At 37.6% G+C, this 111,845-nt stretch overlaps 2 protein-coding genes and 1 long non-coding RNA gene across 4 annotated transcripts; 2 read left to right on the top strand and 1 right to left on the bottom strand.

The window, feature by feature from the left end:
- The first annotated feature begins 6,257 nt into the window (after nt 1-6,257).
- Nucleotides 6,258-16,004, top strand: LOC124515050 (uncharacterized). 2 transcript variants are annotated; one of them, XR_006962726.1, is made up of 3 exons: nt 6,258-6,298; nt 8,402-8,606; nt 14,616-16,004. It is a non-coding gene; the product is annotated as an uncharacterized LOC124515050 (long non-coding RNA). The 2 variants fall into 2 exon arrangements; XR_006962725.1 differs by having other exon boundaries at nt 6,268-6,298; nt 8,276-8,606.
- Nucleotides 13,987-78,929, bottom strand: RFTN2 (raftlin family member 2). The gene is made up of 10 exons (XM_047083540.1): nt 78,791-78,929; nt 58,732-58,915; nt 56,861-56,975; nt 52,975-53,254; nt 50,925-50,930; nt 49,942-50,145; nt 42,124-42,245; nt 40,760-40,863; nt 26,559-26,637; nt 13,987-14,259 (listed from the first exon to the last, which is right to left on the bottom strand). The coding sequence occupies exons 1-10, from the start codon at nt 78,927-78,929 to the stop codon at nt 13,987-13,989; spliced, it is 1,506 nt and encodes a 501-aa protein (XP_046939496.1).
- Nucleotides 78,930-87,953: 9,024 nt separating this feature from the next.
- Nucleotides 87,954-91,038, top strand: MARS2 (methionyl-tRNA synthetase 2, mitochondrial). Its single transcript, XM_047085604.1, has one exon. It carries the CDS (start codon nt 88,023-88,025, stop codon nt 89,802-89,804), a length of 1,782 nt encoding a protein of 593 aa, XP_046941560.1. The 5' UTR covers nt 87,954-88,022; the 3' UTR covers nt 89,805-91,038.
- The last annotated feature ends 20,807 nt before the right edge of the window (nt 91,039-111,845 follow it).

Genomic DNA, 111,845 nt, shown 5'->3' with positions numbered 1-111,845 from the left:
TGCAGGTGTTGTCACTTGGCTATAGCCTTCTCTGTTTACGTAGCAAGTGATTTAATACAAAATACGGAAATTCAAATCATCACCCTTCAAAAATTCAGTCTATGATAATCTAGATCCAGTTGAGTGAATAAGCTGAGATGTTGGTAAGCTATTTTTTTTTTAATTTTTTTTAACGTTTATTTATTTTTCAGACAGAGACAGACAGAGCATGAACGGGGGAGGGACAAAGAGAGAGGGAGACACAGAATTGGAAGCAGGCTCCAGGCTCTGAGCCATCAGCCCAGAGCCCGACGCGGGGCTCGAACTCACGGACCACGAGATCGTGACCTGAGCTGAAGTCGGACGCCCAACTGACTGAGCCACCCAGGTGCCCTGATGTTGTAAGCTATTAATGCAGAGGACATATTTCATGAATGGTTTCTCTTAAAAGAAGCCCTTTTTTTCTGGTGAAAAATACATTTGTATCTGTCTAGTTAGGTAAATGAACGCAGCATTCTAAGGACTGTATTTATGATCTTGAAAGCAAATTATAAAATAAACTTTAGATAACAGCTATGTAAACAGCACAGTTTCTGGAAACCAGAAATGAGACTGCTGGAGAAGAAAGAAAGAAAATGTGAGATGTCTGTGACCTTCAAGCATAGAGGAATAAGTTATGGAAAAAATGCATCTTTAACTATAGATATTCAATTTCTCCCTTACTAAATTTGGATTATCTTACAATATATAGTTTTTTAGTTCTACATTCTAGCGTTACTTTGAGAAAACTGCCTTTATAATGTTAAAAAAATTTCACTGAGTAGGGGCACCTGGGTGGCTCAGTCGGTTAAGTATACGATTCTTGGTTTCAGCTCAGGTCATGATCTCTCAGTTCATGGGTTTGAGCCCCAAATTGGGCTCTGCACTGACAGCTGGAAACCTGCTTGGAGTTCTCTCTCTCTCCCACTCTCTCTCCCTTTCCCTCCCCCCACCTCTCTCTCTGTCTCTCTCAAAATAAACATTAAAAAAATTTTCACTGAGTATCTGAAGGTCCTCAGTCTCATAAAAAATTTCAGTGAACAACATGCAAATTTTGTGTGTGATAATACAGTAGTTCTCCCCCACCCTCACCCCCGCCATATCTGCGGTTTCGCTGCCTGCAGTTTCACTATCCTGGGGTCAACTGCAGGCTGGAAGCAGATGATCCTCCCGACATCTTCAGAAGGTCAGTAGTAGCCTACTGCTGCATCACAGAGCCTATGTCATTCACCGCACTTCCTCTCATTATGTATTTTATCTTCTCGCATCATCACAAGGGTGATTACGGTGTAAGAGGAGACCCCATTCACCTAACTTTCATTACAGTGTACTGTTATCATTATTTGTTAAGTGTTGTTAATCTCTTGCTGTGCCTAATAAGTTAAACTTTATCATGGGTATATATGTATAGGAAAAAACACTACATAGGGTTCAGTACTCTCCATGATTTCGGGCATCCACTAGGGCTGTTAGAATGTATCCCTTGCAGATAAGGGGGGGCTACTGTAATGGCTTATACTAATGTCCTATCCTGTCTAAAAAGGCTAGGACTTGTCAACAACCTCTGTTAAAATATTTTTGCTTATTCATATTAATAGGAAGTTTTTTCTAACCTATATTCATACCTTGTCCATTTATCAATCAATTTTCTTGGTGGTGTATTTATGTATAGTTATTTTTAACATCTGAACATAGTTAAATTTGTTAATACAACAGGATTTAAAATAACTAGTGATGATTTAGGGGAATTAGGAGGAGAGGGAGTTTTCAAGCATTGCTTGGGGCAAGGGAAATATGGTGTGTGGCAGAATGAGCTTGGCGGTGAGAGCATTATGGGTGGAATGAATGAGGTTTGCTGTTTCTGATTGAGATATCCACCTTTAGGGCAAGGGTGGAGATTAATAAGTTTTTATTATTATAATTCAATACGAGTACCAGATATAGAGCAATCACTCTGAGAAGAACCCATCAGTACAGAATGGACAGCTCAGATTTAGCAAGATAATAGCAAGTTGAATGTAACTATATTGATCGATGTCACATTTCTGGGGCATGAGGAGAGGCCTGTCTGTGAAGTAAGGGGTTAAGTGGCAGAAGGGTGGGCCTCATTAGAAGGAGTTGCCTCTCAAGGGTGTCTTTCTGGCTGTCAGGGCCCTCCAAATGGAAGGCATCATTATTTCTGCCACTTCTCAGACACCACTCAGTTGCAAGATTCAAGGGCTCACCAGTACCCTAGAGCTTATTATGTACTCACGCAAAAATAAAAATCATTGCTTAGCTGGAACCAAAATGGAGTGTGAAAAGTGGTCAAAGATGTGGCCCGGAAATGTAGTGGTGATGGTGAATGGGATGCCAGGTGGATATCGACAGGACTAGACTTCTCTTGATGTCAGTGTCCTCTCAACCTGTGAGTTCCTGATTGCCTACTCTCTTCCAGTGCCTGTGACATCCTGTATCTACTGATAAGGGCCCATCGGTAACCCCTAATCTCAGGTCCTGACATGTGCTACTTTGCATGGTTTGAGATCCTGTGCCCTGAACTTCTGAAGACCTTAAAATCAGAGAATTTTAAGATCTTTGTAGGTTAATAGATTCTACCCTGCACAAGACCAAATAAATTAAAATGTAATCCCATTTCAAATTAAATGCAATTTTTATATTTAAAAATATAAATTTGAACAGCTTTTTGTAATTGATTTTAAGAATTGGGCTCTCTGTTGGTCACTTAGTTACAATAGGCTGTGGTTTCTCATCAGTAATCACACATTCTCTGGGATTTCTTGGAATTGAGAAAAGCTAATTTACACATTATTTTCAAAATTAATGACATTTTTATGAATATGAAAGGAAATAATGTTGCTATATTTTATATTTTATAGCTGTTTAAATATTTTAGTTTTGTAGTTTTATTTTTTGAGCCATCATATTTTTAAAACTGGTTTCAAACCTTTTTTGGGATCCCTGAAAAGTTCATAGGTCTTCATGTTTAAAATGATCTGTTTATAATTTTCTAACACAAACACAGGCTATTATTAGAAATATTGTCATTATTTCATCAAGTATCATTTGCTTAGGGAAGCCTTCCCTGACCTTGAATACGTTAGGTTTGTCTGCTATATGCTCTCCTAGCAAATTTTGCTTTCTGTAAGAGTTATTTCCTTCCATCAACTACAATTATATGATTATTTCTATTATTATTCATCTTTCTCCTCTGCTACCCTGTTGATCCCATAAGGGCAAGACTGCCTGTTTGTTCTCTAGTCCCTAGCATGGCATCTGACCAAGAATCAATAAATATGAATGAGTGGATGAGAGCATGAACCTGCAACTTCTTACAGGGGTTCTGTTTCAGGAAGAGGGCTTCATCGCTGACAAGGGCCTCAGCACTGAAAACTAAAAAGCATTCTTAAAATATATCCTCCTCCATCTTTTATTAAAGATGTCTGCCTTTAACAGCACTTGTTCTTGGCTGCTTGGTGTCCAGCCCTGGATATCTGGCTCTTCTGGAGTTCCTGGGAACTACCTCATATACTTGACAAATTAGTGAAGAAACTTTTTATTAGCTACTTAGAAATATATTTAAATCTTTGGGGATATTCAAAATTTAAAGATGCCCTATGTTTATTCTGGAGTTTCCCGGGAGTAATCTTGTTCACCACACTAAAAGGAACTTTTTTGAAAACTTAAAATTAGACATTAAAAAAAAAAATAAGGATTTCAATTTATTGAGCACGTAACTAGGTGTCACGAACTGGTAAGTACATTCCCACATGATCCCACTTAATCTTCATACAATTTAATTTGTTTGTTGCTCTCCCAATTTAACATACAAGTAAACTGAGCTTCAAGGTGGTTGTTCAGTGCATACAGGAACAGGTGGTAGGGCCAGGATATGAACTCAGTCCTGGCTCCAAAGCTCAGGCCTCTCCATTTTGCTATGCCAGCTCATATGTTTCTGAGCATTGCTGCTACCATTTTTGGAACACCCCATTAGTCCTTGAGTAGGATCACATTAGGCAGTATGTGTTGAAATGGAGTGACTTACCCAAATGAGGTATTGCTTTTCTTTGTAACAAGCCCACGGGTCAGCAGTCCTAGACTAGTGCAGCGGCTCCCAGTCCTTCATCCGTGTCCCAGGCTCCTTCTGTCTTTCTATCCCATCATCCTCCGGGCCTGCATCCTCAAGGCTAATTCACGGTTTCTCCACGAGAAGGCTGCTCCTTTCCAGGCTCCACACGCTGGCCTACACTGGGCATTATCAATCTTTTTAAGACTCTGGCAACTCAGTGAGAAGAAAAATGACATCTTTTGGGGGTGTTTTGCAGTATTTTATTAGTGAGTTGAAATCATCATTTTTTTTGGTTATTTATGCTTCTTTTTTTAAACTATTTGTTTTTGTGTTTGCATTTTTTTTCTATTTGGCTGTACATCTGTTTTTTTTTATATATGTCATACCGTATTTATTTATTTATTTATTTTAGTGGTTCATTTCTTTAATTGAGACGTAATTGGTATACAACATCATATTGGTTTCAGGTGTGCAACATGACAATTCAATATTTGTATCTATTACAAAGTGATTGCCACACTACATCCAGTTATCTACACACAGTTACACATTTTTTTTCTTGTGATGAGAACTTTTAAGATTTATTTTCTTAGCAACTTTCAAATATATAATACAGTATGTCAACTATAGCCATCATGCAGTACATTACATCCCCAGGACTTTTTTTTTATATATATATATTATTTATTTTCAAATTGGTTTCCATTGTACATCTGTTTTTTATTAACATCTCTTTGTGTATTTAGAATATTGGCCCTTTGTCATTTGATCATTTCTTGATTCCAGTTTTTTGTTTACCTTTTGATGTTGTTAATGGAGCGTTTTTCTGTGTAAGTTTTAAATATTTAGTCTTGGCATTTACATAGTCTTTTCTGGTTTTGAATTATGCTTTAAATATTTGCTCATATATGTGCTTTTATAGTTTTGTTTTTTTACATTTAAATCTTTAATTCATCTGGAAGATATTTTGGAATAAGGAATGAATCTTGTTCATTGTAACTTGGTCTATAGCCATAGCTTTTTACATAAAGATGTGGGGAAAAAAAGGAAGAACATACACAGATTGTCAGACTGGCTGTATCATTAGAGCTGGGCATTTGAAAAAAATGGAATCCTAACTAATACTTTTGGAGGGGATTAAAAAATAAAAATTTTGAGGGGCATCTGAGTGGCTCAGTTGGTTAAGCTTCTGACTCTTGATATCAGCTCAGGTCATGATCTCGTGGTCTTGGGATCAAGCATTGTGTCAGGCTCCATGCTGAACAAGCCTGCTTGGGATTCTCCCTCTCTCTCTGCCTTTCCTCCATTTGTTCTCTCTCTCTCTCTAAATAAATAAACATTAAAAAAAAGAATAAAAATTTTGAGACATATGGTTTCCCAGAAAAACAAATTCAAAAGAATGATATGTGGTTAAGGAACTAATGTTTTCAGAAAAAATACTGAAATGTTAACACCCACTTTTCTATGTATAGTGTAAACATTAAACTATGCCTCTAGTCTGGGAAAGAAAAAGGAAATGTAAATATCCAAATTTGGTGTATTTCAGTTTTATATTAATTACTGAAATGAAAAGACATGCTTTAAGAAATTAAAAGTCACTGTGCTAACCACATCTATTACAGTGATGTGAGTGGTTCTCTATTTGAAATTTTAACGTTGAAAACAACTTTGTCCCTGATTAGCATGCCCATTAAATTACATGTGTGTATTTAGTAGTTTTTTTCTCATAACCAACAAAAGAAATTCTTACATTAGAAATCCTGGACTTCAGGTTTCCCAGATGTCTATTTGGGTGGGTCTTGGCCAACCCAAGCCAGGGAGCCAGGTCTACCTGCCCAAGGGCAGCAATGATTAACTGGGAGGGCATAATGAACACTCGATTGAAACTCGTTGGTCCATTCAAACTTTCTTTCCACACAGGCAAGTCTTCTAATTCCGCCCCAGAAAAAGTTCATGAGACAGTGTAGCAGCAGCGCCTCAGGGATTATGGGAAATCACAACACACATCTGGCACCAGACTTCACCCCCAACGACCTTGTTCCAGCACCAGCGAATGTGGCCGTTTTCTGGGGTCTGCTGGGCCCAGGTGGCCTCACAACCTCTACCAAATGTCCTTCCAGCAGTGGAACTGCTTCTCCCCATGTGGCCCGAGAACCTCCTGGACCCCACTCTGCTCCTGGGGATTTGCCCTTCCCACCAGAGCACCGCCAGGTATCGAACTGTGGAGTTTCAGACTCTGCACTCCCCCTGTTTGCAGTCTTAATGGAATTTAAATCCTCTCCTTTCTCCCCTTTTAGTTCAGTCCCTGTGGCTGTTTCCAATTTTCCACTTTCTCTCCAGCTGCTTTTGGGAAGGGGTGTTTTCCCGTATTCTCCCCCCGCCCCCAGGCTCCATCCTCTCTCCACACGCAAAAGCAGCTCCCTGCCCTCCGAGGCTTCTCTCTCCCCAAGTTCCCCTCTCCACCCCACGTACCTGCTGAATTCTGTAGTTCAGGTTGTGCAGATTGTTGTGTTAATCCTCAGATCAGTTTTCTAGGTGTGCAGGATGGCTTAGTGTTGGTCTGGCTGTATTTCATAGATGTGAGGCACACAAAAAACTTCCATGCTGTTCCACCATCTTGGCTCCTCTTGGGAGAGAGAGCATCTTAAGCAGGCTTTGTGCCCAGTGGGGAGCCCCATGATGGGCTCAATGTCAGGAACCCACGAGATCATGACCTGAGTCAAAATGAAGAGTGGGATGCTCAACTGACTGAGCCACCCAGGCATCCCTCTAATCACTTCTTAATGATCGGTGGACTTGGAATCAAGCCAAGTTCTGAATTCTAGTTTCCCTACTTCAAAGCTGTGTATCATTAGCAATTTGCTGTAACTTTCTAAGTCTCAGTTTTCACATCTGTGAACTGGAATCAACCCCAATTTAGGTGATTGTGGTGAGGATGAAACCACCGGATCTGGTAAATATAAGCCACTTAACAGTTTTAGTCTCTTCCCTTCTTTTAGGGCTTGACATCTTTTGGTAGAAAATTTTATAGGCTTTAATACAAATATTTTATAGCATTCTTAATATCCTTTTAACATGCTGTAAGAATTCTGGGTAGAATATGCAGGATCCTTAACTAAATTGGTAGAGAGGATAAGCTTTATCTAGCCATCATACTAGGTGTTAGTCCCTAAGTGAGCCCCATAATGAAGATCTTCTGAGTCATGTGTTTGCTGTTTTATAGTGAACATCACTGAAAGCTACTATTTGTAGTAATCATGTGTTATGTTTTCTGGCTGACTGGACTGGCATCTTTTCTTTCTTTTTTTCGAACTTTTTATTGGATACAATTTCAAACTTACAAACAAGTTGCCAGAAGACTAAAAAAGAATTCTCTCTCTCTCTCTCTCTCTCTCACACACACACACACACACACACACACCCCACAACTCATGGGGGCCCCTGGTTGGCTCAGTCAGTATACCCTGTGACTCTTGATCCCAGGGTCATGAGTTTGAGCCCCACGCTGGGTGTAGAATATACTTAAAAAAAAAAAGGAACTGTTGCATACCCTTTATCCAGACTCACCAATTGTTTACATTTTGCCCCATTTGCTTTATCAAACTTTCCATCTCTCTGTCTCTGTCTCTCAACATAGATACACACATACTTTTTTTTTTTTCTGAACCATTTGAGAATAAGTGGCAGGTATTAGTCCCTTTGTGCCTAAATATTTTTGTATTTCATAAGAATTTTTTTTTACACAGCTACAGTACTTTAACCAAAATCAAGAAATTTAACATTGATAACAATATCATAATCTAATCAGCAGTCCATAGTCCCAGTTATGTTATGTAACTTCTGACTGACGCACCAGCCACCCCTCCTCTCCATCGAGGATGCAGTCCAGGGTCATGTATTGCAATTAGTTATCATGTCTCTCTAGTTTCCTGGAATGTGGAACAGTTCCTGTTGTCTTTCATGTCCTTTGACCTTGACATTTTTTGTCTTTCATGACCTTGACATTTTTTTAAACTATGTAGGCCAGTTGTTTTATAGAATGTTTGGGTTCATGTGGCATTTCCTAATGATTTCATTCAGGTTGTGCGTTTTTTGCCAGGAGTACCGCAGAAATGATATTGTGTCCTGTGTCAGGGATGTTGGTTTGTTCCATTATTGGTGATGTTAACTTTTGATCATTTGCTTCAGGTCCAATCAGAGTTTGACTTGGCACCATGAATAAACATGTGCGCTGTGTTTGGAGGATCTTGAACCTGATGAGTGCTGCCCTGCCCAGTCCTTACAATACTCATATTCTGCATTCTCATTCCCAAGCTGGAGCACAGTTTCTCACCCACGTGAGATGCCGATTCACAAGCGAGTCATGAGAAGAAGAAAGTTGAGCAAACGGCAGTCATTTTGCTGAAAAGAATGGCAGCAGAAACATTTGGGTTTGGGGCTGCAGGTCCCGAAAACAGTTGCAGCTGTCCACCGGAAAGCTGGCTTCCTGGCAGGGCTGCTCGGTGCCTCGCCAGGCTTGGTGAGTTCTTTTGTGTAGGTTTGTTCTTTGTCCTGAAGCTTAGCATTGAGCTTGGGTCTCTAGTCCTCCCAACAACTCTATAAATTCTTCAATCAGCATTTCTTCCATTAAGACACAATTTACACATAGTAAGATGTGCCTATCTTAAGTATATAGTTCAAAGGGTTTTGACAATTGCATATACTTGTGTTACTTTCAACCAAATAAAGATATAGAAAATTTCTGTTACCATAGAAAGTTCCCCTATGTGCCTTTATAGTTGCTACATACCGAGTGTCTGTGTCTCCCTAACGTTCAGATGTTGAAATCCTCATCCCCCGTGTGATGGTATTGAGAGGTGGGCCTTTGGTAGGCGATTGAGTCATGAGGGTGGAGCCCTCATGAATGGGATTTATGCCCATACAAAAGAGAGCCCTGAGAGCTCCCTTGCCCTTTCTACCCTGTGAAGTTACGGCCAGAAGACAGCCGTCTATGAACAAGGAAGTTGGCTCTCACCAGACACTGAATCTGCTGGCACCTTGATCTTAGACTTCAAGCCTTCAGAACTGTGAGAAGTAAATTTCTATTGTTTAAAAGCTACCCTGTCTGTGGTATTCTCAGCCTGAACAGACTGAGTCAATAGTCACACCCTAACCCCAACCCCACAAGCAGCTCTTACTCTGATTTTCGTCACTATAGATTAGTTTCACCTTCTTAAATCTGTAAGTTTATGTCTCTGACCAGATTTGGAAATTTTCAGCAACCCCATTCCCTTTCTCCAATCCTCCCCCCAGAACACTAATGACAGGAATATTACATCTTTTGTTGTTTTGTTATAGTCCAAAGCCCTGAAGGGGCTGTTTTTGTTTTTGTTTTTCTTAAGTCTATTTTCTCTCTGTTGTTCAGATTTGGTCATTTTTGCTCTTTCAGTTCATAGATACTCTTTCTTTTGTCCCCTTCATTCTGCTGTTGAGCCCATCCAATGACCTTTTTATTTTGGTATTGCATTTCTCAGTTCTAAAATTTCCATTTGGGTCTTCTTTATGTCTTCTATATCTTTGCTGACGTTTTCTATTTTTGTCATTTGTTTTAAGCACATTCATAATTCTTTGTTGAAGCATCTTCATCGTAGGTGCTCCAAAACATTTTAAAGTTAATTCTGACATCACTATATTGTTGGCATCTATTTTTTGCATTTTTTTCATTTAGTTTGGGATCTTTCTGGTTCTTGGTTTTTATTATTTTCTATTGAAACTAGGTATTATTTTCATATTATGAGATTATAGATCTTAAATATTTATACCTTCTATGTTAGCTGGTTTTTTTCTGACACTACTCCAGTTCAGGAATGGGAGGTACCATCTACTCAGTTCTGAGTGGAGCTAGAAGACCAAGTTCCCCACTCAACCTCTGTTTGACACATGAGAGAGGTGTTCTTCCCTACTGCTGGGCACAGGTGGGGGTTCCAGTTCTCTATGTGGTCTCCACTGACAACTCTGTGGAAGTGGTCTCATTACCACTGGGCAATAAAGTCCTGACTCTTCACTAAGCTTCCTCTGATACCATAATGGGGAAGGAGAGAGATGCCTCATTACTACTGGATGGAGGTGAAGTTCAAGCTTCTCACAGGACCTCCACTAACACTTTGGGGTGAGGGCTGCAGGGCCAGTGGGGATGAAATTATGATTCCTTGCTCGTCTTTCTCTGACATCACCCTAGCCAATGTATAATCAATCTATGCTTCCCACTCCATCTGTACTGGTGTAGGTTGGGGTGAGGTCGCAGGTTTTTCTTTGGTGTTTGGCTGGGGTAGAGTGGTTATAGTCTAAATATTTGCTGTCTTGGTAGGCGTTTGTTAGGGTTTTTTGATCGGCAACATTGGCATTTCAAGATTGCTGGCTTCTTCAGGTCTCAAGTCTGAGATATGTGAGGCAAAAATAAAATCAAGGAACTTGCCACTGGTCATCTTATGTTTGTTTTATGTGTAATGCTCAGGGTTTCAGTTATACATACTTCATGGGAGGAATCTACTCCCATCTTTCTGCAAGCAGAAGTCTCTATATTTTCTTTCATTAAGTGTTTAAGCCTTTCGCCCATTTACAATTGGGTGCTGGGGTTTTTTGTTATTGATTTATTGGAGCCATTTATATATTCTTATTATGAATCTTTTGCCAGGTATGTGCTTTGCAAACATATTCTCCCAGTCTGCAGCTTGCATTTTCATTTATTAAACCATGAGTTTAATGAACAGAAGTTTTAAATTTTGATGAAGTCCAATTCTAGCTACCTTTTGAACTAAACTCCTTTAATGCTAAATGAACCAAGGTCAATTTCTGTTGCTTGCAACTAAGAGTATTGGTTGATATAAGCCTACAAAGAATCACCTTGATACTTACACATACCATGATATTAATGCCCAAAACATTTTTGGAATCCATTTTTGGAATTGGCTCCACAAGAAGTTTATGACCATAGCAGAAACCAGGCTCATTATTTTAGAGCTTCGCCTAATATTCCACCATCAAACACCATCTGAGAACTTAATCATATGTCAGAACTGGCTGTATAAACTTTAGGTAATTGCACAATAAATTTCACTCTCAAGGTGTGATAAGTTGCACAACAAATATTAGTTAAATGGACGTGCCCTAAATTCTGGTAGTTTGCATTTAGCTAGTTTTCCTACATACCCAGGAGTATATTGATTTAACATGATTAGTTACAGACCTTCTCCACTGTTAGCACCTATTCCATTTGAATTCTCACTTGATTAGCCTTTTTATACAAGGATACTCTGGGGCCCTGAGTAGTTGAGAGAAGGAAATCTTTTTTAGCCTGATGCTGAAAGAGCCACAGTCCTTCCAGCCCTGAGAGAATGGTAGTGAGGAATCAGGGTAGTCAGTCAAGGCTAGGAAAATGAGACAGTCCTCAGCTCGTCCAGAATGAAAGAAATCAAAACACATCTGGTACATTTATATTCAAATATATAAACAACCGCTCCTGATAAAAGATTTGGAGTTAGCTGTGATCTGGATTGACTATAGCTCTGCCTCCTGCTTTTATGGGTGTCTGAAGATTCTTGAAAGCCTGTTAATTTTTCCATTTATTTTATACTGAAGGGAATTGTTATGGTATTGATAGAGCTGCTCATCAGCTCAGTGGTGATTTTTCTGGTGAGTAGGTGTTAAATATTGCCATGAAAGATAACAGGGTGGCATTCAATCCAAATGGGAAAGCCCTAACAGGTGATTATTGAGACCTAAGACAGGAGATACTGCGCCAAGGAAAATGGCAGAACTTCACACCCACATCTATGATCTTGATGTTTTATCATTATAACTTATAGGTATTACAAATTCATATGCCAGGCCTCTAGAATTACATAGTATTATGAAAAGAACCAAATATATAGTTGACAGATAATGATTGGTCGCATCTAACTCCTTAGTCATATAGAGTCCAAGTTTTGTTACTTTTTTTTTTTGTTTTTAAAGAATAGACTCAAAGCTACTTATATATATTTTAAATGCTCTAAAACCTTGGTCATTATTTCATTATAATACAGATTAAAAGCAAACTGTAAAAAAAAAAGATGATTAACACAAATTAAAAAACTTAAAAGTGATCGATAAATTCCTGACTTTTCCTTTAAATTAGAAATATAAATTTCTTTCTGTGTTTAATACTTCAAATCCCCTCTATATACTGACAGAATGACATAGGAGTGTCCACCTCTTGTAGACCCTGGCATTGTGAAAACTGACGTTTCTGAGAACACTCCCTGTTTCATAACTCATGACATTGTGTGGGCTGCAGAAGTAATGCTTGTTTCTACCAAAAACTTACCAACCCTTGAATATGGGACTCAGGTTCATCTGAAAATTAAAACAAAGAAAACATTTCTGCAAATATTGTTAATAGCCATTTCCAAAGAATACTACTAAGCAAAATCTTCTTAAGTTCCTTTATACTTATCAAGATAATGCTTCTGCATGGTAGAAGTGGGATAATTCCATGTTAATCTTATCAACAATTCATGGAGATTGTCCTAGTTTAGTTATACATGTAATATGTACCTGTCATATGTATAAAATGTATAATGAGCATTTGTGTTCAAGAAAATGATAACCCAATAACAAATGACATTTTATTATTCAAATGATCTTATAATGTCAACACCAATGCTAATAAAAATATATAATATGCTAAATTCATCAATGGCAAAGTCAGTTGTAATTCCCTCGAAGATTCCCACATTTCCAAGTAAGCTTTTCACAGATAAATGAAGATCCTCTATTATGTAGAATTTTCATCTTTAACTGTTAAAGTCTGGGAAAGGCAAAGCCATCCCTATTAGGAGAGCAAGAAAAGCAGAGATGGAACAGATGGGTCTCCATACACATGGAGCTGTAAGTACCTTTCTGCTCTTCATATTATCTGCAATTTAAAATAAAGAAATTCTTTCTACCAAGGTTTCTAAATGTTGAGATTGTGGGTTCTTTTCATATTGAATTTTAAGGGATGCTGCTTTGCTCTATTTCTAAGCTATTGGAAGCAATAAAGTTTAAGCTCAGTGAATCAGTATGGAGTTGGTAACATGGTGACCCTTTCTTTAAAAGCAAAGACATACAGGGGCACCTGGGTAGCTCAGTTGGTTGAATGTCCAACTCTTGATTTCGGCTCAGGTCACAATCCCAGAGTCTTGGGATCGAGCCCCATGTAGGGCTCAATGCTAAGTGTGGAGCCTGTTTAAACTTTTTCTCTCTCCCTCTGCCCCTCTGCCCCTCTGCCCTATTTATATGCTCTTGCTCTCTCCCAAAAAAAAGACAAATAAAAAGGATTTTTTTTGGAAGAATATTTTCACAAACAGGGGCTTGCTTTGTATATACGTGTTATAGTCAAAGACAAAATTTGGATTATTGTTATATTCATGAAATAGGTATTTCATTAATTAGCCCTTTACATGTATGTGAAAGAGAGGGGGATTGAAAGAGAGAGAGATTGCTTTTCAGCTTAAGTAAGATTTTGACTTCCTGAGAACTTTCTAATTAGGTGAAATACTGGCTAATATATTTAGTCTTCTTACCAGGAAATGAATGAAAAGTACATCTTGTACATTCATGAGAAACTGAAGTAGATTATTGGTTAATAACCTAATGAGACATCTGTTTAAACAGATGTTTTAGTTGAGAGAAGCGTAAACATGATTCTAAATTTACAAATACGTTGGTTATTCTTCCTTGTCTGGGAGGTTGAGCCAAAGTTTATGCAGATTAGAGGAAAGCCAGAATCTGGAAAAATTCAAAGTATTACATAAATGCAGATAAAGTAATACAATAAAGTCAGTTGGCAATTATTTTAATAGTTATTTACAGGGCCTTCCATTGCTTTACTTCATTGCTCACATACAAGTGACCTGAGTTACTCCATCTTCCTGGTCAAACTGACCGTCGTCTAATTCCCGTAAGACACTGTCATTGCTGCTGAAGCCGGAGAAGCTGCTGTACTGTGTCGGCCTCCTCTCTCTTGTCCAACACTCTCCAGAAGGAGAGAGGAGGCACTCTGCAGGTGGGTTTCTGCTGTCCGTTGGTTGTGATGTGGCTGTGTCCAAACCGATGCTCCTGCTGGTGACTTTGTTCCTGTCTTCACCTTTTGTATGCCGGCTGGCTTTCCTCTGGAACACAAGAGATTGGCAACCAGGAATTAAAAAGAGGGGTGCTGGGCGCCTGGGTGGCGCAGTCGGTTAAGCGTCCGACTTCAGCCAGGTCACGATCTCGCGGTCCGTGAGTTCGAGCCCCGCGTCGGGCTCTGGGCTGATGGCTCAGAGCCTGGAGCCTGTTTCCGATTCTGTGTCTCCCTCTCTCTCTGCCCCTCCCCCGTTCATGCTCTGTCTCTCGCTGTCCCAAAAATAAATAAACGTTGAAAAAAAAAATTAAAAAAAAAAAAAAAAAAGAGGGGTGCTTTCCTGTCCTTTTGATCTAGCACATACTGTACTCGGCCTGAAACGTCTCTTCCTTGCTTCTCTTCCAGATCCTGCTCATCTTTAAGGACCAACTGAGAGCCACCCTTCACAGTCTCTCCTCCTCCCAGGTAAGAATGAGCTGCCTCTCTCTTTCACAATCTTTAGTAGCTTCTTGGCACGTCCTTCTCCTCACTGACAGATTGGTTGTGTACATATCTGGGCCCTCAATGATATCTCTGGGAGAGAGAAACCTGTTGAGATCATACTTTGGGGGAACAAAGTAGGGTAGAAATACACTGAAGGTTCTATTTTTCTTCTTGGTGTTAGTTGCGATACAGACAGCAGGAAAAGTGCTTCATTGGCCACCTCATACCCATTTCACACAGGAATAGGCTGCACAGAAGAGTCACAAATAATTCTGATCATGCTTATACTGAAAGAATGCCTGGAGCGTCTTCCTAGGTCAAGCAGACCACTCTCTCTGTCCTGGTTCAAACTACTTCTGCCTGACATGGTAGGAATGCTCAGCAACCAGACCACCTTAAGCTGCAGATGCTTCTGCTGTGAAATATTTACTGAGGGCTGACAATGTCCTTGGTGCAGTTCAGAGTAAAGAGGACATGGTCTTTGCCAACGTAATAAGTCAAAATAAGATATCTAAGCCAATAAAAGGAAATCTCAAGAAGAAAACTGTAGCAACTCAACAGGTAGATGTTCAGACTCCTGATGAGATTTCCTTACTAGGATGTCTTTAATACTGATAACATGACATATTAGAATGTGATCATTTACTCTTAGGAACAAAAATCTGAACAAGGATAAACAAAAAAGAGATAAAATTTAAAAAGATAAAAAGCACACTAATTTCCCAATTTACACAGAGTTTATTATTTGGAAGTTCATTTATATGTTAGATGGAAATTAGGACTTCATTTTCCTAAATGCAACAGCTATAATTATAAAACTTAGGGAAAAAATATAGAAGTCAGATGCCCATGCCCAGGCTAGTCTTATAAAAGTTTATTAACTCAGAAGTTAGTTGAACTGTAATATATAAAATACAGAGGTATATTCTACTGACTTTCATGGCAAATATACAAAGCAAACAAACAGCTTTACTAAATCAGATTTAATGTGCTACCATGGAATGCAACCACGGTCTATGACATTGTTTGTATAGGAACATTGCAGTCCTCAGCATGTTGCATAGAAAGGCGTATGTTGGCAGCTCTTTTTCTTGGCTGAGTTACTGGAGTCCTTGGGCAAGTTTAAGTTTATGGGTCCTGCCTCAACAAGAGCTTTCATGGTCCCAAGTCAGAGATAGTTGTGGTGGTGACATTTCCATTGGCCCCCTTGTATTCATCAGATGCAAATATCAGATCTCAAATCCTTTTCTTTTTATTGTTATTCACTAGAAGCATTAAATTTATTTTTTATTTTTTTAACATTTATTTATTTTTGAGAGAGAGAGACAGAGAGAGAGAGAGAGAGAGAGAGAGAGAGAGTATGAGTGGGGGAGGGGCAGAGAACGAGGGAGACACAGAATCTGAAGCAGGCTCCAGGCTCTGAACTGTCAGCACGGAGCCCGAAGTGGGGTTCCAACCCATGAACTGCGAGATCATGACCTGAGCTGAAGTCAGACGCTTAACCGACTGAGCCACCCAGGCGCCCCAGTAGTATTAAATTTAATACAAGCATTGGAACCTGACAGATCTACTCTTCAGGTACTGGATTTGAGAATGGCACATTTTCTCTGGCATTGGGACACTCATCAGTGAGGAGATAGCCTTTTGGCTGCAAGAAGGGCTGACGGGTACTGCCAGACTGGGCTCCTTTCTCAAGCCTGGCTACTGGTTCTTTCCCACATGTATAAAGAATTCATTCATTCTTGAATGACCTCTCAATGCTGACTGAAAGAAAATAGGAAGGCAGGGGTGCCTGGGAGCACTTGGCTGCCTGGATCTTTCCTTCTTCACCAATGCCAGGGCCAAAAGTAAATTTTGCAATAAATTCCTTATTACATGCCAGCCAATAGAGGCCAACTCTCACATACTCAGTGAGAATTTACTTTTTAAAAAGATTTTTTTAATGTTTATTTATTTTTGAGAGAGAGAGAGAGACAGACAGACAGAGCATGAGCAGGGAAGCAACAGAGACAAAGGGAGACACAGAATCCAAAGCAGGCTCAAGGCTCCAAGCTGTCAGCACAGAGCCTGACACGGGGCTCGAAATCATGAACCGTGAGATCATGACCGGAGCCAAAGTGGGACACCCAAGCGACTGAGCCACCCAGGTGCCCCACAGTGAGAATTTTCCTAATAAAATGTGGGTATTATTCAGAATAATAAGATATTCTTAGTAATTCACTTATAGATAAGTATTAATAAGTAAACAGCCACCAAATGTAAATTTCACATATTAAAAGATAACACAATACCTAGCAACTCTAGGTTGCTAGGTAACTCTAAAAAAGATTTCAGAACAAACACTTTTATTTTCTTTTTTTACCACATGACTCTTTTTTTAATTTTTAATTTTTTTTTTTCAACGTTTATTTATTTTTGGGACAGAGACAGAGCATGAACGGGCGAGGGGCAGAGAGAGAGGGAGACACAGAATCGGAAACAGGCTCCAGGCTCTGAGCCATCAGCCCAGAGCCCGACGCGGGGCTCGAACTCCCGGACCGCGAGATCGTGACCTGGCTGAAGTCGGACGCTTAACCGACTGCGCCACCCAGGCGCCCCACCACATGACTCTTAATAAATACATCTTCAGCAATGATATTGCCTCCCCTACTCTACTCTCACTCCACATGAAGGAATAGCTTTTACAGCAGATCAAATTGCAATGTTTTTCTAACGTAGAGTGTAGGAGTCTGAAGCTCAACCAGTCCTGAGAGGTCATCTGCTTTAACCCCTCATTCTATGGAGGTAGGACCCAGGCCAAGAAGGAAGATAGGATTTGTCCAAGGTTAGGGAGTTTCTGGCCTTGAACTGGAGCCCAAGGATCCTATTTCATTCCCTTCACACTACATTATCCACAGCTACAAATTTATGAGTAGACTTAATGGTCAAAGATTTGTGTGTTTTCCAAATAAAATTTTTCTTCAGTTACAAAAATAATACATGTTCAGTGTAGAAAACTTGGCAAAAACAAAGAAAAAAGCACAACCTACCCACAATCCTATCTTGCAGAGATACCACTGTTAAAATCTGGTGTATTTTACTATTTCTTTCTCTAAATATGTATGTATTTGCTTATGTCCACATAAATGTATACAGCTCACGTTTCTACTTAGCACTGTATTTTAAATATTTCTCTAAATCAATAAGGAGAAATTTTCCACGCTACATTGCCAGGCTTATTCATATATCTTCTCACTTTTCTCTGATATTTTCACTATAAAATTGGAGGAAATTATACAAAGATCTGGATGCAAATGTCATCCTTGATAATGTCATCCTTGATAAAATCCATTAACTTTTGAGAATCATTCTCATTTGCTAAAAATGGGTGATTCATTTCAAATATATGAGACCCAGTGACAAGTCAGTTGATTTTAGAGTATCCTACCATTCTGGCTTCCATTTTTCACTGTCAGTGTCTTAAAAACAAAAACAAAAGAATGAAGTCAGAATTACACCAGTAATCATAAGACATGGTCAGTGTTGTGATGAACAGGGTAGAAGAAGAGCTAAAAGATATGGTTTAGAAATAAAAACAAGGAGTGGACATTCAGGACTTCTCTTCCTTGTATGTCTCAGGCTTGGGAGAAGATCTCCCATACCTTGTCTCTGTATGTCTCAAGCTGAAGTGTAGCTCTAGTACCATTTGGAAGAGTTAGAGAAACATGCAGAGACACTACCCCAGCTTGCTCACAGAACTTGTTCCTGGGTCATTCCAGCTTGAGGTTGTCAGAATCATTCAAAACTGGTAAGGAAAGGGGTAGTGGACAACTACCTTTCCAGTCAGTTTTCCTATCCACCTTCTTCTCTGCCGTAGTGTGGGCACATGACCCAATCAGATCCAATCAGAGTCCTTCTCTGGGATTGCTATATGGACTCTAGGATAAAGAAGCTCTTTCTTTTTGTTGAAGTGGCCACACTCACCTCATTAGAAGCCCTCTGCACATATGCACCTAGAAGCTGAAATAAACAGATGAAAAAGAACACCCTGGTAATGTGGAATCTCTGGTGTCAGTGCCTGAGGGCTTGGTTCTTATAGCTCTTTATTGATGTTGTAAGCTATGCTGGTATCCTTTCCACCTAGAAGCTAGTAAATTCCCTTATATACACACAGGCTAATCTGAGCAGGGTTTCTGTCCCTTACATTCCCAGGGATACCAATAGATAAGAACACAGGTGGCCTAGAAGAGAGCTGTTCTCCAGCCTGAACATTGTCCTGTGGCAACAGGGACCACTCTTTCTCTTCTGCTCACACCAGGAAAAAAACCCATTTACTTTAAGTGGAAAGCATTCCCTAGATGAAGAACCTCGTTAATGATAAAAGCAAAATGCTTTCATCTTGATTTTTGCATAATTTTCTTTGAGATACTCGATGCCCTCTATTTACACTAGCACTTGATTTGATTTCACATGGATTTCAATCAAGGATACTGACAGCTAATGAATTAAGTATGACCCTTATGGTTTTCAAATAATTTCAAATCAACTTCAAATGACTGAAAAAGTAAGAACTAAGTTTAATAATTGTCTCACTGTAAGGTAAAAAAAGAAGTTAATGTGTACATTAATATTTCTTAGTATTCATATATGATTTTATTGTAGCTACCTTGGAAAAGGTCTGATTTAGAACATTTTTCTGGCTGCTGCTCCTTCACTTCTTGGTTTGTGTTAGAGAGCTGATTCAACAGATGTGTCCAAGAAGTCTTTACCTCTTGAAATCATTCATTTTGAGATATATTTAAAGATAAGAATATTATTTGAATATTATTTTGCTCTCAAGAAGAAAAATAAATTAAAATGGAAACCATTAAAATTAAACTCCTGTCTCCCCAGGATCTATTCTCTCCATTTTTCTTTTAATAACAGAACTCCTCCTGGCAGTGCCTTGCAGTTTTGAGCTGGCCATGTGCTATTTCACCATGTTACCAACTCCCGGTTTCCCAGATTACATTTCCCAGTCTCCCTTGCAGATACCTGTGGTGACATAAATAAGTTCAGGTCAATAGGATGTGAGAAGAAATACGTGACTTGGGGGTCAGTGCCTTAGAATCATGCCTGGGACTCCTCTTCCTGCTTCTTGCAGGCTGAACACAGCAACAACTGTGGCAGCAGCCCTGGGTCCAGAGGCAGAAGCCAAATGTGGAGGGCGGCAGAGCTGACCTGTCATGAAGCAGAGCCTCGCCCCACCCGAGAGGACCTGCTCAGCTTCAGACTATGATGACAGAGAGACCCTTCTGTTGTGTTTAAATCATTCCTTATGGGTCTTTTTTGGTATAGCATCTTAGTAACTAGTTACCAATTAATAATGAATGAATAAGTTGTTGGGTGACTAATGCTTTTCAGCTTAATTTTCCCCAACTTTCATATTAAGAAAAATTTCAAGTATACAGAAAGTTTAAAGGACAGTACAACAAACACCATATACTCACTACCTAATTCTAAACTTGTTGATAATTGTGCTATATTTCTCATATATACATATGTTTTTTAGAACATCAAAAAACATTCCCGGGGCACCTAGATGGCTCAGTTGGTTGAGCGTCCTACTCTTGATTTGTGCTCAGGTCATGATCCCAGGGTTGTGGGATCAAGACGCTCATTGGGCTCTATGCTAAGTGTGGACCCTTCTTAAGATTCTCTCTCTCTCTCTCTCTCTCTCTCTCTCTCTCTCGGCGCCTGGGTGGCTCAGTCGGTTAAGCGTCTGACTTCGGCTCAGGTCATGATTTCACAGTCCGTGAGTTCAAACCCTGCGTTGGACTCTGTGCTGACAGCTCAGGGAGCCTGCTTCCGATTCTGTGTCTCCCTCTCTCTCTGCCCCTCCCCTGCTCATGCTCTCTTTCTGTCTCAAAAATAAATAAAAACATTAAAAAAAATTAAAAAGATTCTCTCTCTCTCTCTCTCTCTCCCTCTGCCCCTCCCTCTCTCTCTCTCTAAAAAAAAAAAAAAAAAATTAAAACAAATTAAAAAAAAAGAATTCCTGCATACTAGCTGAAAGCAATTTTTAGCTGGAGAAAATGGAGGGTCGTTAGGCATTTCTAGATTGTTCTTCAATTTCTCCATAGAATTAGTAGTGATTAATCATCTAGTATTGAAAGAAAAACATTTCTACTGAAAACAAAAGCAACATTTCACTTCTCATGACAAGGCAATGTGGCAAGCCCACTACATGTTTTCTCACTGAATCCTCCTCACAATCCTGTGGTAAGTACCAATGTTGTCCATCTTTTACAGATGAGGACACGGAGCCTTGCAGATTGTGACACACACCCCCCCCCCCACACACACACACTATCCCCTGGCATCCTTTTCATGTTTTGTTTTCTGCTCCTAAGAACACCACAGAATGGAAACTCTATTCTGAATTAGTGGAAACTAAATACTTTTAAATGACCTTTGTTTCTTTTAAATAATTATCAAAGGGAAGTGGGCTGAAGAATTTAACTGAAATAGAGACTTTTAGGTAAAAAAAAAAATCAATGAATTTTGAGTATTCAAAAGAAACAAAAAAGTTAAGAAAAATATTTTGGAAGAAAAGTTGGGAACATTTTAATAGATGGAGGTAAAATCCTGGTTGGAGTCTTTTATTCTACTGAATGTAAAATAATTGAATTTATTTAGAGGCCTCTCTCCAAAATAAAGAAAAATACAAATAGATGAAAGGAACAAGACAGAAAGACCTTGGTTTATCATCCTGTGTAGCCTTACTTCATAAGAATTTCATTACCCAAGGACAGTCTTTAATGAAGGACAAAGACGTAAAAAATTTAGTCTGTGTGATTTATAAAGCAATCCTTTAATTTTAAAATTATTATATACTAGGGGTGCCTGGGTGGCTCAGTTGTTAAGCATCCGACTTCGGCTCAGGTCGTGATCTCGTGGTCCGTGAGTTCAAGCCCCGCGTTGGTCTCTGTGCTGACAGCTCAGAACCTGAAGCCTGCTTCTGATTCTATGTCTCCCTGTCTCTCTGACCCTCCCTCCATTCATGCTCTGTCTCTCTCTGTCTCAAAAATAAATAAACGTTAAAAAAAATTAAAAAAAATTATTATATACTAAAAGTGTATAGTTCTATAAATTTCAACACTTATGTATAGTTTTGTGTAACTATAATAGGACATGTAACAGTTTCATTACCTCCTGCAAACTCCCTGTGTGATCCCTTTATCACTTCCCTTCCCCAAATCCCTAATTCCTAGCAACCACTGACCTGTTCTCCACATTATATCATTATCTCTTTGAGACTATCATATAAATGGAATATTTTTTATTATTTCTAAATTGCAATATGATTAACATACAGAGCTATATTAATTTCAGGTGTACAAACAGTGATTCAACAATTGTATACATTACTCAGTGCTCATCATGATAAGTGTACTCTTTTTTTAAATATGAAATTTATTGTCAAATTGGTTTCCATACAACACCCAGTGCTCATCCCAACAGGTGCCCTCCCCAACACCCACCACCCACCCTCGCCTCCCTTGGTAAGTGTACTCTTAACCCCCATCATCTATTTCATCCATCCCCCTTCCCCCAGCCTCTCCTCCGCTAACCATCGGTTTGTTCCCTATATATAGGAGCCTATTTTTTTGTTTGTCTCTTTTTTTCTTTGTTCATTTGTTTTGTTTCTTAAATTCTACTTATGAGTGAAATCATACATTTGTCTTTCTCAGACTTATTTCACTTAGCATCATACTGTCAAGATCTATCCATGTTGTTGCTAATGGCAAGACTTTGTTCTTTTTTATGGCTGAGTAATACTCCATTGTATGTATATACCACACCTTCTCTCTCTATTCATCTATTGATGGACACTTAGGTTGCTTCCATATCTTGGCTATTGTAAACAATGCTGCAATAGATATAGGGGTACATATCTCTTTTTGAATTAGTGTTTTCATATTTGTGGGGTAAATGCCCAGAAGTGGAATTACTGGATCATAATGGTATTTCTATTTTTAAGTTTTTGAGGAACTTCCATACAGTTTTCCACAGAGGCTGCACCAATTTATACTCCCACCAATAGTGCACAAGGATTCCTTATTCTTCACATCCTTGCCAATACTTGTTATTTCTTATCTTTCTTATATTAGCCATTCTGACTGGTATGAGGCCATCTCTCACTGTTGCTTTGATTGCATTTCCCTGATAATGAGTGATGTTGAGCATCTTTCCATGTGTGTGTGGGACATCTGTATGCTTCTTTGGAGAAATGTCCGTCTTCTGCCCATTTTTAATTGGATTATTTGTTTTTGTGCGTGTGTTAAGTTGTGTAGGTTCTTTATATATATTTTGGATAGTAACCTTTTATCAGATATGTCTTTTGCAAATATCTCCTCCAATTCAGTAGGTTACCTTTTTTTTTTTTTTTTTTTTTTGGTAAAATTTTCAGTCTGTAACCTTTTGAAACTGACTTCTTTTAATCAGCATGCTTTTGCAATTAATTCAACTCCTTGTGTATATAATTATTTCATTCATTTTTATTTCTGAGTGGTATTTTATTGTATGAATGTACCATAGTTGTTTAGCCATTCACCTGTTGAAGACACTTGAATTGTTTCCAGTTTTTGGAGATTGTGAATAGAACTGACATAAACATTTCTGTTCCATTTATATTTCAATTTCTATTTCTCTAGGGTGAATACCCAAGAGTGGTTTTGCTGGGTCATATTGTAAGTGTGTGTTTAACCTCAAAAGAAGTTGCCAATTGTTTTTCCAGGGTGGTTGTATCATTCTGCATTCCTACTAGCTTTGTTTGAATGTTCCAATTGCCCTTCTCCTTTGCTAGTTCTTGGTATTGTCAGTATTTTTTATTTTAGTCATTCTCAATGGTGCAGAGTAGTATCTCATTATGGTTTTCATTGCATTTCCCTAATGGCTAATGATTTAAATGACTTTTTAAATGCTTATTTCTCATCTACATCCTTGTTGGTGAGGTGTCTAAGTCTCTACGCTATTTTTTAGAGTTGTTTGTTCAGTTTTTAGAGTTCTTGGTACATTCAAGATACAAGTTCTCTGTCATATATGTGGTTTCAAGGTTTTTTTTCTCCTAATCCATGGTTTGCCTTTTCACTTTCTTAAAAAATTCTCAAGCTATCTGGAAAATTGATTAAAACATATCTGTGAAATAAAAAACCAAATTCTAAAAGTAAAGGTCTTAAACTCAAAATGGATTAAAGACCTAAATGTAGGACCTGAAACCATACAAACTTCTAAAAGAAAACATAGGCAATCATCTCTTGGACGTTGATCTTAACAACATTTTCCTGGATATGTCTCATCAAGCAAGGATAACAAAAGCAAAAATAAACTATTGGGATTACATCAAACTAGAAAGCTTTAGCACAGCAAAGGAAATCATCAACAAAATGAAAAGGCAACCTACTTAGAGGGAGAAGATATTTACAAATGATATATAGGATAAGAAGTTAACATCTAAAATATATAAAGAATGCATACAACTCAACACCAAAAAAAAAATAAATAAATAAAAGTGTGATTAAAAAATGGGCAGAGGACCTGAACAGACATTTCTCCAAAGAAGACATATAGATGTCCAACACACACATAAAAAGATGGCTCAACATTCACCATCAGGGAAGTAGAACTCAAAGCCACACACCAGTCAAATTGGCAAGGATGTGGAGAATAAGGAATCCTTGTTCATTGTTGGTAGGAGTGTAAATTGGTGTAGCCACTGTGGAAGACTGTATGGAGGTTCTTCAAAAAATTAAAAATAGAAATACCATTATGATCCAGTAATTCCACTTCTGGGCATTTACCCCACAAATACGAAAACACTAATTCAAAAAGAGATATGCACCCCTATGTCTATTGCAGCATTATTTACAATAGCTAAGGTATGGAAGCAACTCAAGCGTCCACTGATAAATGAATAGATAAGGAAGGTGTGGTATACACACACAATGGAATATTGCTTGGCCATAAAAAAGAACAAAGTCTTGCCATTAGCAAACAACATGGATAGATGTAGAGAGTATAACGCTAAGTAAGATAAGTCAAAGACAATACCATATGATTTCACTTATATGTGGAATCTAAAAAACAAAAAAAACAAAAAATTTAAAACACAGAGAATAATAAATACAGAAAGCAAATTGGTGGTTGACAGTGAGAAAGGGGTGGAAGGACAGGCAAAATAGGTGGAGGGGATTAAGGTATAAACTCCAGCTATAAAGTAAGTAAGTCATGAAGATGAAAAGTACAACATAGGAAAGAGAGTCAATAACATTGTAATAATGTTATATGGTGACAGATGGTAACTACACTTACGGTGGTAATCACTGCATAACGTATAGAATTGCTGAATCGCTAAGTTGTGCACCTGAAACTAATATAACCTATGTCAACTATACTTCAATATTAAATATAAAATAATAAATAAAAGCTAAAATTAAGAATGAAAAAAAGTAGCTTCAGAGGTCAAGACAGAGAAGATTGCACAGGTGTGTTGCAATATTAGGCACACCCACTTCCAAAAAACTTTTCCTTTACCCTCTTATTTCAGTACCTGAGGCCTACAAATTAAACTAACAAAAGATAGATTAACAGGAGAAAAGATTTATTTTGGATGTACATGGGGCTTCACAGAGAAAAAGTGAAAACCCAAAGAGGCAGTTAGACTGAAAGCTTATACACGATTTTAACAAAGGATGATATTGTGGAGAAGTGACTAGACAAAGGAACAGGGTTTTGAGCTTCTATGGGCAGCAAATTGTGGAAAGGTAAGTATATGGGGAACCTAAGGGAAGATCAAGGTTATTTTAGTAAGATTTATTTATGTAGACCCAAGTCAGTGCTGTCTCCAGTGAGGAATCATCTCTAGTGATTAGGAGTCTTCTCCTATTCCTGGTATAGGAGAGGAGGACAACTTTACAAATGGAAATTTATGTTACCTTTTTTAAAAAAAGATTTTATTTTTAAGTAATCTCTACACCCAATGTGGCGGTTGAACTTAAAATATAAGAGTCACCTGCTCTACCGACTGATCCAGCCAGGTACCCTTACATTAACTTTAAAAAGGGAAATTTATGCCCCGTTTTTATGAGAAAGGGAGAGGGTAGAAAGTTACTCCTATGTCTGTGTTTCTTTTTTTTTTTTTTTAAAATTTTTTTTTTTTCAACTTTTTTTTTTATTTATTTTGGGGACAGAGAGAGACAGAGCATGAACGGGCGAGGGGCAGAGAGAGAGGGAGACACAGAATCGGAAACAGGCTCCAGGCTCCGAGCCATCAGCCCAGAGCCTGACGCGGGGCTCGAACTCACGGACCGCGAGATCGTGACCTGGCTGAAGTCGGACGCTTAACCGACTGCGCCACCCAGGCGCCCCCTATGTCTGTGTTTCTTAATTGCCTTCAGCTCAAAATAATCCTTTGCCAAAGTGGCAAATTTGGGGGTAACATATTTTGATCCCCTTTGGAACTGTCTCATGTCACCTGTTACTGGCACATTTCCTTTGTTGTTATGTTGTTTTGGAGATTATTTCCATATCGAGTCCACATTTCCTCATCTGTATTCACCATTTAGAATTACAACGTGAGTTTAAGGATTAACTGCTTCCATAGAACATTTGGTTAATAAAGCATTGGGACACCTGGGACTCAGTTGGTTAAGCGTCTGATTCTTGATTTTGGCTCAGGTCATGCTCTCACGTTTGTGGGACTGAGCCCAGTCTTGGGCTCCACACCACCGCTTGGGATTCTCTCTCTGCCCCTCCTCCGCTCGAGCCCAACTTTGAGTGTGTGCACTCTCTCTCTCTCTCAAAATAAATAAATAAACTTAAAAAAAAAGCATCAGTTTTACTCACTTCTGGTGTTTGAGCAGCTGAATTCCACATAACTGGTCTCTGAAGGAACACAACCTGCTTTGTAGCCAAATTCCCTTCACTGCAAATTAAAACAATAGCATTAGTATTTGCGAATTAGTAATCCTCTATATTTCGTACTTGGCTAGAATATTCCACCTGTATTCTTTGTAAAATAATCTTCTTATTCAAAAATGATTATAAATATGATTCTATATAAATATGATTCTATTTGATTCCTAAGGAAAAACAAGAAAAAATGCCTAAAAAATGAATATAGTCATTACAAAAGAAAAATTTGTTTAAAAGTTGTAATATCAATGTGCTAACGTAACTATTTTATCTTCTTTTGCCCCCTCCTAATCTTCTTTATCAACATGTGAATTTCTGCAGGTCTGTAACCACTACATATTTGCATTTCTGTGTTCTATACTTTTCACTGAACACCCTTTCCTTGTTTGTGCACTGGTGATCGTATTCTTAATAGCTTCAGATTATCTCAAAGAATTAAGATACTAAAATGTATTAAGTCTTTCCTATGTGACTGGAAAATTAGGTTGTTTCCAGTTTTTTTGCTACTTTTAAATAATGTTGCTATAAAATATGTATAGTCTTCCTTATTCTTATGACTTATTTCCTTGAGATAAATTCTTAGGAGTAGGATTATTAGGTCAAAAGGGTATGATTTAAGCTTCTTGGTATGCATTGTCAAATTTGCCTTATAAAAAGAAGAGACCAATTTGGGCTGCCACATGTGAGAGATTGTATATACATTTTCAATTGAAGGACTTGAGCCACAGCTAGTTTTATTTTCAGATGCTTCTTTGTAGTCAGCTACTCAGTATTCTCCTTATTTAACTATCATCATGGCAAATTACCCCTTGCCAAAGACTACTTGGGGTTTGTATTTCTCTGAAATGCTTTTCACAGTCTCCATGGATTTATGGGGAGGAGTGTCTGTAGCTAATGTTGCTCAGTTACGACTTTTATTATGCAAAAAACCCAAACAAAACCTCACTATTAGCTGCATTTTATGCTGAGCTCTTTTTCTGGAAGACAAACGCAACATTGAAACTCTGGCCCTAGTGGTATATGTCAGCCCCACACCATTTGAAAATCCCCAGTTTACTGATACTGTTGAATTTTGAGAAACCGGAAAATTTCCCCCAGAGTGTTACTGAGAGACTGCTGCTTTTTTATTTTTATTTTTAAAAGAATGCTTCTAGTCTAATCTCATTTTAGTTTGATCTTATCTTCGATTAGAAGAAAAGACTTGGTATGAAGTACAGTTGACCCTTGAACAACGAGGGGGTTAGGGGCATTAACCCCCTCCCTGCCACAGTCAAAAATCCATGTATAACTTTTGATTACCCCAAAACTTAACTACTAATAGCCTGCTGTCGACTAGGAGCCTTACTGATTATATAAACAATCAACACATAATTTGTATGTGGTGTGTATCATATACTGTATTCCTACAATACAGTAAACCAGAGAAAAGAAAATGTCGTGAAGAAAACTATAAGGAAGAGAAAATACATTTACAGTTTTGTACTATATTTATCAAAACAAACCTGCTTATAAGTGGACCTGTGCAATTCAAACCCATGTAGTTCAAGGGTCAACTGTATATTGTAACTTTTGGGAACAATCATCAGGACACATGGGTTATGACACAGGCATACAGGGAAGGAACTAGCAGTGTAGAGAATAGGCTGTCTGTTTGGGAGGTACAGAATATGCTGGAAAAGGCTGAGGCTTTGGAGCCTAAGAGTTCCTGGGTTCAATCCCAACTCTACCATAATAGCTGATGAGACCACCTAATAGCTGGTAAAATTTGGCAAAATTTTAGACTCTCTGCACTTCATTTCCTATCATGACTTTGTGAAGGATAGATATGTTGATGTGCATGAACACCTTCACTGTGCCTGCCACTAGAAGAAGTACAACAAATGTGATTTCCTTCTACTTTTTCTATCTGTTTAATGAAATGTAGGGTGGAATTAAGTGGGAGGGAAATGTCCCGGAATCAAAAATCCCTTCCAGAGAGAAAAGTCAAGGGAGGGAGAGGGTACCCGAGAATACAGAGGACATTTCTGGGTAATGGTCAAAGTGTGTGATTCAGGTAGAGAAACCCACGAGAGGACCAGGCCTCGAGCTATGGAAAGATGAGAAACCATCAGGGCAGAATTACTCTTCTTGAATAGAAAGCAGGAGAAGGTCAAGGTAGGGATTGTGAGTGACCCTGGAGTGAGTTCTTTCCAACGCATTATAGGATATGAATATACATGAAATCTGAATGTCCTAGGATGTGATGTTTGACTTAGATCAGGCTTCTCAACCTTTACTAATGGGGTAAAATAGTAAATGCAGAGATAGCTTCTTTGCTGACTGTAATAGGACAGTTTTCACATGCCCAGATAAGGCTGTGGAAGGTCAGCATCTTCCCATCTCTTGGGGAGGTCCTTAGAACAAGTTCTTCAGTTTGAAATATGTCTGAGATTGCTATGTCCCTAGTTTTCTGAGGGCCATTCTGATTTTTTTTTTACAGTGTTAAGTTTTATTTTTAAATTATTTTTAAGTTTATTTATTTGAGTAAATCTCTATACCCAACATGAGGCTTGAACTCACAACCCAGAGATCAAGAGTTGCATGCTCTTCTGATTGAGCCAGCCAGGCACCCTAAGGCCATTCTGATTTAAAATAGGTCTTACTAATTATCAACAGTAGTGGAACTGTGGAAAGAGCCTAAATGTCCATGGACTGATAAATGGAAAGGTTTGGCATGCATATATATATATATATATATATATATATATATATGATGGAATATTACTTAGCCATCAAAAAGAATGAAATCTTGGGACACCTGGGTGGCTCAGTTGGTTGAGTGGATGACTTCAGGTCAGGTCATGATCTCCCAGTTTGTGAGTTGGAGCTCCACATCAGGCTCACTGCTAACAGTGCAGAGCCTGCTTTAGATCCTCCTTCCCTCTCTCTTTGCCCCTCCCCTACTCGTGCTATCTCTTTCTCTCAAAAATAAATAAGCATTAAAAAAAAAAAGAATGAAATCTTGCCATTTGCAATGACGTGGATGGAGCTAAAGTATATTATGCTATGCGAAGTAAGTCAGAGAAAGACAAATGTATGATTTCACTCATATGTAGAATTTAAGAAACAAAACAGATGAACATATGGGAAAGGGAAAAAAAAGAGAGTGAGAGGGAAACAAACTATAAGAGATTCTTAAATACAGAGAACAAACTGAGGGTTGATGGAGGGAGGTGGGTGGGGGATGGGCTAGAAGAGTGATGGGTGTTAAGGAGGGCACTAGTGACAAGCCCTGGGTGTTGTATGTAAATGATGAATCACTAAATTCTACTCCTGAAACTAATATTGCACTGTATGTTAATGAACTAGAATTTAAACTTGAAAAAGAAAAAAGAAAATAGGTCCTGCTATTTTCAGAACATCTGTGAGACATGGACCTCCTTTTGGTTTAGAGAATCTAAGCATGGTAGAACTAAGGGACAGAAGCCTGACAGAGCAACAACTATCTGAAAGGGTGAGTGCCTCACAGCCTCAGTGGCTCTGGAGGTAATTCTGTCTGCTGAGCTGGGATAGGATATTTGTCCTGTAGCACAGTTTCTGAAAGGATTTGACTGGTGGTGTCATTACTTGACCAGGGAGGGTTCGCATGCCCTGGATACTCAGAGGACAGGGCCTACATCTCCTATTCCCTACAGCAATTTTCATCCAAAAAGTGTTAGTTAACTGAGTAACTTGGTGTTTTTCTGAGAGGAATTTAAAACTCTTCACATCCTCTTCCAGACTATTATTAGTGGACAGTCATGCTTTGATGTCATAGAAAATGAACACAGCTTCTGAGAAATGGCAGATTTTCACAGAAGTGCTGAAAGAGTTCTGGCACAACCTGTGTTGGTCAAGAGCATAAGCTTCAAGGATAAGCTGGCCAAGGAAATAGTCTGCAAAGGTGTAAAACCATCCACTAGTTCTTCCTTTCTGAGGGCAGCAAATAATCCCTTGTGCCACTGTCAGCATGAGGGATGGGTCAGCCACTTCAGGCCTGGAGAGGCTAAGTTCCCTGCAGGCAATGATGGGGAGCAGGGTGAGGTATAAAAGGGCCCAGATGGGGGAAGGGAAAGGAGGGTCATTAGTACAGAAGGACCAGGAAAGTATCATGACTCTAGAGGCCAAAGTCCATGTGCGACCTGAGGCATTGGTCCAAACTGAAGGAGATAAAACAAAGGTCGGATCTGTTAGGCCTAGCGGAAAATGCAGTTGGTGGGAGAAGCCAGTGTCAGATCCACGCATCTCACCAGACCGAACCAGGCGAAGTAGAGTGAAAGGGTAAAGCCTGAGTCAGTGTCAGGTTCACACCTAGAATCAGACAAACACCAGAGGGCAGGTGTGGACCTAGAAGAAGCAGGAGAGGCCACCAGTATTGCTGTTGTCCCTGGGACATGGGCTCTTTTGCTCTTTGTCTTGGTATTATGCTCACCTCTTAATGTGGGCATACACTACTATAGGGTCTGGGGAGTGAGCATAAGCGTAAGGAATCAGGCCACAGATGGGGAAGAAAATGAGTTTTTGACCAGTTCTACAGCTTTACACTACAAAATGTGGGGACACATCCCCTTTATGTGATATATTTATTGGAGAGGATGTTGAGTGTGGGGGAAACAGCATGTATATATGACTCTAGAGTCAGACCAATGCTGGGTTTCCATCTGAGTTTTGCTGCTTACTAGCTATGTGATGCTGAGCTAGTTACTCAGACTTTCTGAGCCTCCCGTTTCTCTTCTGTAAAACAGGTGGTCCAAACAATACCTGTGAGGTGATGGAAGTAAAGTTCTTAGCACAGATCTTGGAGCACAGTAGATGCTTTATAAATGTTTCCTTCTCTCTTCCCTACCGTCTTCTATGCCTTTCATATGAAAGCAAAAAGAAGACTTTCTATTTGGGTGTTGTTTAAAGGAGAGAGGTTTGCTATGGCATCAACAGACTACTAAGAAAGAGACTAGCTTCCCAACAACAGAAGATCTCATGGACTAAAGTAAGAAGGGTAACTTGGAGGGGCGCCGGGGTGGCTCAGTCGGTTGAGCGACTGACTTTGTTTGGCTCAGGTCATGGTCTCACGGTTCGTGAATTTGGGCTCTGTGCTGACAGCTCGGAGCCTGGAGCCTGCTTCGGATTCTGTGTCTCCCTCTCTCTCTGCCCCTCTCCTGCTCACACTCTCTCTCTCAAAAATAAATATAGGTTAAAAGAAAAAAGAAGGGTAACTTGGATTTGTGTAGTGCTTTTGGTACACTATTTTCCTTGTTAATGAGCACTTTTGCTTCTTATGATAGCCACCCCCCTTTTTAAAAAGGCTTGATTTTTAAGTAATCTCTACACCCAATGTGGGGCTTGAACCTAGAACCCAGAGATCAAGAGTCACATGCTCCACCGACAGAGCTGGTCAGGCGCCCCTCTTATGATAGCCCTTTGAGGTGGGCAGAGAAGATATTATTTTATCCATTTTATGGGTAAGGAAATTGAGACTCAGAGTTTTTAAGAGTTTTGTCTTGGGTCTTCTCTATTTCCCACAACACCATACTATCTCTACAACAAGTGTAGAATGAATTCAGTAAAGCCCTGACTACAGAGAAGAGTGGCCTAATTTAATTCCATTCTGCTGGAACACTTTATAATGAATGGATAAGCATAGACTACTTTGCAAAAGTTCAGATTTTTATGTAGCTTCTCCCAAATGAATAATTTCAGCTTATAATGTGCAGGGGTTGTAGTGGAGAATAGTGAAGCAAATAAAAACAAGTGTTCATTTTCTTCTGGGCCAATTAGATTATTTAAACAGACCACACAGGTCCCGGTGTTCATATGGTGAGAGAAGGAGAGAGGGGGCAAGTTCTTGACTCTTGGCATTTAAGCACCACATATAAGATGGATCATTGAAAGCTTTTCCTTAAAAAAATTCCCTCTTTGGGGGCACCTGGCTGGCTCAGTTGGTTAAATGTTGGACTCTTGATTTTGGCTCAGGCCATGATCTCATGGTTTGTGAGATTGAACCCCATGTTGGGCTCTGTGCTCACAGCGTGGAGCCTGCTTGGGATTCTCTCTCTCCCTCTCTCTGCCCCTCTCCAACTTGTGCTCTCTTTCAAGATAAATAAACATTAAAAAAAACATCTCCCCATGAATTCAGTTAAGAGAGAACAGCACTACTTAAAACAAGCAAGCAACAAAAACAAAATTAAAAAGCAGTTCTATCACAGTTTGATAACATCTTTAGTGGTATTTAAGCTTTTAGGTTATTTTTGCAGGAAGTTATTTATAAGGACAACATTGGGCAAAAGATTTAAATAGGTGCTTTACAAAAGAAACATCCAAATGGCCAATAAACATATGAAAATGTGCTCAATCTCAGTAGTAACTAGGTAAATACAAATTAAAACCACACCGACATCATACTGTATACGCACTAGGATGGCAAAATTTAAAAATCTGACAATATTTTTTGTTGGAGCAATGGAAACTTCATATTCTGATGTTAGGAGTGTAAACTGCAACATTCTAGTTGGAAAGAGTCTGGCATTTATCTAATAAAGCTAAAGAAATGCCCTATGACCCAGCAACACCACTTCCAGATCTATTCGCTTGAGAAACTCATGCCCGTGTACACTAGGATCCCTGCTCCTGTTCAGGATAGCACTGCTTGTCATAATCAACCATTGGAGCCAAACATAAAATTCCATTTGTGTAAAATTCAAAAACAGGCAAAACTGAACTGTATACAGTTTAGATACACATGCAAGAGTGATAAAACTCTTGGGCAAAGCAAGGAAGTGATTATCCTAAAAGTTGGGATGTCACTCTGAGTGAAGGGAGTAGATGTGATGGGGAAATACGTGGAGTGCTTTCAAGGTTCTGATATTGTTTCTTGTCCAGTAGAAACGACACAAGTGTTTACAATTATACCTATTTGTGTTTTGTGCACTTTATACTTGTATATTTAAGAAAAATTGTTTTATGAGTACAGGTAATGGTGACATGAAGGAGAATGGTTGTAGATTTACACATGATAAAAATGATCCCTCCCCTTTCACATTTATTCTTTGGTAAAAATCAGTCTTGAATTCTTTGGGTTTGATTAGAAGAGGTCTTTAGGAATTCATTCACCTGTACTAACTTTCCCTGGAATATATCTTGCATTTTCCTGTGTTTTTGCTTAAGATTTCCAGAGAAAGGAAATAATTTGTGGTACCCATACTTCAACTTTCTACCTTCTATGCACATAGCAGGCATCACTAATTGATTGATCACTGCATTCTTTTTTGCTGAGCCTGGTTCTAGTCTCAGAATCCTTGGTTTTATAGTGTTCCAGGCAGCCACTACCAACAGACTAGTGCTGCTACATGAGATGAAACAGAATAGTAAATAGTTAGTCCTATTTGCCACAGGGAGTATTCTCCTCTCTAAAACTGCTTTCAGAAGATCTGTTCTTTCCTAAAGTTCCCCCTCAGACACACAGCTTTCGCAGACCTGCCCTCCTCCTTCAATGAAGTCCCCTAGCATATTCACCTGCTTTATACTCAACTCGTCATTATTGCTTCCCTAAAAAAGACTTTTTAGATATTTCTCCCCAAATTCCCCCCAATCCCATTAAATTTTAATCCTAAAGATATGCTGTGTTTGTGTTTATGTACCGTGACCTTTTGGAGGGCCACAAACCACTGTAGAATTTAAGATTTTTTTACCTCCCCTTTTCACCCCCTTGGGGCAGTATCACCCCTATTGAGAATACATGCTCTAGACCTCCACTGCAGGACTTGTCATGAGCTGTTCTGCATTAGTTATTTGTAATGGTGTTGTGTCTCCAAGCCAACTATGAGTTCCTTCCTGGAAGCCAGAGTCAGCCCCTAGAGTGAGTAAAATATTGCCTTGTACATATCAGGCACTCAATAGATATTTGAGTTGAACTGAAAGAACATTTTCAAATAAAATGCAAAAATGTGATTCAGTTTGAATACAACTGAAATGGTTCTAAATGAGTGGCTTATCTGTAGCTGTTTAGTCATCTGTGGGATAAAAATACTCTTGGGGCGCCAGGGTGGTTCAGTTGGTTAAGCATCTGACTCTTGATTTTGGTTAAGGTCATGATTTCAGATCTCAAGACCAAGTCCCGCATTGGGCTCTGTGCTGACAGCATGGAGCCTGATTGGGATTCTCTCTCTCCCTTTCTCTGCCCCTACCCACCCCCCCACTCATGCACACACTCTCTTAAAATAAATAAATAAACTTAAAAAAAAAACTTTTATAAAGAGCTTTCATTTATGATTGTAGAGTTAGACTAGAGGAAACAGAATTGTTAGGTTAATTTGTATTTTCTGATCAGTTTTGTATCATCTAATTAATTAATTAATTAATTGCCATGTTTAATGTTGCAACTTAAAAATAAATGAGTAAATTCTTGCTTTTAAAATATAAAATAAAATTCATTTTGAAAGCAAAGTTATAAAATTAATTTTCACATGCACCTTTATAGCTATGTGCTTGGTCACAGCTCCTTTGGCTTATGACCCTGATTTGTTTTTCAGGTATTAATATGAGTGTATTAAAAACTAGAAAGAGCACTCCCACAGTTTAGCTTCTCCCAACCCCCCTGCCTGACAAAATGTCAAAAATTGAAGTTCAGATGAGGAAGTGATAACTGGAAGTATCTACAATAGACAAATTGACTATTTTGAAAAACGTGGCCTTGGGGCACAGTCGGTTAAGGGTCCAACTCTTGATTTCACCCCTGCCTTGGACTCTGTGCTGATAGTGTGGAGCCTGCTCGGATTCTCTCTCCCTCCGTCTCTCTGCCCCTCCCTCCCGCTCATGCGTGCTCTATCTCTGTCTCTGAAAATAAAGAAATAAACTTGTTTAAAAAGTGGCCTTATCAAAATGCTGCTCACTGCAAGATTACTATGAGCTTAACTAGGAATTACACCATACTGTTTCTACAGAATTTAAATTAGGAAGGGAAGAGAAGCACATTAGAATGAACTAAACACGAAACCCTAGCCTTTCCCTGACTGTGTATAAATATGCAGCTCTGCTTTGGCTGCCACTTGAGGATTGAGAGGAAATCATTGGTACATGAAAGTGTCTCAAGTGACTGCACAGACTTACTCATGCTTCTGGGCTGTGGTGACCACAAGGCTGTGGAACCTTTTCTGCAAGGGCTGCAGAAAATGGAAGAGGGAGCAGGACTGCCAGCATCACAGTGAGAAGACAATTTTCTCTTTTTGTTATTCAGATCTTGTTCTTAAGGATCAGATGTTTTTATATTCTCAGAACAGTATAACATGATTCATTGTACCCCCAAACCCCTGCTTTTCAATTCTGTCTTCTGAGATATAAATGAAGGCGTATATCTTTCTTCTATATTGTATTCTAAAATGCTTTCATGGTCCCTCTGCAAGGTTATACTTCAGTGTTTTTCTGAAAGCACATCAGAATTACCGTGGGTTCCTGTTAAGATGCCCCCTTCCCCCATCCCTTTCCAGATGATTATTCAGGGAGAGGGGAATGACCTTGTTGGTTTGAGGGAGCCAAACAGAGGGAACTTTGGCTCCCCTTCCATTTATTCTGGTGATTATTTTAAGGGCAGCAATATTAGCTGCTAGTTCAGCTAATTTGATCCTCTACCAGATTTTCCTTGAATTGTTTAATGTCAATTTTCATGTTGATTTCTTGAAAAGAAAAGGATTGGGCCCATTTGTATAATTACATAGTGATAACGATTAAGAAGGGATTCTGGCAAGTTTTCACAGCTGACAGCAATAATCCTGGAATAATGTAGTGTTATCTGATTACCACATTATCATGTTTCCATGGCAATGTGGCCTTCAACCTTGGTGGTGTGATATTGCTTAGGATGATGAAGCAACAACCTCAGTGTAAGGACACATTGGGAAAATATTTTTATGTCATCCAATGACATATTTGAGTAATGAAAGAAATGAAGGGAAAATACCTTATCTACAGACCACTCAAGTTATGGTTTAGGTGATAGAAGAGTGGGGAAAAGTTGAAATTGCTGAAGACATGATTGTGTACAAGATGAAAATATTTAAAGAAGAAAGTTTTCACTGACAATGGTTCTAACTCATGTTTTCAGACATGTGGGCCCCAAAAGAAAGGTCATGACAGTTATTTGTTTTTCTGGGTATGAGTATGTGTGTAAGCTTATGTATCTTTATAGTGATGTTATTTATTTCTGCTCCTTTACTGACTTGTAATCATCAGTGCTGATTTAGTATATAGTGAATCACAGTATTTACACTTTCTGAAATATCCTGATTTATGACAGGCTGAGTGATCATGCTTGGATAACTGGTTTCAACTTCAGGATTTTGGTTCTGCTAAAGGATTAGTTCCTATAGAATAGTTTGGTTCACATCCCAGACTCTTCTTCTAGACTAAAAATTTTTAGGCTCTATCCTCCACTTGGACCAAGATGAATTGTATGTGGTATCTTCTTTTTTTTTTTTTTTGTATTTAAATGGTATTTTTCTTTATATTTAAAGATGACATGACTGACAGTGAGTACTATCTTTGTGTGTACTACAGCAGCTAAGACAAGCATGTGACTGACAGAGATAGCACATTTGGACAAGAATAAGAAGGCAGAGGATAAACCGGTTTTATCAACAATCTTTGTTACCGGATAGTAACAATGAACCTTGACTTTCAGCCTATAGCATCTACCTTGCAGGCACTTGGAAGAACACAAGTTACAAGACGTAAAGGATTAAAATAAACATCAATATTGCACAATATTCCTGAGTACAAAAGAACAGTAGACACTGTTTGTTCTAGTGTGCCTTGTTGCAAATGGGTGATTACTGCTAAAAAGTATTTTTCTACTATTTTCGTTTATTTATCTATTTATTTATTTTTAGAGAGGGAGTGTGCATGTGCGTACACATACTTGAGACCTCTTCTTTACCACCTTTGGTCTCAATCCTGTCTTCAGTCCCAAATCAACCAGGTGGGGCAGAGACAGAGGGAGAGAGCAAATCCCAAGCAGGCTCCATACTGCCAGCACAGAGCCGGACATGGGCAGCACAGAGTCGGACATGGGCAGCACAGAGCTGGACATGGGGCTTGACCCCATGAATCCTAAGATCATGACCTGAGCTGAAATCAAGAGTCAGACACTTAACTGACAGAGCCACCCAGGTGCCCCTGTACTATCTCCCATCCAGGGTAAACAGCAGATTCTAAATGGAGACCTGCTAAATGGTGATGCTGCTTTTTAAACTCATTTTAAACTTCACTCAGGTGAAGATTCCGTCTAACTTTGACAGTCTTTACTCCTCTTTTTAACGCTGCTGTACAACCTATACTTGCCCAGGTATGTAAGTTTGACCTGCCATAACCCAAGTGCAAGCCTGGTTATATACTAAATTTAAGCTTAACCAGACACAGGCTCCTTCACGGCAGATACAGCTGTCACATCTTTTTAGTAATTGATTGATTTTTTACTCTTTAAAATTAGTTTTTTTTTTTAAATCACAGAATATGTATTCCTTGTAGAAAGTCAAATAGCAGAAAATGTATAAAGACAAAGCAGAAACGCCCACTTTCCCTGTCCCCTACCCATAGTCCCAGAGCTAATCATTCACTAGAATTTGCTATGTAGCTTTTTAGCCTTAACACACACCATTCCTAGTGACAGACATCTATACTGTGTCCATTTTTTTGCTGTTCGAAACAGTCGCTTTATGAGCAGTCCAGCAACTAGCCCTTTTGCTATTTTAATTACACATGAAGATAAGCCTTCACAAGGAGGGTGTGAAAGGCCTACTGTGACCCCACAGCACCTCAAGGGGAATAGGGGTACAGGAGAATCTAGAACAGTGGAGAGGCAGCGGTGTTATCTCTGCTTCAAAGACAATGTACAGCTACTCCTTGTTCCAGTGAGCCCTTTCCTCATCAGGGAAGCCTGTGACTTCATACAGTCTGACATGCAGGACAAGGTGGTCCAGTCAAGTGTGGCTCCGGTTTCCACAACCCTCCCCCTTCACATTATACTCGGTCTCAATCCTGTCCTCAATCCTAAACCAACCAGAAGCAGGAGATGCTGAAGGAACTTCAGCTTGTGTTTTCTGGCTCAGCACCCAGCCCAGCAGGCTTGCTATCTAATCAGTGCCCAAGCAGTCACTCATACTTCAAGACAAAACTATTTTTTTTTTTTGCATTTTAATTTTAAATAAGCTCCATGCCCAGTGTGGGGCTTGAACTTGCAGCCCTGAGATTAAGAGTCACATACTCTACCAATGGAGCCAGTCAGGCATCCCAAGAAAAATTTAGACTCAGGAGAGTAGAATCCCTGAGTGAATGGGAGGGAGGAATGATGAATATATTTTTCACTGGGGAAAAAGGAACACGAAAGGTTCAGAACTCAAGAGTACTCTTAGGAAGAGCTAACTGTAATGGGCCAGATGATATCCTAAATTACACACCAGTGAGAACCATCAAAAAGAGATGAGAAGGCCAAATACACAAGTTATTCTGAGGGAGAGTGGGCAGTGGGATAGGCCAATGCTTGGGCATGGCTATGAGGGGTAGAAAGGCAGGGAAGAGGAGTTCCTTTCTCACTACCTCCTGCACAATTCTTCTAATGTTAACGAGTTTCAGAGGCTTGTGAAAGTGCAGATTCATGGTTTCACCCTCAGAGCTTCTGACTGTTCCACTGGGGTGGCCCTCCAGCATTTGTAGGTGCATAGGCTCCCCAGGTGTTTCATATTGCTTTAAGACCAAATCTTGTGAATTACCACTGTATTGTGACCTGACAGCTATGTCACAGATTTAAACAGTTGGGAACTAATGCTTCAGGATGTTGTCATTCACAACTTGAGTACAGTTACCAATAGATCCCGGAGAAGAAAAGCAGATTAATTGCTTATTTCTAACCCCTCCTTTTAAAGCTTGAGTATCTTTAGTCTGTATCAGTCTTTGTCTCTCTTCCCACCTGAAGAAGATGCAGCTTTAATATAAAGCCATGCCAATCAAATGTTTTTACAGTGTGGGGGGAAGTTGGGATACTGGACAGGGGTAGGTTGCAAAACTGGGAAAACCAGAGGAGGCAGGAGGGTGGGTGAGACTGAGAAAGGAGGAGCTGCCTCCTTCAGCGACACCTGCCAATTACTCAAGAGTGTTGAACCGCAGTTGACGCTGCTAAAGGGTAAGGCCACGTGGTACTGTGCTGTCCTTGGCAGGTAGTTACTGGCCCAGGCAGGACCACGTTGGCACTCGATCATTTTCTGGAGGCCAAAGAAGGTAGAGGGAACATCTCTGTGTCCAGGGGACAGCAAAGCTCTTTATACAGAAGACTTAATTGGTTTCTCTCGTTCTGTCTCTAAAAAAAAAAAGTACGATTGACTAAAGGGGAAAAGGAAAGGTTGGTATTTGTGAAGTGATGGCACTTTGGTTCTAATGTAGGCAGTTTATTTTAGTGGAAACAGCTAATGAGTTCGTGCTCCAGGGGAGAGCTCAGCCACCTTACCAGAGGGGAGAGGTGAAGGCAGCAGTGCCTGGGCTCCTGCCTCCCTTGGTTTGCGCGCACAGTGCGGAGGGGGAGGACAAGAGGTCTACAGAGGGGCCTGAGTTGTTCTGTTTGCAGAGTTACATCAACTCAGTCTTCACTCTAGACATTTTTTTTTAAGCTTATTTATTTACTTTCAGAGAAAGACAGCACGAGCTGGGGAGGGGCAGAGGGAGGGAGAGACAGAACTCCAAGAAGGCTCCACACTCAGCAGAGAGCCTGATGTGGGGCTCGAATTCACCGACTGTGAGATCATGACCTGAGCCGAAATCCAGAGTTGGATGCTCAACCGACTGAACCACCCAGGCGCCCCTTGACTCCAGGCATTTTGAGCTGCCCTGAGCTGGGAGTGGGTCTTGCGCCCCTGCCTGGCTCTGCTTGCATGCCCTTGGGGAGGACATGTTATAGTTTGTACATCTATAACTTGAGGGGATTAGATTAGCTGATCTCCAAGGTCCATGAAATCAGATTAGAAGTTCAGTGAAATGCTTTTTGTAGGTATTAAATAAGCATTTGCTGAATCGAGTTATCTAACAAATGAACTATATTTTGAATTAAATGAGAGTTTGTAAGGCTACTCTGGTATTACCTGTCATGTCGCAGTATAGGTGTAGGCAACACGCTTGTCAGGAGCCATCCAAACTCAGCCAGAGTGTGCAGCAGAGGGCCATAATCCGTTTTGATTTCACAGCCCTGCATGAATAAGCATAAGAGCTCATAGCCTTAATGGCAAGATGACCAGCAACACAAGTGATTACAATAAAGGGTGATGGGTGTTACAATAAAGGGAGTTCATGCTCCATTAAGTACAGTTTCATCAGCTGCAGTCTTCCTGGGCTTCATTTTCTGCTACTTGCTGCGTTCTAACCATTGAACCAAAGTAGAGACACTGGGGATCAGAGTGGAGAGAGGTTTCCATCTGGTTCTCCAGAGTTTGGGCCTGCCTTCCTTTGTGTTCCCTCAGTCTTGTTCAGGCATCAGACTTTAAGGTATGGGGCTAGGGGATCTGCATTTAGAAAAGCTCCCTAGTGATGTGGATCCAAGTAGTTTACAGACCATACTGGTTAGAAACACTGGACCAGGGGTTGGGAAGTGAGGATAAGAGTAGGAAGTGAAGATCAGGAAGTAAAAGGCAAGTGGGGCTTAGATGCTGAGTTGTTTCCCTGCATTTTATTCATTGATAAATATTGATTTTTACTAGGAGCTTTACCTCTCCCCCCAAATCCTTTTCTCCCCCCTCATTGGGATTTCTAGTTTATTTAAAAATGAGCTATGCCTCTCTGTATGCCTTTATAAGGCCAGAAAGGCACATGTGTCTATGAAACAGCCTGTCAGTGAGGGCCTCATACACACAACACAATATACCTGAATTCAGTCTGTACACCTCAAGGGCAGTCCATTCGGTGACATCTGAATTCAGAGTGCACAACATCAGCAGCAATGTCATCTCTGATTAGGAAGGACAATGCTGTGTGTACATATTTGGCCTGGTGAGAGAGAGAACACCTTTTGGATATTTTTGCCTTTGAAAGTCAATTCACAAGGTAAAATAAATAAATAAATAAATAGAAGTCAGTCACATTGGTTTCTTGGAGATAAAATAGTAGTTATTGACTGAGTTTTTTTTTCAGTTTCAACCAGTTGTCATGGCATGTGTAAAGAGAGTCTCAGTGCCTGGGAACTTTATTCAGGATTATAATGCCAAATCCTTGGGAATCTACTGCTATTTAGGTACAGGTAATTATTTTACTATCTTATCACGGAGTTGAACATGGAGTAAAGGAAATCACCTTTTCACAAATCTATACAGTTTGTTTACGCATTTGTGATAAAATTCTGAACTCTGCACAAACATGTGTTTGAAGGATACTGCAGGTATTAGGCAATGAAGATCTTTAACATGTAAAACTAAATAGAAAAGTAAAGCTAAACTGTCAGAAAACTGCAGTTTACCTCAATAACAGTCCATTGTTCTACTACGATGGCATCATTTCCTTTCCTACTGGAACCTGGAACTCCAGAACCTTCTTCTTCATAGATAAAGAATCCTTCCAAAGATTTAGGCAAATGGTCCCCTGTGAGGAAAAGGATGCAATTAAGAAGAGTGGCAAATACTGAGTGTCTCCTAAGATCATCTAAATCCTTAGATAACCCTTTTAGGAAGCTGAAAGAAAAGCATATAAATTAATCAGCACTTGTTTTGGCTGAATCAATAACATCCTCCTCTTTGAGAGTTGTTATTGTTGTAGGGTTTTTTGGGGAAGGTCAAGACAATTTTGTACTTCACTGAATTAAAATCAAACTGTAAATATGAAAACTACAAACACAAAAACAAGATAAAATAATATCATACAGTGAGAAACAAGTGGATTTCCTAAGTTGAAAAAGCACTGGGAACTGACCTTCACCCTGAAATCAGATTTTGGTTTCTGACATATATGTTTATGCACATTAATTACACCATTAGGAGAGAAAACATAAAAATGTATATTCTTGAAAATATAGGTGTGATATTCAAACTAATGTGAGGTAAGATTACTTCAAAAAAATATAAACACGAAACAATTCTTTACCTCAATGATGCTTTTAAAAAAATAATGAAAGAATGGTAACAGGAAAATCCTAAACAGAAGTCATTGTCAAAAGAATTCCTGCTGGGAAGGAAGTTTTAAGGGAGGGCCTTTCTGACATTTTCTTGAATAGTTGACAATAACCAGCTGGCGAAAACTAAACTGATTTTATGGACGTTCTTTTGTCTCCTATTTTGCAATAGGAGACAATTTTCCCATGGTCACGTGCTGGCTAAACAGTTTGGTTTTTATACAGTACAATGTCGCATCAAAGTCTCTCTGCTGGACATTTATCTAAATTATAGCCTACAACATTTTCAAGTGATCTATTAAGCTTAAAGATAAAGAAGCCAAACATAATTTCAATGTAATTTTTGGTTTTGATTTTTATTAACAGGCTATAAGCTTTAAGAGAAAATCATCATCATTATTATTTACATCATTTACAATTAGGGCAGAATACCGTGAAGAATTTACCTTGTTCAGATTGGTTCCCTCAAACCCAGTAAAGTTTAATTTACTAGTTAGAGTTAGTTTTCTAATTACAGTGTATGTTCCACTTCCTTTAAATGTACTTGTCCACTGTCATACCAAAGTGACCAGTGGAAGCAAATCTTTTTATCGTAAGTTTAGAGCTTCACAAGACCGTCTTTAAAAATATGTATGTCCCAAGTCCTTTTTTAGAAAGGGGGTATGAATTTTAGAAATAATTATATACTGTGATAATTATCTAGTTAATTATAATCTGCTTCTTATTTACTTTGGGATTACAATGTGGTTTTGTGGCTCTGTGTCTGTTTTCTTATTCTCAATATTGGGGTATCCTAGTACTTCTAAATTTCTTTTGGTTTAAAAGAATGAAACCATGGTACACTCAAAAAATGCCACACAAGAATAAAAAAGTAAGACTCACTGCTATGTAGCAACAAGGATGAATTTCAGAAACTATGTTGAGAAAAGAAGCCAGACACAAAAGAGTAAATACTGTATACTTCAACCTATGTGAAGTTCAAAAACAGGCAAAATTAATCTATGGGGATGGACGTTAGAATAATGCTTTCTCTGGGTGGGAGGACGTTGACTGGGGAGGGTCATGAGGTGGCTTCTGGTATGTTGGAAATGTTCTGTACCTTTTTTTTCCCCCTCTGAATTCTTTCCTCCCCAGCTTTATTGAGATATAACTGATATATAAAGAGATGCTCTATATCTTGAATGTTTGTTTTTATTCAGCTGTACGCATAAGATTAATGCACTTTTCTATACATGTATTATACTTATGTCCCTCCCTTCTCACTTTAGAGCCCCCAAGGTCCTGGCTGACCTTCTTAGCTCCCATGCCAGTCCCCAGAGCCACAGATGAATGAAGCTTACACAGGAGAAAGTATTTAATATCTCCTGAAAAATTCTCCCTAACAGAAGTGGAGGTGAGGCAGGGTGTCAGGGAAGGTCCCATGGGGAGTGGCTGTTTGGGTGCATGGTGTGTTAAATCTTCCAGGTAATGGATGAGTTGATAATTGTAAACGGTTACTTAATAACTGTTCCCGAACTGAGTCACTTTTTTTTTTTTAACTTTTAAACATTTTTATTTATTTTTGAGACAGAGAAAGAGTGTGAGCAGAAGAGGGACACAGAGAGAGGAAGACACAGAATCCAAAGCTGAGCTGTCAGCAGAGCCTAAAACAGGGCTCAAACCCATGAACCATGAGATCATGACCTGAGCCAAAGTCTGACACTTAACCTACTGAGCCACCCAGGCACCTATAGAACTGAGTCACTTCTTAACAGTACATATTCCAGAGCTTCCCACCCAGTATGTCTTGGCCCATTGGTGTTCTGAGAACCCCTTCCAGAAGTGCCAAGATATGGGATGCCCCCTCCTGCTCAGAGAAGCTTTATCTTCTTGTACCCATGTGCCTTATTATCTTATCATTTTCTATGTGTGCATAATATGAAAATGTTACAAAGCATTGACCTGACCCACTACTTCTTAATTTTTTTTTAGCCAAATACCATCAGTAGCAAAGGCAAGTATACCTGTACCCTTGAAGGATGGTCTCCAAGTACAGTTTGAATTGATTTGTGGCAAGAATAAGGTTTCTTTAACATCTTATGTTTATATCTTAAAATCCATGCAATATTTGCATTCCTTTCAAATATATTATGTAAAAAAGTTAAGTTCTCCAACTCCCCATATTAAGTAATATTGACATTCTATCCTTTGAACCTGTGTACTCCCTAGCACAAGGCTGCATACCCTCAGAGTACTTGGGCCCTGGTTTAAGAAGCACAAGCTTAACAAATTCTCAGGGAGTGGCTTACTTGTCTGGCCATGTGCTCTGACACATTCATTTCAGCTACATATGACAGTGGCATTTATGTAAATGTGAGGAAAGGTAACATTCCATTTTAGTATTTTTGGTCCATGTGTCATTTTTGGCATCAAACTGCCTAGAGGTAGGCCTGGAGGGCACATATGGAGACTCCCATTTTGTATCTCATTCATGAACATTCTGTCTCCAAAACAAGTCTCAGCCTCTTGATGGCACCCCCCCCCCAACCCTTCCACTCTTGCCCTCTCTAATCCACTTCCCAAAATGAGGCCGAAGAAGTTATTTTAAGAATGCATATCAGGTCATAACTCCCTCTTTTATTTATTTATTTATTTATTTATTTATTTATTTATTTATTTAATTTTTTAAAATGTTTATTTTTGAAAGAGAGAGCGAGAAAGTGAGCCTAAGTGGGGGAGGGGCAGAGAGAGAGGGAGACACAGAATCTGAAGCAGGCTCCAGGCTCTGAGCTGTTAGCCCAGAGCCTGACACAGGGCTCAAACTCATGAAATGTGAGATCATAACCTGAGCCCAAGTCAGACGCTTAACTGACTGAGCCACCCAGGCACCTCCATAACTCCCTTTTTAAATCTTCAGTGAATGACTTGGAATAAAAATCCTGGCAGGATGTTTAAAGTTTTTGCTTAGGAGCACACACTCCACCTAGGTGCGTCCTGCCCCACTTTCTAATTGCATGAAAATGGGCACATTTTTAAATATTTCTGTGCCTCAGCTTCCTCATCTACAAAAGAGGAATAATCATACCAACCCCACAGGGTTGCTGTGGGATTAAGTGAGTTAATAAATTTAAAGTGCTTAGAACAATGCTGGTGTATAGTAAGTACAAATACATGTTAGCTCTTGTTGCATTATTTATAAGATTGGCTGCTGCCTACCACTTCTACCTTGTATGGAGCCATTCTCTCTTCATACCCTGCTCCAGCACACAGACCTTTTCCCTGTTCCTCTTTCCTGCCCTAGGGTTTTTGTACATCTGGGGGTGTTTCCTCTGCCTAGAAGGGTCTGCCTGTGGCTCTGGAATGCTGGCTTTCCAGTCTCAGTGTGATTGGTGCCTTGTCAGGCGGGACCTCCTGATCCCTCCTTACAATATGGTGTTAGGTAATGTCACAACACTTTTCTCCAGTTTGAAATTAGATACATATGTTTCTGTACCCGTTACCGCCTGACTGCCTGATGCCACAGGGCCAGCTTTTTGAGAGTAGGGAAGATGTCCATTTTGCTCATCATCGTAAATCCAGTGCCTGGCATAGGGCCTGGCATACACATATTTGTGGTGAATAAATACATTTTCTTTGTCAGTACTCTACCTCACTCCTCATTCTGATACACCTTGCCTGTCAGCTCCACATAAGCATTTTTATAGGGGTGAAGAGTTCGAAATGAACTTAAGTCTAAAAATTCATAAAAAATCAAAATGTAGCTTTAAGATGTGGGTGAACTAAAGATGGGAAGAGACTATTCTCTGAGGATAATGGGGGCATTTGTAGGCTAGTAGAGGATGGGGACTCATGGGTGTATATGTGTCTGTGTCTGTGTGTGTGTTTTATATCAGCTGGCAAAGCTGCTCATCTCAACCCATGCCAACTGCCCACTGGATTCCACACATTCTGGTAAAATAAAGTGTTTTATCTTTGTTGGCTCAATTGGGACCAGTTGGAGTTCTTTGCCCTATAGTGCAAGCCTGTGTGCGTGTGCAGTGATTCCAGCAGAGGACCGGTTTGGTGAGGACCCAACAATGCTGGAGAATGTCAGATACAGGAAACCATTGCAGTGGGAACCCTCAGGCTGCAAGAACAGCAAGACGGCCACTGGGTACCTCTCCTGTGGGGCTTTTCGAAGCAGAAGGCTTTGAGAGTGCGTGGGAAAGGGCACTGAAGAGGAATTTCACAGTCCTTATAACCTCTCCACCGTGACCCCACCAAAGGAGAAAACTTGTTAAAAGTTTTGTTCCCCCTCTCCCTCTTTCTAGAGGAAGATATTTTATGAGATTTGTGGAGTAAGGTATTTAAATGTCTGTGCAATGTCTGGTTTTGTGCTTTTATTTCTCATGGTGAGCTGACTTCTGACAATATTTTGGAAGAGGATGGAAGCAAGACAAAACAAAATACGCATTGTCCCCTATGTGCTTTAGCTGTCAGGCATCAAATGTCCCAGAACAAAGCAACCAATTCAGCCCTGCTTCCTCCGACTTGCTTCTCACAGTGACACAGGCATGGGTCACAATTTCCCCTCTGCAGCTTCCCTGTGTACTCCTAGGGAAGTCCCAAGAGACACACCCAATTTCCAGGCCCCACAGACCGTGGTGGCTCATTAGGGGCTTGGCATGGCCTGCAATGTAAAATGTCTAATGAGACATTCCAGAGCTGCTGAGAGGGAGAGATTCTCCCCTGAGCTCTCTAAATAGCTTCTGAGGCTTTATGAACAAAAGCTCTACAGAGTCTCTGGCTGGCAACTGCTGTGGCTAATTTTATTTTCATCAGGCAAGGCCCAAGGCGGGGATGCCTGAAAGAGATTCTGAAAGGAGTATTTCTCATTTTTCCTTCAGCAGTTAGTAACAAACCAAATTTTGAAATGTCTCCAACTAGACTTTTTGGAAAGAAGAGAAGAGAGAAAGAAATATATGAAGCATAAACTGACCTCCAAGTAGCTGACCCATACTAAAAGTACTGTAGCTGCACACAAGCTGCAGGAAAGAAAACTAACTCCAGAAAATAAGCTCTGACAGTGGGTAAGGCACTGTGGGAGTCATTTTGTACATACTGCATCTTATCAAATTTTTACAGCAGTAAAGTAGGGAGTATTTTTACTCCCCTTATAGGAAACTGTGGCTCAGTGAGCCCACCTAACTTCCCCAGATCACCCAGCTAATAAGTAGAGAACATAGGATTCAAACCCTGGTCTATCTCATTGTAAAGTCCATGCTCTTGTTAGATTTTGCTGTTTCTGGGGCACCTGGATAGCTCAGTCAGTAAGGGCATGAGACTCTTGATCTTGGGGTGTAAGTTTGAGCACCATGTTGGGTGTAGAGATTACTTAAAAATAAAAATCTTATGGGTGCCTGGGTGGCTCAGTTGGTTGAGCGTCTGCCTCTCGGTTTCACTCATGTCATGATCTCACAGTTCGTGGCATCAAGCCTGGAGTTGAGCTCTGTGCTGAGCATGGAGCCTGCTTGGGATTCTCTCTCTCTCTCTCTCTCTCTCTCTCTCTCTCTCTCTCTCTCTCTCTCCCTCTCTCTCCTTCCCCCTCTCTTCCCCTCTCTCCCCCTCCCCTGTTTGTGCATATGCATGCACTCTCTCTGTCTCTTTCTGAAAATAAATAAACTTGTGCTTGCTTCGGCAGCACATATACTGAAAATAAACTTAAAGAAAAAAGATTTTGCTGTTTCCATAAAAGACCACCTTGGAGGAAGTTTCCAATAACCAAAATACTAAGAACTATCTATTGAGCACCTGCTATGGGCTGTGTGCTATGGGCCATATTTCTGGGTACTTCAACAGGCTAGATCCTTACTCTTGGTTGCTAGTTAAAAGAACTTATTGGACCATGACTCTTGATAATTTTAAATAATCATCCAAAGTCTTTAGTTCTATTAGTTAAGGTATCCCTGATGTAATAGGCTGACTTAATGATAGTAAAGAATACTGATATCCATTTGCTTTTTTTGTTCTTTCCTCTAGCCTCATTAAGTTAGTTAATCTTGGTTTTCATAGCCTTCATCCTTCCTAATGCAATTTTCAAGTCTCCTAACTATGAGTTTTTCTTTTCTTTTAGCACTAGTCTCTTTTTTATTTTTATTTTTTTGAGAGAGAGAGAGAGGGACAGCATGTGTATGTGCATGTGCACGTGGGTGGGGAAGGGACTGAGGGAGAGAGAGAAAGAATCTTAAGCCATCTCCATGCCCAGGGCAGAGCCTGATGCAGAGCTCGATCTCACAACTGTGAGATCATTACCTGAGATGAAATCAAGAGTTGGAGGCTTGACCAACTGAGCTACCCAGGTGCCCCAGCACCAATTTCTTTTTTAAAACACTTTCCCTAGAAAGTAACTTTTGGAAAGTTTTGTTTGTTTTTGTGATAGACATGAGTGATTACATATCCCATCGTAACTAAAAGAGGAAGACTAGGGGAAGTTGAAAGATAAAGGGAAGGCAGAAAAAATAGAGTAAATATCATTTTCTAAACCAAAGATTATTTTTCTATACAAATTTTAGAGTCAGATATAGATTGGAGTACATGGTTAGATAGTGTCCAAATCTGGGATAGTGTAATAAGTTTGGATAGTAACTATCAAATGCCACTATACTCCTTTTAACTGGACTGTTATAATACATCTTATTTGGAAAATCCTACTAGTCAATCACACAGTGGTTTTTCTGTACCTGATAGTTACAACCCGACAGCAAACATTACATTATAATTCTACCACACACTAGGATTAAGCTTTTATTTATTTCTTAAAAAATTTTTAATGTTTATTTATTTTTGAGAGAGAGAGAGAGAGAGAGCATGAGTAAGGGAGGGGCAGAGAGAGGGAGACACAGAATCAGAAGCAGGCTTCAGGCTGTCAGCACAGAGCCCAACACAGGGCTCGAATTCACAAACTGTGAGGTCATGACTTGAGCTGAAGTCTGACGCTTAACCGACTGAGCCACCCAGAAGCCCCTAAGCTTTTAAATTAAAGCTGCATAGCTGTGTAATAATTGGAATCTAATTCCTAATGAATTTTATAATGAATAATAATGAATAATTCCTGTCCCTTTAGCCATAGATCTTGAGAGGCAAAAACATTTCCACCAACTCTGATACAGGTCAAATTTTTTAGGTATCAATATATTATAATATAAAACATACCTTTAGATGTTTCCCAGCATACAAAAGAATCAATTAAAGACAAGCCTTGTTTATAATAAAATGTAGTTAACTCCAGCCAATCGGCATCAAGTGTACTAATGACAGATCCTTTTCTTGTTACTTTCATTGACAGGATGCCTTCCTGATAGGTCCAGCAGGTTGATTCATCATCGAAAACATTGAATATTGTATACAACTTGTTTTCTGGGGATAGGCATTCAGAAAGAAGAAAGATTATTTATTTATTAATTTACTTATTGAAAAGATTCCTAAACATTTTTTTATTACTCATGTATTTCAGGCATACAAACATGGAGAATAATAAAATTACCCACCACTCAGCTTTATTAAATGTTGACCTTGTGCCATGTTTCCTTCAGATTTATTTTTCCAGAAAATGAGAAATGGATGTAGTTGAGGCTTACTATGTAGTCTTCCCTAATCCAGTTCTCCCGAAATAGGTACTATAATAATTTGGTGTTTGTTATTCTCATGCAAGCTTTTATTCTTTTAATATACTTTTATATACCCATTAATATATATATCATATTCTGAAGTTTAAAAAACTTTTAAAAAGTGGTGTTGTATATATGCATCTATAAATTGATTTTCTTTTGCTTGGAGTGGAATTAATACATGTAGACCTTATTCATTTAGTTAAACTGCTACATAATATTCTAGTTTATTATTCTCCTGTTGATGGACATATACATTGCTTCCAAATTTTTGTCATTATAAACATTGTTCATGTCTCCTTAGACACACATGTGGGAGTAGCTTCTAGCATACATATGTAGACATGGAACTGTTAGGTCATATCTTCTACTTTTCCATAAGTTGGCAAATTCTTAACTTGGGGAGTGGTGTATGGACCCACCTCTATGGTTGTGTTTAGGAAGTCTAAACCCACTTGCATTGCAAAAGTATTTGGGGTTATGTATGTACATGTGCATTTTTCTGGATTGAGTCTCTGTGGATTTCACCAGATTCTCCAAGAGATCTTTTGTGTGTATCTCCCCCAACCTCATGCTGCCACTACCCCACCCTGACAGCCCAAATTAAGAACTTTTGCCATAGACAAATTATTAAGAAGTATAGGATTTAAACTATTTAGAAACTGGAATCTAAAGATTGTTAATTATGGGAATACAAGCTGGTGCAGCCACTCTGGAAAACAGTATGGAGTTTCCTCAAAAAACTGAAAATAGAACTACCCTACGACCTAGCAATTGCACTACTAGGCATTTATCCACGGGATACAGGTGTGTTGTTTTGAAGGGACACAAGCACCCCCATGTTTCTAGCAGCACTATCAACAATAGCCAAAGTATGGAAAGAGCCCAAATATCCATCAACGGATGAATGGATAAAGAAGATGTGGTACATATATACAACGGAGTATTACTCGGCAATCTAAAAGAATGAAATCTTGCCATTTGCAACTATGTGGTTGGAACTGGAGGGTATTATGCTAAGTGAAATTAGTCAAAGAAAGACAAAAATCATATGACTTCACTCATATGAGGACTTTAAGAGACAAAGCAGATGAACATAAGGGAAGGGAAACAAAAATAACATAAAAACAGGGAGGGGGACAAAACAGAAGAGACTCATAAATATGGAGAATAAACAGATGGTTACTGGAGGGGTTGTAGGAGGGGAAGTGGGCTAAATGCGTAAGGGGCATTAAGGAATCTACTCCTGAAATCACTGTTGCACTATATGCTAACTAATTTGATGTAAATTTAAAAATATATAAAAATAAAATAAAAAAAATAAAGATTGTTAATTAAATTAAGTAGGCATCATTTTGGATTTAGAATTTAAAAGGGCTAGAAATAGACACTTGATCTAATCAGGTCGGGATGGGAACCAGCGGGAGTTTAAAGGCAGCATTGGGTAGCAGATAGCAAATAGGTCTCTGACCATATCTTCAACAACTCTTGTTCTTAAAATTTTTACACTGCAAGAAAATCAGGGTGATTGTTAGTTAAGGAGCTAGTGAGAAAATAGGAGGGTGGTGGTGGCAGTGAGGAAGGATGAGACGATGAATTAGGAAGTGCTCCTGGCTTGTTCATAAAAAGATTGTGCTGACCATGGTTGGGTCTCTGCTAGGCTCACGAGATTGAGCACATCTCATTACAACCAGAAAGCCAATGTGCATGTGTGCAGTGTGTTACACGAGTGGGTACAGCTTCAGCACTAACTCAGATCAAAAGGTCAGCCAATAGCAGCTAACTTACTCCAGAATTTATTCTGTGGCAGGCACAGTGCCTTATCTTTTAGCTACTTCTCACAACTCCCTTTATATAAAGAAATTGAGGCAGCCTGACTCCAGAGCTCTTAACTGTAAGGTATGCATAGTCTTTGACTTTCTCTAACAGTGCTTTTTAAAAGCATGCTTGCAAAGATATCAGAAAACTCTGAGCAGGCCAAGATGCATGAGGAAGTGGTCTCAATTGCTTGGGAAGAGTTGCTAGTTGGCAAAGTAGAATAAAACTAATGGTTAAAGTTATTTTCGGATGCAGGCACTATTGTTATACTAATTGCTTCATCATGGTGTGCATTTTCATATTCTAACTGATCATCAAAGAAAGTCAATTAACTTCAAGGGCAAAAACCATCCATGAAATGGGAAAGGCCAAAACTAAAATTCTCACACTCTGTTTGCAAAAAACAAACATAAATCAGAACAGCTTTCTATATTTATAGAATCACTTTCTGTATACACGCATAGCCTCCATTTTATAGGGGAGTTGGTGAATGACTAAATGGAAACCAAGTTTCAAACCAAGTTTCATTATATGGATGGTATTGTATGACCATGCCAGGGACAACTGTTTGAAAAACTGCCTTACCTTATTTCTGGCTGTAATAATTAAAAACAAAATCAAGATGAGTGTAATATATTAGTTTATTTGGTTTTTGTAGTTTTAGAAATTTACTTTGTCTCATATTTCCAAAAAACCCCTCAAAAACTTATTTTTACTAAATTGAAACTAATATACTATTTCTACTCATCTTGTCTATTACCTTCTCCCTTTCTTGATTTAGAATAACTGGGGCTGCCATCTCGGTCCATCTGACACTGTTCACTTTCATGATGAAGTTCTTCCTCAATTCCACTCTCAGATGATTGCCCACTTAATGTTCCTTCATTCCAACTTTTACAGTTTTCATCTGAAGTGTGTCTCAGAGGCAGCGCTGACTCTATGTCTTCATCATGGTTGGTTCCGTTGCAGAATTTAAGTGGTGAATAAGGCTGTGATATGAATCCAACAAATTTCATTCCTCTCTTAGCAGCTATATTAATCTAAAAGAGATTGTAGAGCAAGATGTAAAATTCATTTACATTGATCACTTTATCAGTTAACCTGTAGGTTTATTAAGGAAATTCATAAGATGAAGTAAATTGACCACTAACTAAAGACCCATTCATAAACAAATTAATAACCTGTAACAAAACACTACTCCTAAGTCTATGTTACAGTATTATTGTGACTTCTTCAAACAGAACTGATACACTTTAGAAATTATGAAAAGAAGCAGATGCTGGGGAGTTCAGTCTGTTGAGCATTAACTCTTGATTTCAGCTCAGGTCATGAGCCTAGGGTCGTGAGATTGAGCCCTGTGGTGGCTCTGCACTGAGCATGGAGCCTGCTTGAGATTCTCTCTCTCTCTCTCTCTCTCTCTCTCTCTCTCCCTCTCTTTCTCTCTCTGTTTCTCTCTCTCCCTCTGCCCCTTTCCCTGCTCTCACGTACTCTTTTTCTCTCTCAAATAAAATTAAAAAATAAAAATAAAAGAAATTATGAAAACAGGAATCATTTTTCTTCAAAAGGTTACTATTTGAGAAGAACGAATAATTCTATAACATGATTTTTGCAGGCCTGTTAACAATGGTCTGTCCCACTGAGGCAAAATTAAAAGCTATTCCAAGAAATCCTCAAAAATAATATGACCAAATACATCTTAATTAACAAAGCAAAAACATTAAAAGCAAAAACACACAGAATTGCTTGCTTGATGTGGGTAAAGAAAAATGTTAGAAGTCTAATTCTTGACAAATGTGTGCATGTAATAGGCCCAATTCACTCTTAGGAAGCTTTCCCATCTATTTATATCTTGATGCTATTGTCTCCTATCAGGCCAAATGCACATGATCAGATTCAATCGTATAAGTTAAAGAATAGGATTCAGAAGAACATTACATAATGCCAGTGAAATAATTTGAGACGTTAAGAGTGGTTATTTTCATGCCCAGCACTTTCCCCTTTCTCTGCTTTTTCTACATTTCTTTGTTCTTTTTGTGTCCACGTCTTTCTCCTCTGTTAAGCTGGCAATTCTTTTGAGGGCAAGGACTGTGTCTTAATCATTTTTGTATTGTGCCGTTTTGTACCTACAGGTGCTCTATAAGTATTGGTTAAATAAGTAAAAATGAAGAAATAGCAACATCTTTAATTTGGCCACTGTTTTAAACATTTAAACTACATGTTTTAAATGCTACCCTGGGAGGGGAAGAAAGAGTTATGATGGAGGTTGCAATGAAAAGGGCCGGGAAGAACTGGGGCAAAACCAGAGAGCAATACCCACTCAAAGGGGACAATGGTCACTCAGCTCTAGTCAGCGAGGAAAATTCTGGGCAGGACAGAGGTGATAGGTATGTGGAGCTAAGACAGAGGATAGTGCTGACGCAGTATCATTTACTCCTATACATGGACATGTTGAGATTGTAACAATGCATGAAGCCTTAAAACTAACCACAAATTGTCCTTTATATCAGGTGTCCTGGGAGAGAAGAGGGAGTGGTAAGGGGGCATGACGTTTTTGCAGGTGGAAATGGGTAAATTTATTGTCAGTTCTTTCTCTAGGTCTTATTAGTTGATTTGGGTGAAAAAGTACAGAAGGCTTTTTCTATTACTAGAAAGTTTTAGCTGGAAACATTTGGTAACAAATATAGTGTTAATTTTTTTTTCCCAGTTTTTAAATCGGAAGATTGATATTTTTAAATGTTATTTTTACTTTAAAATCCTGAGAAAAACACTTATAAATCTAATTTTAAACATAAAACAAATATTGATCTAAAGTTAAAATGACTTAAAATCTAGCTATTCAACAATAAACTCTTTATGTAAGACAATTGTTCCAAAATAACATTTGGCATTCATCTACTGCTCTTGTTCATACATGGGGCAATGTTCAAATAGTTCATGTGCTATGTTTCCTGAAGCTTTTCTCTTCATGAAATAAATCCATTACTCTGATTGCTGAAATAACAGTACTTTCCTGTTTAAATAGATCTTTAACTGTGTCCAGGAAGTCAAATGCAAAACAAGGGCTCTGATGGTGATCTATTAAGACTAAATTAGTAGTTACATTTTTGTTTCAAAAGAAATTTTCTGGAGGGGATTTATTCCCAGAAAAACAAGTTGAAATCTCCCAGATTAGTAGTAGTAAACAGTATGCGTAGCTTGTTTATAAAAATCTAGTCTCAAAGACTGTTCCTGAAAACCTTATTGAATGGTGACTTTATACCTAAAAGAGAAATATCATTAGCAGCTCTAACTGGCTATATACAAATTATAGACACTCTGACACACAAGGCCACTTAAACCTTGGGAACAATACTAGAAACAGTGAGCAAACCTCAGTTTCTTACTTGAAAGGAAATGCCTTAGGTTTTTGGCTATATTCATTTAAATAAAACCTAAACTCTACAAATGTATCAATGCAACTAAGAAAAACTTTCACTTAAAATCCCATCAATTTAGAACACTTATAAATGTATAATTTTTCTTGGTCTTAATCAATATGCATATAGTGTTCAATTTTTTGTTTAAGTTTCAATTAAGTTATTTTGTATAGACTTTTCTATCTCAACAGTCAATATAGTTGTTACGTTTAGTCCCCATAAAATATTGCATTGTATGGATGTACCATTGCTACTCCTCAATTTTCCAATTATTGAGAATCTGGCCCCTTTATTCACTGTTGATTAAACTACTTTGTATAAAAATGACTTTTCCCCTTTTCAATTAATTTCTTGGAATAGATTCTAAAGAATAAAATGGTATTTATGATATTTTTGACCAGATTGATATCCAGAAACACCTAATTTACTACAATGTACTAATTTATTACGATGCCAGTTGTGATATATGAATGTTTTCTTAAAGCTCTTCCAACACTGGATTTAATACCTTCAATTTAATTTCTCAGTTAATATTGGTGAGGTATTAAATCTCAGTTTTATTTTAAAAATTATTAGTTAGGTTGAACCTTTTTCCAAAGGTCTGTAGTTTATGTTTCCTTTTGTATTTTGCTGTCTGTGGATTCTGTCTGTCCATTCAAGACTGGACATTACTTTCATGCATTTGTATTCATTTTATATATTTTTTAAATAAACCCCCCTAAGACACATTTATTGGAGATCCCCCCCCCCGCACACTGATTCTTTTTTTTAAGCTTAATTTTCCTAATATATGTTATATTTATATTCTCAAACTCCTCAACTTATTCATAATTCAGTATGTCTATTCTTTTGTTTTCTTCTGTATTTTTTAATAGGTAAAAAAATTTACCTCTTTATCTCATTTGAAAAGTGTGGAGTCTATTTTACACAGAGCAAATTGTCCATTTTCCCAGCAGTTGTTTTCTGGGATGGTTGTTTTCCCACTTTATTTCATTGGGTTTGTTTCCAAACTTCTTATAGGTGTGTAAATTTATTGCTGGAATTTCCATTGACCTGTATTTCTGTTTCTAACTCTGTATAATTTAGTATGTGTGCTTCAATATCTTTTAACTTCTGGAAGAATAAGTCACTTACATTTCCCTGTTCTTTTTAAGGTAAGAAAGGAGATTGATGAGGAAGAAATACCAAATATTTCTCAATATCCCATGAAAAAATGTATACGTTTAGTACCTTTTCTATCAGTTCTTTTGCTATGTCATTTGTTTGTGTCTCATAAGTTAGAGGACATTCCTCAATCACGAGCCTTGGGCGTCTTTGTCCACTGGATGCTGCCGAATGCTTCAGGCTGTAACAGAGAATATACCCATGGTTGGAAGTCAATTGATCATTTTCAGCTAATATGCTTATGTAAAATTGAGAGAGCAACTCACAAATAAGGTCAAGGCAATCTTTTTGTTGTTGTTATTTCAAACTTAATAATGGTAGTCTTCTTAGGTGAAAATACCAGAAAAACAGGTTGAATTTTCTTAATATAAACCTCTATTAATATAATTTCTGATTTGATATGGAAGAAAAAATTCATCAGCGGTTTTAATAAAAATTGTAAGAAATCATTTTAGATCACTGTTACACTTGATTATTGTACAAAAACGTTAGTCAAGGTCCTCTTTAAATGCAAATAAATATTGTCCTGTCTTCTTCCTTTTTTTTCTTTTCTGATCATTACCCCTTGCTTATTCTTAGCCTTGTCAGAGCACTACTAAGTCCATTTGAAATAATGTTAAAAAAGACAAAATAATTTATACATGGTTTATAAGATTTATAATTAGAAGTGTTGCTACTGTGTGATAAAATGACATGTTTATTTAATAATGTTTGGAGTATCTGATCAAATTCGATCTAGGGGCGCCTGGGTGGCGCAGTCGGTTAAGCGTCCGACTTCAGCCAGGTCACTATCTCGCGGTCCGGGAGTTCGAGCCCAGGTCACTATCTCGCGGTCCGGGAGTTCGAGCCCCGCGTCCCGCGTCGGGCTCTGGGCTGATGGCTCAGAGCCTGGAGCCTGTTTCCGATTCTGTGTCTCCCCCTCTTTCTGCCCCTCCCCCGTTCATGCTCTGTCTCTCTCTGTCCCAAAAATAAAATAAACGTTAAAAAAAAAAAATTTTTTTTTTCAAATTCGATCTAATGGTGAAAGCTGACGCCTGTACAAACCCTCTCAGACATGTATAAATAGGCTTATACTGATAAGTAGCAGGCAGTGTCCCTTAAAAGCATCTTTCTTTGCTTAGCCCTTTCTTAGTTAAAGCAATCAATTGTTAGGCCATCACTAAAAAGAGAAAACAGTTTTTACCCTGGTATTTGGGATGGATTGATATAGTTAAAGAGTTGGGTGAAAAAATTTAATGTGTTAATCAAAGACATTGATTTGGTTATTCTCACTCCTCACTGGAAAGGGCAAATGTATTTTGAAAACTATCAAACTTACAAGCTAGGCTGGCAAAAATGGTTGCAGTATTATTTGGGAAAGCAGCTACCAAAAAAAGTGAAAAAAATGAACTAAAATGGATGGTCTTTACACCCCCCCCCTTTTTTTTTTTTTGAAAAGGCTGAAGTCTATCAATTTGTGAGAACTCAGCATGTAGGCCTTTCTGCTGTAAACTGCTTAGAAGGTAGAGCTAGTTTCTGTTGCCACTATTATTAAAATAGTATAGGACAGTTAAAAAAAAACACTCAGTGAAAGTGGAATTCATTGGTCCAGTCATCTCTTTTAGCCCAGTGACAGGACCGGTAGCTGACAACCAGTCCCTCATCTGCTGAAGCTTCTAGGTGCTTCTTGAGTCTATCTTCCTTTTCCTTTGTTCACCGACATCCTCATCTAGGACCCATTTGTCTGCAAGGGGCTAAAACCAAGGAAGAGTTTTAAAAAGGAGGGAGGTGTAAGTTTCCTTCTTTCATTCCAGGTTTAACCACTAGAAAATGTGCTCTCAACAAACCCCCCTAAATATCCTTTATTCCCCATCATTACGTTCAAACTTTCTTTTCTTTTAACCAAAGAAAACTGTCTCGACAGCTTCTTAGTCTGTTTCCTTGAGCACTAGGCTTACCTTAACTTCAAGCGCAATAGCACTACCCTGTACAGGTAACTTGCAGGTAGGTGTTTTCGCTGCCCCACAGGTTGTATAACAGGATGAATAGCCCCAACAATATATCCTTTAAGATAGTAGTCTTCAACTTTTGTTACTATATCCGGAATTGAATTTATCTTGATGACTTCCGGGTTTGGCGAGGCTGAAATATCAAATGCAATGAGAAATCGCACATTTATAAAATTGAATTGTATGTTATTTCTATTTATGTGTGACAATAATTAATGAATGGAAAGCATATCCATGTGACTTAATCTCAAAGTTACACTAACATGTATTATATGTTTTCTAAATTAATTTCAGAAAAAAGCAAAAGTAACCTTATAAGCTGGTAAATATGTAATATTACCAATATGTCTTATTGGTAAGGTAAGAAATGCCTTATATTTACTTTTTCAATTAAGGCAGCTTTATTTTTTAGAATTTCATTTTGAGTGACGGTATTCCATTAATAGATATGGAAGACATACATGTGAGAAACAATATTAAGTTGGAGAGCCAATTGTTTTTATAATTCTGAACAAGCTGAGATGCATCCTTTGTTAAAAATAAAATTCATACAAATCTAAAAATTAAAAGTGGGTGTAATGATATTTGTTAAGCAAAAATTGTCAAGTGCTTTCTTATTTCCAATTACACTTCAAAAGCATCATGTTTTAAGTTTCTTTGGGAAACTAAACATGATTTCTTATGGCACTTATATAAATGCTTGAGTGGAGGAATTGAAAAAGGAAAGGTATCCAGAAGTTCTTTTTAATAAGTAAAATTTCTAAATGTAGAGGAATTTTAAATGCAATAGTGGTATGTAATTGAACTAGCCCTTTGAAGCAGGGCAAATCTGTAAAAACTATAGAGTAGTACAATGTGTACAGTTTTTAGTAAAAGGAAAAGGGTGTGTTATTTGGGAAAATGTTCTTAATGTTCAAGCAGAGTTAATTTAAAAAACAACTTTATTTTCTGTAACAATATTTCTCATTTTCTGGAGAGCAGTCAAGAATTAATATCTAGAAATAGACCTGCAATTTGATTATCTCTTGAGTAACAAAACATATGAACTTAATTCCAGGCGTGAGCAGTGCTGGCTGTTGGCCATCTGTCAGTCTGGTCCGTGGTGTCCAGCAAAGAACTGTGGCTAATTGCCTGAACACAGGAAGGAGGTTAAGAAGCAGACAAGGAAGAAGGGTCAGAGGAAATCCCCACCTCCTCTTACATTAGTATCCACATGATGGAACAAAAATCCACCAACACTGGGTATTCATGCCAATGTCTCAAAAGAAAACAAAACCCTCAATAGAAAAGTTACATAAATTAAGACAAATCCATTTCCTCAAAGTCTCTTTCTCTTTTGGATTTACACTAATTTATTTACAATGTATTTTCTTCATCATTATGTATAGGGAAAAATACCAAAGAGAATGATCCTGGACTTGGAAGGAAACAGCTGGGTTTCATCGTCCAATGGCCCTGTGCTGCATGGTTGTGTGGCAACCACTCCATTTTTCATTTGGTTTTACTTTTTCAGTATTTTAACTACCAATCTTATTCCCAAACAAAGAAACTGAAAAACTATAAAACACAATAAACTGTTAAGACTAAGGAATGATACATACATAACCCAAACCTATTTTTAGGATTATATACTAATTCCACAAAATTTTTTCAAAATGAGGCCTTTTTAATGGATCTTGTTGTTTATTATAGGAAGTGGAAATGCCTTACTTAGCATGATACTGAAGAATCTTCATAGTCTGGCCTCTTTCTACTTATTCAGCCTTCACTGTTGTCATCTGTTTTCTTGTAGGTCTTGCTTTGGCAGGCCTGTACTACTGCAGTTCCTGAACCTCACATGCTATTTCATGCCACCAGGCCTTCACTTCCTTTCCTGCTCCCTGAGGCTGGTTAATCACTTCTTCCTCTGTGTGTGCATTCTACTAGTTCCTTTTCAGACTTTATTATAGTTGCTTGTTTATATGTTTGTCTCTGCTGTTAGACTAAGAATTCCTTAATGGCAAAGAACCTACCTTATTTTTCTTTCTATGCCTAGCATTTTCCTTAGGTTATTATTATGTTAAGTTGGAAATACTGTTCATTAGGGGAACTATGAAGTAAAATTATTGCATAAAGGAGGGAAAGCCATCAAGGTTAGCTGGTAAATTCAGTAACAAATGTACACATTATCTAGGACTTGTTGGAGAGAGACACAACAGGGAAAGAACTCACAAAAAGTGTTGCAAAACTGTTACTCTTTTGATTATAAAAGTGAAGGTGGTCAAGAACCTAGTGAGAATCCAACCAGGTAGAGTTAAATGTCATATTCACTTCTGAATGTTCTAGCTTCGGGCCCCATTTTAGGTTCCTTAAATTAATCATAGTGCAATGAGAAAATGACAAAGAAAATGAGGTAAAAAGTAATGAGAAGTGGAACTACACTGGATGTAATTAGCTCCACCTTGGGGTGAAATCTGGAGAGAAATTTGGGAGACCTTATCACATACAAAGAATGAGATTGTAGGCTTGGAGAGCTTCAGGATCCCGCTGGGCTTGCTTCCCTTGCTGACTTGGTTGGAGTCACTGTTTGGTCCAATGTTGTCTTACCTAAGTCTACTCTCATACTATTGCTTGGAAGGAAACCCCAGAAATCAAGAACTGAGGATTGGGAAGAGGTTGACTACTTTAGATGCTTCATACAAGTAAAATCATACATTACGGTTGACCCTTGAGCAACATGGGGGTTGCGGCACCAACTCCCATGGTCAAAAATCTATGTATAACTTTTGACTCCCTAAAAACTTAATTAGTAATAGCCTACCGTCAACTGGAAGCCTCACCAAGAACATAAACAGTCAATTAATGCACATATATATATACATATATATATATATTATATACTGTATTCTTATAATAAAGTAAGCTAGGAAAAAGAAAATGTTATGAAGAAAATCATAAGGAAGAGAAATAAATTTACAGTACTATACTGTATTTATCTAAAAAAATCTGTGTGTAAGTGAACCTGTGCAGTTCAAACCCTTCTTGTTGGGTCAACTCTATTTATTTGTCTTTTTGTGACTGGCTTATTTCACTTAATACAATATCCTCACGGTTCATCCATGTTGTAGCATATGACAGGATTTCCTTTTTAAGACTGAATAAGATTCCATTGTATATATATACCATATTTTGTTTATCCATTCATCCATCAATGGATATTTGAGTTGGTTCCACTTCTTGGCTATTGTGAATAGTACTGCTATGAACGTGGACACGCTAATATCTGTATGAGATACTGCTTTCAATGCTTTTGGATGTATACCCAGAAGTGTGATTGCTGAATTATATGGTAATTCTATTTTTTAAAAATTTTTATTCATTTTGAGAGAGAGAGCACATGTGAACAGGGAGGGGTAGAGAGAGGGGAAGAGAGAGAATTCCAAGTGGGCTCTGCGCTGTCAGCACAGAGCCTGACGTAGGTCTCTATCACACGAACTGTGAGATCATGACCTGAGTCAAAATCAAGAGCAAGATGCTTAATGGACTGAGCCACCCAGGTGCCCCTGGTAATTCTATTTTTAAGTATTTGAGGAACGGCCATATTGGTTTCTATAGTGGATGCACCATTTTACATCCCCATCAACAGTGTACAAGTTTTCCAATTTCTCTATATCCTTGCCAACACTTGTTTTCTATTCTTTTTTTTTTTAAATAGTAGCCATCCTAATGGGTATATTTCATTGTGGTTTTGATTTGTATTTCCCTATTAGTGATGTTGAACATCATATGCTCATTGGCCATTTGTGTATCATTTTTGGAGAAATGCCTTTTCAAGTCCTTTGCCCATTTTTAAATTGGGTTATTTTTGTTCTCAATAAGAGTTCTTTATATATTCTGGATATAATATTTACTTCCATTTCATAGGTTGACTTTTCACTCTGTTGATTGTGTCCTTTGATACACAGAAGTTTTTAGGTTTGATGTAGTCACATTACCTATTTTTGCTTTTGTTGCCTTTGCTTTTTGTGTCATATCCAAAAAATCTTTGCCAAACCCAATGTCATGAAAGATCTCCCCTATGTTTTCTTCTAGGAATTTGATAGCTTAGGCTAATCTTTAAAGACTTTTTTTTGAAAAGTACAATAGCACTAGATTATTGGTTTAAAAATTTTTTTTTAACGTTTATTTATTTTTGAGACAGAGAGAGACAGAGCATGAATGGGGGAGGGTCAGAGAGAGAGAGAGACCCAGAATCTGAAACAGGCTCCAGGCTCTGAGCCATCAGCACAGAGCCTGACGCAGGGCTTGAACTCACGAACCACGAGATCATGACCTGAGCCGAAGTCGGACACTTAGCCGACTGAGCCACCCAGGTGCCCCTAGATTATTGGTTTAAAAAGGTATGCTATGCCTTCTTTCTCAAAATGATGCCAGAGAAATGAAAAACTTTCACATTGGCTTTACATGATTATTTTAGGTAAGGTAAGTTATAAAATGAATACATAAAAATCATGAAAGTATAAGAAATTTTAAAGTTTATTGAAAAAATACTATTTACCTGACAAAAGGGAAACACAAAAGAATGTAGATTGTAGTTTATAACTTAAAATAATATATGAGTGGAGATGAGCATTTCATCTTATGAAAGCGTGTCTTTGTAAATTATACAATTCAATATAAGAATGAGGGATGTGTGTTGGCTTGGAAATCTCTCCTGGCATTTTAACCACTACCACTGGCCAGGTGTAATTATAGTGGGTATCACAAGCTGTGTGAAGTCGGTTGTTTTTCCATATGGCATGACTAGAGAGAGTGCTTGAGGTTTCAGTCAACAAACCATTCAAGGATCACTTGAATTATAACTGTGAGTTCTGGTTTCCTGGTTGTTGCCTGAAAACTTGCCATTGTTAACCTCTGGCAATATCAAGAGAGCCCCAATCTCAGAATGGGTGTCAGGTACTTCAGAGAAAAGCCCAGGACTCTTTTAAGAAATGTGGCATTTCCAATACTCCTGACATCCCAGAGGAAAAAGTTATGTGGAAAAAATGGGACACAAGGGGTCTGAATCTGAAAGTGATTTAGAACAATTGAGGCCTGAGTGTAAAGAAGTTTTAGGAATATTTTTATTGCACTTAATGTTCCTTTTTTATGTATGGAGGAGAGACAGGAGGAATAATTGACGTTTAAAAATGTCTCAAAGAGCTTTTACCATTGGTAAGAATTAAATTACTAAGTGAGAAAGTAGTAAGTCATAGTTTGTGATTTTTTTCTCTCTTAGCAGTACATAAAGTAATGGTGTGTTTTACAATCAACAATGTTTTGGAGTCAATGAAGAATGATAATTATATAGCAAAGAAGTGGTTGCAAATACATTGGCTAAGAGAATGAGGATTTGGGGCACCTGGGTGGTTCAGTCAGTTGAGAGCCTGACTCTTGATTTTGGCTTAGGTCATGATCCCAGGGTCATGGGGTTAAGCCCGCGTTGGGCTATGCACTGAGTGTGGAGCCTGCTTGAGATTCTTTCTCTCTCTCCCTCTGCCCTCCTCTCCCACTTGTACACTCACTCTTTCTCAAATAAAAAATAAAATAAATTAAAAAATAAACATAAAAAAAAGAGAACGAGGATTTGAAGAACTCTTTGTTTGGTAGTATATATGTTCCCACCCCTCACCCACCCAAATTTGAACAGGGATAAATTCTTAGTTCTTTTCATAGTTCAAAACACAGAATGAGAGAAATCTGATTTAACACATGTTCATTTGGTGGGGGAAGGAGGAAACCCTAGAGACTTTAGCTGCCCACAAATTAATTATAAGTTAGCAGTTAACCTAATGTGATCATAGTCATCTGAAAGAAAACGGTTTCCAAACTGGCTCACTGAATTCTGTGCTGAGCAAACCACCATTGGTATACTTCCTGTTTATTTTCCTTCCCTTTCATATTTATCACCACCTAAATAATAATCAGAATATACTAGTATATTCACCTAATTATCTTATTTAATATCTGCCTCCCTCACCAAAATGAAAGCTTCATGAAGGTGGGGATATTCACATTTTGTTCACCTCTATTTCTTTATACCTAGAACAGCACCTACCACATCAATAGTTAGTTAATATTTGTTGAATTAATAATTGGATTGTGTTCAGTTTAAGGGCCAAATTAGAGACAGTTTGAAGCTGGATTATGTTCAAAAAAAGTGCTCAGGATAGCAAGGGGTCTGAAGACCCTTACAGGTGTTCTTCAACTATGTGCTAAATAAGTGAGGGACAGGATACCATCTGGATATATGTCAAGGGCTATCGCACAAAGAAGCTGGCAGGTTTGACACTGACTGAACAGTGGAGGAGACGGGTACACAGAGGAGTATTCACCCAAACTGCAGGTGGCAGGGAAGAAAAATAGGACTCTGACATGCTCAGTTGTTTAAATCTATGTATGGTAAAGACATATGGCAAAAAATCAGAGGTAAGAGACTTTTGCTCCATGTAACTGGAAAGCAGACTGCCAGCAGCCTCAAAAATCTAGTACTCAAATAAACCCTCAGCTTACCAAAAAAGTTCTCACAAAGCATCCACTTTTTCATGAGAGGCATGGAGCTCCCTTCAGCTCCCCTCACTACCATGTGTATATTGGACTGGGGTAGCATATCCCAAACTTAAGTCATTGAGCACACTTTCAGTTTTTGTCTTATCTGAGTACCATCTGTACTTCCATATCATTACAGTTACTCTTTGAATTTTCATTTTAATCTTAAACTTATTTCAGGGGTTTCATGGGTGGCTCTGTCAGTTGAGCATCCGACTTCGGCTCAGGTCCTGATCTCACAGTTTGTGAGTTTGAGTCCCACACCAGGCTCGCTGCTGTCAGTGCAGAGCCTGCTTTGGATCCTTTGTCCCCCTCTATATCTGCCCCTCCCCTGCCTTCCCCCTCTCTCAAAAATAAATAAACATTAAAAAATATTTAAACTTAAACTAATTTCAAAAGGAATTTATATTTCTCATAGGACTGTAAAAGCAGAATTACTTACCATGAGCAGAAAGTTGTCATACAAATAAATACAGCAAAAACACATTATATTCTAGCTTGATACTGTTATCTACCAAAGATTCTGAGCCACAGCTCTATTCTCTCTTTGTTGAAAAGTAAAATTAGCCATTAGAGATGTGTTAAAGATATATTAACTCCAAGCTGATTGGAAGGCTTAAAAAGAATTGAAAAGAGCACAACGTTCTGAGACTCAATGTTATTTAATTCTGTGCTTGTATGCACAACTTGAAAGCATCTCATATCCAGTGCCAAGTGATTTTGTAGAGGCTTGGAGAGCCACTAAGAAGGAGCAAGGACATAACAATAGTAGCAAGGAGACAGAGGACATCAGAGGGAATAAAATGAATTACAAAACTAGATAAAAGAACTATTAAAACTTTACATACAGTTTGGGGTCACTTAACAGGCTTTCTACACTTCACTGTCCCAAATTGATTATTATAATGAACTCATTCCCTCCATTCTCTTGTTTCAGAACATGGTTTTCAAAGGCAGAGTTATGTAACATATTAAAAACAATCGCCAAGAAGATAGCTAGGACAGACTAACATTGGTGCTTAAGGGGGTTCCTGTTCAGGTGGAGAATGTATTTCTAAGGAACACCTCATTCTCTGGTGATGTCAATGGAATAAATCCAGGTTTCCAGGTCAACTCCACACCCTCTTGCACTCTCACTAAAGTAAGGTCTTGTGTCTCAAAGCAAAAGAAATGTTAATGCATTAAACACACACACACAGTAGTTTTGGGAGGAATCACAAACTGAGAAATCTAGAAAAGTTAAGGAGGGAGAAAAAATTGTATAAATATATTTTAACATAAGTTTATGTGAAGATCATGTTTGTTTTGGGCTCAGTGCCTTACATTAATTATTCAACTGTCTCAAGTGTGTATATTCTTCTATCTGAAGGTCTGTGTCTTTTGATAAATAGCACTCATTAGAGACATAACAATTATAGTAAGTGCTTAAAAATATTTATTAAAGGATCAACAAATGAAAAATTAGGTGTAACATTAACATATTTAATTAACAGAGCTTCAGGGTGCTCATGGAATATCAGTTTAGAAAACAGACTCTAGAACCTGGGTGCAAATCCCAGGTCTGCCATTTACTAGGTACTTTGCACCCATGTTCCTTAGTTTCCTTATCTGCAAAGTGAGAGTGATAATAGGATCCACCCTATAGGATTGTCAGAAGGATGAAATAAGTTAATATTTGTTCCTAGAAAGTATCTGGCATGCAGTATGTGCTATATAACTGTTGGTTGCTTTGTTAAATAAACTCCTCTCCTCTGCAAAGAGAGGAAATGCAGTATCCTTACTAAGAGCATTAGGCTTTGGAAGCAAATCACCTGGGTTCAAGTCAAGGGTATACCATTTACTAGATCTGAAACAAGTTACTCTGTCTTTCTGAGACAAGGATAAATAATAGTAGTAACTCCATAGAGTTGCTCAATAGTAACTGTAAAACAGGAGCCCAGTGCCTCGCACAAAGTAAACCCTCATAGGTGTGCCTATTGGTGATCCAGTCAGAAAAGAGAGCTTCGAATGAAGTTGCCTTCAGAGATACGTCATTGTTGGTTTTAAAAAGCTCCCGAAAGATTGTTTTAGAGATTTGGGTTTATCCAAGCACGTGGCCTGCTCTCATCCTGTAGAATTCTAGAGGTCCCTAACTCACACTCTGGATCAGAGGCCCTAACACATGCTCTAGATCTCATGTCCGTAACTCACCCTGTGGATTAGGCATCCCTAGCTCACACTCCATATCCGGGGTTCCTAACTCACTGACCTATTACACTGAGTTTTGGACTCAAATGCCTGAAGGCTCTAGGCTGATAAAACAAAGAAAGGAGCTGTTCTGGAGGAGGCTGTGGGACCTGGAAAAAACTCAGAAGTTCATCCAAAGACAGCAGTAGCCCTGGCTGAGGGCTGCCATATGGGCAGGCCAGCCCGGCTGTTATTGGATCTTCTAATTTTTAAGAAGACCCTCAAATCCAGATTCTTATGTAATATTTGCCAATTTAAAAAGAATCGACAGTTAATTCATATTTTAAAACTGTACACACCAAGTGAAACCTGTCTGAGGGCTGAATATGGCCCATGTCTCCTTGGCTTGCAACTTCTGCTCTGGGTCACCCCAGGGACTCTGCAGACTGGAGCCTGCTCAGGTCCAGGCCAGGCCACCTAGATCATGTTAGACAGTGTTCAGCATCCTAGGACACAGAAGAACAATCTGATTCTTCCTCATTAGTGGGAAGAGGAGAAGAATGGTGATAGAAAGGCTGGAGTTCACTTTTTTTTTTTTTCAACGTTTATTTATTTTTGGGACAGAGAGAGACAGAGCATGAACGGGGGAGGGGCAGAGAGAGAGAGGGAGACACAGAATCGGAAACAGGCTCCAGGCTCCGAGCCATCAGCCCAGAGCCTGATGCGGGGCTCGAACTCACGGACCGCGAGATTATGACCTGGCTGAAGTCGGACGCTTAACCGACTGCGCCACCCAGGCGCCCCTGGAGTTCACTCTTTTTAACAAACTGTTCTCATCTGACATAGAGACGTGCTTTAAACATGCCAGCATCATACCCAGGAGCAAAAAGAGGAAAAATAAATCTGGGAATTTTTTTGAGAACTTCCCTTCATGTAATTCCCTCAATTCTTACTAATGTTTTAAGCTGTGCTGAAAGGAGACTAGAAGCCTGATTCAGTTGAGACATGTGAGGAAGGGGAGAGCTGGGCACACAGAATGAGGAATTTTCATCAGTACTCACCAGAGTGAGTAATCAAATTTCCGCAACAGGTTTGATGTTTGAGGCCAAGACTTTGATTTGATGTCTTTATACTGGGGCAGTAATATCAGAGGTTCAATTACTTTTTTAAAAAAAATATTTTATTTTTAAGTAACCTCTATACCTAACATGGGGCTCGAACTCACAACCCCAAGATGAGGAGTCACATGCTCTACTGACTGAGCCAGCCAGATGTCCCATGGCTCTATTACTTTTTAAACCAGGAAATTCAGGGGGAGGTGGTGGTAGTTTTGGCTAGAATTTGAATAGCACAGGTGGTTAGCAGCAGCTGCAAGCCATCCGTCTTGTTCTTCCTAGCTCCCAGGCCACCATCAATTCTTTTTCAGCTCATTGGGAGAAGGAGCAAATGGTGCTGTTCATAGCATTATTGGGTGTGGTTGATTACTGTTAAATTGATGCTACATAATTTGTAAATGCTTTATTATACCTTACAAGACTATTGTGAATAACTGATGAAAGTGTTTGTAATTGCTTTGAAAACTATATACCAATGCAAAGTGGATTTTTATAATTAAAACTGAAACACATTGAAGGTCAAGCAACATTCTATCACTTATAGTTTTAAAAAATAAAATGTTAATAGACTTTTTAAAAAATAATTCTTTTAATGTTTATTTATTTTTGAGAGAGAGAGAGGGAAACAGAGCACGAGTGGGGGAGGGGCAGAGAGAGAGGGAGACACAGAATCCGAAGCAGGTTCCAGGCTCTGAGCTGTCAGCACAGAGCCTGATGCGGGGCTCAAACTTAGAAACCATGAAATCATGACCTGAGACAAAGTTGGACGCTTAACTGACTGAGCCACCCAGGTGCCCCATTAATAGACTTTTTTACACTCATTTGCTTAAAACTTCATAGACAAAGATCAAATTTTAAAAATAGAAAAATTCACCATCCAGTATAAAGCTATGAAATTGCTCAATGTTGAAAGCTTTGCTCTGATGATGTAACTCTATGAAAACTGTCCAAGACGTGTATGTTCTTTCCACCAATTTACTTCTGAAGATTGGTATGTGTTTTTGAAATATTTATGAAACATTGTTTCCTCAGATAAACATACAATGTACAAACACTGGCAGTAATTTTATCATATTTTCAAAAGGCAATAAGACTGTCAATCTCCATAGATATCTAGCAATTATAGTAAAAATTAGTAAGTAACATATACCAAGTGCATATTTTGTGCCAGGCACTTATGTGAAATGCTTTACATGCCTAATCTTGAGTAACCCTTACAAAAACTTCATAAGGTAGATATTATCATTATTCTCAGATGAGGAAACTCAGGAAGAGAGAAATTTGGTAACTTGCCCAAACTGCTAGTAAGTGGGTAGGCTGTGATCAAACCAGACAGAATGACTCCACAGCCATACACTCTGGTGCCTATAGGAAAGTAAAACTTCATTGATTTGGATCATGTTAATATAGAATTTGTGAAAATTCAGACATGAGCTAGGCTAAAGTTTTTGAACTATAATAAATTGTTAAGCAATTTAATGTATGGATATTAAAGGGATATTTGGTTTAATTATCAACATGCTTAAAATTATTTAGAAATATTAACTGCTAGATGAACAATATCCAAATTATGTAAGCTTTTATGTTTTCAATGAAAGATTCCATTTTGGTAGTCACTCTTAATTGAGGTAATATAACTGTAGTTTTAAATATGGCAAAATTCTACTGAACTACATGGTTCATTATTATAGGCAGATATATGAAAGATCAAATTATGACCATTTCACACTCCTGCAGCCTTAATTTCATTGCTGCCTGTGTCATGTGCTACTCTCTATCTGTTCTGTTTTATTAGTGGGTCTCAGACAGACCATGCAATTTTCTCTCATTTCCAAGTCTGTATGTCTTGTCTTTCAGCCTTGTTTGCCTTACCCACACTTTCTACTTAGTTTTCTTTTTTAAAAGAAGCCCAATCACGAACTCAAGCAGATTCCACAAGGTCAGCGCAGAGCCTGACGTGGGGCTTGATCCCATGAACTGTGAGATCACGACCTAAGCGGAATTCTGAGTCTGACGTCCAACTGACTGAGCCACCCAGGCGCCCCCTACTTAGTCTTTTTTTTTCACCTTTTAAAAATTTGGGGGTAGGGGTTGAACTACAACATACAAACAAAACAAAGCAAAACATAACACTATCAACACTTGGGTAACCATCATCCGTTCAAAAATCAGACAATGGCGGGCATTCCAGAAGTCTCCCATTTTGCCTTTTCCAATCACAATCTCCCTCTCCCCTCTGTGCTACCTTGAGTTTTATGGTCATCATTTCCTTTCTCTTCTTTTAGTTTACTATCCAAGAATGCAGCCTTAAACACTATAGTTCAATTTTGCCAGTTTTTCAAGTTTTATATAAATGGAATCATAAGGCATATACTTTTGTGTCTGTCTTCTTTTTTAGTTTTTATTTTTATTTTCTTTAAAGTAATCTCTACACCCAATATGTGGCTCAAACTCACAACCCCAGGATCAAGAGTCATATGCTCTACTGACGGAGCCAACCAGGCACCCCCTGTGTCTGCCTTCTTTCATTCAACATTATGCCTGTGAGATTCACCTTGTGTAGCTTGTGTAGTTGTAGTTCATTCATTTTCATCGAAGTATAGTTGGCAAAGTACTGCCTATGGCCTATTTTATAATGAATGGTAAGTTGGTACTACAATGGCAGAGTGGAGTAATTGTGATGGAGACCACACAGCTTGTAAAGCCTAAAATATTTGCTATCTGGTCCCTTACAGAAAAAGTTTGCTGACTTTTGCAGTATAGTGTTCCATTGTGCAAGTGTACCACAATTTATTTTTCTAGTCTCTTGTTCTTGGATTTCTGTGTTGTTCATACTTTTGGGTTATTAAGATCTATAAAGAACTTATCAAACTCAACAACCAAAAAATAAATAATCCAGTTAAGAAATAAGCAGAAGACATGAACATTTTTCCAAAGACATCCAGATGGCTAACAGACACGTGAAAAGATGCTCAACATCACTCATCATCAGGGAAGTACAAATCAAACATGATGAGATACCACCTCACACCTGTCAGAATGGCCAAAATTAACAACACAGGAAATGACAGATGTTGGTGAGAATGTGGAGAAAGGGGAGCCCTCTTATACTGTTGGTGGGAATGCAAACTGGTGCAATCACTCTGGATATGGAGGTTCCTCAAAAAGTTAAAAATAGAACAACCCTTCGATCCAGCAGTTGAACTACTAGATACTTACCTAAAGGATATAAAATACTGATTTGAGGGGGCACATGCACCCCGATGTTTATAGCAGCATTATCAACAATAGCCAAATTATGGAAAGAGCTCAAATGTCTATCAATTGATGAACGGGTAAAAAAGATGTGTGTGTGTGTGTGTGTGTGTGTGTGTGTGTGTGTATACACATATATATGTATATAATGTATATATGTATATATAATGGAAGATTACTCAACTACAAAAAATGAAACCCTGCCATTTGCATTGACCTGGATGGAGCTAGAGTGCATTATGCTAAATGAAATAAGTTAGTTAGAGAAAGACAAATACCATATAATTTCACTCCTATGTGGAACTTTAGGGAAAAAAAACAGATGAACATATGGGGGAAAAAAGAGGAGGACAAAAAAAGAGACTCTTAACTATAGAGAATAAACTGATGGCTACCAGAGGGGAGGTGGGTGGGGGATGGGTCAAATAAGTGATGGGTATTAAAAAGGGCACTTTTTTTTATTAAAATTTTTTTAATGTTTATTTATTTTTGAGAGAGAGAGAGACAGAGTGTGAGCGGGGGAGGATCAGAGAGAGAGGGAGATACAGAATCCGAAGCAGGCTCCAGGCTCTGAGCTGTCAGCACAGAGCCCAATGTGGGGCTCGAACTCACAAACTGTGAGATCATGACTTGAGTTGACGTTGGACGCTTAACCCACTGAGCCACCCAGGCGCCCCCCTTTAAAAAAATTTTTTTAATGTTTATTTATTTTTGAGAGAGAGAGAAAAAGGGCACTTGTTGTGATTAGCTCTAGGTGTTATATGTAAGTGATGAATCACTAAATTCGATTCCTGAAACCAGCATTACACTATATCTTAACTAACTAGAATTTAAATAAAAACTTAAAAAATATATATAAATAACATTTTTATGAACATTGGTATATGTGCCTCATGGTACACATGTGCACACATTTATATTAGGTATATCTTTAGCTAACTAGATAATGCCAAAGCATTTGTTTTTCCAAATGGTTGTACCAATTTACTAAAACATGATATTAGCAGTCTTTTAAAATTTACGCCATTTTGGATGTTTTGAAGTAGCGTCTCAATGTGGTTTTGTTTGCTTGTTTATTTTTTGGAGAAACAGAGCACAAGCGGGGGAGGGGCAGAGAGAGAGGGAGACACAAAATCCGAAGCAGGATCCAGGTTCTGAGCTATCAGACACACAGAGCCCAATGCGGGGTTTGAACCCACCAACTGTGAGATCATAACCTGAGCTGAAGTCAGACGCCTAACCAACTGAGCCACCCAGGCGCCCCTCACTGTGGTTTTAACATGCATTTTCCTGGTTACTGATAAGGTTGAGCACAGCATCATACGTCTATTTGATATGGTCATTGGATTAACTAGTTTGTGAATTGCATGTCCAAATTCCTTGTGCATTTTCCTGTTGAGTTGTTTGGTTTTTCCTTATCAATTTGCAGTTGTATTTTCTATATTCTGGATACAAACCTTTGTCTAAGTCCCACTCATTCTTTTCATCTCAGATGAGTTGACTCTTCTTTTAAGGAATCTTTCTGGAACCCATCAATCAGGTAGAGGTGTTCTTCTTTTTCTCCTATAACCCTCATAACTCATAACTCATAACTTCTAGCATAGCCTGTATCATAGTGTATAGCGTACATACACATTATAACTAAATGTTTATTTATCAGTGTCCCTCAGTAGGATGCTCACTAGAGTGCAGGTTCATAACAGCAGGGACTAGGCTTTATTTATCTTTATATCCTAGCTCTTAGCTCAGTAGATACTCAATAAATATCAGCTCAATTAATGAGTAAATGTCCAGCCAGATATAAGAAGTATATGTAGGATACAAAATATAATTTAGATTGTCAATATCAATGTATATGTATTTTCTTTCAACATCAATATTTAGGTCGATCAACTCTGCTATTATCAGAGATTCTCTTCTTTTTCAGTCTAGAATGGGATATTTTTCTCCCCCAGTGGTATTTGTGAGGTTTTATTATTATTCTAGACCAAAATATCTCACCATTTCAAACATAATAGAACTCGTTGTATAGGTTTATTCACCTGGTAGGAATTTGGGCTAGGCACTACAACAGGGATTATGTTGATGCCTGATTAAATTTAGTCGCTTTTATTATAAGTTCCTTTAATGTAGCACTTTACCTTTGAAAATCTTTTGACTGTTTGGGAAATGCTCAGGAATTTATTAGATTCAGACAGATACAGAAAATTCAGTGGGACCCACTCTTCCTTTCTCTCTTCCTTCCTTCCTCCTTCCTTCCCTCATTTCTTTAAAAATTTTTTTTTAAATATTTATTTTTGAGACAGAGAGAGACAGAGCATGAACGGGGCAGGGTCAGAGAGAGAGGGAGACACAGAATCCGAAGCAGGCTCCAGGCTGTCAGCACAGAGCCCGACATGGGGCTCGAACTCACAAACTGTGAGATCATGACCTGAGCCGAAGTTGAAAGCTCAACCAACTGAACCACCCAGGCGCCCCTTCCTTCCCTCATTTCTGATCCTTTATTCACTTCTGGTTGATTCTCTAATGCTCTACAGTGCTGCATCTTCATTCTTCTTACAAGTTCTTTACCACTTGAAATTACTGACCACTTCTTGCTTTTTGAAACCCTCCCTTTCCTGTGTTCTCTGGTGTATATAGTCCTGATGGTCTTCATTCTCAGTCATTTTTACTGAAATTGTCTTCAATATGGCTAAATATGCCTGACAACTCAGCCCAAGATGCTTATACTCTGCTCACGTTCATGGTCTTTAAGACTTTAACTATTTCAGTTCCTCCTGGAAATCATCATCTCCAGCTATGTATCTGTAAGAATCTCTACCAGGATGTCCACTGCCCTCTCAAATGGAACATGCCTGTGATGGAACTGATGTTTTACACACTGACTCTCTTTGGGCTGCCCCTTCCATGGTAAGAGGCATCATTATTTCCACAGTTACTCAGGCTCAGTTACACGGTTACTCAGAAGTGGGAAGGCATCTTGGATTCCTCATTCTTTCTGTTCCTTCAAATCCAGCCAGCGCACGCTAGTAAGTTCCTCCTTCATAATGTCTGTTATATTTGCCCCTTGCATTCTATCCTATTGCTGTCCCCCAATATGCAGGTCCTCATGGTCCACTGGTAGCCTTGACCACTACAAGCAGCCTTCTAAATAAATATCCTCACTCTCATCTCTCTTCACTGCAATCTGACATTAATCTTCTAAAAAAAACTTCTCTGTACCTATCAACTACTCGTTCAAAAGCCTTTACAGCTGCTTAATTCCCATAGAATCAAGGAGTCATTCCTTAGCCAGGTCAGAATGTTTCATACTCCACTTATTTCCAACCTTATTCTCTCCTTTTCTCCAACAAAACCTCCCTTAGCTCACTGCTCTAGTCAACAGCTTTTGAGTATGCTTCAACCTCTTAATTGTTTTCTGATAATCTAAGCCCTACTTTTCTTCAGGGTCAGTTAAAGTCCTAATTCCAGTTCTAACTGATCCTACTCAAAATTGATTTTACCTCTTGTATCTTGTATTATAATTTTTCATTCATTAATTCAACAAAGCTTATTGGCCATTGTTCACGGACCAAACACTGTACTAGATAGGGGGATACAAAGGTGGGTAAGAAATAGTTCCTGACCCTGAGGAGTTTAGGGTCTTTTCTAGTTTGACCATTTAGAACATAAAATACTTGAGGGCAGAAACTGTCTTATTCCTCTTTGTATTTCTAGTACTTATCAGTACCTTTTAAAAAATCCATATGTCTTATGTATTTATTGCTGTCAACAGTAGTGATAAAAGACAATGAGAGTTTCTTGTTTTAATAATAAGGAAGCAAGTTAGGGACCAGAAAAATTTTCCTTAATATATTTTACATAATTTTACTAGAAATTCAAAGCTACCATCTGTCCTTCTTTCTATTGGGTTTTAGTAAAACTCCTTTAATCATAAAGCTCTATGTGCTTTAAAAATCCTTAAGGCTATTATTATTCAGATTCTTTTCTGGGATTTAAGGATGAAACTAACACTTTTGGATAATTTGCAGAGTTAATTTAACTATTCTATTCTATTAAGAAATTCTGTAACATAGTCATATACACACTCACTCTCATAAATACACATTCACAGAAAACAAAAATTGTACCAAAATCTCACTAGTGCAGTTGGTAGACCTGGCACAAAGCCAGGAGGGATAATAATAGTTAACTTTTATTAAATGGATTATCTTGTATTATCCTCCTTAATCCTCAAAACAACTCCATTATGTAAGTACCATCAGAATCCTTATTTTTCAGATGGGGAAACCAAGATACAGCAACATTTATAAACCTGACATAGTGAGTGAAAGAGCCTAGATTCAGAATCCAGGAACTCTGACTCCAGAGTCTTATGTTCTTCATGACTATGCTATTATTTCTCCCATAGAGATGTAAATAATGGCTCAAAGTCCCCCTGCACCGCCAGCCTCCCCCCCCCCCAAAGTGTAGGGAAGCAAAGAGAGAAAGAAAGGAAGGGAGGAAGAAAGGAAGGAAGGAAGGAAGGAAGGAAGAAAAGAAAGAAAGAAAGGAAGAAAGAAAGAAAGAAGAAAAGAAAGAAAGACAAAAAGAAAGAGAATAAATAAATAAACAAATGAAAATAAATAAGTTGTTCAGGATCATTAGCCATCCTAACACAAGGCACTGGAAATTTCAAAGGGTCTCCTTTTGCCCACTGAGACTTTCTCTCTGTCTCATGTCCTCTATTTGGAAAAAACGGAGGAAAACAAGGTAAGAGACAGGCTCATCATGAGCACACACAGCTGTCACCAGACCATTTTATTTCCTGAACGGTTGCTCACAGTGGCTTCTGAGAAATAGGAGGTGTCACTATTCAGTACTTACAGCAATCCCAGGACAGAATTGCCAGTGTTAAATAGAAGACTGGCATGTTTTAACTACCACCACCCCTTCACCCCCACCCCGACTCACTCCTCTATACACTGGAGTGGCAGGTGGACGTCAGAAACAACAGAATAAAGAAAGGTGGTTTGTGCACTTGGGGTGATACAGAGTCTTGGCTTCTGACGCAAAGGCAAAAACAAAAACAAAACAAAACACAACAAAAAATGTGGAAGAATTGGACAGAAAGGGGCACCAGGAGACTAGGCGCCTCATCCAAATAGGAACCAGATGCAACTTTAAAATATGTGTCTGCTTTCTGTGCTAGCATTTGTAATCTGTGCCCATACTTACACTTCACAGTGTAACACTATTACCTCCTCCAAACACCTAGAGTAGAGGTAGTAATTATACTACTTTCATGGAGAGAAGTGCTTCTGATAACAAAACCAAAATCACTTCTGACGAAAGCTGTAGATGTTTCTGATTCAAGCATGACTGCATGTATGCATATTTGTTTGAGACTGCTAACATTGTTAAAAGGAAATAAATCAGAAAAAAAATTTCCAGTTACTTTAAGCCTTATGATCCCATGGTGGATTGTGCGGCAAATCTTAAAGTGCAGATCAAAATGGCTCTGGCCTAAAGTTTATGAGTAGACAAGGTTTTAAGGTTAAGGAGAGTGTGTGTTTGCATCCTATGGATTGACAGAAACTAGTCCTAAAAATAATTGACAAGAACAATCAATGCAGAAAACACAGCACCACATCAGAAATATTTTCTCAAATGATGGTTTTTGAAAAAGTATAGAAAAAAATTCGCATGATTGGTTAGTTCTCTGATTATCACTATTATCTTAATCCACTTTTAACTTTCATAATTAAAAAGAAAATTAAGAATATTGACATTTTCACCTTTGGTAGCCTTAGCCTTAGATAAAAATAGAAATGTGAATATATTGAAAGTATATGTTAGGATTTTGTGTACGTCCCTGGAAGGGAGTTTGCTTGCTGGCTAGCTCAATTTTTGACAAAGAAAAATGGGCTGCTCTTGCTTCTCGCACAAAGATGCACTGTTCACAGAGGAAACCAAAAAATGGGGAATTTGTGTTTAAGTTGAAAAGAATTTAATACCCAACATGATCATATATTTAGTATAAACTTTCTATTCACTGATAAAATGTGTGGCTTATTAGAATTAAAAGTGTAACTTTGTAATAAGAACTTAAAATACTGATATCTGGAAATTCTAACAGCAAGCAAGACATTCGAAATTTCATTTTCAGTACCCCATAGTTAAAGATATTGCTCTGGTTTTTAAAAACTCAGTTTTATCCATGCAGTTGTACACCCTGAAATTCCAAAAGAAGTGAGGCAAAGTATTTGTGAGTTTGAGCTGCCTCTGTTCTTTCCACAGGGCTGCCATCTGGGCTTGTTTATTTGTGTTTCCAACTTTCTGGAACAGGGAGTTTCTCTGTTAGGGACAGGGCACCAAGCAAAGGAAATGTCTTACAGAAAGACTATCTTTTTTTTTTTTTCTTTTTTACTGTATTTTCAAACTTCAAGTTTAGCTTGGTTAAAAATGTCAAATGACTATTACAATCACAAAATTTTACATAGTTGGAAACCTCAGAATTATCTTAGCAAATACTCTTTCACACCATGCAAATCATATTCTCTACAAGCTACCTTCTTGTGACTTTAAGATCTTTTTCAAGACCCAACTGTCATTAAGGCTATAGCTATTAGGTTGAGAAATCAAACATTTTTATCTATCCTTCTACAAATAAGCATTTGATTTAAAAATGAAAAATAATTCCAAGCAGTTTTTCTAATTTTATAAAGTATATATGAGCCATATTATAAAAAAATGAAGCAAACGAAACAAAAACCTTTCAAAATATAATTAAGAAACAAAGCATTATTGTTAGATTTACACAATCTGTGAAGAATAGTTTAAAAATTCACAAGCAACACTTAAAAAAACTGGTGCCTTCTCTTTGAGAGATTTCATTTAACAAATAAAATAGAAGCAAAAATTACCTTGTAAAGTGAAATCCAGCAATACATATTCGTAAGCAAATTCTGTCTTTGTTTCCACTTGCGGTCTCTTCAGGGTAGAAAATATTTTTCCAGGGCTGCTATCATCAGGGTCTTCTAGCTTTCTAAGTCCGCACCCCATGGCAAAATCTGTAAGGAATTAAATTGCAGGATAGGGGAGGGAGAGCAGCAAATTCTGTTGTTTAAGCTGCAAAAAGAAAGTTACAGACTTAACTGCTTTGATTTTTTCAGCTAAACCATAGATAGTCAAAAAGAAAACATTTGAGTCCAAAGAAAGGAGCTGAAGACATTTTCTATCCATTTTTCTGTAAAGTCGTTGAACCCATGATGATTAAGCCACAGCTCTGGGAGGCTGGGCTTGATCTTAGGAGAAACATGCAAGCTGCTACAACTTAGCGGAGAATTTCCATGCCACGTCAATTTACAGCCAGCCCCCTACCAGAGTTCTGTCGCTCAGGGCACCAACAGTGCTTTGTCTGTCCCAGTTGGCTGGATGATAAAGGAGGTGTCCAAAAACGGAAATAAAAAGGCAAAAGTGCAACTCGGATGGAATTATCTACAAGTAGAGGATATATTCAGGCATAGTGGCATGCAATTCTTTTTCTGTTTTCTTTTTTCCCTCTTTGCTGTGCCCACCCCCTCCTTCCTCTCTGCTACTACCAGAAAAGCAAAAGGAGGGAGGAAGGGAGGGAGGAAGGAAAGAATGAGAGAGAGAGAGAAGGAATGAAAAAAAAAATGGATTCTCAACATGGTTGGAAACCAAAATCATTTCCAGAAAGGAAGTCAGCTTTAGGAGGAAACTGTTTCTGGAGTCTAAAAGGAGAAAAGTAAAGCTTTTTTTTTTTTTTTTAAACAAACACTTGAGTCTTTAGGTAGCACTGTGGATTTCTTTCCACAGGAAGACTCTTTCCATATGCTAATCATATACTAATTAAAACTGCTAAATATAAAAAAAATTAAGATATTTTAGGGGCGCCTGGGTGGTTCAGACGGTTGAGTGTCCCACTTTGGCTCAGGTCATGATCTCTCCTTCTGTGGGTTCAAGCCCCATGTTGGGCTCTGTGCTGACAGCTCAGAGCCTGGATCCTGCTTTGGATTCTATATCTCCCTCTCTCTCTGCCCCTCCCCTGCTTATGCTCTCTCTCTCTCTCTCTTAAAAATAAATAAACATTAAAAAAAGATATTTTAATGATAAGATTTTATTTCTCTTATGTGGATAGTATCCTTAAAGTTTAAAGTACTCCACTATTAGCAGGCTTCTGAGAGGAACTGTTAACACTTTTACAGGTCCCAAAGTATCCTTAATTAAAAAAAAAAAAAAGCAACAAAACTGACAACTTGATTATTCAGTCTTATAAATTGCCATTTACCTGAAGTCAGGAACAATTTATAATGGACCAATTGTAATGAGTGTTCACTGCATATTACCATGTACAGCTCAGGTAGTATGGTGCACTCACCAAAGCTGTGAGCCCTGGAATCAGACTGCTTGGCTTCAAATCCTGCTTCTAATGCCTACTACAGACGTGATCTTGGCAAGTTACTTGATCTCTTCAAGTTTCAATTTCCTCCCCTAACAAAATGCAGTTAATAATAGTGCTTACTTCATAGGCTTGTTATGAAGGTTGAGTGGAATAATCTTATTTCATATCTTAACACTATGCTTGGCTAATAGCACAAAATAAATTTGCTAATGTGCTTCCATTATAAAACAGTGTTGAAAATAGTAATAGCAAGGAAGTGTTTCTGCCACAACTCTCATTATTTACAGAATAAACCTGATCACATATCAGACTCTAGAGAACACAAGCCTGTAAAGGTTTTTTCAATCACATTGAAGAGTGCATATCAAGACTCTCAAAGGGGGGAATGGATGAGTTTGTAGATCACTATGACCTCTTGTCTCTTCAGTCTGCCTACTTGTCTTTCAATAGTCACTTCTCAGAAGTGATTTTAACAGAGGAAAATTCTACCATTCTTCATTCTCATGGATGAGCATGGTTGGTGGTAGGCAATTTCAATTTGGCTAAGAAGACAGCAGACTCTCACCCAGTTTGACTCATTTCACTAGTCACAGTGCTTTCATGCCTGTCATTTCTCATGTCCTCTTTTGTATGGTGGGCTGTGAGCTACTGGGTGGCAGAAATGGAATATATGAAGTTCACTAGTCCCTGGTGCAGTACCCAGAAGATGGCTTATTAAGTACTCATTAAGTACTCATTCTATTTACTAAATGCCTGCTATATTCCAGGAGCTGGCTAGGTACACAAGATGACTAAACATGGCTTCTCCTAAAGAAACTTATGGTTTAATGGAGAAGATAGACTTATAAACAGATAATTTCAATATGATTTGGTAGCTGATGAGATAGAAGTATGCATATGATGCTACAGAAACCCAAGAAGGGGACTCTAACTCAGTTTGGAGGATGGTATCTGACCTGTCTTGAAGGATGAATATGCATAAGATAGATAAAGGTGGGGAGCATGTGCCAGGGAAAGGGAAAAGCTTGAGCAATGTCACAAAATCATGAAATAGCATGGCATGAACTTTAAAGAACATGAAGCAGTTGCAAATTACTAGAACATAAAATTTGGAAGAGAACTAAGCTGTAAGAGAGGCAAGAGCTAAGTTGTAATGGATCTTATGTCCCATACAAAGGGAATTTGGACTTTATTTTGTAGGCAACAAAGGAGAATTAAATAATCAAGTAGAAAATCAAAGGAGTAGTTTGAAACAGGCAACTAACATCACTTTGTATTTCTAATGGATCACTATGGCTGTTTTGAGGAAAATGGTTTTAATGGGAGCAAGAATGGAGGGAGACCCAGTCAGGAGAGTATTGCAGTAGTCCAGCTGAGTGCTGACAACTTAGATGAATGAATATGGGACATCATTATGTCCTTAAATACTTTTTAAAATCTTTTAGTAAAAAAAACCTATAGTTCCTTTAGTTCATTATTTGAGCCATCACTATTTTTTTTCTCCAAAAGTTGAACAAAATAAAATTTTATTTGACACATCATTATCACCTAGAGTCCATAGGCTCACTACTGGTATTGTACATTCTATGGGTTTTGACAAATGTATGACATGGACCCACCATTACAGTATAATACAGAATAGTTTCACTGTCCTGAAAATCTGTGCTCCTCCTATTCATCCCATCCTTACTTCTTATTTAACTCTGATGCATCTGGCAATTGTAATATAAAGGGTAAAATATGGATCAAAGTCAGTTTTTCCTACACTGACATTCAACTGTCACAACTACATTTGTTTTCATAGATAATTTTTCTTTCTTTTTTTTTTTTTAACCAATCATGTTTCCCCAGGCTTGTCATATATTGAGTACCTATAGTAATTAGGATAAATATTTGGAACAAATGTTTTCTATCATTGGTCATTTTTTTCTATATGGAATTATATGTTTTCAGTTCTGTATTGCAAATAGGGTTTCTCCAAGTGCAGACTCTTATGTGGCTGTATATGATGAAGATATATTATCAATTCTTGCCTATGTTCTAGAATGGGCTCACTTAGTCCTTGAATTAATGAGTGAACCTTATAAAAATATTCTCCATAACTGATAGCAAATTATTTTCATAGTTACTATGCAAGTTTAGATCACCTAAGCTCACTAAAGTTTTAAAGCTTCTAAGAGATAATTACATATTATCCAGTCCATGCCTTACAAAATCTTTCCATAATAGTAACTTTTAAATCCAATTTATTTTATGTGGCCCTGATCCAAAGAAGCAAATTCAAAAATAATTCAAGTTTTTATGGAGCACTGACTACATATTTAGGGCACATGTAGACACAAAGATAAAAATACCAATTTATGTCCTTAGACATCATAAGCTAGCAGGCTAGCATTGAGTTTTAACCTAATGCACTGCTAGTTTCATAATGTAGTCAAATTTCCTAAGTAATTAATGACTTATTGAAAGCACTACTTATTGAAAGAGGTATTTTTAAAAATATTTTTAAGTGCTTATTTTTGAGAGAGAGAAAAAAGTGGGGGAGGGGCAGAGAAAGAGGGAGACAGAATCCCAAGGAGAATCCATGCTGTTAGCACAGAGCCTGATGCGGGGCTCGAACTCACAAACTGCGAGATTGTGACCTCAGCTGAGATCAAGAGTCAGATGCCTAACTGACTGAGCCAACCAGGCACCCTAAAAAAAGGCTTTCTTTAATGATTAGAAATGCCATACTCACCACATACTTAATCATTGTATAGACTAAGATTTTTTTACTTTTTATTTTTCTCAATAGTCTGGCTTCTTCATATTACATATTTAAAAATTTTTAATGCCTCTATAATCTTTCACTGTCCAGCAGTTCACAATATTATTATTCTTTAAAAAAATTGTTGACTACTCTTAACTGTTCATTCTTCTAGATTAGAAGTTTTCAAACTATGTGTGGCAGAGCTCCCTGGTTCCGAAGAGGTGTCAGTTTTGGAAGAGAGGGGGGCTTTGATCATGAGGAGAGGCCAGGCAGGCAGGGCTCTGGGTCCATCACACCACTCTTTCTTCAAACAGAATAGTGTAGATTTTGTCAGTTTCATATACCAGTAACAAACAAACCCCCATAATTTTCAGAAAAGGAAAACAGGTACATTATCAATTAACTATGTTGTTTCTAGGAATAAATCTACTGAATATAAGCCAGACTTGTATATGTAAAACTATGCAACTTTACTGAACAGCGTGAAAGGAGAGGCAAGTAAATGGAGAGATATACATAGACATTTTTAGGAACACTTAATATTGTAATTATCTCTCTAGCTATTCCTTGACACCTGTCATTGAGCTGTAGATTTAATGCAATGGTGACCTTATCCCTAACAGATTTTTCGCATGGAATCTCTCAGGTCGATTTAATTTGATTTGATTTTTTAAAGTTTATTTATTTATTTTGAGGGGAGGGGGTGGGCAGAGAGAGAGGGAGAGAGAGAATCCCAAGCAGGCTCTGCACTGTCAGCATACAGCCTTATGTGGGGCTCAATTTCACAATTTGTAAGACTCTTCACCTGAGCCAAAATCAAGACTCAGACACTTAACTGACTGAGCCACCCAGGCATCCTCAAGTTGATTTTAATATATATGTGGAAGACAAAAAGACCAAGAATGTCTAAGATACTTCTGAAGGAGAATAAGGAGATATAAAAACTATATATTAAGACTTATTATAAAGCTATAGTAATTAAATCTGTTTTTTAGCAAGGCATAGACAAATTAACCAATACAACAGAATAAAAAGCCCAGAAACAGAAACCTGTATATGTGGAAATTTAATATATGAGGGAGGTGGCATGGCAGATCAGTGGAGAAAGTGGAGCTGGGACATTTGATTATATGGGGATGAAATTGGATCCCTACCTCATATCGTATATAAAAATTTAAATTTTACATGAAGAATTTGAACATCAAAACTTTACATTTTTATATGAAAATATGGATAAATATTTATTCTGACGTAAGAGTACTAAAAACTATTTTTAAAGCAAGAAGATAATCAGAAAATAATCATCATTAATCATAAAATAACAATCATGGGGTGCCTGGGTGGCTCAGTCGGTTGAGTGTCCGACTTCGACTCAGGTTATGATCTCGCAGCTTGTGAGTTCGAGCCCTGTGTCGGGCTCTGTGCTGGCAGCTTGGAGCCTGGAGCCTGCTTTGGATTCTGTGTCTCCCTCTCTCTGCCTCTTCCCCAGCTCATACTCTGTCTCTCTCTCTCTCTCAAAAATAAATAAACATTAAAAACATTTTTAAATAAAATAACAATCATAAGATAAATTTTCATAAATCCTACTATATTAAAATTAAGAATTTCTATTAAGTGTAATGTGAAAGGACAAGATACAATTTGGTAAATGATATTTGTCAAATATCAACCAATAAAGGAACAGCATCAAGAATATATAAAAACCTGAAAATAAAGAAAAAAAACCCAATAGACAAACAGACACAAAATATAAATAGGCACTTCACAGGCAAGGAAACATATATGGTTAATAAACACACACAGAGATGCTTAACTTCACCTTCTATTTGGGAAATTGCAAATTAAGACCACAGTGAGATTATATTGTATTGTGGTAAAATACACATAAAATTGATCATTTTAACTATTTTAAAGTGTACAATTCAGTGGCATTAAGTACATTCACAATACTGTATGTTAATCATCACTATCTAGCTCCAGATTTCTCTCATCACTCCATGAGGGAAACCCATATCCTTTAAGCATTCACTCTCCATTGCGATTTTCCCCCAGCTCCTGGCAACCACTCACCTCCTTTCTATCTTTATGCATTTATCTATTCTGGATATTTCATGTAAGTGGAACCTACAATATGTGGTCTTTGGTGTCTGGATTATTTCATTTACCATAATGTTTTATTTTTTTTTTTTATTATTTTTTTTTAATTTTTTTTTTCAACGTTTATTTACTTTTGGGACAGAGAGAGACAGAGCATGAACGGGGGAGGGGCAGAGAGAGAGGGAGACACAGAATTGGAAACAGGCTCCAGGCTCTGAGCCATCAGCCCAGAGCCTGACGCGGGGCTCGAACTCCCGAACCGCGAGATCGTGACCTGGCTGAAGTCAGACGCTTAACCGACTGTGCCACCCAGGCGCCCCTACCATAATGTTTTAAAGGTTTACTTATGTGATAGCATGTTATCAGTACTTCATTCTTTTTTATGGCTGAATAATATTCCATTGTATGGATATGCCACATTTGTTTATCCATTCATCAGATGATAGGCATTTGGGGTGTTTCTATCTTTTGGCTATTGGGGATAATGTTTCTATGAACATTAGTGAGATAATGTTTTATACTTATTTAACTGGCAAAAAATTAAGAAGTAGCTAATATCAAGTATTGGAGAGACCTCTTTAATTGTATGTTGCTGATGGGGGTGTAATTTGCTTAACCATGTTGGAAAACAACTTGACATTATCTTGTGAAATTGAACTTTCACATACTGTATGATCCAGCAATATTACTCTTAGATACATACCTAGAGGAAGTTTAGCATGTAAGTGCCAGAAGATTTATACAAGAAAGTTAACAGTAGTACTATTCTTTTTTTTTTTTTTTAATTTTTTTTTTCTTTCCACGTTTTTATTTATTTTTGGGACAGAGAGAGACAGAGCATGAACGGGGGAGGGGCAGAGAGAGAGGGAGACACAGAATCGGAAACAGGCTCCAGGCTCCCAGCCATCAGCCCAGAGCCTGACGCGGGGCTCGAACTCACGGACCGCGAGATCGTGACCTGGCTGAAGTCGGACGCTTAACCGACTGCGCCACCCAGGCGCCCCTAGTAGTACTATTCTTAAGAGCAAACAACTTGAACCACTCAGATGTGCATCGATAGGCATTTCTTTTAAGGAGTCTGCTATAAAGGGAAGGAAAGTAATGGAGGAGTAGTGGGTTGAGAGTTTTTTTTCCTGATTAAAACAGGAGAAAAATTACATATTGCATATGCTAAAGAATTAATGCCATGGAGAAGGGGTGTGGGGTGGAGAACTACTGGAAAACTTGATTTCTCAGACATTTAATCTGAATTTACCTCCTAGTTCTGGAGGGTGCTGTATATACCCTCCAGTTTTAGGTTTTACCTATTCTTCACTTTCCCTTCGTAAACTGCTAGATCAAATAGAGCATATCAACTAAGTACTCAAAGAATTATCTGTTGTTCCTATTGTAACATCTATAGAGAATTTGATTGATCCACTTTCCATATCACCACATAAATAAGATCCAACTCACCAAACGCTCCCATTCATATTCACCAATCAAAATGAAGTAACTAGAGTTATAGAAAGAAACATGGGTGAATCTTAGTAACAAAATGTTGAGTGAAAATGGCCAGTGGAAGAAGACCACATGTAGTATGATATCCTTTTTTAGACTGTTTAAATACAATTAAAATTAACTTGTGATGACAATAATGGAAAAGTACAGAACTTAGGACAACTGATTACCTCTGGGAGGAAAACAGAGAGAAAAGGAGCACATAGATCTAAATCATTGGTAATCTTCCAGTTCAGTGGTTCTCAAACTTGAATCTTCATCAGAATCACCTGGAGAGCTCATTAAAACCTAGGCTGCTGGTTTCCACCCCCAGAATCGGTGGAAGGGTTTGTTCGGGTGTGGGGCCTAAAACATGTGTTTCTAACAAAGTCCCAGGTGCTGCTAATGCTGTTCTTCTGGGACCACACATAGATAACCACACCTAGTTCTTAGGTTGGGTTGTGGGTTCACTGTTGTTGCACTGCATTTTATTATGAAATGAATGTAGTATTTAAATTAAATGGAAAAAAAAAAGATAGTCATAGACCAAAGCAAAGATGAGAGTGTTTCATGAAGCAAGGATTAATATTAATCCAGTTCTGGGCTCCAGAAGCATTCACCCAAAAAGAGGTAAAGTTCCACCACTAAACACAAACTTGGCAAAACACTGCTTTAGAAGTGTTGCTAACTACTTCGATAAATAAAGTTGAAGGTTGACTCTTCCTTATCAGTGACAACAGCCTGCATTTCACTTCTCTGGATCTCAATAATCTTTGGCACATAAGATATCTACATCCTTGGTTGATTTAAGATTGTGTTTAGAGAAAACATTTCCCTTACTTTGCATGTTCTTACTCTTCCCTCAAGTGCTCTAGGTAATTATTTTTCTTACTTTCTACCTCCCTCTTCCAGATTTATTGTGTCTAGCTGCTAGGTTCTGAGATAAAATTTAGATATTTCAGATCTCTGCATTGAGCAGGGCATATGTAAAGCGCATACTGTTGTGTCCAGCAACGTGCCGGCCACTGACTGGGTTTGAGAAATGCCTGAACATAAAATTCTTGCCTCACAAGCAAGTCAGCCTAGAGAGGAAAAGAGATCCACAAATATAAAATTACAACCCAAAGCAAGGCGCATAGGACGTCAGAGAAAGATTTATCTGCTTTTAGAACCTCTCCTAAACCCAGCTCCTTTAAGCTTTCTCACGCGCTTCCACTTTCACAGCCCCAACGTCCTACGCGGGCGCAGAGAGGAGGCGCGGGCGGGGCGGGAGAGGGCCGGCGTTGCAGACCCCACCTCATTGGCTTTCCGGCCGGCCGGAAGCGGCGGTGCACATCGGCTGCGCATGCGCTCCTCACACGTGCTTCCAGAACGCCCCCTCCGCTGCCGCGGCTAGGCCGGCGTCATGGTGCAGATTTCTGCCCTGCGGCTGCTAAGACGGCCGGGGACGAGAGGAGTCTCGCTCCTGGAGTACTCTACCCCCCGCCATTACAGTTCGGCCCCTCTCCGTGCCCGCGACGATGCTCGCGACGCGCGCGCTTTCTTCACGACACCCATTTTCTACGTGAACGCGGCGCCGCACATCGGGCACCTGTACTCGGCGCTACTGGCAGACGCCTTGTGCCGCCACCGTCGCCTCCGAGTTCCCAGCGCCGCCGCCACGCGATTCTCCACTGGTACCGACGAGCATGGCCTGAAGATTCAGCAAGCAGCAGCCGCTGCGGGCCTGGCCCCGACCGAGCTGTGCGACCGAGTCTCTGCCCAGTTCCAGCAGCTTTTTCGGGAGGCTGGCATCTCCTCTACCGACTTCATCCGCACCACCGAAGTCCGGCACCGGATCGCTGTGCAGCATTTCTGGGGATTGCTGAAGGCCCGGGGTCTGCTCTACAAGGGTCTCTATGAAGGTTGGTATTGCGCCTCCGAAGAGTGCTTCCTGCCTGAGGCCAAGGTCACCAGGCAGCCGAGTTCCTCGGGGAATTCGTGTCCTGTGTCTTTAGAGAGTGGGCATCCCGTAGTCTGGACCAAGGAAGAAAACTACATTTTCAGGCTTTCTCAGTTCCGAGAGCCTCTTCAGCAGTGGCTGCGGGGCGACCCTCAGGCAATCACCCCTGAGCCATTTCATCACGCAGTTCTTCAGTGGCTAGAGGAGGAGCTGCCAGACCTGTCAGTCTCTCGAAGGAGCAGCCACTTGCATTGGGGCATTCCTGTGCCCGGGGACGACTCGCAGACCATCTACGTATGGCTGGATGCCTTGGTCAACTACCTTACTGTAATTGGCTACCCAAATGCTGAGTTCAAATCTTGGTGGCCAACCACCTCTCATATCATAGGCAAGGACATTCTTAAATTCCACGCTATCTATTGGCCTGCCCTCCTCTTAGGGGCCGGCATGAGCCCACCACACCGCATCTATGTCCACTCACACTGGACGGTCTGTGGCCAAAAGATGTCCAAAAGCTTGGGCAACGTGGTGGATCCCAGGACTTGCCTTGATCGCTATACTGTGGATGGCTTCCGATACTTTCTTCTTCGGCAGGGCGTCCCCAACTGGGACTGTGATTACTATGATGAAAAGGTGGTTAAGTTGCTAGATTCCGAGCTGGCAGATGCTTTGGGAGGCCTCTTGAACCGGTGTACCGCCAATAGAATAAATCCTTCTGGGACCTATCCGGTTTTCTGCACTACCTGCTTTCCCAGTGAGCCAGGGTTGGTGGGGCCGTCAGTTCGCGCTCAGGCAGAGGACTATGCTTTGGTGAATGCAGTGGCCACTCTGCCCAAGCAGGTAGCCGACCACTATGATAACTTTCAGATCTATAAAGCTCTGGAGGCAGTGTCCAGCTGTGTCCGGCAAACTAATGGCTTTGTCCAAAGGCATGCACCGTGGAAGTTGAACTGGGAGAGCCCAGTGGATGCCCCCTGGCTGGGTACTGTGCTTCATGTAGCCTTGGAATGTTTGCGAGTCTTTGGAACTTTGCTCCAGCCTGTCACCCCAAGCCTAGCTGATAAGCTGCTATCCAGGTTGGGGGTGTCTGCCACAGAGAGGGGCCTTGGAGAGCTCTGTTTCTTGCCTCGATTCTATGGACATCCATGTCCTTTTGAAGGGAGGAGGCTGGGACCTGAAACTGGGCTCTTGTTTCCAAGACTAGACCAGTCTAGGGCCTGGCTGGTAAAAGCCCATAGGACCTAGAAACTTAGTTTTTAAATTGGCTTGTGGTAAAAAAGCAAATGTGTTATTTTCTTATTTTGCGTTTTTAGGAAAATTATGCTAATGTTTTCTAAAGTGTTGCATCATATGAGCACATAAACAGTGTCACTGTGATAAGAGGTTTGTAGCCTTTCAGGTGCCTCCCCTCCTAGTCTTCAGTTCTCTGTGCCCATTAACCACTATCCTTTGTACACCAGTGTCTCTAAGATGTCTCCAGGGTCAAAGATGGGTGAGAGACAACTTTGCTGATACTATTCCTTCTCATTGTGCCTCCTTCCAAACCACAGTTAATGTTATTTGCCCAGACTACCTCTTATGGCTTGTTTTCCATTGGCCTGGCCTCTGCTGGGCAAATTAGTGAAGATTGGGGGTTGGAGGCCCCCTACCTCAGCTTTTACGTAGTAGTCCTACTTTGTTATATATGTTGGGTTTCCTATTAAAAATAAACAGGTTTCTTTATTAAGCCTTTAAAAACCAGTGTCCTAGACAAGATGGTTTTTGCCCACGTTTATATTTTCATTTCTTACAACTATGACTCCCTACCTACTCTGTTAATAGCCTGAATAGTTGTGCTTTGTAACATTACACTTCAACCAGTAGATGGCTCTACAGTTTCACGTATTTGATTACCTAACATTGACAGTTCAGAATAGGATAAATTTGTTTTCTGCTAATTTGGCAGAATTTAAAGAAAAAATTTACTGCTTTTCTTAAAATAAGGGAAGACTGTAACCACTGCTGTTTTACATAAAGCAATAAAAAAAGATCAGAATCCTGTTTTTTCAAACTAAAAAAGGACATTTACTCTATTAAACATTTAGTAAGGTAATAAGTAAATGTATCAAATGCGTTTGGACTATCCGTGATAAATTATAAAGCTCTCGAGTTGGTTATGTTAAAAATTTTAAACTTTCATAACAGGTTTACAGGTATGATTTAAAAAATTTGTAAACAGCTCAAAATGGTTATATTTTCTTTTTATTTCTGAATCATAATTTTGTTACCACATACATAATTTACCTTATATGATCTCTTTTGGCAAATCAGAATCTATAATACAATATAGACATTGTGGAATAGTTATAAATGTTAATACATATACTTTCAAGTACTTTTCACCGATTATTTCTTTTGCTGTCTTAAGTTATTAAAGTTTAAAAGTCTGTGAGTACCTTATTCAGATCTGTTCTGTTGAATTTGTTGAAGGTGATGGTGAAGGGAGGAAATGATCAATGCTCCAAGAATCTCAAACTGGATTTAGGGATCTCTCCAAGGCTCCGTAAGAGAATATCACAGAGAAGATGTTAAGGTATCAATTTATTCAATGACTAGAACACAGTAAGCCAGCGTAATACTTCATAGGTGATTGGATAGCTAGGCCAAAGTTTAAAATGAGAACTTGCCTTGAAATACTCATTCTCAGCATGGTAGCAAGCAGAGAGAGCTCACTATGAAGTCAACTATTGTGCTGGTAGTTCCCCCAGATTTATTCTAGGTGCTACTATTCAGCTCCAGTTTCTGTTTATTAATCAATATGGTGAGAGATTTCTGGTTGCTTGGAAACATTGCTTAGAAAAGAATGCTTGAAGGCATTCTAAAGGTGGAAGGACCATTTCTACAAATGTTCCTTCAGACCCTCCTTTTCATAATGGAATCCTGGGCTTTCCACATGACATAGTCTAGCTATCTTCTGGGATTGGTAGGGCAGATTACTGGGGTGTAGGAGGGGTATAATCTCTCCTAGGGCTGGATAGAGCAGAGTGGTAAAAGAAATGAGATGTGTTTATATGAATGAACAAAAACAGACTTGGAAAACCAGTGGTATGATAACCTCTGCTGTTGAAGTGCCTTGATAGCAATCTTTCTGTTCCTATTATGAAAGGACATTCACTTCCACTTGAATGATCTTTCCTAAGGCCTAGTGCTGGTCAATACACTGGATCTTGACTTGCTGGGTGTTAATGGAGTTCCTTTTGTGCAGCTTGTCATTTATAGAGGCACTTAACTGGCTACCAGAATATTTATGGTACCAAAGGGCACAAGAAAATAGAGAATCGAAAGAGGAGAGGGCATAATTAGTACAGATACATAATTAATACAGGATACTCTGAAGAAGTGGGGATCTAAGTTACTCTGTGGTAATATGGAAGATGAACCAGTTGGATTCTCTGTCAGGGGCAAGGTATGTAAAACAAGTATCCTTTGGGTACTTAGTTGATGTGTTCAATTTGATCCAACAGTTTAGGAATGGCAAGTGGAGGAAAGGTGAAACTTAAAACTGAAGAGAGGGCATCTTATGCACCCTTTGACAGAACAGAGGTTTCTCCCAAACTACTACCTTGAGGCTCCTAAATATTCATTTTGGGGTTCTTGGGGGCATAGTTGCAGAAGGGGATAGACCAGGTGTTCACAACGTATCATGTTAAAGTAATAACGTAGCTGTCAACTCAGCAGGCTACAGTCCTATCAATGAAGTCATGCAAGAAGTTGTGGTCAATGTATACATTAGGTGCATCACTGTATATTGGAGAGCCATTCTACAAGTGAACTTAGAGCTTAGGCACCTCAGAAGTCATAAGACCTGTGGCTATATATGGAGATCAAGAATAGGCAGGAAGAACAAATAGATACCATCTCTGATTTCATTGATATCTCAAAGTTATTCTGGAAGTAGGCCTCATTATTTTTCTTAACGACCTATATGACCCCTATAGGGGCTGAGAAGAGCTGGATAAGTTGAATATTAAGTTGATGCCAAAGTACTCATGAAGGCCTAGGCTGGAACATGGACACAGGTCTTTTTTTGCACAGTTGCACCTGTGGTTGGGGCAGAGCTCTTTATTTTTAATTTTTAAGTAAGTTCTACAACCAATGTGGGGTTTGAACTTAAAAGCCCAAGATCAAGAGTTGCATGCTTTGACTAAGCCAGCCAGGCACTCCAGGAAATAGCTCTTTAGATATGGGAAGTTCCAAAACTGAAGTAAAGCCAGTAGTTGGTTAGGTTGGGTGGGCCTCCATCTAGGATGCCTTATGATCATGATGTAGCTTGAGTAGCAAGTGGCAGTATGAAGCATTTAGCAGATTACTCCTTGGGCATTATGTAGGGCTGGTTTCTCAGATCTCTGACTGCCCCACCCCTGGTAAGTATGTAGTTGCATTGTTGGCCTACATTAGTGTAACCCGGAGTTATGGGGGAGGCCATGCCTCTTGACTGAGACTTGGTTCATAAAGCTGCTATATGATGATCTAAAATAGTCTCCTGGAGGCAATTCCCCACTATCCATAGTTCTACCAAATATAGAACAACTGTTCTGGTGGGTGAGATCAAGGTTGCTGTAAACGTTGGTGGGTCCTTGCCCTCATCTTTTGCCTGAGTGAATAACATCAGTGGACCTAAAAGGGTGTGGATGTATTGACAGCCATAAGTCTATTTTTGCAGCAAAGGTTTATGAGTTCTGAGAGCTTGGAGGGAGCTCCAGCATAGATTTGGGTAACCAAGAGCACAGGTTAGGGGGATCAGTCTTAGAAGAAAGGCTTTGAGTCCCTTGCGAAATGAAACCAGTATGAAATATGTCATTTCAGCACAACTCAGATGGTCCTGACCCTTCCTCTTACAGGAAGGAGCTTTAGATAGCATTGGTCATCTTTTATCAATAGGAGCACACCAAATCTGGGGGTTAATATTGCTGGAAGGGCCAAACAGTAACAACCAAGCTAATTTAGATTAATTAATGGGGATTTTAACCTTCTTAGAGAATGTCTTATTCTTTTTTGAGACTGAGGATAAGAGAAGCTCAGCCTAAGCTACTTTCCTCTATCACCAAGAACTACTTTGAGCTGAGGGGAAGGGACTAACCAGTTTAAAGGGGAAATTGCTGCTTTCTCTTAGTTTTTTGGTAGTCCTGGGTTACCTAGTATTATAGATCCTCTGAATTATGGGAACCATCTAACAGGGAATAGTTGACCATATTTAAAATACCCTGCTTAAGATTATATCATATTAATCAGTTTCTACTTATATTTTCATGACAAGAGAAGGGAATTGGGAAGAGCTACACACCAAGAGGATCTTCCTATGGCATTGACAACTAGAAATAATATACTTTCTACTGCATCTTTTCATGAATAGCTATTGGGAGTTTTAGCCATACTTGGATCTTCAAAGTAAGGTAAGGCTAAGTACGGAAGTTCCATCCTTGGCTGTTAACTAAATATCATTTGGTTTATGGCACAGACTACTCACCATAGATTTTAAAGTCCACAGCTCCTCACTTAAGAACTGGAAGGTATGAGATGTCAGGATGTTTCAGGAAACCAAGTGTGCCATCTGCAAGAAGAAAATTATAGCTCCAAGGAGAGATGAGCCCTGCCTTCAAGTCATGAAGAATATTTTGGATGAAACATCTGCAGAGGCCTGGAAGACTCACTGGGTAAAGCTGGAGGGACAGCTCTAGGAATAACTGGAAATGGATGATACCACCTTTCTTAGTGTATGGTATGGGAAAAACGGTTCTATCCTCTCTATACTACCATTCCTAACATCATTCATGCCTTGTGCATGTACCCCTCATTAGTTGATAGTCACTGGTTTGTGCGATTTAACATGAAGATGTACTTTCCAAAAGTAGTTTATGACTGATTTATAGATTAGAATTTCTGTTTTCTTAATACATTCAATAAAAATATGACCGACTGGGGGCGCCTGGGTGGCGCAGTCGGTTAAGCGTCCGACTTCAGCCAGGTCACGATCTCGCGGTCCGGGAGTTCGAGCCCCGCGTCAGGCTCTGGGCTGATGGCTCAGAGCCTGGAGCCTGTTTCCGATTCTGTGTCTCCCTCTCTCTCTGCCCCTCCCCGTTCATGCTCTGTCTCTCTCTGTCCCAAAAATAAATAAACGTTGAATTAGTGTTTAAAAAAAAAAAAAAAATATGACCGACTGCACATTTTTTCTCAAAATATTTTTAAAAATGTAGTAACTTTTATATTGGAAAACATTAAGATAGTTTCAGTAATTTGGCTTTCCTTGAACTAGTCTAGAAGAGTCTGATGGTTAAAAAGCTATAAATATTAAAAATATAAAGTTAATAAGCATGTTACACATTTTAGGTTAAATCAGTACAATAATACAAATACAATGTATTTCTTTCAAACCACATGAAAAGAAATGTTAAAGAAAATTCAATCCAAAAGAAGACAGGAAGGAGAAAAAGGGGCAAAGAAAAATGAAAAATATGGTAAAAGAAAACCCATAATAAGACAGTAGAAATGATTATAATTACAAATATCTCAGAATTGTAATGAACATCAAAGGATAAACCTTCTGTCAAAAGACAGCCATGTTCATTCTTTAAAAAATTTTTTTTTCAATGTTTATTTATTTTTGAGAGACAGAGCATGAGTAGGGAAGGGGCAGAGAGGGAGACACAATTCAAAGCAGGTTCCAGGCTCTGAGCTGTCAGCACAGAGCCTGATGTGGGGCTCGAACCCACAAACTGTGAGATCATGACCTGGGCCGAAGTCGGATACCCAACTGACTGAGCCACCCAGGTGCCCCAGCAATGTTCATTCTTAATAAAAAGTTAGCTATATGTAGTTAAAAGGCATATACTTACAAGAGAAAATGAGACATGAAGAAATACTGGGCATATAAATAAACCAAAAGAAAGCTGGTATTGTATTATTAATAGTAGGCAGTCTATATTGAGAGGGGAAACCATTACTGAATATAAAGTGAGGCTTAATATAAAAGGAATAATGCAGCAGCAAGTTACAACAATTAGGAAATTGTATGATCTAACAACATTCTCAAAATATAAAAGGATAAAATGAACAAGAAATGTTCAAGTCTGCAAAAAAACGAAATTGCCATTCATGAGTTCAAAGAAACTAGGCAATGACAAAGTAAAAACTTACACTACACATCAGCACTTCAGTCTTTAATGCTCACTACCACATGTATCATTGCTAAGTGTAGAAAAATAAAAATTTTATAGCAGGTAAGGTTTTGTGACTCTAAAACCTTGACTTTTTCCATATATGCCTCTGTGAAAATGATAACTTGCTTTTTGAATAGATATGTCAGCAAATATACCTGTTCAGGAAGTCCTCTCTTTGGATTATTAAAAGGGGAGAATCCCATGGCTATAATTTTGCCAAAATTTTTCATTGTTAGTTCGGTAATAAGCAAAGGTGAAAGGAGAGAACCAGTAGTTCTGTGTTCCTTAATTATGTTCTCTCATTTACTTTTCTCATCAACTCTGAGGTATTTTTGTTTCTCTGTTTAGCTGATGAGAAGTTGAGGCAGAGAGAGATTAAGTAACTTGGCCAAGGTTATAGTTTGTAAAACAGAAGAGCCTAGACTCAGATTTATCTTGATGCCAGAGCCTCAGCACCAACACCACAATCAATCACTGAGTATATACTGAGGGCAGTGTATTGTGGGGAAGAGGAAGTAGTATAATCAGAACCAAAGATTTGAAGATGAAAAGTCTAAAAAAGACCCCTTAATTGAAATACAGCAATGAGTGTTTCAAGGTGGGGGATTATTCTTGATAACTAGATTATGAAATAGATGAGTGCCAAAATAGAAACTTAGAAAAACTAATTACCTTTATCATGAAATATTTCTCTCTTGCTTTCAATAGTTCCCTTTATATCCTAAGCCTGCTTATGTGTGCTGGTATAAATTTGTTAAAAATTTTAATAACTCTATAGTCTGTATTTTTTTTTCCTTAAGATTATTTTGTTTCTCATTTTCAGAACAGTGTTCCAAATTCTTGAATCCAGTAGTTCTCCTCTAAATGAAAGTATGCTGTCATAAATTTATGAATCTAAGTATTTTGAAATAACATTTTACAAATACTTTAGATAATACATTTATCTCTAAACATGAAAACATATCAATATTCAAAAGTTTTATTTGACTTGACTATTATAGTAACAAAGCCAGAGAATTTTATTCAAGCTCACAAACACTGAAACTTTTTCATTTCATACATACAGTTTTAATATAAATGAACTTATGAAAAGACTCATGTATTTACTAACAATTTAAGTTCTATAAATTTACTGAACATTTATTACTGTATTCTTATGACATCTTTCCTAACAAGCCTGCAGAAATCAGGTTAACTGACTCCACAGTTATTACCAAAGCAAATCCCACTCTAACTAAAATGCTACATATTGAATAATTCCTGGTAAATTATCTCATACATGACAGTCAAGACATGTTCTAACTTCCCCTAATTAGAGATTTTGTTATGAACTGCACAAAATGTCATATTTTACATTTTTAATGAAATGTAGCTATTATGTTGGACATGGGCTACACCTTGAAGTGTGATGAAACCCATGTTTATATAGGTCTTTAAGCTATCATCTAAATTGTATTTTTAAAAATGTATAAAAAAGTATTAAGGGCCTTGCTAACTTGGAAGCCATGAACACCTACATCTCTGTTCTATGTTTTAAATAATTTCTTCAAACTATGTTTAAATTCAAGTTACAAAGTCCCAAGATAGCAAGGCATGATGGGTACTTCAGTATTTTTTGCATGGTAGCTTATGACTTATTAACATAATCAGACTGGTACATTATAAAAAATATCCTATATAGCATTTTTCAGATTATCCTTAAAAATCACTTACTAAAGCAATTTATAAAGGCTTTCATAAGGCAAAGAATCTTCAATCCTGGTAAAATGAATTTATTGCATTAACTTTTATATTTAAGTTTCTGTAAAACTTACTTTATGGGAACTACATTTTTAAAAAGCAAACCTTTTATTCCTGAGTTCAGTTTCATTTAATAATTCATTACTGGAATGTAATTAAATAAGTAACGATGTGTAAAAAGCTTAAGAAAACCATAAGTACTAAAATGAATTACTGAAACTATGTATGGTTCATTGTGTGAACATTGATGGTTGGATTTTTACACCATTTTAAAATATGGAAGGAGTATTTTTTGCTGAATATAAAGGAAAAATTTTAACGTTCATTATGACACTGACCTAGAATTAAAAAGTAATCTGACAATTAATAATCCTCAATTAATAAGCCTCAAACTAGAAAGATTTTTTTTTAATTTTAATGTTGCCCACATAAAAATCAGCCTTTATTACATAAAAATAAGGTAATTAATTCAAAACAAATTTTAAATAAAACATTTTGGATGTAGCTGATACCATAAAATTAGTTCTCTAACCTAAGGAGAATATATAGGACTTCTTCCTTTTTCCATAATTTATGGAGACCATCTAAAACTACAGCTATCCATTCAGGGGCACAAAAACCAATATAAATATATAACTGTGTGTAGCTAAGTGTAAAAAAAATTAGTAAATCAACCTGATCTTAGAAAAGCAAAGGAAAAATAGTGACACTTACTGTTTAACATCTAGAGTAGTGAGAAGGGGACTAGCCAAAGTCAACCAAGTTATCAAAACCCATCATTGGTAAGTCTGTAGAGGTAGATGTTTTAAATATTCAACATGTGAAGGTAGGTTAGGTTTGAGCTCAAGAGTTTTAAACAAGTCATTCTCTAAAGATAGACACATAGTTAGGGCACGGGCATAAAAATCTAACTGGTAAACATAGGATTGTTGCTTAATTCATTTTCATTTTTCCTTTGGCATAGACATTAGGATATTATATGTGTTCTTTTAACTGAAAGCTATTCTCACAAACAGTTGGATATAGCCTGAATAAAATAATCCTAAGGTTAACGTAGAGTCAGCATTTGAATAGTACAGGAGGAATTTACTTGTATTAGTATCTTTTAAAAATAATTTGTATTGTAGGTCAGCTACTAATAGGGATTTTAGAAGGTTTCTTTTATGTGTTGTGAAAAATATGTTCTGTAAGTGGATATTGTATAGATTTCTTTGCTTTGGTATCAGGTTAAAAAAAAAATCCTAAATGGGATTAGCTAGAAACACATTGAGAATATTAAAATCATCTCAAATTGTTGATGTGTACTTTAAAATTTTTATCCTTTAGGTGTTTTCTCCAAAACACGTAAAGGAAAAAAAATCCACGTTTTCGGCAATACTTTATGTTAATTAGCATTTCCTTTCTTTGTTATCACTGGTCATTTCAGAATTATATGAGGCTAAGGAAGAGGGTTTAGTTTCCATACCTTTGTCCATTTTTATATCCTGATTTGCAGGAAAAAGGACCTTGATAGTTAAGAGCTAAAATTTATCTCTTATATGGTATTAAATCTGTTTATGCTATTATTGCTATCTTACATTCTCTATAAAATAAGAGCCAAATATCACAACCTAAGCAAAACAGAATTTTTTTGGGGGGGGTACATTAATGATTTTTGTACCATCTCCATTTTTCTGTAATTTATATCTGGAGAGAAAAATAAAGTAATACAATCTTTATAGAATTGAATGAATGCACTGTGAAAGTACATCAGTACATTTTGGTAAAGAGCACAATTACCTAAAATAAATTAACTAAGAAAAACACTTCAAACAGAAATTTGTTTTTGAAGGAAAATGCGATTACCCTTGGACTCTTGAAATTTACAAAAGTTTTAGAACAAAAATGCCTTGGTATATACTGAATTAGCCTGAATAACAAATATAGGATTAAAATGAAAATGCCAGACAAGTGGAATATTAAATAGAATGTGTCATGTTATTTTTGACGAGGGCTCTATTTGTAGAATACTGGATCTTAACATATAGCATGTTACTTTCAGAATAAAGGTAGCAAAACAAAAGTATTACCAATAGGTGGAGTGGCCTTAGTATGTGCCAGAGTAATTAATATATAACTATATTATTACATTTTATTCCTCCACCTGAATATTTTAGCCCAGAAACATTTTGGCAATATACACAAAAAGTAGATACATTAATGGATAGTTCATTATCCTTTATGAGGCAGGATAAAAAAAATTGATATAATTGGATTATCATCTACCTAACATTATAAGAAGGTTTTCATATATAATTCCTACTCTTTTCCAACAGAAGTACAAACTAGCTTTAGTTTTTGGAGAAGATGTGAAATTAAAATAGTGAAAAAAATAAGACTCTTATTCTAATATTGTACAATCAAATTTCAATAAATGCTAGAATAAACTTACATGTAGTTAATTTACATGTTGCTTATTTATATAATTTTTGTTTTATTATTAGTCTAGCCTTGTATATAAGGAATATAATGTTCTTAGAGAAGAAAGTTGGGATATACATTAAATAGGCAGTATTTAAAGAAGAGTTGGCCATTTTTTAATTTTAAGAAGGTCTACCTATTGTTGCATTTTTTAATTTTAAAAAACTTTGAATTCTGTAAGAGCAGATAGTCATAATATCTTTGTATTTAAAAGGTGAAATATAATGTTATGGGTAAGTTTTATTCAAAGTTAATGCTTTGAAAGGCTAGAAACGTCACAAACTAAGACCTGAATGAAAGATAAAAAGGAATAATGACAGTGTTACAGTATTAAAGGAAGAAATATGTACTGAATCTGGGATGATATATGCAGTGAATGCTTATACTTGCTAAGATGCTGTAAGAACCCTTATACTTTTGGTATGGATGACAAAAGAGGGCCAGAAATATATAGAGAGATACATTTAAGTATATTTAAGAATAGTGTCTACTCTGGTCATAGTAACTGGTATAAAATAAGTGGTCATAATAGGACAGGTTTCCAGATGTTATATATATAAATTATCTTTACATGTATTAATATCTGTCAAAATTCCTAATGTAAATCTAGAGTTTGAAATGTTTTATAAAAAATATTTAATGTCAGTAAAATATACACTAACCAATATATAGAAAAGTCAAAATAATGTGGAAGCTATAATCTTCTACACACATTATCTCTCTAGCAAGAGAGTGTTTTGTTTTTTTTTTAATTTACCATATTACAACAAATGGCCTGTTGCTATTGTATATTCTGTATATGGCATGGCTATGTCTACAGGTATGAAACATCTAGAACAAATCTGAAAAATCCAAACATCAAAGGTGTTTTTAAGTGCTTAGACATTATCATGTTGATAATATAGCCAGATATGACCAAAGTTTTCAAACTTTACCAAGGTATTTGTTGTTTTATAGATACAGCATTTGTTCTATTTACTAGAATTATAAGTCTATCTTACTTAAGTGTGTGTAAATTCATAAGGGAAACCATAGTTTTCTCCTCCATCTCCAATATTTTGGCTACTAGGATTTCTTTAATGCCCTTAAAAAAGCAAAAGCATTTAATGTTAGGCATATCCAAATCCCTCACATTTGTTGTCAGACCACACATAGGGCTAATTGTTTTCTATTATTGGATAAAATAGTTATCCAAGACTCTACTTAACAGAATCAATTAAGGTGAAGTAAGAATTGAATGCTCTGAAATCTTTCCTAGGATGAAAGTGTGGTGTTCGAGAATATCAAGGTTTCAAACCTACAGATGAAGGTTGAGAAAAGCTTCTTCTCACAGAATGTAACCTTGGTTCCTATTAAGAGATTTAAAGAAAACTAGGGTTTTAATGCATTTTAAATGGCTCTTGTAAGTAAGGGAAAGATTTAAAAAATAATACTAACTGGGCCTGGATTCTGAGGAGAGGTGTGCTTTAGGAAATTCGCACTATTAAGAGTATGTAGGCTACCTTAAAACCTATTGCTGGACAAGGAGGAAACCTAGGGCAATAACAAAGACTCACTACAAAGGATCTGAGAATGGCCATATCTAATGGTATTTTCTCAATTATTAGGTTATATTCTTTTGTGTCATTCCTGAACCTTGCTAAAGATATGTTTAAAAGAAAGATTTATGTACTCAGTGATATATAAAATTAGAGTCAGAAAGGCACTTAAGCCTATGGTTAAGAAAGCCACTATCCAGAGAAAATCAAGGAATTATTAATAAACTTTCATATTAATAGAGTAACATTTTATTCTGTTAAGTAAAATATCCAATGAATGGACTCTGTGTTCCAACAAATGATTTTTATTTGATCCACTGCTGAATATAATGATTTTTAGAAGATACTGCTTTGCTCAAGATGGTTGAGAATAGGAAGATTTCAGCTAAGGTGTTTTTATAATGAGTAAATGCCTACTTCAGAGTGTCAGTGTTTAGCCAAATCCTTTTGCCTAAAAAATCTCATCTTTTGTTCTGTCCTCTTCAGATTATCTGAGTTTGAATGTTGTGATTCAAGAAGAATGCATGCATCAAGCCTGAGTTTATCTAATAAAGCTGATTAAAACTTTGGAAGTAGCATGAAGGCTAATCAGTTGCCCAGCCTGAATCTGACAACAGAAAGTTAATGCCAAGTTTTGAAGTTGTTCTTCTAAATACTTAAATAGCAGCTTCTATGTAGTTAAGGGAAATGAACTGAAGCTTCTAAGATAAAGGGCAAAACTTCTCTAAAGAGGCACTGTTGATTATATATTGTGTTTTCCCTAATTTGGGCACAGATGCCACTCTACTGACCTAGCAAGACTCTGAGCATGTCTACTAACAATGTAACAACTTGCCAATGCTAGAATAGGTTAATTATTAGGAGTAAGTCATAAAAACAATGAATAATTTTACAGCGTATCAAACCTAGGTGCTTCTAGGGTTAAAAATGTTTTTAAAATGTGGGGTTACTGAGAGAGTTTATTCGTATCACTTTAGGATACTTTGTGAAGGTACAAAATAGTCTTCTAACCAGAAAAGAACCATTTATAAAGTATTATAAAATATGTTAGTTATCAAAATCAGTGTTTGAGAAAATTCCCTGTAATGACATCAGGCTGTATTTAACTTTAGGTACTGTTACAATTTTTGAGCTAAGTTGACTTTAGTAGGCAATTATGATTATGATCCATTTATCTTAGAAACACACACATTTTATCAGTATAAAGAGTAGCATGAGTTTGGCCCCTTGGATTAGGATGTAAAAAAAGAAAACTTGAATAGCCTTTTCTCAAAATAGCAAATAATACATGTAGGGTCTATACAAACACTGATAAATGCCTACACTGCAGTTATTAGCAAGAAAATGGGAAGGCAGAAGCAAAGCAACCAAAGGTTCATTTGTTTTTGTTGGTGGACTTTATGCTTCCAAAAACATGTGGAAATGTGTCACATTCCCAAAATATAAAGAGTAGGTGGCTCCACTTACAGGTATCTTTTGCTTATCAGAGGGATTAAAGTTTTCAGGGATAACTTAAAAGGCCTTTCTTCTTACCTTGTGTTCCTTCTTATATTTCTCCGAATGCTGAATTACACAGCACATTTGAAGAAAATTTTTGATTAACATCTAAAAATTAAATTCTATGGCAATTCTGTTTCTCCCTTTTATTAGGAAACTTCATACTTCAGTTACTTGATAAAAGCATGATTAAACAGTTTCGTGTTTATCAGAATTTGTTTACTTTAGAATTGAAATATTTTCTGATTCTGAGTCTGAGATGCTTAAGGGAGTAGAATAGACATTTTGTGTCTAAGATTTAATTTGTGTAAGATTTAATTTTAGTGATTCAATGAAAGATGGTCCATAACTCTTAGAAGGGGCAAAAATTATTTCTGAAAAGTGTTCTCTAAGGATCTTCCCCTCTTAGTTCCCATACTCCCCAGAAATCACTTGCTTCCTTACTGGTGTAATTTATTAGTAATCAAAACTCTGGGTTCTACCACTTAATAGTAATGTCATTTTGGGCAATTCTCTTACTCTTTCAAAGCCTTACTTCTCTTATAAAAAAGTTGTCGATTATTTCTCAAATATATTGAGTGGACAAAATAAGATAATATATGTATTGTGCTTATAAATTATAAAGTGCTATAAAAATAAGTGTTATTCTTGCCTTGGAAGAATACAGTAAGCACAAATGTGATATACTAAGCATGATTTTATAGCAAATTATCAACAGAGTTAATACAGTTTTTATAAGGAATATTATCATGGACTTTAAATAATCTTCAATGACTAAACCAAAGATTTTCTTGAGAATTACCTCATTATTCTATACCAAATTTAGTTTCAAGTTACCAATATTTTAAGACTAATATCTTAAGAATATTCCATAGTTTTGGGGCGCCTGGGTGGCTCAGTCGGTTAAGCGTCCGACTTCGGCTCAGGTCATGATCTCACGGTCCGTGAGTTCGAGCCCCGTGTCGGGCTCTGTGCGGACAGCTCCGAGCCTGGAGCCCGTTTCGGATTCTGTGTCTCCCTCTCTCTCTCTGACCCTCCCCCGTTCATCCTCTCTCTCTTTCTCTGTCTCAAAAGTGAATAAACGTTAAAAAAAAATAAGAATATTCCATAGTTTTATTAGACGTTATAGTTTTCAAGTTGATATGATTCTGTGGTTTCGTGTTTATAACTTGAGAAAGGGGCTTATCCCTGAACATATTCATTGAACTTATTTATATAGTTGTATCAACGGCTAAACCAGATATCATAAAGCTTCAAGGGCTAAAGTAATAGAGTAATTCAGGCCTATCCCTTATGGCTTAATCCCTTTCAGACTATACTTTTTTGATCTCAGTGTAATGTTACATTCATTTTATAATATTTTAATAGGTTAACAACATTCCAATTTCCCTGGGACAGTCTAGTTTATGCATACTGTATTATTAGAATTTTGGTTTTGAAAAATAGTCTTTGAATAGAATGGTTTATGGGTTTGTTAATATGATAAACTTGTTGGTTAGTAAGTATATACTTCAAAAATTAGATCATTTTAATTATTTTTAGTGCCCCTTTTCACTCTTAAGTGTACTGATTTAATTATGAATATATCATTTCCACATATAAGAAGAACTTGGAGCCCCTAGCAAAGTCAAGAACTTTCTGACTCCTATAAGGAACAGAAGTGAAGCAGAACTTAGTATGATTGGTAAACATCAGAGGGCCTTGTCCACAGTGAAACAGGCTTGATTTCTGTAAATATAATCAAATCAAGTCAGTCTGCTGCTTATCAATGAAGTTGGGAGTGCAATTTCAAAGGAAATAAGTGCTGGAGAATAAGGACTCCTCTAATTCTGAATCCATATAATTGTATTTCAGAGAAGGTTAAGCTAATATTCATATTGGAACTTGGCAAATCTCTGAGTATGTAATTATTTCTGAGAAAAAAAATGTAGTACATTCTTACATATGACTCTATTCAGATAGACCCTAATTACAACTTTGTCTTATTAAAATATAATGAACTGTACATTATTAATGATAGAGACAAGATTCTTTTGAACTGCATGACTTGAGATTAAATCGTGTCAGTGAAAACCATTGTTAGCTACCTTTCCTACATAGAGTATGAAGATGTTTGGTTTGAAGGATGTTTAATAAAGAAAGAGCAAGTGGATGATTTCATATGAAGAAACGACCATTAGAATGCATTTTGGGTTATTTCCCCAAATAATTTATCATTTAGAAGAAAATAGGAAAGCTAAATTCTTGTATTGGGTATACAGCATTTATGAAAAGGTGACAGTGATTTAGAAAGAATTTTCAAGAAGCAAGTGGATGATTAAGATGAGTTGTATAGTGTTAGGTTTATATCCGAAATCAGAGAATCTTTAAAATAAATTTTTAACTTCAAAAATACAAATCTGCTGAAGTTCAACACAGAATGTTTATCTTTCATTATTATTTAGGGTTGCACCTATAAAATCCTTTGAGGAAACAGGATAGCCTTTTTGAAATCAAGAATAAGATATAGAGAGATGTACAAAAAGATGTGTGTTAAGTAGCATTCTCTATAGTTGCATCTGATCTTTAGGAATTAGACACAAAGGTAAGTAACTCTTTTCCTGATCGTCATCTTTTAAAATTTCCTTTTATAATCTTTACTTTAAAGCAAAAGAAATTGAAGATTAAAGGATGTAATATTCCACGTTAAGCGAAAGCTATCTTGGCTCTCTTCCAAAATGCTCACTCTGTTATTGGGAACCACTGTGAGAAACGTCGAACTTTGAGTACCAATGAGTTCAGAAATAAAAGGACAGAATCTGTGAAAACTAAGGATTATACTCTCTTAAGCATGAATTAGCTACTTGTAAGCTGGATTCCTTAAGCCAAAACATCTTTCTCCACGTTGCCTGATTTTTTTTCATATTAGATTACACTGTTGGAAATTCTATCAAATCAGATTGTTTGGGTTAATAGGAATTCTCTTTATTCCTGTTCTTAGGCAAGTCAAGGCCAGGAAAGATCCTTTTTTTAGCTCTTGCCATTATTCCCCAAATCTAGAGGTCAGGTTAGTATTATTAGGTTTATATATTTAGGCCAGTATAGATAGCTGTTATAGGAATATGCTGTGAATTTAAACATCATTAAATATGTTGAAGCTGGGAAAAACTTCCAAAATTAAGTGTATCTGATTGCATTTCTTTTCTTTCAGTTTAGAGCCACATGTGAAAATGAAACCATAAATAATGACTACACAGTAAATATCCTTAAACCCTACCATTTTAAGTACAAGAAAGTTAATTGAGTTGGGTGGATAATAAAAGAGTCAGGGTCTCTAAAAATCTGGAGAAATCCTATACAAAATACAAAATAGAGGTCCCTCAGAATGCTAATAGCCAGAATGGGGGAAAACCAGATGGAGCACACTCAGGTTTTTATTTTTGTTTTTGTTTTAAGTGATTCAAACAACAAGGACATGGTACTTGGAAAACAAGTTGGAAAGTAGATATTCAGATGAATACACAGGGAATTCTTTCCAGATTGGAAGAGGACAACTGGTAGACTTAGGGAATTCATGGGACAGGAAGAGTATAGTTGGAGATTTAGCTTGGAATTTACCAAAGGGAAAACTCCTTTTGAAAGTATTGAAACCTATCAAAGACAAAGATCTAGAGGAAATGCCACAGAACTTGATAATGGTGAGTAAGGGGAAGAAAATGCTAAGAGCTTTGAGACACTTACTTTGAAGACTTTATACTTTAGAGGAGAATCTTGACTCTCTTATAAAACAAAATAGCAACACAAAAAACTATCATCTTCTCAAAAGCATTACTTTCCCCAGGAAAGAAAAATTCTGAGAGATGTATTTTATCCTCTTTTTCATAAAGGAAGACATAAAGAAAAAAGAGTCTAATCAAAGGACATTCTTATTAGAAATCCTCTCTCTAGGCCTACGGGTATACTGGGATCTTGTAGGATGTCCAAAAGTGTGAGGATCTAGGGCTCTCCAAATTTTCTCTGATGAAAAACAAAAACCAGTCAGTAAAAGGGTTGAAGTGAGGAAAAAAACTGTTAGCAGGTAAGGAAGGGGAGGGATTTAGTTCCTAGGTATAGAATGGCAGCTTCCCATAGCCTTGTTTTCCAAAGGAAAAAAGTACACCAAGATGTTTGATTCATATCCTCTTTAGAGAAATACTAAATGACATTGACTCGTGGGTATATACCTTGACAGAAATGCAAAACTGAGATTAACACATACTAGCCTCACTAAAATTATGTACCAAAATATTAGTAAATAATCAAGTATTGGCTTCTTTTAACTAAGAAATACGCATCAAATGAGTAAAACTGACAAATCAGTAGATGGAAAAATTTTTAATTACATGTTTTAAAAACAAGTCAGATGTCAATATGGTATCACTTACTAGCTTAAATAAAATGTTTTAATGACTATTCAGCCTGTTACTGTGTATCTTAACTTCAATACAGTCAGGCTTGGTAATATATTAGTTGATCCTATTTTAAGCAGCATAACTAAAAAGAATGATAAAACTGGAAAACTTTAATCTGTTAGTTTACAAATTTAAAATTGATGCCTGTTATTTTATTTCTAGATTCTGACAGGTCATAAAGTAGGTATCAAGGTAACCATGAAACTAGTATAACAGAAAACTGAAGGATTATATTACATGGAAAGGACAAAAATGACAATGTGAAATAAAACAAGTGGTCTTGAATGGCACTTGATTTTTGAGAGGAATCATGAGAATGCAGGAAGTATCAGTAAATTTATGCAATACATAAAAGCAAAGAGACAAAAACACATACAGCAGGTGAAACAAACAGCAATAACTGTAGCTGCTAATCAGAGAGTGGTACTAAACATGGAAGAACAGAAGCTGGTAGCATATTTTTTTAGGAATTTATGCACTAGGAATGAAAACACTGAATAGAGTTGAAAGAAACAGCACCAATTATGATTATTATGCCCATCTTTTTTGAAAAATTTGCCTCTTTCTACTGAAGTCTATAGAGATTTCAGAATAAATTTTAGTCAAAGTATAGGTCTAGGGGCCAGCAATTTACTATTTTAACAACAGGGCATGTTGAAACATGATATCAAAGTTGGATTGAATGCCCCTGTAAAGTCTTTTCTAGTCCTTTGATTCTACATTTTAATACTATCCAAGCACTACTTCTGAGAGAGATACAAAGATTTTTTGTGTATGTGACCCCAATTCATTATTTTTCTTAAATACACCACAAACCCATGAAACACACTCCTACATCTGGGACTTATGTATAAATTTGTTTGAAAATATTGTACTGTCATTATTGGCAGAAATTTATAAAGCATTGTTACAAACTAAATCATACCTCTTTTTCTAAGCCATTCTTGTGAAATTGGCTGACAGGAAAGAAATTAAAGTCTTAATTTTCCAAGATCCTTTATTTTTTGACATGCTACCATCTTTCTATCTCTGACTATATTAGAGATTTGGGGAAAACAGGTTGCAAAGTTATTTGTGATTTTGGTACATGTGATGATACTAATATTTGTATTATCCATTTCACTCTAACCCAGTGAATTTCCTCAGATGTCTTCAGATTGGCCTTTCAAAATAGGAACTAAATAGAAACTTTTCAAATTTATCTATAGATGATATACTACAAAAAAGAGAAAAATAAAATGGCTTTTACCTAGTTATATAAGGAGAATTTTTATCCTCTCAATCTGGTTTTAGAAATAACCTGTTTGGGCTATCAAACTAGGTCGTAAAGAAAGTTGATGATGTCTTCCATATATTCTGGTTGACAGTGATTTCCACAGTTTTAATTAGCTTCACAAAATGAAGCTAAATTCTAAGAAAGTATGTATATGAATTGTATGTATATATAATGTGTATGTGTATATAATCTATATGTGTGTGTGTGTGTACGTAGTATATGTGTGTACGCAGATCTCTATAGTTTTGTGGAAGAAACACACTTGGGTATCAATTATTATCAAAATTCCTTATCCAATAATAAATCATTAACTTTTATTAACAGTCCAGGATTTGTTTAGCATCATGTTAAACATTTTGAAAATCAAGGAGAGTGCTATTAAAATATCTCTAACATCAGTGGTTAATCATTTTTACTTACAGAACAAAAACTTTTGAAATTTCATTGTGGGACTTATTAGTCTATTTATATTTCTAAAAACAGAATAATTAATGTGCATGGAATACCTTTAGGCTAATATATAATCATATAGTCCTACTGTTCATTATGGTTTCAAAAGAAACACCTTATTTGACTCATCAGGAAAATCTTTGGGATCTAAGTCTTATTATTTCTGCTTATGCTGTTGAACATGTAATACATGTGGGCATAGAAAAGGAGAGAGGAGAGATAAATTAGGGTAATGCCAATATTTATGGATTTTCCTCTTCTCACCTAAAATTAGGAAGTCAAGTAAAAGAATTGCAAATGAATGTAAAGTGGATTTTTTTATACTATTACAGAAATTACAGTGATGAAAACAATTTGTTCTGTAACTTTTGAACAATGGCTTTTCCTCCCTACCTATTTTCTAATTTTATAATAAGATTGGCTTTAGAATCAGAATTTAAAGTTTTCCTTTGGTGTAAGAAATAGCTTTGCTTTTTATGAAAATAACTGTCTTTTAAAATATTAATAACATATAATTGAATATATTGGTAACATATAAGAATAAAAAGTCAAAATATTAAAGCAGTAGAGGATACCAAAATATAGTGGGGTATCAGTCAGTATTATGGGATGTCAGAGGTGAGCCCTTCTTTTATCAAAACAATTCTACTAGGTGAACCGTATTATATAAATTTGGGTACCAAATGGCTTATATTATAAAAGGCTTCAGCATTATCACAAATATTAGAGTAAAAATTTAATATAGTCAAATTAATCATATGAAAAGGTAAGAAAACTGATCATGTTGAAGTGTTTCTAATATTTGGAAAATGTTATAAAAAAGTATAAATATTACTCAAATTTTGAAAACCATGGCAGAAGCAAAATTAAATAAGGAATAGCAATAATAAATAAAAACTCAGTCAAAAACATATTAAATGACAAAATAGCCAGTATTAGAACTGAATCATTAAGATCAAATGTACTTATACCACAAGGCATGAAAGTATTAAAAATTCTATTAGCATTAGAGAGGACTCTTATCCTAAATACTAAAATAAATAGTAATGACTATTAAACATTACTCCTAAAAGATTGAGAGGAAAAGAAATAACACAAAGCAGAGAAAATGAAAGACACCTCACTATTCCCAATGTGGTTATTATTTATGGAATGGATAAAACATGTAGAAAATGTCACTACAGTTAGATTAACACATAAACAAACCAACATGCCACAACTACCTAAATAGTTTTGTAGAACAGCTGAAAAAGCAAATTTCATCGAATTTAGACAGCTTATAATGGAATAAATAAGTATGGCGAGGTATTAACTAACCCTAAGTGTCACAATGGGCAGCTTCTAGACGGTTCGTTGAAGCTGGATCTTGGCCACACAAGGATCATTGGACAAGAAATCAGTTGAGCTGGACTAGAGCTGCCCAGTTGTCTTAATAATGAATGCTCCACACTGTCTGTTAAGTAAAAAGAGAGAAAATATAGATCAGAAATGAACAGGAAAGAAAAAACAAATTAGAGTAAATGAATGTAGGACATCAATGAACATTTACACAATACTTGCAGAACATGTGTACTAATTTTATTGAATATTAAGAAGTGAGAGAAGTTGAATAGTATCAGTCCTCCAACTTTGTTCTTTCCCTTTAACACTGTGATGGCTATTCTGGGTTTTTTGCCTTTCCATATAAACTTTAAAATCAGTTTGTCAATATCCACGAAATAACTTGCCGAGATTTTGACTAGGATTCTGTTGAACCTGTAGATAAAGTTGGGAAGAATTGACATCTTGACAATATGATGTCTACCTATCCATACACATGGACTATTTCTCCATTTATTTAATTCTTTGATTTCTTTTATCAGAGTTTTATACTTTTTCTCATCTAGATCTTGTACACATTTTGTTAGATTTATACCTAAGTATTTCATTTTTAATTTATTGCTGGTAAGCAGAAAAGCAATTGACTTTTGCATATTAACCGTGTATCCTACAGCCTTGCTATAATTGCTTATTAGTTCCAGAAGTTTCTTGGTCAATTCTTTTGGATTTTCTACATAGACGATCATGTCATCTGCAAACAAAGGCAGTTTTATTTCTGCCTTCCCAATCTGTATACTTTTGTTTCCTTTTCTTGTCTTTCTGCATTAGCTAGGACTTCCAGTACAGTGTTGAAATGGAGAAATGAAATGGACATTCTTGCCTTGTTCCCCATTACTAATTTTAATACATTTAAAAACACCTTTGAGTCCACCAAGTATTCACACAAGAAAATTTTTTTTTTTAATGTAACATTACATTACAAGTAAATTAGGATTAGGAAAAGACTATAGGCTCAGCTGAATGTAATCTTAAGGGTGGTCTTACTAACTATACATACAGCACTTCAAATATTATTTTTCAAGTGTAATGTTCAATAAATGCTTGGTGAAATGAACTACTGAGAATGAAAATGTTACTTAAAACTTGTCATATGGTAGAGTCCATATGACATGTTTATGCAAGGGCCAACTTATTTATGTGATTTATTAATTAGCTAATGGCCCATAGTTCATTTAGATTCTGCCAGATTTGACAGTACCTACAAATATGAGTCAGAAACAGTAATGTATAGTTTTTATCCATAATAATTTAAAGTTTTATTTTAGCTATAGTTTTTATTTCAATCTCAATTAAATCTTTGTCAAGATTAGAAGGGTAAA

This window comes from Lynx rufus, unplaced genomic scaffold, assembly GCF_022079265.1.
Source record: "Lynx rufus isolate CCGP_SWC_20201006 ecotype Redwood Valley unplaced genomic scaffold, mLynRuf1.p SCAF_2, whole genome shotgun sequence".
NCBI classification, from domain to species: domain Eukaryota; kingdom Metazoa; phylum Chordata; class Mammalia; order Carnivora; family Felidae; genus Lynx; species Lynx rufus.
Note: the sequence above shows the minus strand (reverse complement) of the source record. Positions and strands in the feature narration are given on the sequence as shown.

Coding starts and splice junctions, on each gene's coding strand:
- RFTN2 (XM_047083540.1), bottom strand. CDS start 78,929: ATGGGGTGCGGACTTAGAAAGCTAGAAGACCCTGATGATAGCAGCCCT. Junction 56,976..58,731: donor CTATTGCGCTTGAAGTTAAG/GTAAGCCTAGTG, acceptor TCTCTGTTACAG/CCTGAAGCATTCGGCAGCAT. Junction 26,638..40,759: donor CCTATACTGCGACATGACAG/GTAATACCAGAG, acceptor TTTAATTTGCAG/TGAAGGGAATTTGGCTACAA.
- MARS2 (XM_047085604.1), top strand. CDS start 88,023: ATGGTGCAGATTTCTGCCCTGCGGCTGCTAAGACGGCCGGGGACGAGA.